Raw genomic sequence first — 144,179 nt, 5'->3', positions numbered from 1 at the left:
CAGCAACTACGGTACAGAACCAGGGTCTTGTTGAATGGAAAGAGAGCATGGCAAATAGTAGCTGGTGAGACAGGTGCCAAGCAGTTCGGATTTTGAAATAATTCTATTGGCGGATTATTAGAATCTTTCAATTCCCTTCCGAAGACTGACCATGTGGCCAAATTATTGCGGCAACTTGAGATGATGACTTGATGCGTACACAGGTTAGTGCACCTAGGTGATGATGGACGAATGTGCCTGATTGAGTTAAAGCAACGGAATTTGTCTTTAATGTGATGTGTACCTTCCAGTGGTTTCATTAATCTCCTACAACTGTTCTGACTTCATTGCATCACATCAGGCCAGGCAAAATTAAGCAGACTAGTTTGGCAGAATTAGAGATTATCCGGTTGAGACCTACAAAGTTCCATCTGAGGGTAAATGCAGAGTTCAGAGTTCCCCTCACTGGGGTGTTATAATCTCAAAACAAGGAGGTGAGAAGATACTTTAATCTTTGGAATTCATTACCCAAATAAGTGGTGGCTCAGTCATAGAATATATTCAAGGCAGAGATCACTAGACCTTTGGAGATAATTTGAATTTAGAGATACGGATTAGTGTAAGAAAGTTGCACTCACATAAAAGATCTGCTATGATCTTACTTGAAGGTGAAGCAGCACAAGGGGCCAAATGGCCTATTTTTCTTCAAGGTCATGAAGCAAATAAGTACTTGCAAATGATGACAAACATGACAAAAATATTTGGTGAGATGGAACAATGTTCAGAAGGTTTAATACTTTACAATCACTTTTATTTGCCTGGTTTTTATCCATCAAATTTAGAAACTTAATGTTCTTCAAAACAAAATGTTCACTATATTAGCTTAACATAGGACATAGAACATACAGCACAGGAACATGCCATTCAGCCTGAAATGTCCATGCTGAACATGATGTCAAATTAATCTAATCTAAGCTTCTTTTACCAATATGGTTAAAAGATGTTCCAAAGATTCTTAAATGCTTCACTTAAAATTGTCAGAGTATAGTGACTAGTGGGAACCAATGTAAAGATAGCTTGCAAGCTTCATATCTACTCTGTGTTGCAATGTAATCAGTACATTGTTAAAATATTTTCAGTATCGGAAGCCATCTGATGTTTTCTAAAATATATTTTACAAAATGTTGATTTTGACTTACATCAAATAATAAGTTGCATGCTTAGTATAACAAGCTCAATGGACTAAATATCAGCAAATCACGGTAATCCCCATTGTACATAGCCATGCAGAAATACCGCGGGAGTTCCTGGTACGAAATGAGATAATTCTGTTTATCATGTCTGCACCACCCATAAATATATCCAGCCAACCCTACTTTCACTGATTTTGATACAAAGTCATAGATAGCACCACCTCAAGTGCATCTCAAAGTACTTTTTAAATGTGCAAAGGGTTTCTGCCACTCAACCAATGAGCTGCAAACCCCGCCATTCTTTCTGCCAAATACTTCCAATATACACCCTAAGGTTATTGACATCACTGCTAAGTAGACTCCTCATAATTTTATACACTCCAATTAAATCTCCCTTCGGCCTTTTTTCTTCCAAAGCAAACAACGTTTTCCTATCCAAATTTTCCTCATAACTAAAATTCTCCAGTTCTGGCAATGTCCTTGTAAATATCCTCTGTACCCTCTTGAGTGCAATCACATCATTCCTGTAATGTGTTGACCAGACTGTGCAGAGTACTCAAGCTGTGGCCTGTCTAGTGCATTTCACAGTTCTCAGATAGGCTCCACTCTCTTTTACACTTTGCCTAAAAAATGCATCCTTGATGTCTTTTGACAAACTTAGCTACCTGGCTTTCCAGCAAAAAATGCCTGTATTCAAACATTCCAAACTCCAACAGTTCCGCTAATTTTCTCAGTATCCTACTCTTTGTATTTCCTTTTCTTGTTTGTTCTCATCGAGTGCTTTATGTCATGTTTCCTCATATGTGGTGAATGTATATATGCAATAAAATAATTAAAAGACTCAGTGCTCAGCATTGTAGAACATTAATGTAGACAGTCCTACCATTGCAAATCACCAGGTAACCATTACCATTTACAATAGACAATAACAATAGACAATTCGTGCAGGAATAGGCCATTCGGCCCTTCGAGCCAGCACCGCCATTCAATGTGATCATTCACAATCAGTACCCCGTTCCTGCCTTCTCCCCATACCCCCTGACTCCGCTATCATTAAGAGCTCTATCTAGCTCTCTCTTCAAAGCATCCAGAGAATTGGCCTCCACTGCCTTCTGAGGCAGAGAATTCCACAGATTTACAACTCTGACCGAAAAGGTTTTTCCTCATCTCCGTTCTAAATGGCCTACTCCTTAGTCTTAAACTGTGGCCCCTGGTTCTGGACTTCCCCAACATTGGGAACATGTTTCCTGCCTCTAGCGTGTCCAATCCCTTAATAACCTTATATGTTTCAATAAGATCCCCTCTTATCCTTCTAAATTCCAGTGTATACAAGCCTAGTCGCTCCAGTCTTTCAACATACGACAGTCCCGCCATTCCGGGAATTAACCTAGTGAACCTACACTGAACTCCCTCAATAGCAAGAATGTCCTTCCTCAAATTTGGAGACCAAAACTGCACACAGTACTCCAGGTGCGGTCTCACTAGGGCCCTGTACAACTGCAGAAGGACCTCTTTAGTTACCCTTTTGTGTCTATCTTCGGTTTAAACCAACTGTTTTAAACTGGAAGTTCCTTCTCACACATTTTGTCCGCTCCACTGTGAAATCTCCTCAAGGTATGCCTACTTTGAAGAAGTTCTCCTCTCTCTGATGAGAGTTCTGCAACATCCTCTCTTGCTGCTCCTGCTTTGTGATTCCACCTGCTCTCCGACTCTACGACCACGTTTTAACCCAGACTCGCTACCACAGCCACGTGTGTTTACTCGGTGCTTACCTGCGCTTCCATCTTCTACCTCGGGTCCGATTCCAGACATCCCAGTTCGGACCCAACCCGGATTACAGGTACCGACAGTCGATCTGCCGCTTTTCTCAACAGTTCTCCTTCCGTGCCCTGCGTTGTACTCTGGTTGCGATGTGCCGCACCCAGCAGGCCCTCGCTCTGACTCTCCCGCAGCTCCGGGCCTCACTAACCCAGACCTAAAATGGACCCCAACCGTACTTCATTCAACGCCAGATCCACGCCCTCAACCAACGCTGCCTCGCCAACCTGGACTCTACCAAGGATCACAAGCTTGCCCGCCTCCAGACCGGTCCCTCCACTGCCACTCCTCGACTCGAACGCTCGCAGGCCCGTGGCTCCACCGCTGGACCGCACGCCTGCCCGAACACCATGAGGCCGAGATTGCCACCACGAGGAGCAGCACCAACATCCACCGCCTCTCAGACCTTCACCGCTTTCCCAGCCGTACCCAGGCCCGGACCACCAAAGCTGCCCCGCTGCCAACTCTCACCGCCTTCCCGAGGCCACCGCCATCATCGACGACTCTCACCACATCCCTGGGGTCACCGTCGCTGCGGCCACCGACCCGTATCTCCACTACAGACCCCCATGGGCCTCCACCAGCGACTCTGCCGACCCTCACCTCGCCACTGCCTACCAGCAGGCCGGAGCCATCGCCTCACCTGAGTTCCAGGCTCAGTACCAGGCCCACATCCTCCACGATGCAGGCTCCCACACCACGAGGTCTGACTCCACTGCGTCCTACCGCCCCCCCTCCACTTCCTGCAGGGAACCTCAGTAGTGATGGGTCTTCCCCTTCCCCCTCTTTTCACCAGGTTCCCCTGACCACACCCCACCCATACAATAATCCTCACGCCCCCCCTCCTCCCTGAACACCCACCATCCCCCCACCATATCTCTCCTTGGCCTTTGTCCAATCTCCTGCCCTCCTCTGACCTCCCCCCATCCCCACCCTTGTCATGTCTTCACCATCCCCCCCTGACCTCCCACTTTCTGATACGGGACGGTTTGCCCTCAACAGAGAGACCTCACCTTCATTCCCCTTCGTCGCCACCTCAACGAGTTCCGGGTCCGATACGAAGTAAAGCTTTTCTTCCGTCACCTCCGCCTCCATGCCATTTCTATGGGAAGGCGTCCTCACCACCCAGTAATGACCCGTTCACCCGTCTCCACCGGTCCCCCTCCTCTTGGACTCCCCAGAATGGCCTATCCTCTCTAGACCTGTTTATTTCTAACTGCTGACATGACATCAACCATCTCAACTTTTCCACTCCCTCTACCTGCTCCAACCTTACCCCCTCTGAACGTACAGCCCTCCACTCACTCTGCAGCAGCCTTGACATTATAATCAAACCCGCCGACAAGGGAGGTGCCGTGATAGTCTCTAACAGGCTGAGGCCAAGCGACAACTCTGACACCTCCTCCTACTTATCCTTGGACCATGACCCCACAGATGAGCACCAGGCCTTAATCTCAAACACCATTACTGATTTCATCACTTCTGGCTGTCTGCCTTCCACAGCCTCCAACCTTATCGCTTCCCAGCCCCACTCAGCCCGTTTTTACCTTCTCCCCAAAATCCACAAGCTGGCAGACCCATTGTTTCTGCCTGCTCCTGTCCCATGGAAATGATTTCCACGTATCTCGACTCCATCCTATCCCTCTGGTTCAATCTCTCCCGACCTCTGTCCAAGATACCTCACTTGCCCTTCGCCTATTTAATGACTTCCGCTTTCCGAGCCCCCACTCCCTCATTTTTACTATAGACGTTCAGTCACTCTACTCCTCCATCCCCCACCAGGAAAGCCTTAAAGCCCTCCATTTCTTCCTCAACCGCAGAACCAGCCAATTTCACTCTACTAACACTCTACTCCGCCTAGCGGAGCTGGTCCTCACCCTCAACAACTTCTCCTTTGACTCCTCCCACATTCTCCAAGTCCAAGGAGTAGCCATGGGCACCCGCATGGGCCCTAGCTATGCCTGCCTCTTTGTAGGGTACGTTGACCAAACCCTGTTCCTAGCATACACTGGCCCTATCCCCAAACTCTATCTCCGTTACATCGGTGACTGCATCGGTGCTACCTCCTGCACCCATGAAGAACTCATGGACTTCATCAACTTCACAACCAATTTTCATCCTGCACTCAAATTTACTTGGACCATCTCTGACACTTCCCTCCCCTTTTTTTGATCTCACAGTCCCCATCACCGGAAATAGACTATTGACTGACGTCTATTACAAACCAACAACTATCTTGACTACACATCTTCCCACCCTGCTTCCTGTAAAGACTCTATCCTCTACTCCCAATTCCTCCGTCTGCGCCCAAGATGAGATGTTCCATACTAGAACATCCGATATGTCCCGATTTCTTAGGGAACGGGGGTTCCTCTCTCCCATCATAGATGAGGCCCTCACTCGTGTCTCCTTGGTACCCCGCAGCACCGCCCTTGCTCCTCCTGTCACTAGTCGCAATAGAGCCAGAGAACCCCTAGTCCTTACTTTCCACCCCGTCAGCTGTCGCATACAATACATAATAGAAACATAGAAACATAAAAAATAGGTGTAGGGAGAGGCCATTTGGCACCGAGCCAGCACCACAATTCACTGTGAATATGGCTGATCATCTACAATCAGTAACCTGTGCCTGCCTTCTCCCTTTATCCCTTGATTCCACTAGCCCCGATAACTCTATCTAACTCTTTTAAATTCATCCAGTGAATTGGCCTCCAATGCCCTCTGTGGCAGAGAATTCCACAAATTCACAACTCTCAGGGTGAAAAAGTTTCTTCTCACCTCAATATTAAATGGCCTCTCCTTTAGTATTAGACTGTGTCCCCTGGTTCTGGACTCCCCCAACATTGGGAACATTTTTCCTGCATCTAGCTTGTCTGGTCCTTTTATAATTTTATATGTTTCTATAAGATCCCCTCTCATCCTTCTAAACTCCAGTGAATACAAGTCCATTCTTTCCAATTTTGCCTCATATGACAGTCCCTCCATCCCAGGGATTAACCTTGTGAACCTACACAGCACTGCCTCAATAGCAAGGACGTCCTTCCTCAAATTAGGAAATCAAAACTGCACACAATACTCCAGATGTGGTCCTACCAGGGTTCTATACAACTGCAGAAGGACCTCTTTGCTCCTATACTCAAATCCTCTCAGTATGAACGCCAACATGCCATTAGCTTTCTTCACTGCCTGCTTTACCTGCACGCTTACTTTCAGTGACTGGTGTACAAGGACACCCAGGTCTCGTTGCACGTCCCCTTTACCTAATCTGACACCATTGAGATAATAATCTGCCTCCTTATTTTGCTGCCAAAGTGGATAACCTCACATTTATTTACATTATACTGCATCTGTCATGCATCTGCCCACTCACTCAACCTGTCCAAGTCACCTGCAACCTCCTAACATCCTCTTCGCAGTTCACATTGCCACCCAGATTTGTGTCATCTGCAAACTTGCTAGTGTTACTTCTAATTCCATCATCCAAATCATTAATATATATTGTAAATAGTTGCGGCCCCAACACCAAGCTTTGCGGCAGGCAGTGGAGAGTGGAGTGCCGCAATCCGGGGCTACCTGAATTGACATAAATCAATATTCATATCACTGGGCTGCAAGCTGCCCAAGCGAAATATGAGGTGCTGTTCCTTCAATTTCCGGTGGGCCTCACTATGGCACTGGAGGAGGCCCATGACAGAAAGGTCAGATTGGGAGTGGGAGGGGGAGTTGAAGTGCTCAGCCACTGGGAGATCAGGTTAGTTAAGGCGGACTGAGCGAAGGTGTTGAGCGAAACGTATGTTAAGAGAAAAAGATTAGTAAAGACAAATGTGAGTCCCTTGGAGAGAGAAACGGGTGAAATTATTATGGGTAACAAGGAAATGGCAGAAGAGTTGAACAGGTACTTCGGATCTGTCTTCACTAAGGAAGATATAAACAATCTCCCAGATGTACTACAGCAGGGATCTCCAAACTATGGCCCTTGGGCCACATCCAGCCCACCACCAGATTTTATCCGGCCCATAGCAAGCTCTTATGCGACAGGGACTGGAGGCAGAAGCTGCCGACGAAGGGTCACCAGAGAGCGGATCGGAGCCGGGACAAGGCGAGAGATTGCAGCGCCCCCTCGCCATCAACACACACAATGAAACTTCCCCCCTCGCTGCCGCCACCACAGCTCACCCCGGGGAGAGAGAGAGTTGGGGGGGGGGGGGGAGAGAGTCAGGGTAGAGGGAGCAGTGGGTGGGAGCGGGAGCACAGGGAGAGGGAGGATGTCAGAGGGTCCGGTGAAGGAGCGCCTTCCCCGTCCACTCTCTTCCCCGTCCCCGTCTCCCTGTATCGCAGCGAAATAAGAACAAACACAAGTGAAACTTCCCTCCTCGCCGCCGCCGGGGATGCGGGGCTTCCCTCCTCACCCCAGGGATGCGGGGCTTCCCTCCTCACCCCCGGAGATGCGGGGCTTCTGACAACAACTGCACTTGTGTTTGTTCTTATTTTGCTGCGTTAGAGGGAGACAGGGCCGGGGAAGAGAGTGGAGCAGCGGCGTAGATTTCGCTGGTGCTGGGAGAGAGGGAGAGAGGGAGGGAGCAGCCCCCGAAAGTGACGGCGTGGCGCGGCGCGGCGCTCCTTCACCAGACCCTCCGACACCTTCCCCCTCTCTCCCGCTGCTCCCTCTACCCTGGCTCTCTTCCCACCCCCCCCCCCCCCCCCCCACCCTCCTCTACCCCTCTCTCTCTCTCCTTTCTCTCTCCCCTGTGATGGTCACTGTACCTTTTCTGTTTTACAAATAATTGTATACCTACGGTATATATATATTTCAAGCGCTTTTTAAAAGTTGAATATTATTTATTTGTTGCCATATAAACCTAATGTAAACTAACCTCATCTAACCTAACCTAGTTTAACCTTTCCTAATATAATCTAACTTAACTTAGTGTAAACTTTGAGTTCATTAAATTTATAAAACTCACACTTCTTTATTTTATCCTATGTCCCGCAAAAATGTGCCAAATATATAATGTGGCCCTCATGCTGAAAAGTTTGGAGGCCCCTGTACTAGGGGACAGAGGATCTAGGGAGACAGAGGAACTGAAAGAAATGTGCATTAGGTGGGAAGTAGTATTGGTAGACTGATGGGACTGAAGGGTACTCAAGGAGGTGGCACAAGAAATCGTGGACGCATTGGTGATCATTTTCCAATGTTCTATTGATTCAGGATCAGTTCCTGTGGATTGGAGGGTAGCTAATGTTATCCCACTTTTTACGAAAGGAGCGAGAGAGAAAACGGGGAATTATAGACCAATGAATCAAACAACGGTAGTGGGGAAGATGCTGGAGTCAATTATTAAAGAGGTAATAATAGTGCATTTGGATAGCAGTAAAAGGATTGGTCCAAGTTAGCGTGGGTTTATGAAGGGGAAATCTTGCTTGACTAATCTTCGGGAATTTTTTGAGGATGTGACAAGTAAAATGGATGAAGGAGAGCCTATGGATGTAGTGTATCTAGACTTTCAGAAAGCATTTAAGGTCCCACACGGGAGATTGATGAGCAAAATTAGAGCACATGTTATTGGGGGTATGGTATTGACATGAATAGAGAATTGGTTGGCAGACAGGAAGCAAAGAGCAGGAATAAATGGGTCCTTTTCAGAATGGCAGGCAGTGGCGAGTGGAGTGCCGCAAGGCTCGGTGTTGGGGCCGCAACTATTTATAATATATATTAATGATTTGGATGATGGAATTAGAAGTAACACTAGCAAGTTTGCGGATGACACAAAGCTGGGTGGCAGTGTGAACTGCGAAGAGGATGTTAGGAAGTTGCAGGGTGACCTAGACAGGTTGAGTGAGTGGGCAGATGCGTGGCAGATGCAGTATAATGTAAATAAATGTGAGGTTATCCACTTTGGCGGCAAAAACAAGGAGGCAGATTATTATCTCAATGGTGTCAGATTAGGCAAAGGGGAAGTGCAACGAGACCTGGGTGTCCTTGTACACCAGTCACTGAAAGTAAACGTGCAGGTACAGTGAAGAAAGCAAATGGCATGTTGGCCTTCATAACGAGAGGATTTGAATATAGGTCTTTCTGCAGTTGTATAGGGCTCTGGTGAGACCATATCTGGTGTATTTTGTGCAGTTTTGGCCTCTTAATTTGAGGAAGGACATCCTTGCTATTGAGGCAGTGCAGCGTAGGTTCACAAGGTTAATCTCCGGGATGGCGGGACTGTCATATGAGGAAAGATTGGAAAGACTGGGCTTGTATTCACTGGAGTTTAGAAGGATGGGAGGGGATCTTATAGAGACGTATAAAATTATTAAAGGGCTGGAAAAGCTAGATGCAGGAAAAATGTTCCCAATGTTGGGGGAGTCCAGAACCAGGGCCCACTGTCTAAGAATAAAGGGGAGGCCATTTAAAAGTGAGGTGAGAATAAACTTTTTCACCCAGAAAGTGGTGAATTTGTGGAATTCTCTGCCACAGAATGCAGTGGAGGCCAATTCACTGGATGGATTTATAAAGAGAGTTAGATAGAGCGCTAGGGGCTAGTGGAATCAAGGGATATGGGGAGAAGGTACAGGTTACTGAATGTGGATGATCAGCCATGATCACAATGAATGGCGGTGCTGGACTAAAGAGCCAAATGGCCTCCTCCTGCACCTATTTTCTATGTTTCTATTTTAAGCCGATTTCATAATTATTTTTAAATGGATTTGGCAAATTCTTGAAAAAGTGGAATATTAAACAGTTTGGGGAGAGGTAAAAAGGTAAAGAGGCAGGATTAGATACAAATAGCTAAAACAGAATACTATAATATTGTTGGGCTGAATGGTCCATGTTTTGCTGAAATACTGTATTCTGGAGTTGAATATTTGCGGCACAGTGGCAAAGTGTTAGAGCTGCTGCCTTACATTTCAGAGACCGGGTTCAATCCTGACTACAGGTGCTGTCTGCATGGAGTTTGTACATTCGCCCATTGACCACCAGGGTTTTCTCCGGGTGCTCTGGTTTCTTCCCACACTCCAAAGTACAAGTTTGTAGATTAATTGACTTCGGTAAAATTGTAAATTGGCCCTAGTGTAGGATAGTGTCAGTGTACGGGGGATCACTTGTCTGTACAGACTGTGCTAAAGGTCCTGTTTCTGTGCTGTATGTCTAAAGTCTAAAAGTCTAAAGTCTAAAGAGATGAAATCCGGGAGGCGTGTACCTCAGGCACTCACAGAAACATGGAAAATAGATGCATGAGTCAGCCATTCGGCCCTTTGAGCCAGCACCACCATTTAATAGGATCATGGATGATCATCCAAAATCTGTACCCCGTTCTGGCTTTTTCCCCATATCCCTTGATTCCGTTAGCCCTGAGAGCTAAATCTAACTCTCTCTTGAAAACATCCAGTCAATTGGCCTCCACTGCCTTCTGTGGCAGAGAATTTCACAGATTCACAACTCTCTCGGTGAAAAAGGTTTTCCTCATCTCAATCCTAAATGGCCTACCCCTTATTCTTAAACTGTGACCCCTGGTTCTGGACTCCCCAACATCGGAACATTATTCCTGCATCTACCCTGTCCAATCGTTTAAGAATTTTATATGTTTTTATAAGATCCCCTCTCATCCTTCTAAATTCCAGCGAATACAAGGCCAGTCGACCCATTCTTTCATCATACGTCAGTCCCGCCATCCCGGGAATTAACCTGGTGAACCTACACTACACTCCCACAGTAGCAATAATGTCCTTCCTCAAATTAGGAGACCAAAGTTGCACACAATACTCCAGGTGCAGTCTACCAGGGCCCTGTACAACCGCAGAGGACCTCCTAAACTCAAATGCTCTCGCAATGAAGGGCAACATGCCATTGGCTTTCTTCACTGCCTGCTGTACCTGCATGCTTACTTTCGGTGACTGATGTACAAGCACACCCAGGTCTTGTTGCACCTCCCCTTCTAATCTGACACCATACATATAATAATCTGCCCTCCTGTTCTTGCCAACAAAGTGAATAACCTCACATTTATCCACATTATACTGCATCTGCCATGCTTCTGTCCACTCACCCAACCGATCCAAGACACCCTACATCCTCCTCGCAGCTCATACTGACACCCAGGTTTGTGTAATCCACAAACGTAGAGATGTTACATTTAATTCCGTTAATATATATTGTAAAGAACTGGGGTCCCAGCACTGAGCCTTGCAGCACCCCACTAGTCACTGCCTGCCATTCTGAAATTCCAACGGCTTGGTATCTGGCTCATTGGGTGCAAATTCCTGCTTTCCCTTTAACACACTAAGGCCATGGTTCCTGCATTTCTTTGAAGGAGAAAGCTCATTGGAGGCCCACGTCATCCCAACACCCTACTCATCTCACCTGGGCCCTGCCTCCATGCTCCCTTGAAACAGCATTCTCATTCGAGAAAAACCTAGCAAGTTCATTATAAAAACTAGGATACTGTTGCATGGCATCTAAAAAAATGCATTTGAGCTGGGATGGAGTATTAATTGGAATAAAGTTTGGGAAATCTGCTTGTCCAATACCACCAGTGAGCCTGATTAACTAAGATTTACTATGTTGAGATCCCACTGGACCCGAGCTTACTGTGAAATTGAATAACAAAGCCTTACCATATCAGAATGAAACCTGGTTAACCTCTTGGAAACAATGATGTCTTTGGTTAGGCAATAGTCCATCCAAAGTACTACTCCATGACAAGTGCCAGATCTCAAGAGCAGCATCGCTCAATGTACTTTCTTTGGTTCTAAGCTAATAACCACAAGCTCTGGTCCAAGCTGATGACCCCTTATGTTTGTATCTTCCCATCCTTTCAATAACTTTCTAAAAACATTACAGTCGAAACAAGAAACTACAGATGCTGGTTTGCAAAAAAAAAAGGACACTATGCTGGAGTAAGTCAGCGTGTCAGGCAGCATCTCTGGAGAACATGGATAGGTGTTATTTTGGGTCATGACCCTTTCTTTGTTATGTTTTCCTGGGATCCTGCCTGACCTCCTGGGCTACAGCACTCTGTCTTTTTTTGAAAAAGATTCCTCTTTATCAAGTGTTTCCATCTTTCATTTAATTTTCTGGTCCTCGGCATTAATCTTTCTCCCCTTTCCCGACTGTCGGAAAACTTTATTTGTCGAACACTGCAGAACAGTAATTTGAGATTATTGATTTTAAGAGAGGTTGATGAACCAACATGCAGGAACAAGTGTAAATGGAAAATATCTTGACCCTTGCAATTAGCAGCAACAGATAATTGTCAGAGGATAACCAAGCAGGAATGTTCATATTTTACACTGAAACTTTGATCTCACTCGCGTCTTTTAACAAATTAGTACTTTTCCTGTGCATGTCTGTGCAGGAAATAGGAGCTGCAACACTTTGCTTTGGCTCATGTTCAGTGAATTGGGGTTGCTTTAGTTTGAAGCCCAACAGCTAGCATCCAGCTGTCTCTGCTGTTTAAAGTACTGTGGGCATGCACAGGAAATGATGCTGAACTGCTTTCTTGTATATGATCTGGTTAACAAAGGCTACTTACTGTCTGCAGGTGGACAATGACACGATTCGCCTTTTACTGTTTGAGTGCTATGTTGCATGTGGTACTCTGGTATGCTTTCCATCTGTTTAAACAGGGGAGGCTTCACACAACAGTTCAGAGCTAAACAGCACAGAGGATCCTTAGATGTTTCAATAGATAAATAGTGACTTTAAAAAAGTCAGACAGAAGACTCATTCCTAATATTCTTTAGTCTGCACACACTGAGTTTGGACCCTTCCATGCTCACCTAAAAGGTCAATGATTTGCTCTGTACTTATTTATCTGGTTTTGTTTGGATTCAAAGTGAAAAACAAGGCTTCAAAGCTTTAGTACTCCTCAGCGAGGCCTAGAAATATCACACAAATGCTCCTACTTTTTCGTAATGAGAAACCACGAAGAAAGGCCATGGCTCAGAACTCAGGAGGTCTATAGTTATAAAGAGGAATGAAGAAAGCAAATCATATCAGGCAACAGCGAGTAAATTAATCTCAGGATACATCTAACAAATATCTCTTATTAAAGTGAAAATAATCTTGGTTATTATCACATCGTGTCACTTGCATTATGTCCTGGTGTAGACTGGGTTCTCCAATGATAACACTTTTGCTAGCTTATTCTGATATGCAATAATCTTTAAACAAACATTACACATGCCAGATATCCAAAAAAGAGAACAAATCATCTAGCTCAACTACATTAAAATTTGAGGATTTGAATATGCCTTTTAACTACCTCAGTGTACTGGTAAATTTTGAGTATATCTCCAAATATCTTGGGAATTATTCTGAGTTAGTTCTGAGGTGTAGCCAAGCTAGAAAGAAGCAATAATTTTCATTTAACTTCACAAAATTAGACCCCTCTATCTGTTCACTTTCATCTTCACCTGCAGAATTTCTTGCTTAAAAACATTTTTTTTAAAAACAAAGGGCCGCACAGTGGTGCAGTGATAGAGATGCTGCTTCACAGTGCTTACAGCACCAGAGACCCGGCTTCGATCCTGGCTACAGGTGTTTGTCTGTACGGAGTTTGTACATTCTCTCCATGACCTGCGTGGGTTTTCTCCGGGATCTTCGGTTTCTTCCCGCACTCCAAATACGTACAGGTTTCTAGGTTAATTGGCTTGGTTTAAATGTAAAAAAATGTCCCTAGTGTATGTAAGAAACTGTTAATGTGCAGGGATCGCTGGTCAGTACAGACTCGGTGGGCCGAAGGGCCTGTTTCCACGCTGTATCCCAAAACTAAACCTTTTCTCATCAAGCATTACTTAGTTAATTTATTCGAGAATCACATTGGAATTACAAATAATTCTGAAGCACATGCCTTCTAAGTTCAAAATTAATTTAGTTTGTGTTAGGGATCGACAGGTGCAACATGTGCTCTGGACAAAGAGGAGGAAAGATTCTAAGGGGAGTAAGAGGCACCCGTGACTGACAGCATAAAAATAAAAGAGAAGAAGTATAACATAGCAAAGAAGAGCGGGAAGCCAGTGGATTGGGACTCTTTTCAAGAGCAACAGAAGATAACTAAAAGGGTAATACGGGGAAACAAGATGAGGTACGAAGGTAAACTAGCCAATAATATAAAGGAAGATAGTAAAAGCTTCTTTAGGTATGTGAAGAGGAAAAAAATAATTAAGGCAAATATGGGTTCCTTGAAGACAGAAGCAGGGGAATTTATTATGGGGAACAAGGAAATGACAGACGAGTTAAACCGGTACTTTGGATCTGTCTTCACTGAGGAAGATACAAACAATCTCCCAGATGTTCGAGTGGCCAGAGATCCTAGGGTGATGGAGGAACTGAAGGAAATCCACATTAGGCAGGAAATGGTGTTGGGTAGACTGATGGGACTGAAGGCTGATAAATCCTCAGGGCCTGATGGTCTGCATCCCAGGGTACTTAAGGAGGTGGCTCTAGGAATTGTGGACACATTGGTGATCATTTTCCAATGTTCTATAGATTCAGAATCAGTTCCTGTGGATTGGAGGGTAGCTAATGTTATCCCACTTTTTAAGAAATGAGGGAGAGAGAAAACAGGAAATTATAGACCAGTTAGTCTGACATCAGTGGTGGGGAACATGCTGGAGTCAATTATAAAAGATGAAATTGCGGAGCATTTGGATAGCAGTAACAGGATCGTTCCGAGTCAGCATGGATTTACGAAGGAGAAATCATGCTTGACTAATCTTCTGGAATTTTTTGAGGATGTAACTAGGAAAATTGACAGGGGAGAGCCAGTGGATGCAGTGTACCTGGACTTTCAGAAAGCCTTCAACAAGGTCCTGCACAGGAGATAATTGGGCAAAATTAGAGCACATGGTATTGGGGGTAGGGTACTGACATGGATAGAAAATTGGTTGGCAGACAGAAAGCAAAGAGTGGGGATAAATGGGTCCCTTTCAGAATGGCAGGCAGTGACTAGTGGGGTACCGCAAAGCTCGATGCTGGGATCGCAGCTATTTACAATATACATTAATGACTTGGATGGAGGGATTAAAAGTAATATTAGCAAATTTGCAGATGACACAAAGCTGGGTGGCAGTGTGAACTGTGAGGAAGATACTATGAGGTTGCAGGGTGACTTGGACAGATTGTGTGAGTGGGCGGATGCATGGCAGATGCAGTTTAATGTGGATAAGTGTGAGGTTGTCCACTTTGGTGGTAAGAATAGGAAGGCAGATTATTATCTAAATGGTGTCAAGTTAGGAAAAGGGGACGTACAACGAGATCTGGGTGTCCTAGTGCATCAGTCACTGAAAGGAAGCATGCAGGTACAGCAGGCAGTGAAGAAAGCCAATGGAATGTTGGCATTCATAACAAGAGGAGTTGAGTATAGGAGCAAAGATGTCCTTCTGCAGTTGTACAGGGCCCTGGTGAGACCGCACCTGGAGTAGTGTGTGCAGTTTTGATCTCCAAATTTGAGGAAGGATATTCTTGCTATTGAGGGCGTGCAGTGTAGGTTTACTAGGTTAATTCCCGGAATGGCGGGACTGTCGTATGTTGAAAGACTGGAACGACTAGGCTTGTATACACTGGAATTTAGAAGGATGAGAGGGGATCTTATTGAAACATATAAGATTATTAAGAGGTTGGACACGTTAGAGGCAGGAAACATGTTCCCAATGTTGGGGGAGTCCAGAACAAGGGGCCACAGTTTAAGAATAAGGGGTAGGCCATTTAGAACGGAGATGAGGAAAAACTTTTTCAGTCCTGCAGCCAAAACGGTAAACCATAGCGCCACAATTTTTGTGCCACCTTAATCACCACTCTCGCGGCAACTGTTTATTTAAAGGTTTTATTTAAATAGGTCATATTCTTTAAGTTAGAGGCATTTTAAAGTTCAAAAATCTCTTTTCTAAAGACCTTTTTCCAAGGGCTGCTGTGCATATGACGTCACCATAGGGCACGCACGGACTCTCTCTTCACTCGCACAAACAAGATGGACGCTGTTAGCGGAGCCGCCCGCCCGCAATCAGAGGTTCCCCTCTCCTCTCTCCCTTCGCTTCTCTCCTCTCTCCCCTCACTTCTCTTTCCCCTCTCCCTGCCCTTCCCCCACAACCACCGCCAGTAATCCCAGCTCGGCTAGGCCACAGCCGCCACCGCGCTGCCCGTCTCCAGTAGTCCGTCGCTCCGGGAGAGTTAGAGTGGGGGAGGGTGGGAGGAGGAGAGAGTGGGGGTGGGAGGGGGAGTGCGGCTGGGGAGAGAGACAGCGCGGGTGGGGGGGAGGGGGGTTGGTGGTGGGGGGAAGAGAGAGTGGGGGAAAGGGGGGTGCTGGCGAAAGGGGGGTGGTGGGGAAAGGGGGGTGGGGGAGAGTAAGAGTGGGGCTGGGGGAGTAGAGAATGGGGGGATGGGGGAATGGGCCCAACTAGACTTTGTCTAGTATATTACTAAAACTCTCTGCTTGATTGTTTGCTCGTTTGACAATAGACAATAGACAATAGACAATAGGTGCAGGAGTAGGCCATTCAGCCCTTCGAGCCAGCACCGCCATTCAATGCGATCATGGCTGATCACTCTCAATCAGTACCCCATTCCTGCCTTCTCCCCATACCCCCTCACTCCGCTATCCTTAAGAGCTCTATCCAGCTCTCTCTTGAAAGCATCCAACGAACTGGCCTCCACTGCCTTCTGAGGCAGAGAATTCCATACCTTCACCACTCTGATTCACCACTTGATTGTTTCATTGCCGATTGTTTGTTTGCTGATACCTGTGATGTGACCTTATTTTTGTGCTGCTGTCACACGACAGCGCCACAATTTTAGGACCACCTTACTCACCATGGGGGGGGGGGGGAAGGGGGAAGGGGGAAGAGGGGAGGGAGGGGAGGGGGAGTGGGGGAGTGGGGGAGTGTGCTAGACCAACGCAGGAGAGGTTTTGGGGAGTTTCAAGGGGGGTTGATGGGGAGATGAGTGGGTGAGGGGGAGTGGGGGTGGGGAGGGTACTAGACCAATGCAGGAGAGGCTTTGGGTCCACAGCTGGCTTTGGTTGCAGCGCTGGCAGCACGGGGCCGAGGTGAGAGGCACCTTCTCCCCTTCCCTGTCCCCCCTCACCCACCCACGGCCCCAGGAGACACTGGCAACGGGCTTCGTCAGTTGGAGGGGGTTGCCGGGCCCACAGGATCGTCAGTTGGGGGAGGGTTGCCCCAGGAGAGGCCCGCATGAGAGATTTGGACAAAATGGGTCCACTTCAATCTAGTTAATTAGATAAATGTATGGCTTTCAGTTTGGATTGGATGCTGCCTGCTTAAAGAAATTGATCGTTTTCTAAGTTGCTAAATGCAATTTGAACAATAATATTATTTGTGTTTTTTTTAATCCAATTAATAATTGAATTGGTTTCAATGGCAAGGGAAATAGATTTCATAGTGGAAAGATCTACATAATAATATAGAATTGCTTTTGCAAAGTTGAAACAGCTTTTAAACATGGGCACACATTACCGTGACTGATCCCCGCTTGGTACAGGTAGAAGGGGCGTTCCCTGAAGTAGATTAATAACATGAACCTTCTGTTTCTCATTAAACAGAAGGCGTTCACGATAATGTCATTGGCGGTCTTTAATCCTCATCCACTTCTCATTTTAAAGCATTTGTGCCACTTGCAAGCCTGCATTTCAATATGGAATCTCAAGGCATATTTATGTAGATAATAATGCCTTGTAGATATGTATATAATATGTAGATAATGATGCCTCATTATAATCATGAACAAGCAGTAATATCATGAATGGAAAAACATCCTTTTTGTACATTTAAAGGAGAAAGAATACCTAAATAATGTTAGTCAATAAAGAATCTTCTCAAACATTTAAATTCGAATCTCAATAGTGTGCCCTTACTATGATGCTAATAAAGTACATACTTCCTAGCTCATATTTTTTGGTATCTGCTAAATAAGATTAAAAAATGTAATAATTGTAATAAATGTCATGACTTTTTGAGTTTGAATTCATTTATTTTCAGAAATGGCTCAGATTAGTCAAAATTATATTGTTGTCAAAAGAGTGGCTGTTAACCTGTTCCTGGATTAATGTCAAACTTTGCTTGCAATGCCATATTGCACTTGTCATGCATCATGAATTAAAGTTTTAGACTCATACAGCATGGAAACAGGCCCTTTGGCCCAACTTGCTCATGGTGACCAAATGGCACATCTACACCAATTTCACCTGCCTGTGTTTGACCCAAATCCCTCTACCTTTCCCAGCCATATACAGTACCTGTCTAAATGTCTTTTAAACATTATTAGAATAACTGTCTCAATTAGTCCCCCTGGCAGCTCTTTCCATATACCCACCACCCATGTGTTGAAAACGTTGCTCCTCAGATTCCGACTAAATCTTGCCCCTCTCAGTTTAAGTCAAAGTCCTCTGGTTCTTGATTCTGGGTAAAAGACTCTATTCCCCTAATGATCTTATACACCTTTAAAAAAAATCACCTCCCATCCTCCTGTGCACCGTAAAATAGCCTATAATACAAAGGTAGATCAATACGTAATTATTATTATTCCTCCTTCTCTTCTTCCTGCTCCTTCTCCTGATTTACCTGCTGGTGATGCTGCAGCCACACACGTTTTATTGCTTGATTATGCAACATACTATAAAGGAAACAAATTTGAAGACCTTCTGGGTTGTGCAATTTAAGTGGCCTAAGAATTCATACAGACAGTGGTAGTTAGGTTTGGAATTCCTACAGTCTGCTCGATTATTTTTTTAGATTTTTTTTAGATTTTTGATTTAGAGATATAGCGCGGAAACAGGCCTTTCGGCCCACCGAGTCCGCGCCGCCCAGCGATCCCCGCACATTAACACTATCCTACACACACTAGGGACAATTTTTACATTTACCCAGTCAATTAACCTACATACCTGTACGTCTTTGGAGTGTGGGAGGAAACCGAAGATCTCGGAGAAAACCCACGCAGGTCACGGGGAGAACGTACAAACTCCGTACAGACGGCGTCCGTAGTCAGGATCGAACCTGAGTCTCCGGCGCTGCATTCGCTGTAAGGCAGCAACTCTACCGCTGCCCCACCGTGGTATTGATTATGATTCAATACTAAGTGTTTGGCACATGTCTCTCAAAGATATATTTTCTCCTTGTACATAGAATTCGGAGTGGAGACGATAGACTCTTGGAGGGAGGGTAGTCCTTGTCTGAAGAAGGGTCTCGACCGAAACATCACCCATTCCTTCTCTCCATAGATGCTGCCTGTCACGCTGATTTACTCCAGCTTTTTGTGTCCATCTTTAGTACGTTCAGAGGGATCTTGGGGTACAATTCCACAGCTCCCTGGAAGTGGTATCACAAGTAGACAACACAAGATGGCAAAGAAGACATGTGGTACGCATGCTTTCATTGGTCGGGGCATTGAGTACAAAGGGCAGGAAGACATTTTGCAGCCTAAAAGGACTTTGGTTAGGCTGCATTTGAAGTATTGTGTAAGTGTTGTAAAAGAATCAAGGTAGCCACTTGAAGTACTAGATGATATCAAAGTGCTTAAACCATCTGATTTTAACATTATGATGTGACCATACTAACACCATTTATAAACTCCGGTCCTGGAAACGACAGAATTTCTTCCACTGTTACATAAAAAGTTAGAATATAAAATTCGGAAGGAGATTCCAGAGATTCATGTTATTTACTGTGGCTCTGATCATTCTTGCAAAATCAAAACATTGAGAAAAGCTACAATCATACTATTCTTCCCAGTAGATTAAAACCAGATGTACACCACAAGGAGCTGTAAATGGGTTACAGTTGTGTTTGGTGATGACAAATGATGTAAATCTCTTAAATTCCAATCCCAGTTGGCTAGATTCAACAAACATGAAACATTAAACCAAGCCATTCACAAAGTAGGTGACAATAAATAATAGGAAAAACTAGATTGCATTAAAAACTGGACAGAATAACAGAATGGAATTTGTAGAATGCCATGAAATTGTGATTAAAATAAACACATCCTTGCCAAAATGTCATTCTTTATATGCTGGAGCTTACAAGATTCACAGTGGGGATATAGTAATCATTGAGGCTTTGAATATTACAGAAGTTGACTCTTAAAATCCATGACATTAAAAATAGCTTACAAAGTTTTGTTTTTGGATATATTCAATCTGTACGGTTATGCATCTTACCCATAAATCAGTTATGATATAGACATTATAAAGATGCAAGTGTAGCGGGAACGCGAAGGAGTCCTATCAAAAAAAGAATCGGACACGAGTTGCGTGCATGAGACGTGTTTATTCTCTCCAATACAGCTCCCTACTCCCCTTGTCATGGGCGTTGCCCGGCCTTTTATACCAACTCAGGTACCGAACCCATGGCTAGCGCCTCCCACACCAAGACGCCGCCCTCTAGAGCCGATGGTTCGTTCTGCCCTTGGGTTGCCACCAGGTGTCACCACATAACCCCCCCAGAACCAGAGGCACCGACCGGACAGGACGCTGAGCCTCCCATGTCCAAATCAAATGTAGTAGTCCCGTGCCGCAGCACGCGAAAGGGACCTTCATACAGGCACTGCAAGGGTGACCTGTGGGAGTCACGGCGAAGAAAAACCTACGGGCAGCTCATCAGCGGCAGTGGCACATGGGAAGGGGCCACTCCATGATGCGACGTTAGGATGGGAGACAAGACGCCGACCCTCTCCCGCAAGTGGATCAGCACCGATGAAGGGGGTTCCTGGGACCCCTCAGCAGCTGGGACAAACTTCCTGGAGACGGTAAGCGGAGCACCATATACCAACTCAATGGAGGACGATGACAGATTCTTCTTGGGGGCCATCCGAATCCCCAACAGGACACATGGCAATGCCCATCCACCCCAGGCCCATGAGACGAGCCTTCAGGGCGACCTTCAGACAGCAGTGGAAACGCACCACCAACCCATTTGACTGGGGATGGTACGCTGTCAAGTGGTAGAGCTACGTCCCCAGCAGGCGGGCCATGGCGGACCACAGTTCAGACGTGAACTGGGCGCCCTGGTCGGACGTGATGTGAAGTGGAACGCCAAAGCGGGCAATCCAAGTTGCCACGAGGGCACGACTGAGTTGAAGTGTCCATGAGCGGGATGGCCTCCGGCCACCGCGTAAAACGGTCAACCACCGTAAGCAGGTATGAAACACCCTGGGATGGCGGCAGTGGCCCCATGATGTCCACATGTACGTGATCGAACCGACGGCGTGGCACTGCGAAGTCCTGACCGGGCGCCCGGACGTGTAGATGCACCTTTGATGTCTGGCACAGGATGCAGGTCCGGGCCCAGCAAATGACCTGCTTCCGAAGTCCGTGCCACATAAACCTTAGGGCCACCATAGCGACCGTGGCCTGGATGAATGGGTGGGCCAGCCCATGGATCACCTCAAAGATCTGACGGCGCCAGGCCGCCGGAACGATAGGCCTCGGCTGACCGGTGGACATGTCACAGAGGATGAAACCCAAGGGACCCAACGACACTTCCTCAAGCACCAAGCCAGGGATCGTGGTGCGGTACGCCGGCATCTCATCGTCCGACAGCTGGGCCGCCGCCAAGGCAGAGTAATTTATTCCTGAAGCCGGGTTAAGCACGGCTGCAATTGTCGGATGAGACAAAGTATCCGCCACGAGATTTTCCGGTGATGTGTCGGATGTCCGTTGTATACTCCGAAATAGCCGCCAGCTGGCGCTGTTGACGGGCGGACCAAGGATCCGAAACCTTTGCGAAAGCAAACGTGAGGGCTAGTGGTCCGTGAAGGCTACGAAGGAAGTACCAGAAGTGCCGCACTGCGAGGTGTAAGGCGAACAACACCTGGTCGAAAGCGCTCAGGTGACGGCTAAAGAAGGCGAGAGGCCACCAACGGCCGTTAACCAACTGTTCCAAAACGCCGCCGACCGCAGAGTCCGAGGCGTCCATGGTAAGAGCTGTGGCGGCGTCGGCCGACAGATGCACGAGCCTAGTCGCCCGAGCCAAGGCCTCCTTCACCCCTTCAAACGCCACCGTGGCGACGGCGTCCCACTGTATCCCCCGTTGCTTGCCTGTCAGCAACTGGAAAAGCGGCCGCAAAAGTTTGGCAGCCGACGGAACGAACCGGTGGTAAAATGTGACCATCCCTACGAACTCCCGGAGGCCACGCACCGTAGCAGGCCACGGGAACTGGCGGATTGCCTCAACCCTGTCCAGCAGAGGCACTGCTCCGTGCCTTGTCACCCGATGCCCCAGGAAGTTGATGGCCCGAAGACCAAATTGGCACTTGTGAGGCCATGGTCACTGAGGCGCTGGAAGAGTAGACGCAGGTGGGCGCAGTGTTCCTCTCGCGAGCGACTTGCCACCAGGATGTCATCCAAGTAGACAAACAGGAAGTTGAGCCCATGCACCACGGTGTCCATCTGAAAGGCCTACGCGGCGTTCTTGAGGCTGAAGGGCATCCGAAGGAACTCGAACAACCCGAACGGCGTGACGATCGCCGTCTCGGGGACATCCTCCGGTCGCACAGGGATCTGGTGATATCCCCGGACTAGGTCGATCTTGGAGAAGAACCTAGCCCCGGCGAGATGGGCTGAGAAGTCCTGTATGTTGAGGATAGGGTAACAATCGGTGGTCATGGCCTCGTTAAGGCGGCAGTAGTCCCCGCACGGCCTCCAGCCGCCCGACACCTGTGGCACCATGTGCAGCGGGGAGGCCCATGGGCTGTTGGAGTGTCGAGCGATGCCCATGGCCTCCATACTCCGAAACTCCGCCTTTGCTATGAGGAGCTTGTCAGGAGCGAGCCTGCGGGCGCGGGCGTGGAGCGGTGGGCCCGATGTCAGAATATGGTGCATGACACCGTGCCTCAGGCTGGCCGTGCCAAACTTGGGGGTGACAATGTCCGGAAACTAAGCCAGTACTTGGGCGCAGACATTGTCCACCGTCGCTACGGGGTTGCTGACCGGCGCGGTGGGCGCAGTAGAGCGCAAGGAGATCTTCTCAAAAGTTGACGCATGGACGAGACGTTGGCCCCTCACGTCCACGAGAAGCGACTGCGCACGCAAGAAATCTGGGTCCAGCAGCGGCTGGGTGATGTCCTGGACGATGAATGGCCAGGTGAAATGGCATGCGCTGAAAATAACAGGAACCGCGCGGAAGCCATATGTGCAGATTGAACTGCCGTTCGCAGCAGTTAACGGGGGGGATGCTCGTTTTACCAGCTCCAGATCGGGGGCAACACGCTGACCTCCGCCCCGGTGTCCACCAAGAACCTGAGCCCTGTGCACCGGTCCCAGACATACAGTCGATGGATCCTGCCGGCCACCACGGTTACTAACGGCGGCCGGCGCTGCCGTTTCCCGGGAACGAACATGGCTGGCGGCATTGGCGGGGCGCTGAACCCCAGCGCTGGTGGTAAAAGCACCACATCCTTTTCCTTGGATCTCCTGGGTCCTGCTCAGCCATCCTCCTCTCCTGTGCCACTTGTCTGGTCTGTGGCTCTCGTGGGCATGGCCCTCTTGTGGGTGTGGTCCTGGGTCGCTGGGCCTGCCAGGGCGTGGAATCAATCCGGTCCAGCGATTCCAGGGATTCCAGCTGTTCCAGGTATTCCAGCGCACCCACCTGCTGCTGGTCGGACAGCCGCAGCTCATCAGCGTGGGCCGCTAGCCGGATGGGATCCTCGAAGCTCTCCCCCGTGAGCTGCCGGCGATGTCTCGCGGAAACTGCTGCAGGGCAGGGCAGGGCATGTGGTCGCCCATGAGCGTGAGCATCTCATTCATGAGGGCCGAGGGCATCCGGTCGCCGAGCCCGCCTATGTTAAGGTCCCGACAGGCGCGCTGCATTCGGCTCGGCCCGTAGATCGGGAGCAGCAGCGTCTTGAGGCCCGTGTATTGATTCGCCGCCGGTGGATTATCCAGGTAAGGAGCGACCCGATCGGCCGTCTGCTGGTCCAGGGCGCTTACCACATAGTGATAGCGGGTCTCCTCGGTTGTAACGCCACGAATGTAAAATTGGGATTCGGCCTGTCGAAACCAAACCGCCAGCTGCGAGTTCCAAAATGTAGGTAGCTTCAGCGATACCGCGTTGAGTCCGGCCTCGTCGGCGATGTAGGCGGCAGCGGCAGAATGCATTTGCTTTTCAAATTTCCCTTCCAGGATTACCCTCCTGGACGTCGAGGTCACCAATGTGACGGGAACGCGAAGGAGTCCCGCCAAACAACTAATCGGACACGAGTTGCGTGCACTAGACGTGTTTATTCTCTCCAATACAGCTCCCTACTCCACACCCAGTCACGGGCGTTGCCCGCCCTTTTATACCAACTCAGGTACCAACCCTGTGGCTAGCGCCTCCCATTAACGCCGATGGTTTGTTGTGCCCTTGGGTTGCCACCAGGTGTCACCACACAAGTACCTTTTCCACTTTGGTGGCATTCAGCAATTCCTCCACCCACTGAGCACATAACTGGCACTTACATTCCTTTTCTTGAGTTTCCATTCAAACTGATGTTCATGTCACCAAAATAATCCCTGCCACGAACCAACACAATCCTGTAGCATTTTAAAAACGTTATTTGAAGGAAGTTAACTTTGCATGGAAAAGTGGTTTGATGTATTTGAGAGTGGTAATTTGGTAAATATTAGTCTGGAAAATTAGATAGATTATTAATAAAACTAAAAGTTAATACACCACAGGTGAATAGTTCTAGATTATCGAAAACAACTTTCAAGGACATACTATCTGGTTGTCTTTAAGAATGAAAATCAGTTCTTTGGTAAGATTGAAGAAACTAATTTAAGATCCTTCAAAATGTCCATCTGGCCAATGTTCAGAAGGCTCACCTTAATCTATTAAGCCTTTCCAATGGCCTCCAAAGGAGCACAATTAGGTTGGCATGGTTGCTTGAGATGTCCTCATTCTTCAGGAAACATAGCCCACACCCCCAGCCCCACAGTTGTAGATGGAGCCCTTACCCGTGTCTCTGTAGTTCTGCTCTTGACCCATTCCTCCAAGCTGCCCCTTCAGCCTTCACATCCAACATTTTTGCCAGTTTCACGTGATCCAAACACCAATCTCATCTTCCCACCAATACCCATTTCTGCTTTCTGCAGAAACCCTTCTCTCCACAACTCCCTCGTTGGTCTCATCCTTCGCCACCCAACATCTCCCCTCCCTAGGCACTTTCCCCTGCAAATGCTGGAAACGCAACACATGTTCCTGCACTTCATGCCTCATCTCCGTTCAAGGACCCTGACAGCCCTTTCAGACTGACCAGAGGTTTTACATGCACCTTCTCTAGCCCTGTCTAATGAATACGGTGCTCTTGATGCGGTGTCTCCTACCTCTGTGAGTCCAACCGTCGACTAGGTAACTGTTTCACCAAACACATGCTCTATTCATCAAGGCCAGCTGGAGTTCTCAGTTGCCAGCCATTTCAATTCCCTTCTCATTCTACTACCGGCCTGTTTAGCTTATTAAAAGCTATTTATGAGCCTGTTAGTCACAGTATTCAAACTCTGATACCTTTGCCCCATGGGATGAGTGAAATAAGAGCATGGCTGGGGTCCTGTGGGTTTTTGATATTATTGGTTGTCAAATGGATGACTTTGTAATTTGAAACCCCAGCCCCTGGTATTGAAGATCACGTGTGCAGCAGGTAGTGCTGCTGCCTCACAGCTTCAATCTCCTTCTCTGTCGTAAGACAATATGAGATCTTGAGTTTTTAGCTTCTGATAGAATAACGTTCTGATGGTCTGCAGTTGATTAAGGGTGCTTGGTTTAGAACTGGTAGACCCTCTGCTGAATCTGTCATATTTGAATTCATAAGTGTCCGATCGTTCTAACTAGCAAGTTGAGTTTCAGACATGTGAGTTGGACGTTCTTTTAGGAAGGAGATGAGGAGAAATTTATTTTAGTCAGAGGGTGGTGAATCTGTGGAATTCTTTGCCACAGAAGGCTGTGGATGCCGTCAGTGGATATTTTTATGGCAGAGATAGATAGATTCTTGATTAGTACGGGTGTCAGCGGTTATTTAGGAGGGAGAGATAGATCAGCATTGAATGGCAAAGTAGAGTTGATGGGCCGAATGGCCGAATGCAACTATTTCCTTATGATCTTATGACTCCTGGCTTCCAAACAAAACTCCTATGTCTTATTTCTTCATGCTTTTACAGCAATCAGTGCGCAGGTAGATGAGTAGCTAATACCTGTGCCCGAAGCCACAGAATGAAGACGGACCTCGACCTAAAACACCACCCATTCCTTCTCCCCAGCGATGCTGCCTGGCCCGCTGAATTACTCACCACAGTAACCCAATATAGCTACATTGTTTTGTAACATATAGGTGGTATTTTAGTCCTGAGTCTCTCTTTTCTAAGTGAGCTCTGTAAGGTTTCAATCGGATTTAACGATGAGCCTTTGGTTTTCAACAAAATTAGCAGTATACTTTTTTTTTAAAAAAGGATTGAAAAATAGAAATATAATTTAATGGATACAATTTATCTAATTCCTGCAAGTTCACTGGGTGCTTTAGGTGCAGCAAAAGCTATGCCACAAAAAGAGATAACTGTAATTAAAGCTGATATTTTATATCTTTGGTAATTGTTGGGAGCACAAAATCCATCGGAAGTAAATGCCCCAGACAACCAAGAGATTTGTCAAAGCTCAATGTGTCGAAGGAACTGCAGATGCTGGTTTACACCGAAGATAGACACAAAAAGCTGGAGTAACTCAGTGGGTCAGACAGCATCTCTGGAGAAAAGGAATAGGTGACATTTCGGGTCGAGACCCTTCTTTCAAACTCAATGCTCTCTTCTGCAATTTAATTTAATTCCAGATGGTTCATTTATTATTTTATGCACCGTGTGAATGGGTGGACTTCCAAAAGAATCTATAATAATAATAATAATAATAATACATTTTATTTGTCATATGTAGGTTGGCACAGGGTCAACAGTACAATGAAATGTATTTGACAAGACAATGGGTCACCTCAGCAGTAATATTCCAAGGATAAATAAGATTTTAAAAATGACATTAGTAAGGTAAAAAGACAATATTAAAAATAGGTAAAAAGACAATATTAAAAATAATCAACATATATGATTTGAAATGTGTTTATGAGTTCAGAAGCCTGATGGCCTGATGGTAGAAACTGTTCTTAAGTCTGGTGGTACGCGCAGCCATATTCCTGTATCGTCTGCCTGACGGTAACAAGGAGAACAGCCTGGGTGCTGGGTGGCTGTGGTCCTTGATGGTGCTGCGTGCCTTCCGCAGGCATCGCCGGTAGAAAATGTCCTGAATGGCTGGGAGTCAGTTGCCAGTGATGTGCTGTGCCGTCTTCACCACTCTCTGTAGTGATTTGTGGCAGTGGGCAGAACAGTTCCCGTACCAGTCTGTAATGCAGCCCGTCAGCAGGCTCTCGATGGTGCATCTGTAGAAGTTTGTGAAGATGCTGGCGTTCATGCCAAACTTCCTCAGTCTTCTCAGGAAAAAGAGCCACTGGTGGGCCTTCTTTGTTATTGTGTCCGTGTGCAGTGTCCAGGAAAGGTTCTCAGTGATGTGCACACCGAGGATCTTAATGCTGCTGACCCTTTCAACCTCAGCATCATCGATGTGGATGGGGAGGTGTCCACTCCCCCACTCTCTCCTGTAGTCCACCATCATCTCTTTAGTTTTGTTGACGTTGAGAGAGAGGTTATTTTCCTGGCACCAGCTGTTTAGTGTTTTTACCTCCTGTTATGTGCAGGAAGAACAAATAAATGAAAACCAATAAAAAACACAGTAGCTGGATATCTGAAATAAATGAAAATATTGGAAATACTCGGCAGATCAGGCAGCTTTCAGCAAGAGGCCCAGAGTTAAACTTTTAGGTTTAAGGCTTTTTATCAGAGCTGGGAAAAAGAGACAAAAATTCAGTTTTTAAGTCACAAACCGGGATCAATAGAACAAAGAAAATATCTATGATAGAGGAAGTGCAGGATTACTGAGATGATTCCAGTGTTTATGGAAAATCCTGACCTCAGCCTACAGAGATATTCCTATCATGTACCTCTCGCCCACCCTTTCTGCAACTAAATTCCTAATATATTCTCTATTTTTTCTAGGCTTACAATCAAACAAAGTTTTACTCTGACGGTGCCAAACAATGTACCCCTGCATTCCCTTTCTTTCTGCCCCTCCCCCACCCTTGGCATCCTGCCAGTTCCATTGTTTGCATCCATATATATCCCTTCGTTATCACCTCTTCCACAGCCAACAATGGACCATTGTGGGCTCCACCTTTCTTTGGTCATCGATGCCGGCTCTGATTTGTTCTGAACCTTTTCATGTCTCTAGTTTCCGTCTCCCTTGATTCTGAAGAAGTGCCTCGACCTGAAGCATCCCGTACATTTGCTCCTGAGATGCTGCCTGGCCCACTGAGTTACTCCAGCATTTTGTGTCTACCTTCAAGGCTTTACTCTGTTAGTGGTACTATTTAAATAGGTAGTGTTGTTCTGGTATCCCAATGTTGCCAGGTATCTCACCTCACTGACCATTTTCATGCAAGTAATCTCACCCCCATGATATGGGGTGAAGATAGAATTAGGGCAAGCAGGCAAGTAGGAGTTCCCCTGGTGTCAGAACAAAGTATTGAAGAGTGCGGGGATCATAGATTTACCATCAAAAGAAGAAAAACGTTTTATACAGAAGGAATGAATTACTAGAAACACCAATCTGACAATAAAATGAGAGTCTGTGACAATAACATGGAAAAATAAAGCTTGTGAAAAGAGTACTTAAAATCCATGAAGAATGACATTTGGACCAGTCCATGGATAGAAAGGGAAAGGTTGCGCGGGATATGGAACATATGCTGGCAGGTGCGACTACTGTACAGGTGCGGCATCTTGGTCAGCAGGGCAAGTTGGGCCGAAGGGTTTCTGAGCTGTATGACTCTATGACTATGTGAGAATGTTTATTTCAGTTTAGAGATACAACATGGAAACAGACCCTTTGGCCTACCAAGTCCACACTGACCAGTGATCACCCATTCGCACTAGTTCTATGGCATCTCAATTTTGCATCCAATACCTACAAGCTAACTTACAAATCCGCAAGTCTTTGGGATGTGGGAGGAAACCAAAGCACCCGAACGAAACCCACCAGGTCACAGGGAGAATGTGCAAACTCCACACAGACAGTTCCCAAGGTCAGGATCGAACCCAGGTCCATGGCACTGTGAGGCACCAGCTCTACCAGTGCCTCAACTGTGTCATTCTAATGTTGCATAACTCCTCTTTCAGAGGGTTGGCAAAGGCATCACTGGCCTTCTTCTATGCTGTACACTTTAATATTTATGTACTAGTTCATTAATTTTACACTTTACTAAATTCAGGATCCTCAACACAAAGCCTTCCAATTCCATTGCAACCAGATTTAGGAGCTGCTAATGTGGGTTAGGAAAAATGCAAGTGTGAAGGAGCTGACTTTGACATTCTTCAACAGGTATCCTGAAGCTCTCTTTAGGAAAGAAGAGTTATCATCTTATATGCACCAGTCATTTAATTTGAACGATATTGACAGAAGACATGTACTTTGGTCGAGTAGTTTCCTGGGCTTCTTAGAAGACCCGTATGAAACCAAAGTGAGAATAAAGTGCCAAGTGAGGTGCGTGAAGCCCAGTGGGCAGCACAGTGGCGCACTGGTGGAGCTGCTGCCGTACAGCACCAGAGACCCAGCGTTGACCCTGACTATGGGTGTAGTATGTATGGAGTTTGTACATTATCCCACTGACCAGGTGGGTTTTCTCCGGATGCACCAGTTTCATCCCACATTCCAAAGGCTTGCATCTTAGTAGGTTAATTGGATTTTATAAATTGTCCCTGGGGTGCTGGATGCGAAACTGGGATAATATAGAACTAGCCAAACAATACATCCAGGAAGCCACATGCAACTTGTGCCTTGACTCTATAACAAGTGGTTGGTTCATGGAATTTCCTGACAAATCCAACTGCTTAAACTCAGATTTTGTTTTTTGTGTATTATTGAAATTGTTTTATTCTCATTGCCATTATGCACATTGATACTGTTGGAGCCAATAACGAGGTGGTTGAGTTAAGAAGCTGCTAAATAGTGCACTGCACTTAATTCTGCAATCCAGATGAACAATTTAAATCTTGAGAGAAAAGCTAATATATTCAAGAGAGCCAATGGCATAAAAACCAGTTGGAAGTTGTAGAGGTTGTAGAGAGGCTCTGGAGTTACAAACAGATTAAGTTAATGTAATGTAATGCAAGTACATGATAGATGAAATATAATGTGGAAAGATGTGAGGTCATTCACATCAGAAGAAAATGTGAAAAGCTGAGTATTTTTTAAATGGTGAGAGTTTAAACAGCCACCTCTGTCCACATCACAGCACAATAAATAGATATCATGGTGTTACTCAAGAATAAGTGATGAAACAACAAAAAACAGGGGCCACAGCCACAAAATAAGGGATTAGACATTCAGTTTTTAGTTTAGTTTAGTTTATTATCGTTGCTTGTACCAAGGACCAGTAAAAAGCTTTTTGGCGCCTGTTATCCAGACAAAGAAAAGACTATACACGATTACAATGAATCCGTCCATAGGGTACAGATAAAGGATAAAGGGTTCAATATATAGTGCGAGATGAAGTCCAATTAAAGATAGCCTCCAATGAGGTAAATGGGAGGTCAGGACTGCATTCTAGCTGGTGGGAGGAGAGTTCAGTTGCCTGATGCAGGACAGAGTTATAACATTTCTTCTCACAATGAATCTCTGGAATTCCTTTTTCAGTCGTTCAATGCATTCAAGACAGGGAGAAGTAGATTTTGGGCTACGTTGTTTTTTTGTTGTTGGTTTTTTTGTATCAAAAATAATTTATTCAATTACGATACAAAATAATGCTTACAAAACAAAACCGTGGTAACACACCCGTCATCACAGTACAAAATCACCAATTATCTAAGACACTAAATGTTCAAATAACTATAACACAATCCTTATTGAGGATATGAGATAAGTCGTTTGTGCAGGATCAGGGCACTGAAGTAAAATGTCTGTCGTAATCTCATTTAATGGGGGAGAAGCAAAGAGATGTTCAATAACCTACTCCTGCTTCGAGTTCTTACGTTCTTATAACACTTTAAATGTGCTAAGGAGCTTAACATCTTTTTTTCTGATGAAAAATGGAAAATAGTTTGCATCAGGAGTTTCCAGCCCAAAGGAAAAGCCTCTTATTGAGTGGAGCATCATGTAGATCATTACCCAGAGGGTTCAACACTTCAAGCAGCTGCATGTTAGGAATTTGCACACAGAATTTTCATCAAATGAGACAGGACTTTTCCCCCAGAACCTCTGTGAAAAATTCTCCATTAAGTCATTTCAAAATTATTTTCCAGTGACTCTCTCTTCCTTTGAAGACCTAAACTCCTCGCAGGGTTATTGTTCCAAAGGCAACGATCACCATTTGTTTCCTCAATAGCTACTTTTCAGTACTATTTGGTTATTTGTGCATTAACAAAATATATGTCGCTTCATGATAGTCTAGGGGTAGTAGTAATGAGAGAATCCTGGTTTTGATCGATTGAAAGATACAGCATGGAAACTGGCTCCTCAGCCCACTGAATCCACGCTGAACATCAATCACCCGTTCACATTAGTTCTATGTTATCCCACTTTCATGATCCCTTCCTACACACTAGGGACAATTTACAGAGGCTAATTAACCTACAAATCAGCAGGTCTTCAAAATGTGGGAGGAAACCAGAGCACCCAGAGGAAACCCACAAGGTCACAAGAGGAACATACGGACTCGACACAGACAGCATCTGAAGTTCGGGTCGAACCTGGCCGTCTGATGCCGTGAGGCAGCAGCTCTACTAGCTGTCCTATTGTGCCACTCAATTAAAGATCCTTCTTCAATTCAGACATGTAAAATAATTGTGGCAGTTACAATATGCAACATATTCAATGGCGGTGCTGGCTCGAAGGGCTGAATGGCTGACTATTTTTCTATGTTTCTATGTTTTTTTCTATGTTTATAATCTAGATAGGTGGCAGGAGTTGATAAGCAAATGTAAAGAAATAGATAAAAGGAAAGAGATATTTCCTTTAGGAGAACAATATGATCGCTACCGGGAAAGCTTAATATGTTTATATTTCCAGACTTCAAATGATCTATGCTACTTTAGGCAATAACCTGCAAAATGTTCGATAAAAAAATGTCTATTCTCTAGACATAAAGAGTTCAACCCCTTCAAAGTGACTTTTTTTAAAAAGTGACGGCTAACATGCCCAGTGCTGATACAAAGAGTAAATGATGGAACTCAGGAAGTCAAAGGCTGAAATGTCAATCCACAATATGGAGAGTTAAACAGGGATCCATTGTGTGCTGAAAATTATTTATCCACCACAAAATATCTAGAATGCCACAACACTAGATTGAAGTGCCAGAATCATTGAATGGTTTTCCTGATGTGGCCTCCTGTACATCAGCAAGACCAAGCATAGACTCGCCGACTGTTTCGGTGAACACATATACTCGCTCCGCCAAGGCATGCTCGATCTCTTGGTTGCTAACTATTTTAATTGCTCTTCCTATTCTCATATTGATCTTTCTGTCCTGCACCTCCTCCATTGCCAGAGTGAAGCCGCACACAAACTGGGGGAACAAAACCTCATATTGCACTTGGGTAGATTACAACATTGATTTCTCCAGTTTTAGGTAACTGCATAACCTTCTTTCCCCATATACCCCCTTTCTTCCCCCACCCCACCTTCCCCTGTGTCCCACCTGGACTCGCACCTCACCTATTTCTCCCCTCCCCTTTCCCTTCCACCTACATTCCTTCCTCGAGCTTCACAATTCACAACTCTTGAATCCTTTTGTTTCACATCAGCTGTCTTTTCATCTCTTGGCCTTTGTCCAACCATCTGCCTATCAGAAAACCCTCCTTACCTGGATCAACCTAGGGTGACCAAGGTCATTGCACATGCACCCTGATGATGATGTGGTCCTGGGCTTTCTTGTCATTGTAAGTAAATCATGTCACATGAGTTCACCCTACTATGAGTGTCGGTGTGGTCAATGAGTCCAACATCAACCCAGATGCCATAGAGCATATACAGTGTGAATGCCTCACTGACTTTTTCCCAGGGTTGATAAATCAAGAACTAGAGGTCATAGGTTTAAGACGAGAGCACATAGATTTATTAGGAACCTCAGGGACACCTTACTTACACAGTGGTGCTGAGTATGTAGAACAAGCTACCAGAGGAGGTGGTGGAGGCAGGTACAATAACAACATTTTAATTTAATTTGGACAGGTGCATGGATCGAAAACCTTCAGAGGTACATGGGTCAAATGAACAAAGACTAGTGTTAATGGCATCTTGGTCAGTATGGATTGAAGGGCCTCTTTCAGTGCTGTATGAATCTATGGCTCTGACTCTAGGAAAGTTGATGCTTCTCGACTTTAAAGCGAATCCTTATGATAAAGGGGGATCTTCACACCCATAGCATGAGAAAGATGTAGAAAAAGGAAAGGATTCAAGACATGAGAACTACGAGCTGAAAATGTTCAGCAGAATGACAAAGTTATAGCTGTCAAACATCAAAGCCAACCTCACCAAATAGTTACTTCACATGGCTTTGTTTCCCTTCACGCCCACTCAAGGTTTCTCAATGTCAAACACTTCTCACAAGTCATTTCAAAAGGCAAACCCCTACATTTCTTCTTCCAGATCCCACCGAATTGAAAACATAGAAAAAACGAAGAACTCAGTGCTCGAGTGTGTTTATTTTGCAAGATAACATATTTTACAGCCACTGGGTTGGACAGGCGGCTTTAATGTCAAATTCCGAAGGCTGTATTTGTTTTTGTCACTACATCAGTGCTCTTCCAGATTAGATACAGCAATACAGCTCACCCCCTCCATGACACACTGGTCAACCTGAGGAGCACCTTCAGCAACAGATTCGTTCCACCAAGATGCAGGGCAGAACACCACAGGAGATCCTTTTTCCTTGTGGCTATCAGACTGTGCAACTCCTCCCTCTTCTGTTATGGGGTAGACTGACCCCTATTCTCCTCCTCCACACCCTCCCACCCCCCTCCCCACTTCCCAAATCTTTGCACATCCCAAATCCTGGACTTTAATATCACGCTTCATGTATCTTGTTGTGTTTGAGAGTGGTGAAGGTGTGGAATTCTCTGCCTCAGAAGGCAGTGGAGGCCAGTTCGTTGGATGCTTTCAAGAGAGAGCTGGATAGAGCTCTTAAGGATAGCGGAGTGAGGGGGTATGGGGAGAAGGCAGGAACGGGGTACTGATTGAGAGTGATCAGCCATGATCGCATTGAATGGCGGTGCTGGCTCGAAGGGCTGAATGGCCTACTCCTGCACCTATTGTCTATTGTCTATTGTTTATAGTGGCAGACCAATCTCCCTCCTGGGATAAATAAAGCAGTATTGTATCGCATCATATAATATGTTCTATTCTGTATTATTTTTTTAATCAACACCTGGTCTTCAAGATGCAAGCAAACAGCCAAAGCTATCACTAAGCACTAAATGCCCTTAAACCCATATGTCATGGTCAAGGATGCTTAACCTGGCAAATAAAGCTACAGGGTGTATCTAAATCCCCAGCTATACTCAACTGCTAACAATGGAATTGGTTTCCTTAAACTTCAGTCTAAACTATATAGTCCAAACATCTATTCCCAATGTTCTTCCTAATCTCCTCATTCAATCTTCACTCATCCACCTATTCTTGAGTTTATTAACCCATCTGAGCCTATGATGTGTTGATTATATTTTTTCCCTCCATTGCTCCTCCACAATCATCAGTTAAATAATGTTACAATTAAGTATTTTGTCCATTAGACTCACCTCTTTATCCCACTAACCAGACAAAAGGCACCATTTTTAGTCTTCATGTTATTTGGTTCTTTCTCTTCAGGTGTACACCCTTCTTCTTCATCTTGTCATTGTCAAAAAGATCTGTGCAATCACCCAACCTATTCCCCTCATCATTTTATACCCTCAGCTTCCTGTGCTCCAAGGAATACAATCCTACCCTACCCAGCCTCTCTCTATAGCTCAAGGCCTCAAGCACTGGAAACATTTTCATAAATCTTATCTACACTCTTTCAGGTTTAGGATTAGGATTAGGTTGATTCTTGTCACATGTACCAAGATACAGTGAAAAGCTGTACCAAGATACAGTGTTTTGCATGCTATCCAAACAGATCAGATACTATACGGTCCTAAGGGACCGTATTAGGAACCTGGAGCGGCAGATTGATGACCTCCGTCTGATCAGGGAGAGTGAGGAGGTTATAGATAGGAGTTACAGGGAGGTGGTCACTCCTAGACCACGGGAGGTAGACAAGTGGGTCACTGTTAGGGGGGGCAAGGAACAGAGGCAGGGACTCGGGAGTACCCCGGTGGCTGTACCCCTTGGAAATAAGTACTCCTGTTTAAGTACTGTTGGGGGGGACAGCCTACCTGGGGGCAACGACGGTGCCCGGGCCTCTGGCAAGGAGTCCGGCCCTGTTGCTCAGAAGGGTAGGGAAAGGAAGAGGAGAGCAGTAGTAATAGGGGACTCTATAGTGAGGGGGTCAGATAGGCGTTTCTGTGGACGCAGTCGGGAGACCCGGATGGTGGTTTGCCTCCCTGGTGCCGGTGTCCGGGATGTGTCTGAGCGTGTCCAGGATATCCTGAAAGGGGAGGGAGAGGAGCCAGAGGTCGTGGTACATATAGGTACCAACAATATAGGTAGGATGAGGGAAGAGGTCCTGAAAGGAGAATTCAGGGGGCTAGGAAGAGAGTTAAAAAAAAGGACTTCCAAAGTAATAATCTCAGGCTTACTGCCTGTGCCACGCGATAGTGAGAATAGGAATGGAGTGAGGTGGAGGATAAATACGTGGCTGAGGAACTGGTGCAGGGAGCAGGGTTTCAAGTTTCTGGATCATTGGGACCTCTTCTGGGGGAAGTATGACCTGTACAAAAAGGACGGGTTGCATCTGAACCCGAGGGGAACCAATATCCTGGCGGGGAGATTTGCTAAAATAACTGCGGAGACTTTAAACTAGTACGGTTGGGGGGAGGGACTCAAACACAGATAGCTAATAGGCAGTGTGTGAGGCAGGAGGCAGAAAAGGGAAACACTCAGACCCAATATGTAGGAGAGAAAGAAGGGAAAAGAAATAAACAATAGACAATAGACAATAGACAATAGACAATAGGTGCAGGAGTAGGCCATTCAGCCCTTCGAGCCAGCACCGCCATTCAATGCGATCATGGCTGATCACTCTCAATCAGTACCCCGTTCCTGCCTTCTCCCCATACCCCCTCACTCCGCTATCCTTAAGAGCTCTATCCAGCTCTCTCTTGAAAGCATCCAACGAACTGGCCTCCACTGCCTTCTGAGGCAGAGAATTCCACACCTTCACCACCCTCTGACTGAAAAAGTTCTTCCTCATCTCCGTTCTAAATGGCCTACCCCTTATTCTCAAACTGTGGCCCCTTGTTCTGAACTCCCCCAACATTGGGAACATGTTATCTGCCTCTAATGTGTCCAATCCCCTAATTATCTTATATGTTTCAATAAGATCCCCCCTCATCCTTCTAAATTCCAGTGTATACAAGCCCAATCGCTCCAGCCTTTCAACATACGACAGTCCCGCCATTCCGGGAATTAACCTAGTGAACCTACGCTGCACGCCCTCCATAGCAATAAGAAATGATAGGTCCCTTAAATGTGTATATTTTAATGCTAGGAGCATTGTAAGAAAGGTGGATGAGCTTAGAGCCTGGATTGACATCTGGAAGTATGATGTTGTGGCGATCAGTGAAACATGGTTGCAGGAGGGTTGCGATTGGCAATTAAATATTCCAGGATTTCATTGTTTCAGATGTGATAGAATCGGAGGGGCAAGAGGTGGGGGTGTTGCATTGCTTGTCAGGGAGGATATCACAGCAGTGCTTTGGCAGGACAGACTAGAAGGCTCGATTAAGGAGGCTGTTTGGGTGGAACTCAGAAATGAGAAAGGTTTAGCAACACTTATAGGGGTGTATTATAGACCGCCAAATAGGGAACGAGAATTGGAAGAGCAAATATGTAAGGAGATAGCAGATATTAGTAGTAAGCACAGAGTGGTGATTGTGGGTGATTTCAATTTTCCGTATATAGACTTGGAATCACATTCTGTTAAAGGGCTGGATGGTTTGGAGTTTGTAAAATGTGTGCAGGATAGTTTTTTGCAGCAATACATAGAGGTGCCTACCAGAGAAGGGGCAGTGTTGGACCTCCTGTTAGGAAATGAGATGGGTCAGGTGACGGAGGTATGTGTTGAGGAGCACTTTGGGTCTAGTGATCATAATGCCATTAGTTTCAATATCATTATGGAGAAGGTCAAATCTGGACCAAGGGTTGAGATTTTGGATTGGAGAAAGGCTAATTTTGAGGAGATGAGAAAGGATTTAAAAGGAGTGAAATGGAAATTGTTGTTTTATGAAAAGGATATAATAGAGAAATGGAGGATATTTAAAGGTGAAATTTTGAGAGTACAGAGTCTTTATGTCCCTGTTCGGTGGAAAGGAAAGAATAATAATTTGAAAGAGCCGTGGTTTACCAGGGAAATTGGACACTTGGTTCGGAAAAAGAGGGAGATATACAACAAATATAAGCGGCAGGGAGTAAATGAGGTTCTTGAGGAATATAAAGAATGTAAAAGGAATCTTAAAAAGGAAATTAGAAAAGCGAAAAAAAGATATGAGGCTGCTTTGGCAAGTAATGTAAAAGTAAACCCCAAGGGGTTCTACAGATATGTCAATAGCAAAAGGATAGTGAGGGATAAAATTGGTCCATTAGAGAGTCAGAGTGGACAGCTATGTGCTGAGCCGGAAGAAATGGGGGAGATATTAAACAATTTCTTTTCTTCGGTATTTACCGAGGAGAAGGATATTGAATTATGTGAGGTAAGCGAAACAAGTAGAGTAGTGATGGAAATTAGGAGGATTAAAGAAGAGGAGGTACGGACACTTTTGAAGAATATAAAAGTGGATAAGTCTCCAGGTCCTGATAGGATATTCCCTAGGACATTGAGGGAAGTTAGTGCAGAAATAGCAGGGGCTATGACGGAAATATTTCAAACGTCATTAGAAACTGGGATGGTGCCGGAAGATTGGCGCATTGCGCATGTTGTGCCTTTGTTTAAAAAAGGTTCTAAAAGTAAACCTAGCAATTATAGACCTATTAGTTTGACGTCTGTGGTGGGAAAATTAATGGAAAAGATACTTAGGGACAATATATATAATTATTTGGATAATCAAGGCCTGATTAGAAACAGTCAACATGGATTTGTGCCTGGAAGGTCATGTTTGACTAATCTTCTTGAATTTTTTGAAGAGGTTACCAGGGAAATTGATAAGGGCAAGGCTGTGGATGTTGTCTATATGGACTTCAGTAAGGCATTTGACAAGGTTCCACATGGAAGGTTGATTAAGAAGGTTAAATCGTTGGGTATTAATAGTGAGGTTGCAAGATGGATTCAACAATGGCTGAATGGTTGACAATTGTATGTCAGGTTGGAGGCCAGTGTCTAGTGGAGTGCCCCAAGGATCTGTGTTGGGTCCACTGTTGTTTGTCATTTACATTAATGATCTGGATGATGGTGTGGCAAATTGGATTAGTAAATATGCAGATGATACTAAGATAGGTGGAGTAGTTGATAGTGAGGTAGATTTTCAAAGTCTACAGAGAGACTTGGGCCTTTTGGAAGGGTGGGCTGAAAGATGGCAGATGGAGTTTAATGCTGATAAGTGTGAGGTGCTGCATTTTGGTAGGATAAATCAAAATAGGACGTACAGGGTAAATGGTAGGGAATTGAGGAATGCAGTGGAACAGAGGGATCTGGGAATAACTGTGCATTGTTCCCTGAAGGTGGAATCTCATGTGGATAGGGTGGTGAAGAAGGCGTTTGGTATGCTTGCCTTTATAAATCAGAGCATCGAGTATAGAAGTTGGGATGTAATGTTGAAATTGTACAGGGCATTGATGAGGCCGAATCTGGAGTATGGTGTGCAGTTCTGGTCGCCAAATTATAGGAAGGATGTCGACAAAATGGAGAGGGTACAGAGGAGATTTACTAGAATGTTGCCTGGGTTTCAGCACTTAGGCTACAGAGAGAGGTTGAACAGGTTGGGTCTTTATTCTTTGGAGCGTAGAAGGTTGAGGGGGGACTTGATAGAGGTTTTTTTAATTTTGAGAGGGACGGACAGAGTTGACGTGGGTAGGCTTTTCCCTTTGAGAGTGGGGAAGATTCCAACAAGGGGACATAGCTTCAGAATTGAGGGACAAAGGTTTAGGGGTAACATGAGGGGGAACTTCTTTACTCAGAGGGTTGTGGCTGTATGGAATGGGCTTCCGGTGGAAGTGGTGGAGGCTGGCTCGATTTTATTATTGAAGAGTAAATTGGATAGGTATATGGATAGGAGGGGATTGGAGGGTTATGGTCTGAGTGCAGGTAGATGAGACTAGGTCAGGGAGAATGGTCGGCATGGACTGGTAGGGCCGGACAGGCCTGTTTCCATGCTGTAGTTGTTATATGTTACATATATGTTATATATAGATACGATCAGTTCAAACTCAAGTACAATAAATCGAGCAAAGGGGAAGGTACAGAGTGCAGAATAAAGTTCTCAGCATCGTAATGCACTGTAGTGCATCATTTCGTTACACGGAGTCCAATAACTTCAATGGGTAGAGGTGAATCGAACAGTACCATAACTGATGGAAGGCCTGTTCAAAAGCCTAATAATGGAGGGAAAGAAGCTGTTCATAAGTATGGTGGTGTGTGCTTTCAAGCTTCTACACCTTCTGCTGGACAAGAGCAGGGAGTAGGAGCGACTGGGGTGCGACAAGTCTTTGATTACGATGGCTGCTTTTCCAAAGCTGCATGAAGTGTAGATGGAGTCACACATTTGTGTGAGGAACTGGGCTACATCCACAACTCAATTTCTTGCAGTCTTGAGTAGAGCAATTCCCAAACATGTGATACAACCAACAGTATGGTGCATTTGTAACAGAAATTTGTAAGGCTCACTGGAAATGTGCTGAATTTCCTCAGTCTCCTCAGGAAGTAGGAGCATTGATGTGCCTTCTTGGCTGCACTTTAATGTGGTTGATCCACAACAGTTCATTGGTAAGGAACTTGAGGCTCTCAACCATTTCCACTTCCACCATTACCACCATTGATACTAACTGGGGCATGTACTCCACCATGCTTCCTGAAGTCAATAACCAGCTCCTTTGTCTTGCTGACATTGAGGGAGAGTTTATTAGAGGCATAGATTCATACAGCATAGAAACAGGCCCTTCGGCCCAACTTGCCCATGCTGATGAAGATGTCCCATCTGCACTAGTCCCACCTGCCTTGGTTTGGCCCACATCATTCTAAACCTTTCCTAAACATGTACCAGTCCAAATGTCTTTTAAATATTATGATAGTACCCGCCTCACCAACTTCGGTGGCAGCTTGTTCTATATACCCACCACCCTCTCTGTGAAAATATTCCCTCTCAGGTTCCTGATAGATTCCCTCTCACCTTAAACCTGTAACCTCTGGTTCTTGATTTCCTTACTCTGGGTTACCAGGGCTAGGAGGGAATACAGTGACAAGACTACAATCAAGTCAGCCTTGAACATATTAAACGGTGCAGCTGGCTCAATAGCTATGGGGCCTCCTCCTGTTTCCAATGTGTAGCATTTGTAAATACAAATTGTTATTACATGGTAAAGTTTTCACATGATGCTTGTAAAAACTTTCAAGCAGTTTTTCAACTCCAGTTTTTTCTAAGCTCTCAGTTAACACAATCAATGGTCCTTGAAATGTATATTTGTGCCAAAGTTATTAAAACGAAGTATTGAAGAAGGGTCTCAACCTGAAACATCACCCATTCCTTCTCTCCAGAGATGCTGCCTGTCCTGCTGAGTTACTCCAGGATTTTGTGTCTATCTTCGGTTTAAACTAGCATCTGCAGTTCCTTCCTACACAAAACAAAGTATTTTATTGGTCTAGTTATGCTACTGATGCAATTTCAATGAATTAAATCATTATTATGACTATATGACTATATATCACGCCATACGCCATAAGCCATACGCCATACGCCATACGCCATACGCCATACGCCATACGCCATACGCCATACGCCATACGCCATAAGTTAAAGTAAACAGTGTGTCTTCAGGTACTCATTCAAACTCAATGAATTCTCTCTGCCTTTCCATAATAAAATGGGAGCGAGGACGCAGCCTTGTTTGACGCCACTGCGGATGTCGAAGGGCTCTGAGAAACTGCTATTGAACTGCACTGTCCCCTTGGTGTTGGTGTGGAAGGATTCTATCATGCTCTGCAGTTTTGTTGGGCAGCCGATCTTTGGGAGAGCCTTGAATAGGCCATCTCTGCTGATGAAGTCGAACGCCTTGGTGAGGTCAATGAAAGCAATATACAGGGGCATCTGCTGTTCTCTGCACTTCTCCTGGAGCTGGCGAAGGGAGAAGACCATGTCTACTGTTGGCCTTCCAGCTCGGAAACTGCACTGTGACTCTGGGTAGACACGTTCTGCCAGCTTCTGCAGGCGGATCAAGATGACCCGAGCAAGACCTTGCCGACGATGTTGAGGAGGGAAATGCCTCTGTAGTTGTTGCAGTCACTTCTCTCGCCCTTGTTCTTGTAGAGGGCAATGATCGTGGCATCCCTCATGTCCTGTGGTACAGCTCCTTCTTGCCAGCATTGGTGGAGGACTTCATGCAGAGGAAGCAGTAAGGTAGTCTTGCAGTGCTTGATCAGGTCAGGGGGAATCCCTTCACTGCCTGAGGCCTTGCCTGAGGCCAGGCTGTCAATGGCCTTGCTGAGCTCTTCTACCGTCAGGTCTCCATCTAACTCATCCATGGTCGGCAGGCACTCGATGGCGTCAAGGGCTGAGGGGGACACAGTGTTCTCTCTCGAGTAGAGGTTGGAGTAGTGTTCCACCCATCTCTCCATCTGCTGGCATTTGTCTGTGATTACTTCCCCAGTGGAGGATTTGAGGGGAGCTGTTTTGCTCTGGACTGGTCCCAGTGCCTTCTTAATGCCATCGTACATTCCCCTGATGTTCCCTGTTATGGCGGCCGTCTGGATGTCCTCACTAAGCTGTGTCCAGTACTCATTGGCGCAACGCCTGGCAGTCTGCTGAGCCTTGCTCTTGGCAGCCCTGAGGATCTGCAGGTTCTTCTCGTTGGCTGACCGCTTGTACTCGGCTAGGGCTGCGTGCTTGGCTTTGATGACGGGAGTCATCTCGGTCGACTTGGCCTCAAACCAGTTGTGTGTCTTTGAGATCTCTTCCCAAAGCTAGCCAAGGCTGTGTGGTGCATGGTGTCCCGCAGAGTTTCCCACTTCTCTGTTGCAGAGTCTCCAGGACACGAGGTGCCAAGTTATCTCTCAAAAGCCTCTGTAAACTGTTGCACGAGGACTGGATGGGGCATCTTGCTGACATCGATGCGGGGTTTCCCCTGCTTCTTGGTATGGTAGAACCTCTTTGGTTGCAGCCTGATCTTGCAACACACCAAGGAGTGGTCTGTGTTGCAGTCCGCACTGTGGTAGGAGCGTGTGTGGAGAACATTCTTGAGGGCGGCACGTCTGTCTAAGATCAGATCCAGTTGATGCCAGTGCTTTGAGCGTGGGTGCCTCCAGGAAACCTTGTGCTGGGGCTTTGTCTGGAATACGAGTTGGCAATGCACAGGTCATGGTAAGTGCACAGCTCGAGCAGTCGCTGTCTGTTCTCATTCATTTTGCCCACACCAAACTGCCCAATGCAGGAAGAACACGATTCGTGGTCTGCGCGCTCTTTAGCGTTGAAGTCGCCCAAGAGAACGTTCTTCCTTGCTGGGGATGCCGCTGATGATAGTTGCGAGGTTCTCGTAGAACTCGTCCTTTGTGTCTGATGTGGAGGACAGTGTCGGGGCATACACGCTGACAAGGGTGACCAGGCCTGCGGTGGTGTTGAGGCGGAGAGTCAGGAGTCGCTCTGAGCCATTTCTGCCTGGTTCCACCCTGTTCAGCAGGCTGTTCCTTACTGCAAAGCCTACTCCGTGCTCTCTGGGCTCGTCAGAGTCCTTCCCCTGCCAGTAGACCATGTAGTCCTTCTCCTTCAATGTGCCCGAGTCTGCCAGCCTTGTTTCCTGAAGGGTGGCTATGTCTATGTTGAGTCTCTTGAGCTCGTTGTTTATGACAGCTGTTTTCCTGGAATCGCTGATGTCCTGCGGGTTTCCAGAGAGGCCGGTCATCATTGTCCGGACATTCCAAGTTCCCAGTTTAAGAGCTGGTCTCTTTTGATGTGTTCATTTGTTTGCAGGCGCGATGGTTGCGATCTGCTGTTCGGATGGTTCCTAATCCCCGTGCACCCAGTGAGGATAGCAGGCCGTGGCGGGACAACACCTTATTGGCTGGGGGCTGCCCAGCTTGAGGCGGGCGGTAGCTGTCCAGTGAGATCCGAAAATGCCTCCCACCGTCGGGAGCAATCCCTGGCACCTCGCTTTCGCCAATCTAGCGGTGACTTATAACCGGTAACTGTTGCTCCCCGTGTTGTGTCGACGCCACAGGTGAAGCTGGAGTGTCCTCTCCAGTTGTAGGTGTAGGTTTGCAGTGATGTGTGGTCGGATGCAAGCCTGGGCGATGTCATATGAAGGACAGGCTGTTGCCCATGCAGCACGTCCCCCCTCTCCACATCACTGATTGATCCAAAGGAACATCAGAGCCGTTACAGTTTGGCACCAGCGCCGTCACGGGAGCTGCCAGAACGAGGTTGTAGACAACGACCAACTGCCTTCGGGACTCCGACTCTGGATTTTCTTGAGGTTTACTCCCGGAGCCTTTTCCGTGACTGGATATGGCCACAAGGCAGTGGAGGTTTTAGATCAGAGTTTTTCCTCTCCTAGATGGACTGCCTTCCCAGGCTGACGAGCCTCATCTGCCCGAGACCCGTGGGGGCGGGAGCGTCTATCTTCCCGTGCAGGTCTATGAAACCTGCCCACTGCCCACTTCATTTAGTTAACATGGTTATTTTGCATGTATATCCAGTAACGGGGTGGCTTGGAACAAGAAGTAACGATATTGTTAGTAGACACTTCAGACATAATCAACCTCAAAAATTACATTGTTTTTCATAAAGCTTGCCTTCCTGATATGTCCAAACTTGTTGTCCAACATTTCAAATTCGGTGTTGCACCTTTCATTTGAAACTGTTAAATTGTTTTGGATTGTAATGGATGATTATTCTAAATTTATTGAGCAATTAGGTTAAGTTTGAATTTAGCGTACTGTATCATTCAGCCTGACAGAAAACAAAAAAACTTTAAGTGCTTTAAATCCAAAATAAAAATTGGGAGGCATAAAAATCAGCAGACATAATTCCACTAAATGCACAGTGAAAGTTAATCCCAATTAATTTAAACCACTCTCGAGCAGTTAAACTGGTTCAAGATTATATGTTTGAATGAATTTCCTGAACAATCTTAAATGTGCCATCCCAATTATCTCAGCAAACACTGAATGGTAAATACATGGTTCAAGATTGAGTAATATTTCCTCTGCAACAGTTAACATCACACATGAGTGTCAGAAAACAAGGCGGCTGTATGGTGGAAACGTTTATTTTTTGGGGATGAGAACTTTCGTTGTTGTACAGGTTCTGACAAATTGTCATTCTTAGGTCTGGGATGCCAATCGGATCTGTTTTAAAGCTTTTCAATTATTGCCAGAGCAACTTGTAAGTTCATGAGGAATTCTGAAGCAAAGTCTTATATTCCGTCTGATGTGTAGTTGTTTCCACACCTGGTTTGCTCAGTTTTTAAAACACATTTCCAGATTCTTACTGAAGCTTTTTTGCAGATTGTTAGGAATTACTCTCAAGCATGTGAAACCTGCACACGTTTTTCAGTGCTGCATAACTTCAGTTGTCCATATAAACCGCGACTATATATTTATAATATAGACACAAGGAACTGCAGATGCTGGTTTACAAAAAAAGACACAAACTACTGGAGAAATTATAAAAATATTAATAAAGCCACAAATGCTGGAGTAACTCAGCAGGTCAGGCAGCATCTCTGGAGATCATGGATAGGTGACTTTTTGGGTCAGGGTCCTCCTATTGTCTGTTTGTAGTATGGGAGAGAATGCTGGAAGAGAGGTGGGGGCAGGATACACATCACAAGAGACACACAATCGACTGATGCCAACTGCAACTCCTTTGACTCCCACTCTGGACGACACCTCCTCCCACACTGCCTCTTGCAAAGAAGCCATATCCTACTCCAAATTTCTCTGTCTCCGACGCATCTGCTCCCAAAATGACGCTTTCCATTCTAGGACATCTGAGATGTCCTCTTCACTTAGTAAAAGTGGTTTCCTCCCTGCTGTCATTGATGGATCCCTCACCAGCATCTCATCTGTGTCCCGTCGTCCTGGTCTTGCTCCCAGGGATAGAGTTTTCCCGATCCTTACCTTTCACCCCATCAGCCTCCGCATACAACACATAATTCTCTGACATTTCCAACACCTTCAACGTGATCCCACCACGAGTCACATCTTCCCATCCCCACCCCTTTCTGCTTTCTGCAGAGGACAACCCCTCCACAATTCCTTGGATCACTCATCTCTTACCAAACAAACCATCCGAGTTCTTTCACCTGCAACTGCAGGAGATGTAGTCCCTGTCCCCAAACATCTTCCCTCACATCCACCCAGGCACCCCAGCATTCCATCCAGGTGCGACAGAGGTTCACGTGCATCTCCTCATCCACTGCATTGGTGCTCCCGATGTGACCTCCTATACATCAGCCAGGACAAGCGTAGGCTAGGCGAAGAGAGACACAAAAAGCTGGAGTAACTCAGCGGGACAGGTAGCATCTTTGGAGAGAAGGAATATGGGTGACGTTTCGGGTCGAGACCCTCTTCAGACTAGGCAACCGTTTTGCCAAAAACCTGAGCTCAGTCGTCCAAGCCCTGCTGGATCTCCCAGTTGCTAACCATTTTAGCCCCCCTTCCCAATTCCATAATGACTTTTCTGTCGTGGGCTCCTCCATTGCCAGTGAGGCAACATGCAAACTGGAGGAACAGCATTTCTTATTCCACTTGGGTAGCTTACAATCTAACGGTGTCAACTTTGAAATATCCAATTTTAGTTAACTTACATACAAACACCTGCCCATTCCCTCCTCACCTTTTTTCCCTTCGGGGCCCCACCTTCATATGCATCTTTTTATCTAATTTCCCTTACCCCTTCCCTTTCCACCTATGTTCCTTCCTCTGGCTTCATATTTTGTGCCTCTTCTATTCTCATCTCGTTATCTCCCACTTTTTATCTTTTCATCTCTGACCTTTGTGAGACCATCTGCTAATCAAAAATCATCCCTCACGTGTATCCACCTATTACTTGCCAGACTTCGTAATGCCCCCACATCTCTTCCAGCTTTTGACAATCAGTCTGAAGAAGGGTCCTGACCCAGAACGTCACCTATCCATGTTCTCCATAGATGCTGCCTGACCCGCTGAGTTACTCCAGCATTTGTGGCTTTATTAATATTTTTATAATTATTTACTTTGTGTCTTTATACTTATTTTCCTTTGCACAATCTTACAACATTGCCATCTATTTTCTTGCTGAAAATATGTGTTATATCAGGGAATATGCAAAAAGTTCAGTTATTTTGATTTTATTCCATGATTCAGCATTGAATGTTTATATCACAATAAAAATTTTAAAAGGAAAATTCTGTCATTTTCAGCAAATATTTGAAACAGATTAATTGAAACATCATGTTATACATATTTGTTCATTATGTTTGGGCACATATATTGTATTTTCTCGTGTTCTTCCCTCTTCTTCATTCACTGAATACATCTTAAAGAGCCATTCCATGAGCTCACCATTCCCTTCAGCCTCTGTCTTGCTCTGTGACTCTATTGTGTAGACAAAACTTGCTCTGTGACTCTATGACTGTATATACGCAGATACAATTGCAAATTTTAAGACATTTGGACAAATACATGGATTGGAAGTTTAGTGGAATATGCACTAAATGCTGGCAAATGGGACTCGCCCAGAATGCCAACTAGAGGAGTATGGATAAGTTGGATCGACAGATCTGTTTCCATGCTGTACAGCATTGTGACTCCATGATTCTGTTATTTATCTGTCAGTATGGGACATAGTGGTTAATGCACCACTCTAGTGTGGGATCATTGCTCTGAATCCCAATCATAAGCTCATGTTGTTGCCACAGGAGTATTTCTTTTTCTCTCAGCATGGAGTGTGAAATGCAAGTCTCTGGACAGCAAGTGCCTGGGACAAAACTTTATCCTGCAACAAATTAAGTTCCTCTCTCTGGATTTTAGCACACTTTGTGTCCAATTCAGGCAAATGTAGTAATTTTATTTTCTAAACAACTCCTGCAATTTTCTGAAAAAATAATTTCAAAACGTCTGCAATGTTATATACACTGGCCCTTGGCATCAGTTGGCATCGTGACAAGGTAATTAAAAAGTGATGTGATTTTTATCGTGCTGTTGCTGACATTTATTGTCATCCAAACGCCATTTCCTTTTCATAGTAGTGCAAGAATCACAGTCTGACAGCAGCTGGACTGGCGTCAGTCTGGGAATGGAAGTGCTACAGCTGAGACAAGCCAATTTTTAAAAAATGAATCTTTTTTTTATTCCTTTGTTGACTGAGTGCAATATTCCCATTTATTGCCCATCCCTCATTGTCCTCTTAAAGGTGGTGGCGATGAGCCTTTTCCTTGCTTCGCTGCATTTCCTCAGGAGAAGATGCTTCCCTAGTCTGTGAGTAAAGTGTTCAGGGATCGGGCCTTGTCTAGTCAGAACACCATGTGACTGAGAGGGGAGTCAAGGTAATGGTGTTCCACGACCCTGCTGCTCATGTCTTTCTTCGTGATAGAATCAGAGGTTTAGACATGCTGTTCAACCTGCTTTGGGTGAATAGGCCAATACATTTTGGATATTTAGCACACTCAGACTTTACTGGCTTTATCTTGCACTAAATGTGTATCTGTACACGATGAATGGCTCAATTGTAATCATGTATTGTCTTTTCCGCTGACAGGTTAGCAGGCAACAAAGGCTCCGTCCACGTGACAATAAACTAAACTTTTGGGTTTGGGACACTGTTCTATTAGCTTTAAAATAGTAGGTAAACACAAAGTGCTGGAATAACTCAGTGGGACAGACAGCATCTCTGGAGAGAAGGAATGGGTGACCTTCCGGGTCGAGACCCTTCTTCAGTCTGAAACATCACCCATTCCTTCTCTCCAGAGATGCTGCCTGTCCCACTGAGTTATTCCAGCATTTTGTGTCTACCTTCAATTTAATCCAGCATCTGCAGTTCTTTCCTAAATAGATTTTTTTAGATTTAGATTTAGATTTAGAGATACAGCGCAGAAACAGGCCCTTCGGCCCACCGGGTCCGCACCGCCCAGCGATCCCTGCACATTAACACTATCCTACACCCACTAGGGACGATTTTTTTAAAACATTTGCCCAGCCAATTAACCTACAAACCTGTAAGTCTTTGGAGTGTGGGAGGAAACCGAAGATCTCGGAGAAAACCCACGCAGGTCACGGGGAGAACGTACAAACTCCGCACAGACAGCACCCGTAGTCAGGATCGAACCTGAGTCTCCGGCGCTGCATTCGCTGTAAGGCAGCAACTCTACCGCTGCGAAGAGAGGGCGGGCCTTTGATACGTATTAGAGTAGAACTTTAGTTTAGCTTAGTTTATTGTCATGTACAGTGAGAAGCTTTTTGTTGCATACTTACCAGTCAGCAGAAAGTCTGTATGTGATTACAATCGAGCAAACTGAGAAAAGACTGCTGACTTGGCGGTGGCTACAGCAGGTCTGTGCTGGGGGCGGTGCGTGCCGGGGTGGCGTGGCCATCTGGCATTGTAAACGGCAGAGGAGGTGGCGTGAGCCGGCGTGGTATGGGTGGCCAGCGGTAGATCCGTCCGCTAAGCTCTGTATTCTGTATTCTGTATAACCGATATCCGTCATAAAGAGGTCCGTTCAAATGAGAATTTACTGTATATGCATTTTGATAGACAAGTGCTGATTAGGAATAGTCAGCATGGTTTTGTACTTGGGAAATCGTGTCTTACAAATCTGATTGATATTATAGCAAGGCAATTGAAAAGGTTCTGCATGGTAGGCTGCCCTGGAAGGTCAGATCACATGGGATCCAGGGAAAGCTAGCTTACTGGGTTGAAAATTAGTTTCATGGAAGGAAGCAGAGGTTTACAGTGGATGATTGTTTTTCAGAGTGGAGGCCTGTGACTGGTGGTGTGCTCAAGGATTAGTGCTAGTACCATTGGTGTTTGTGGTTTATATCAACTCTTGGTAGGTTTGCAGATGAGACTAAAGTGGGTGATATCATAGATAGTGAAGATGGTTATCAAAAATTACAAGATCAATCCAGATAAGTATGAATTGTTGTATTTTTGGAAGTCAAACTAGGACAGGACCTACAAACAGATTAGCATTGCCCCAGGGAGTATTGTAGAGCAGAAGGATCTAAGAGTGCAGGTACAAAGTTCTCTAAAATTGGCATCACAAATAGATAGGGTGATCAAGAAGGCTTTCATTGCATTGGCCTTCAGTGGTCAGGGTACTGAGTATAGTAGTTATGTTGTGCAAGACATTGTTGAGGTCGCATTTAGAGTATTGTGTTCAGTTTTCGTCGCCCTGCTATTGGAGGAATGTTGTTAAGCTGGAACCAACGCAGAGAAGATTTATGAGGATGTTGCCAGGACTTAAGTGGCCTGACCTACAGGGAGAGTTTGGGCAGGCTAGGACTTTATTACTTGGAGCGCAGGAGGCTGAGGGATGACCTTAAAGAAGTGTATAGCATCATGAGGAGAATAGGTAGGGTGAATACACAGAGTCTTTTACCCTGAGTAAGGGAATCAAGAACCAGAGGACATTGGTTTAAGGTGAGAGGGGGAATGATTCAATAGGAACTTGAGTGGCAACCTTTTCACACAGAGGAAGTTAAATATATGGAATGAGCTGCCAGAGGAGGCAGTTGAGATGGGTACTATACCAACATTTAAAATACTTTTGGACAGAGACGTGGAAAGGAAAAGTTTAAATGGCGGGTGGGATTAGATTAGACAGGGCATCTTGGTTGGGTGGAAGAGGAGTGTTTCCATGCTGTGTGGCTCTATGTATCTATTACTCTATGAGTTTAGGTTTACATTTAAGTTTGTTATTGCACTGAAAAACTTTGTGCAGTGAAAAACTTTGTTTTGCATGCTATCCAATCAGATCAGATATTATACATAAATACAATTGTTAAACTCAAGTCCAATAGAGTGAAGGGAATAATACAGTGTGCAGAATATATTGTCAGACTTGTAGTGCTTCAGTTCCAGAGACGGAGTCCAATGTCCGCAATAGGGTAGAGTGAATTAGACAGCATCCTAGCTTATGGAAGTATCCTAGCCATTCAGAAGCCGAATAATGCAGGTGAAGAAGCTTTTCCTGAGTCTGGCGTTGTGCACTTTCCAGCTTCTGTAACATCTGCTGGACAGGAGCAGGGAGAAGGAATTACCGAGGTGGGACAAGTCATTGATTATGTTGGCTGCTTTTCCGAGGAACCTTGAAGTGTAAATAGAATTAATGGAGGAAAGTCTGGTCTGTGTGATGGATTGGGCTACATCCATAACTCTCTCCAATTTCTTGCTGTCTTGGGTGGAGCTATTCCGAAACTAAGCTGTGATACAACTTGACATATCATTTCTATGGTGCATCTGTAGACTTGTAAGTCATTGGAGACATGCCGAATATCAGTCTCCAAAGGGTGTAGAGGTGTTGGTGTATCTTCCTGGCTGTTGCATCAATGTGGTTGGTGCACGACAGATTGTTGGTAATATTACTGCCAAGGAACTTGAAGCACTCAACCATTTCCTCTTCTGCACTACTGATGCTGTTTCGGGTATGTACCCCTCCACTCTTCCTGAAGTCGATAACTAGCTCCTCCATCTTTATGACATTGAGAGGTTATTGTCCTGACCCCATGTTACTAAATTCTCTATCTCCTTCCTGTTGTTCATGATCTGCCCCATCAAAGTGATGTAATCTGCAAACTTGTAGATGGAATTCGAGCCAAATTTGTTGAGTCCTGAGCGTATTGGGATTATAGTAGGGAACTGAGAACACATCCTTGCAGAGTGCAGTGTTGAGAATTATTGTGGAGGAGTTGTTGTCACCTATCCTCACTAGTTGTGGTCTGTGGGTCAGAAAGTTGAAGATCCAGTAACAGTACCTCAATGGTAGAGACTATTAATGTGGATAGCTTCTTGAATGTTGTTAGACTTGCACTCTTATGGTTAAGTTAATAAATCTAAAGTGGCGTGCAACATGTTTAAGGGCATTCTTTATTATTTAATGTGTTGGCTACATTAATGATGAAATACAGTTCTGAAATCCCAAAATATTTTGCTGCAATAAATTTGTGTTTGATCATTTACAGCATTTACAAGAAGATTGTTCTGTTAGGTTGCTGCTATAATTAAAATATTAATTACTGTCTAAGATATAACTGGAACAAATAATTTCAGAGCCGGCCTTCTGGATCGTAACAGAATTAGGAAGGTTTTCCTGATATTTGTCATTTTTACAAAAAAACATAGAAAATAGGTGCAGGAGGAGGCCGTTTGGCCTTCAAGCCAGCACCGTCATTCTTTGTGATCATGGCTGATCATCTACAATCAGTAACCTGTGCCTGCCTTCTCCCCATATCCCTTGATTCCACTAGCCCCTAGAGCTCTATCTAACTCTCTTTTAAATTCATCCAGTGAATTGGCCTCCACTGCCTTCTGTGGCAGAGAATTCCACAAATTCACAACTCTCTGGGTGAAAAAGTTTCTTCTCACCTCAGTTTTAAATGGCCTCCCCTTTATTCTTAGACTGTGGCCCCTGGTTCTGGATTCCCCCAACATTGGGATTATTTTATTCTTTTGTGGGATATGAGCACAGCTAGTAATGGCAATATTTATTGGTAATACTCAAATGCCCTTGAGAAAGTACTGCTGAACCACTTCCCGAAGGCTACTTTAATATCCTGGCAGGACGATAAGGGCATTTTTGAAGTGTTACAAATCACACATTGAATCAACTGTTATTCACGTGATCGCCCCAAAGTATAAGCTTAGTAATTGCTAATGTGAGGAAAAATATATATTGCATGGATGTCTTTTATTTTTGATAATCAAAAATCAAACCCGCACAGGTACACATTGCTATTTATATCTTCAGATATTTCATTTGCAGATTTTTGCTAAAGTGATTTTATAAAAAATATCCATCCAAGCTTTCATCAGTACACACAGGACCAATTCAAAGTATTAACATTCCCTTAATATATTTGTAAAATGACAAAGATCAAAAATATTATGAGCTTTATTTACTCAAGTCTTGACGTTGTTCATGTTTTTGAGGCAAGGCATCAGCTTGTTGGACTGCATGGCTTTGATCGAAAAATCCTTACATTTATGAATATATATGTAAAAAGTTCCACAGTACCACTCTGATGGTGGAATTGTGCCAAACCTCCACCAACTAGAAGATCAGCTGGAAATCCTATCCCAAGTCTTAGTCATGGTCCCATTCAACTAATCTGTCAGTAGACCATAATAGAAGTACTTCAGTCAAAGAGGATAAACATCCTGAGATGGAGTTTGATTAGAGGAAGCCAAACTTCTTGATGAAACCAAAGGATGGCTTCCTCAAATGTGTTACCTGCCATCATGTTCACTTGCACCAAAACGCAGCATGCATATTTTCTGGATGAGCTAGATTTTCTAAGGGGCATTCACAGCAGAACAATTTAGAACCACCATCTCCCTTGATAGACTATCAAAGTGCTAGTTCAATAAGAGTACGGTCAGTTGCCATCAGCTTTCTCAATCCTTGTTTTAAACTCTGTAACTAAGTTAGTGTTTGGTGCTCTGAGTTGTACTCTAAGTTTCAGGTACCTAATCATTTGAAAAGCAACTTGCATTTATATAGCATCTCTAGCATGACTGAGCCATGGGGATATGCGTGCAATACCAAATTAAAAAATGACATCACTTTCCTATGTGTGACAAAGAGAAGGGGTTATTATGACTAATGATCTCAGGCTCAGTCGAAGAGGCAGACATTGAGGAGACTTTTAAAGGTGGAAAATTCCAGAGTTTGTACCAAGACTGATGACAGGTAATCGTGCCAAATTGGGAACAATTAAAGTAAAAAACTGAAGGCAGATTTTTGTAGGCAATGGGGACATTACTTGAGAAGAACTATTAAAAATATGTGTAAGAAGGAACTGCAGATACTGCTTTTAACTGAAGATAGAGGCAAAAAGCTGGAGTAACGCAGCGGGTCAGACAGCATCTCTGGATAAAAGGAATAGGTGACGTTTCAGGTCGAGACCCTTCTCGATCCGAAACATCACCTATTCCTTTTCTCCAGAGATACTGTTTGACCCGCTGTGTTAAAAATATTAGTTGACATGAGACTCAAAGTGGAAGTTGGGGGAGGACCAGTTTAATGGAAATAGTGCTGAGGGGAAGGAGGTGGGTCTTATTCACAAAATGGGTTTGGAGCAGGCATGAGGGAGGGAGAGAAGAGGAACTAAAGGGCATTTATTCATTCTGGCCAAAACATATATGAATCGCAGCTCTTCATTCACACATAGAGGGACTTTCTTTTTGATAACCTGCATGGTTATTAGGACACAGTTTGAAAGAGGAAAGATAAATTAGATGGAGCCAGTGAGTCACACCATCTCCAGAGTTAATTAAGGAGAAGCAATCACACCTAGGAGAATGCCAAAACTAATGTAAAACATTAAAGAAACAGGAAGTAGTTAGAACAGAAGATTTACCCCGAGACTATTACATCCCATCTCCCAGCAATTTCATTGAAATTACATTGACAGCTCCATGTATACCCTGACCATTCCCAGTCCTACTTGACCACCTGTCTTGAACTTTGATCTGCGTCCAATTAGTCATGCTGGTGGCATAACATATCCAGTGTTCATCAATCAGAAATGTTCTCCAAGACTTGGAGGGGGGGGGGAGGGGGGGGACCCTGTCCTCAATGTACATCACAAACCTGACATAGAGCTACCAACTCTATCCAATGGAAGATTTTTGACTGGAGGGAAATCAAGGATACGGGTATCAGGCAAGAAAGTGAAGTTAAAGTCCAGGTCAATCACTATTTTGTTGAGTGATCGAGCAGGCAGGAATATGACTTACTCCTTCTCCTTCCAGTACATTCTGTATTTTTATCCTTTTTCCTGACTAAGTGAAACTAACAGCATTGTTCTCAATTTTGGTGCCTGTGGCTCAGCTGACTATCATCACGATCACCTGCATGCTATTCGTTAGCGTACCTGTATAGGAAGGAACTGCAGATGCTGATTTACACCGAAGATATACACAAAATGCTGGAGTAACTCAGCGGGACAGGTGGCATCTGGAGAAAAGGACCTATTATTTTTCTCCAGAGATGCTGTCTGACCCATTGAGTTACTCCAGCTTTCTGTGTCTTATCTTCGTCAGAGTACCTGTTGCTGATTCCTTCATTCAAGCATTTGCTATCTCTGGATTCAATGGTTAAAATGCTTTCCTCTCAGGCCTCCCTCCAAATGTCCAATGTAAATGTAAACATTTACTGAGCACTCCCTAGAAACCATATCTTAACCATTATGGTCGTTTGATCATCACACTTGTAAACATCTTTCTGTTATGATATATTAATGATGTGCTATGAATGAAAATTATTATTGTTGTTGGTACTGCTCCAAGAAACGTTATATGGAGCCTTCAGCAGATATTTGTCAATTAATTCATTTTAATAATTTAATTCTGTAATCATGGTGTCAGTGATCGTTGATATATAAGCTGTCTGGTTTTATTGATAGATTGTGCATTCTTCACCACTGACCAAAGGTTGCTTTTCAAATAAGTCTTTAGTTAACTAATTTATTGAAGAAATTGCAATTAAGTTGTAGAAATGTCAGTACTTTAACTTTTACCAAAACTCCTGTCTACAATTAGTGGACACCCATTCCTGTTGGAAGACTAGAGCTAGGCTATCAATAAAATATTTTTTTGGAAAGAAAATGAACCAAAGATACATGTTCATTAAAGCTTCTGACGTTGCTCGTATACTTTTGTTCATTCTGATATTGTGTGTAATATTTATGTTGCCACTAATGGAGGCCACCTTTTACATTGAAGGTAAGATGTTCTGTAATGTAGGAAGCCACAGCAAATATGTTGATGCAGGGGAGAAGTTAAACTTCTCTTCTAAAAAATATTCACATTCTACATGAAAATAAAACAATGAAAGTTATACATCCGTGGGCGTTTGAGTAGGCCAAGGCCTGGAATCAATAGTACATTCCATCTCTGCTCGAGGAGGAACTGGCAGGACCAGTCCTGTCCTGCAGGCGTGCACTTCCTGTTGACCATTTAGAGTGTGGCATTAATGGTGACAATGGAGCAGATTGTGACCCAGATCATCCCGTGCTCTCAGCTGAAGGAAGAAGCATAGCAGTGGGTGGCAGCAGTGGGGACCTAAGGGATAAAATGGGAAGCATGTGTTAACTCCCTTCCTACAAGTGACAAGTTATTACAGTTCAAAAAGTGAATTCTTTATGGAGGATCAGCAAAAAAGAGGATAAACAAATGATAATATTGGTTAATTGCAGTTACATGAACATGTTTTACGTAAATATAAAATAGCATTCTTGTTCATGCAGTAAAAAATGATATACGTAGAGTTATCCCTGAGTGCACCATCAAACCTGATAAACATGCTTCGTGGTTTAAATTTCACTTGATCACAAGCATTCATCGTCTGGTTAAAGAGCTTATCTAGACATAGTTACAGCCGTACCATGCTAAACATTTTGCAAACATTCAGTGTGTGCATCAGGTTCTTTATAGAATTACACAGAAAAAGGAGCAAAAGATTTTATTGTTCATTATTTTATTGCCAATTTCTGCCTTGATTTACTATTCTCTGAAGGATATGACATACCAGTTTACAGAAAGTAGTTTACAATGACAAGGACATTTACACATCTTCATAGACATACAAATTGCAACAATGCAGTGTATAGATAATATAAAACTGACCAACGCATCTTGAATAAAATGTACTTTAAAAACTCTATCTACAGTTATGAATATTAATTCTACACAACCATTAAATAAATATCACATTATATGCAGATATTTCTAATTTATGCCGGTATTTTACTTTTATACTGTGTGGCACCTTTTATTTGCAGTCAAAAAATCATATTCATTAAATCTCCATTTTTTTTCTCCAGTATTCTCAAATCACTCAACCTTAAGCACACATTCTTTACATTTTTAATTACATATTAAAACAGCAGCTTACAGTCTGAACATTCGCAGCAGTAGCAAATGCATAATTGACCATTCATAGCATCAGTTGCTAACATTGTCCTTAGTGGTACATGCCAGAAGTGACAGAAATATAAAAGCAAAAAAAAATCTTGATTTTATTATATAAACTTTTTTTTTCATTTCAAAACAATGATCTTGTTTGAAGATAATCTAATGTAAAGGTTCATACCCCAAATTCGCAATTCAATTTCAATACCACTCATTCAAATATTAAGAGGACATCTGAATGTTTCTTTTTGATACCGAGCTTCCACTTTTAAAAGCCAGTTTTGATTCTTTTGCAGTTGGGTTGGAAGTTATGCAATAAACTCCAAGCCATAATCTGATGGCATAAACCACATTACATAGTCCATCAGACATTTGGTAAAAACACTCGCATAGGATGTACAGTTTTTACACTTGTACATGGTATTCCTGTGGCGACTACATTAACATTTGCTTGTAGAAAATCGCAAAGAAAAGTACTTGACCAAGTCCTTCATTAAATAAATGATATTTACTGGGGCGGGAGGTGTTTATAAATGGCAAACAATCACCAATTTTACTGCTGCAATTATAATCTAATGAAGAGATTAGAAGGCACAATTAACTTAAAATATTCAATATTTTTTCCTGTGCTATGAACATCTATAAATTTATCACATGTGCAATCAATTTCCCTGCTCTTCACAACACCTCAACTGGGATCATTCTTATATGATTTAAGTTCTCTGGTGCCCACGAAAATGCAAATAGCAGCATCTAAATAATCAACTTGTATAATACCATAATATAATTTTCAAGAACCTTTCTATAGAGGCCTGAAATTTTCAACTGTACACGTGTATTAATTTTATTTAATATATACATGATATTGTTTGGCATATTGTTTCAAATACTGATAATTTCTTAACAATTTTATTCTGAAATAAATATACTGACTTGTTTGCATTCCATTCCTTTAAAACAATACTCCCAAATGTTTTATAGGTACATAATTGTTACTGTCAAAACAGAGGTCAATATTCATTGTACAGTCCATGTAGTTCAGGATGAAAACTGTAACTGAATCCTAAAACTTCACCACTATTTGCAAAGCTGGTGTTTACAATCCTTGGTAAATAAATCCAACAATTAGTGTGCAAGAAAAATGATCTGAAGTTGCCAGTGAGTAAGTCGCTGGTTACAATTTTATAAGTATTAAATACAGTAAGATTGCTAGATTAATAATGCTGAAGAGCTCTGCTGATTAAAATCAATCATCATTTTTCCATTGTTGAAGATTTGACAATTATGTTGGACATAAAAAGTTACAGCACATGTCCAGTTGGCATTCTCTGTTGCAAGCAGTAATTGCAAACTCTAATTACAATGTTTCGCACGTGAAATGGATACGCACACATGTTTATGCTGCCAGAGGGCAGAAATTTATTTCACAATATTGGATCAATTTTAATGTTTATATCAAATTCTCCTTTCACTATTTCAATAAAACCATGCATCCAATTAAAATAAACAGATCAATAAACCCTTCAGAATTGCTGAGTTAGAAATTTGATTTAAGTGCAATAAGCATTCACATAGTAGCATTAGTAAGAGCAATTTTTACATAATAATAGCACTGAATATACCACAGAAAACATCATCATCTCTTCCAAACATTGTCAAACTCAGGAAACTGGGTCTCTGCTCCCTGATTTGCTCATTTATCATCAACTTCAATCAGTATGGATTGGCAAATACCACCTCCTCCTTGACTAAAAGCACAGGGGCAATACAAAGCCACCTGCTTGGTCCCCTGCTCTTATCTCTCTCTGCCGATGACTATGGCCACACACAGCTCCATGCTATCTTTAAATATGTTTGGCAATACTCCTTCTTTGGATGAATAGAGGGTAATGACAAACTAGAGAACAGGAGGGAGATTGATAATTTGGTTGAGTGGTGTCAGAACAACAATCTTGCCCTCACCGTTTGCAAGACCAAGGAGCTGATTGTTGACTTCAGGAAGAAAAAATACGAGGAACCATGCACCTGTCTTCATTTACAGGGCGGCCGGGGTGAGAGTCCGCAGATTCAAATTACTGGCTGCAAACATCACAGATGATCTGTCCTGGGCCCAGCACATTGATACAATCACAAAGAAACTCACTAGTGCATCTACTTCCTCACAAGTTTGAGGAGATTCAGTATGTTGCCAAATACTTTATCAAGCTTCTACAAGTGTAGAGCGGAGAGCATTCGGACTAGTGCATCATGGCCTGGTTCAGAAATTCAAATGCAAAAAGTGGTGGATATTGCCTGGTCCATCACAGGTACTGTCCTCCCCACCATTAAAGGCATCCACAGGAAGCATTTCTCAAAAAGGCATTTAGTATCATCAAAGACCCATACATCCCTGGCCATGCTCTCTTCTCACTGCTCCCATTGGTACACCAACAAAGAATCACTAGCTCCAGGTTCAAGAACAGCTTCTTCCTAACCATCTTGAACCATCCTGCACAATGCTAACCACAATCTTACCTCAGCACCGAACCACTATGGATTTTGTACTACCACCGTTGCTCTGTAAACTTTGGTTTTTACACTATCGTGGTCTACTTTATTTAGAATAACCGATAATTTATTGTATATTTATTATCGTTGTTGCGTCTAATGTTTCTATAAAGCTCCAATAAGAATTTCATTGCTCTGGTTGATATTTGGTGCGTATGACAAATAAACAATCTTTGACTCTTGACTTTTTTTCAATTTACAACTGTTGGTATGAACTAGTAATATATAATACCATACTTCAAATATTAACCACCAACTCTAGTTTTCAAATGTTTTCTTTTTTTGGCAAATGGGATAGCTCCCATGAAATCTATATTGGAATACATGACCATCTATAAAATATCTTCTTTTGAAAGTTCTCTGCAGTTGCCAGTGTGAGTCACTGCTGCCCTTAATGAAACAGGCTAAATCACATTTTATAAGCTTCACAGAGAATGGAGCCTCCAGTGGCATGGTGCAATATAATAGTGAATTTTTCCTGAGTTTTCAAAAGCAAAACAAACTAAGACAAATTAATAGCTTACGCTTACGCTTACGCTTCAAATAATTAATTTCATATCAGTTTTTCTTTGTTTGCAGTGACACCATTCATAACTTTCCCCAACAATTGACAGTTTATAAAGGGTCTACTGTTTAAGCTGTTGACAGATTGGATCGGACAGAGTCTTCTTGCAAGTGGTGGTGCTTACCATTATCAGCTTCGTGCACTGGAGCGCGTCTCTCAACAGTTATCCTGTATTTCTTCCTGCAAAGACAGGTTACCAATGTTACAAAAGTTTACTTTGTGCACAAGAGGTTCATTTCACATTTTGCATTTTAACAAGGATCTCAGATTGATGATACAGGATCCCTGTAGGAGTGCTGAGCTAGCTTTTCTCTTTCAGCTTTCACTTACAGCACTGATGCAGAGTCAATTAACCTTTTTAAAATAACTTTTAAAAATGATCGCAATTTTGCACTTATTACAGATCTAAACATGGTCACATCTTTGCGTGTCACATCCTGCACTGGAAGTGCACCTGGCAACATATAAAATAAAGGACAGAAAATGCTGTTACTCAGCGGATCAGGCAGCATCTCTGGAGAGAATGTTTCCGGTTGGGATTCTTCTGCAGACTATTATTTTATAAAAAGATCCAGAGAGAGTGGAAGGCAAGCATAGTGGGGTGTCCAAGAGGAGGGGACGGGAGAGGGGAGGGTTCCTTCCCTTAGAAAAAGTAGCAACCAGGTGCTGACACCTAGTTAAGAGTTCAGCTTGAAGTTCATAGTTCACTGAAAATGGCCACTAGTGAAGAAGGCATTTGGCACCAGTCGAAGCATTCAGTCTAAAAGTTGGGTCATTGATTTGGTAGGATGCTACGCAGAATGGAGGGCTGTAGCAATAAGGAGATATTGGATGGGCTGGGTTTATTCTCACTGGAACGTATGAGGCTGAGGGTGGGTGAGAGACCTTTATAAAATTTATAAAATTATCAGGGTAGAAAGTCAGTCTTTTTTGCAGCATAGAGGAGTCTAAAACTTGAGGCTAGAGGTTTAAGGTGACAGGTGTATCTTCAGCAAACGATCCCTTCATCCAAGTGAATATGGATTGTGAACAGTTGTCATGACCCATAATTTACAACCTCCAAACTCTTGCATAACAGAGCATAGCATCAATCATGCATTATTTATCAGCATTATATGAATGTTGTGTACTTATACATGAGCTGCAAACTAATGTCACCAGTTATCAGAGAATACACCTTTTAGTCCAGCTTCTGTTCTTTGATTTGCTGCAATGGCCTAACTGTGGCGAGTGCCAGTGTATCACTGCAGAATGAAACCTCAATGATATCCACCTGGATAGTTGTCCTTAACCTGTATACAGCACAGCAGCTGGGCAGTAAGTGAGGGGACTTCCTTACGGCTGCAGTACATTGAAGAGTGATTCACGTGGTGCTTAGAAAATGGTGTTCATATTGCTGAAGTCACTCTGCATTCCTTGTAGACTTTAGCAACTTTAGAGAAGCTTAGAAAGGGGTAACAATCGCAGAATCATGGCTACAACATGAAAGAAAACAACTAACCTGGCAGCTACTGACCTGAAATTTAGTGATGTCATTAAAAATAGAGAGTGAGAATACTTCCTGCTATTGAACAATTGTTCTGCTATGGTGAGATTAAGAGAGAGTGGTAGCTAGATCACTGAAGTGCCACCATTTCAGAGAATGGAATCATAAATGTTTAGTGGGGAGAGAATAATTTCTTCAACGGCTGTAAATTTGAACTGAAGGATCTACCAAATGGTGCCAGAACAACAATTTTGCCCTCAGTGTCAGTAAAACCAAGGAGCTGATTGTTGACTTCAGAAGAGTAAGGCTGAGGATCCACAAACCTGTCTTCATAAAGTTCCTGGGCATGCATATATCTGAAGATTTGTCCTGGATATTGATGTAATTATAAAGAAAGCCCATTATCGCCTCTACTTCCTTAGAGGTTTGAGGAGATTTCGTAAAGAACACCATTTTACAATTTTGAACTTTAGCTGTATGGTAAAGAACATATTGACTGTTTGCATCATGGCCTGGTACGGAAACTCAAACATCCAGGAATGAAGGATTACAAAAGGCGGTGAAGATTGCCCGATCCATCACGGATACTGACCTCTACGCTACTGAAAAGGCAATCAGCATCAACGACCCACACCACCCTCGCCACGCTCTCATATCATTCCTGCCATTGGGAAGAAGGTATAGGACTCTGAAAACTGGGACGTACACTTTCAGGAACAGCTTCTTCCCAACAACCATCAGACTACGAACTCCAACAAAACTTCAAACTGTCTCGATTGCACTGGGAACTTTGACTTCTTTTTTTGTATGTTTATTATGTCATCTATTGAGTACTGTGTTTACAAATCTGTTGTGCTACTGCAAGTAAGAATTTCATTGTTCCATTTCGGTACACATGACAATTAAACACTCATGACTCTTGGCTTGATAGAGTCCTGATTTTAAAGCTACTGAAGCTTTCCTGAGTTCAATTCTGACTTCAGATTTTGATCATCATTCTGGAGCCAGCTTCAGATTATTTGAGTTTAACATCTGTGCAATAAAAATCTGAAGCTGCATCTAGCTAAACCAGACAGTGAACTGTGTCTAAAATTGTAAGCAGTCCAAACTGGACAAATTGGGATAATTCTAAACAGATCCATGTTGGCATCTTTTCAGATCAATCTGAATTTGAAATGGCTTCAGTGCACATTCCTGGACAAATATTTGACAGAGGTTGCTTCCGATGTGCTTGGTTCCTTCATTAGAACACTTCCAAAATCAGCAAAGATTGCTACAGAACATGCCTAATTTATGGAGATGTTTCAAATTGTGTGGTTTCTTTTTTTTTGCATAATAGGGTAATTTTCCACCATGAACTTGCCACCAACGCATATTAAAATATCGAGACACAAGGAACTGCAGATGCTGGAATCTTGCATAGACCATAAAGTGCTGGAGTAACTCTTTGGGTCAGGCAGCATCTCTGGAGGACAGGGATAGATGACATTTTGGGTCGAGACCCTTCTTCAGATATATTAAAATATGTTGCCCAGTTCTTTGCACGATGGTATGGACAAGGTTATCCGTCACACATGTGTGGTTGCAGAACTACTTCTTGTTGCTCAATAATGAAATATTTTGATGTAATTAAGTAATTATTGCCATTTCAAATATAGATTAATGAAAATAAGAAGAATGTTCTCCTTTTTCCACAAGAACATTTTCTCTAGACATTATGTATAGCAACATTTTTAACTGGTTTCACAAAGATGTACTCTGTATATTATTCCTAACAGACTACAAAACATAGTCTGCAGGTACAGCAGGCAGTGATGAAAGCCAATGGAATGTTGGCCTTCATAACAAGAGGAGTTGAGTATAGGAGCAAAGAGGTCCTTCTGCAGTTGTACAGGGCCCTAGTGAGACCGCACCTGGAGTACTGTGTGCAGTTTTGGTCTCCAAATTTGAGGAAGGATATTCTTGCTATTGAGGTCGTGCAGCGTAGGTTTACTAGGTTAATTCCCGGAATGGCGGGACTGTCATATGTTGAAAGACTGGAGCGACTAGGCTTGTATACACTGGAATTTAGAAGGATGAGAGGAGATCTTATCGAAACGTATAAGATTATTAAGGGGTTGGACACATTAGAGGCAGGTAACATGTTCCCAATGTTGGGGGAGTCCAGAACAAGGTGCCACAGTTTAAGAATAAGGGGTAGGCCATTTAGAACTGAGATGAGGAAAAACATTTTCAATCAGAGAGTTGTAAATCTGTGAAATTCTCTGCCTCAGAAGGCAGTGGAGGCCAATTCTCTGAATGCATTCAAGAGAGAGCTAGATAGAACTCTTAAGGATAGCGGAGTCAGGGGGTATGGGGAGAAGGCAGGAACGGGGTACTGATTGAGAATGATCAGCCATGATCACATTGAATGGCGGTGCTGGCTCGAAAGGCCGAAGGGCCTCCTTCTGCACCTATTGTCTATTGTCTATATCCCTTTGGAATGTACTTAATTTTTTGCAGAACTGAATAGAATAAGTCTTGAATGATCATTTCTCATTATCCTCCCTTCCATAACTATCCCACGACAAGACAAAACAGACCACTTTATTAACTGAAATAAAACTCATGTTCTAGTGTGATGGTAATAATATGATAACTAGTAGTCATGCACAAGCAAGTGTGAGCTGTTACACTTTGGGAGGTCAATGGCAGGTGAAAATGTACAATTAATGGCATGACCTTTAACACCATTGATGTGCAGAAGGATCTTGAGTTGCCCAAGATCCAGGTAAAACTCCTTGGAAATGGTAGCACAAAAAGATAGAATGGTAAAGAAGACATATGGTATGCTTTCCTTCATTGGCCCAGGCATTGAGTATAACAGTCAGGAAGTCATATTGCAGCTTTATAGGAGTTTGGTTAGGCTGCAGTTGTACTATTGCATGCAGTTCTGGTCGCCCCATTACAGGATGTGGGGACATTGAAAAAGGTGCAGAGAAGGTTTACCAGAATGATGTCTGGATTGGGGGTAATAGCTACAAGGAGAAAGTGGACAGACTTATATTGTGTTCTCTGGAACACAAGTGTTTGCGGGGAGATCTGATAGAAGTATATAAAATTATGAGAGGCATAGATAGGATAGTCTATTTTCCAGGATGAAAATATCAAATACTAGAGGGTGTATCTTTAAGGTGGGAGGAGCAAATTTGAAAGGAGATATGTGAGGCAATTTTTTTTTACACAGTTGATAGTAAGTGCCTGGAATACACATCTGGGGTGGTGGTGGTGGTAGATACGATAGGAGCATTGAATAGGCACATGGATAGTATTAACTCTGCAACCTGCTTCAGCCACAACTCTTGCCTCAGAGCATAGTGCTTACCTCAGACACTGCAGTTATAGAGTTATATAGTCGTAGAGCATGATAACAGGCCCTTCGGCCCAGCTTGCCAATACTGACCAAGATGCCCATCTACTCTTGTCCCACCTGCTTGCATTTGGCCCATTTACACTGAACCTTTCCTATCCATACAGTATATTGGTTCAAATGTCTTTTAAATGTTGTGGTAGTATCTGCCTCAACTACCTCCTCTGACAGCTCATGCCATATACCCAACGTCCTCTGTGTGAAAAGGTTGCCCCTCTGGTTTCTATTAAACTTTTCCTATCACACCTTAAACCCATGTCCTCTGGTACTTGATTCCCTTATTCTATGTAAAAGACTATGTGTAAAAGACGCCGTGTAAAAGACTTACTCTATGTAAAAGACTGTGCAATCACACTTTCTATTCCTTTCAAACCTTATGCATAGGAAATGTGTCAGAAGGAACAGCAGATGCTGCTTTAAATCGTTGATAGACACAAAAAGCTGGAGTAACTCAGCGGGACCGGCAGCATCTCGAGAGGGAAGGAATAGGTGACGTTTTGGGTCGAGACCCTTCTTCAGACTGGGAGTTGGGGGAAAGGGAAAAAAGAGATATAGACGGTGATGTAGAGAGATATAGAGCAAATGAATGAAAGATATGCAAAGAAGTAACAATGATAAAGGAAACAGGCCATTGTTAACAGTTTGTTAGGTGAGAACAGTACAGACAGTGAGACTCAACAAGATGACTTTGAAGCTGGTGTGACATGGGTGCGGGAGGGATGGAGGAAGAGGGAATGCAGGGGTTACTTGAAGTTAGAGAAATCAATGTTCATACCACTGGGTTGTAAACTGCCCAAACAAAACATCACCAATTACTTTTCTCCAGAGATGCTGTCTGACCTGCTGAGTTACTCCAGCTTTTTGTATCTATCTTATGCATAGGAATCCTGCCTAGAATTATTTGTAATCATTCCACAATGTGTAATCGAATACCACATAACGGAGGCCACTGATCAGCTCTATTCAAAGGAGATAACTATACTTTATTTGCAATTGCGACAGAGCAGTGAGTGAAGCAAGTACATAGCTTTCCAAAGATTTCCTTTTTTCCGTGATAGGGAGAGGCAGTGCAGGACTATCCACTTGTTAAATAGCAATAGCATAGATAGTTGGATACAAAGAGGCAAATCAGGTTCCTGTGTAGGAAGGAACTAAAGATGGACACAAAATGCTGGAGTAACTCAGTGGGACAGGCCGCGTCTCTGGAGAGAAGGAATGGGTGACGTTTTGGGACGAGACCCTTTGAACTATAGATTCAGGTTTATACCGGAGATAGATACAAAATGCTGGACTAACTCAGCGGGTCAGGCAGTATCTCTGAAGAAAAGGAATAGGTGACTGTTCTGGTTGAGAAGGGTCTTGATCTGAAACGTCACCTATTCCCTTTTCTCCAGAGATGCTGCCTGATCTGCTGAGTGACTCCAGCATTTTGAGTAAATTAGGTCCCTGTGCAGCCTCCATTTCCTAATGTGGTGAGCCACCCTGCTGAGTCACAAAGCCCTGATGGAATCATTTAAGATCCTTTCAAGTCTTGGCTGGGTAAATGTCGATGGATGTTTCCACCTGTGGGGGAATCTACACCTCGTGGTCACTGAAAATGAGGGGTTACAAAATGAGGGGTTACCCATTTATGACACAGGTCAGGTGAAATTTATTCTCAGAGAATTGTGAATATTTGGAATTCTCTTCCTGGAAGGTAGTGGAATTAGGTTATTGGAATATTTTACAGGTAGAGCTAAACAAATTCTTGAGGGGCAAGGTCATCAAGGGTAGGTAGGAATGTGGAGTTAGTGTTACAATCAGATCAGCCATCATCAAATTGGATAGTGGAATATATCTTAGGGCCAATGGGCTATTCCGGGTCCTAAGGCCATATGTATGCTTCTTCATGTGTGTTGGGAATGCCGTTTTCGCACAAAAGTACAGTAGCATCCTTCGGATGAATGTAAATAATCCAAGACATTACGTGAAGAATACCCGGGAGTTGTCTGTGATGCTGTGGTCTTGGGGTAGGTTGTCACTGAACGTCAGTTTGCAGACATCGCCTGTCAGCATAGAAATAAAAGGATTCCACTCCTTCAAAGTTTAATCGAGAAACCAGTCAGTGGGAAGGTTCACTGACCTGAAAGATCGACTAGTTTCTTGTTCCACTGATGCTGCCTGACTGGCTGAGTTCTTCATATGTTCACGTTACAGGAGCAGAATTAGGCCATTCGGCCCATCAAGTCTACTCTGCCATTCAATCACAGCAGATCTATCTTTCCCTCTCAACCCCATTCACCTGCCTTCTCCCCATAACCCCTGACACCCTTACTAATCAAGAATCTGTGAATCTCCGTCTTAAAAATACCCAATGACTTGGCCTCCACCGCCATCTGTGAAAATAAATTCTACAGATTCACCTCTGACTAAAGAAACGCCTCCTCATCTCCTTTCCAATGATGCGTCCTTTTATTCTGGGGCTATGGCCTCTGGTCCTAGACTCTCCCATTGGTGGAAACATCCTCTCCACGTCCACTCCTTCCCGTATTTCTGTTTTCAAGTTAATCATGCCCCATGAGCCTCAGGCCCTTTTGTAAATAATCTTCAACAACTGGTGGAAATGGGCTGAGCGGGAAAATAATTACAGGGCTGTGAAGAACTGACATCCAAGCGCGGATAATTCAATGGATCTACCAAAAATCAATGATGGTTATGATGGGCTGAATGACCTTTTGCTTTACAACAACATTCAATAATTTAGTGGCAGTACGGAACCAAAACTAACCAATGCAGCCCATCCAGCCCGTCAGAAACGTGTTAAAATGTTGTAGTGCTTTCCACCTCTCAATGGTTTCATTCACCCAAAGCTTTGGTTTCAATGAGCTCCTTTTAACCCTCCATTTCCTTTAAATTCTTTGAAAAAACTAAATGGGCCTTCCTCGATGAATAAAGGAATTGGTACGTCTGAGAAATACGTTTCTGACTGCACACTCAGAGGTCAAAACAGCCTCCCACCTGCACTGGCAAAATTTAGTACACGGTCAATCCCTGACTTTTAAGCACAACTGGAAAACAAAGCAGATGCTTTCAACATTAATAGAGCCATCAAACTGTACAGTTTCCATTCTATCGACCCTCATCTTCTGTGATAGTCACACATAGTAGAGATAATCTTGTCCTGGATCATGGTGTCATACTTGCAGAGTCACAGAGTTTTACAGCAAGAAAGCACATCCTTTAGCCCAAATTCTCCATGTTAACAAAAGTGGCTTCTTGCACTTATCGTATTTGTCTACATTTAGATCATAACCCTTAAAACCTCTTCCCCATCCATTAAACCTGTCCAAATGTCTTTGAACTGTTGTAATTTTACCCATCCCTCGCACTTCTTCTGACTAAGGGGTAGGCCATTTAGAATGGAGATGAGGAAAGACCTTTTCAGTCAGAGAGTTGTGAATCTGTGGAATTCTCTGCCTCAGAAGGCAGTGGAGGCCAATTCTCTGAATGCATTCGAGAGAGCTAGATAGAGCTCTTAAGGATAGCGGAGTCAGGGGGTATGGGGAGAAGGCAGGAACGGGGTACTGATTGAGAATGATCAGCCATGATCACATTGAATGGCGGTGCTGGCTCAAAGGGCCGAATGGCCTACTCCTGCACCTATTGTCTATTGTCTATTGTCTAACACACTCCACATACTCACCACCCATCGGGTCGCCTTTAATTGTTTTCCCTCTCACCTTAACCCATGCCCGACTTCCTTACCTAAGGAAAAGTCTGTGACCATTTTCCTTGTCTATGCCCCTCAAGTTTATAAATCAGGCCATTCCTCAGCCACCTTCACTCCAAAGGAAATAGCCCCAACCTAACCAGAGTCTCTTTACAACTCAAGTCTTCTCGTCCCTGCAATATTTTTGTGAATCTTTTCCATACACTCTCTGGCTTAACCATATCTTCCTGTAATATAGCGATCTGAGCTGCATACAATATTCCTGGTGTAGTTTCACCAACATATGTACATCTGCGATGATCAAAACGATGATCGAAGAGATACAATGTGGAAACAGCCCTTTGGTCCTCTGGGCCCACTCCGACCATCAATCAACCATGTACCATTCTATTTTATCCCACTTTTGCATCCTACACACTACGGACAATTTGCAGAATCCAATTAACCTACAAGCCTGCACATCTTAGAAATATGGGAGGAAACCCGAGCACCCAAATGGAACTGTTGCAGTCACAGGGAGAACGTACAAACTCCACACACACAGCACCCAGAGTCAGGATAGAACCTGGATCTCTGGCAGCGTGAGGCAGCAGTTTTACCATAAGTTCACAAGTTAAAGGAGTAGAATTAGGCCATTCGGCCCATCGAGTCCACTCCACCATTCAATTAAGGCTGATCTCTGCCTCCTAATCCCATTTTCCTGCCTTCTCCCCATAACCCTTGACACCCGTTCTAATCAAGAATTTGTCTATCTCTACCTTAAAAATATCCATGTACTTGGCCTCCACAGCCCTCTGTGCCAAAAAGTCCCACAGATTAACTAAACTCTGACCAAAGAAGTTCCTCCTCACCTCCTTTCTAAAAGAGCACCCTCTGAGTGCCTCAGAATTACAGGGTGCTCTTTTAGAAAGGAGGTGAGGAGGAACTTCTTTGGTCAGAGTTTAGTTAATCTGTGGGACTTTTTGGCACAGAGGGCTGTGGAGGCCTAGACTCTCCCACCAGAGGAAACAGGTGAATTTATTATGGGGAACAAGGAAATGGCAGACAAGTTGAACAGGTACTTTAGATCTGTCTTCACTAAGGAAGATACAAACAATCTCCCAGATGTACTAGTGGCCAGAGGTCCTAGGGTGACGGAGGAACTGAAGGAAATTCATATTAGGCAGGAAATGGTGTTGGGAAGACTGATGGGATTGAAGGCTGATAAATCCCCAGGGCATGATGGTCTGCATCCCAGGGCACTAAAGGAACTCCAGGGCTCTAGAAATCATAGACGCATTGGTGATCATTTTCCAATGTTCTATAGATTCAGGATCAGTTCCGGTGGATTGGAGGGTAGCTAATGTTATCCCACTTTTTAAGAAAAGAGGGAGAGAGAAAGCAGGGAGACCACACCTGGAGTATTGTGTGCAGTTTTGATCTCCAAAAGTGAGGAAGGACATTCTTGCTATTGAGGGAGTGCAGCGTAGGTTCACGAGGTTAATTCCCGGGATGGCGGGACTGTCATATGTTAAAAGAATGGAGCGACTGGGCTTGTATACACTGGAATTTAGAAGGATGAGAGGGGATCTTATTGAAACATATAAGATTATTAAGGGATTAAGGGATTGGACACGCAAGAGGCAGGAAACATGTTCCCGATGTTGGGGGAGTCCAGAACCAGGGGCCACAGTTTAAGAATAAGGGATAGGCCATTTAGAACGAAGATGAGGAAAGCTTTTTCACCCAGACAGTTGTGAATCTGTGGAATTCTCTGCCTCAGAAGGCAGTGGAGGCCAATTCTCTGGATGCTTTCAAGAGAGAGTTAGATAGAGCTCTTAAAGATAGCGGAGTCAGGGGATATGGGGAGAAAGCAAGAATGGGGTATTGATTGTGGATGATCAGCCATTATCACAGTGAATGGCGGTGCTGGCATGAAGGGCCGAATGGCCTCCTCCTGCACCTATTGTCTATTGTCTATCCTTTCCACATCCACTCTATCTATGCCTTTCATTATTCTGTGAGTTTCAATGAGGTTCCCCCTCAACCTTCTAAACTCCAAGGATTAGAGTCCCAATGCTGTCAAACGCTCATCATATGCTAACCCACTCATTCCTGGGATCATTCTTGTAAACCTCCTCTGCACCCTCTCTAGAGCCAGCACATCCTTCCTCAGATATGGGGCCCAAATTTGCTCACAGTACTCCAAATGCAGCCTGACCAGTACATTATAGAGGTGAAGGAAAATAACTGCAGATGCTGCTTCAAATTGAAGGTAGACACAAAATGCTGGAGTAACTCAGCGGGTCAGACAGCATCTCAGGAGAGAAGGAATGGGTGACGTTTCGGGTCGAGGGTTATAGAGCCTCAGCATTGCATCATCTGCATTACACCACTGTAACACTGCGCCACCCTAGTATCTCTGTTCTATAGCATTCCTCAGAACTCTGTCATTCATTGCGTAGGTCCTAGCCTGGGTTCCCAAAATGCTTCACCAAGATCTGTCTATATTAAATTCCATCTGCCATTTCTTTGCTCATTTTCTCTGTTGATTTAGATCCTGCCGTAACTTGAGACCACCATCTTCATGGTCCACTACACATTGAATTTTAGTGTCATTCACAAACTTACAAATCTTGCCACCAACATCTCCATCCAAATGTTTAATATACATGAGAAACAACAGGGGACGCAGCACTGACCCCCGCGGCAAACAACCTTCCAATGTGAAAAGTAACCTCCACTACCACCCTCTGACTCCAATCACCAAGCCAACTTAGTATCCAAAGATTGACGCAGAAAGTTGGAGGAACTGAGTGGGTCAGGCAGCATTTCTGAAGAAAGGAAATAGGTGACATTTTGGGTCGAGACCCAGACTGATCTGAAATGTCACCTGTTTCTTTTCTCCAGAGATGCTGCCCAACCTGCTGAGTTACTCCAGCTTTATGTGCCTATCTTCAGTTGACGCCAGCATCTGCAGTTCCTTCCAACACTACTTAGTATCATAGAAACATAGAAAATAGGTGCAGGAGTAGGCCATTCGGCCCTTCGAGCCTGCACCGCCATTCAATATGATCATGGCTGATCATCCAGCTCAGTAACCGTACCTGTCTTCTCTCCATACCCCCTGATCCCTTTAGCCACAAGGGCCACATCTAACTCCCTCTTAAATATAGCCAATGAACTGGCCTCAACTACCTTCTGTGGCAGAGAATTCCACAGACTCACCACTCTCTGTGTGAAGAAATGTTTTCTCATCTCGGTCCTAAAAGACTTCCCCCTTATCCTTAAGCTGTGACCCCTGGTTCTGGACTTCCCCAACATCGGGAACAATCTTCCCGCATCTAGCTTCTCCAACCCCTTAAGAATTTTATATGTTTCAATAAGATCCCCCCTCAGTCTTCTAAATTCCAGCGAGTATAAGCCTAGTCTATCCAGTCTTTCTTCATATGAAAGTCCTGCCATCCCAGGGATCAATCTGGTGAACCTTCTCTGTACTCCCTCTAAGGCTAGAATGTATTTCCTCAGATTAGGAGACCAAAACTGTACACAATACTCCAGGTGCGGTCTCACCAAGGCCCTGTACAACTGCAGCAGAACCTCCCTGCTCCTATACTCAAATCCTCTTGCTATGAATGCTAACATACCATTCGCTTTCTTCACTGCCTGCTGCACCTGCACGCTTGCTTTCAATGACTGGTGCACCATGACACCCAGGTCACGTTGCATCTCCCCTTTTCCTAATTAACCACCATTCAGGTAATACTCTGCTTTCCTGTTCTTGCCGCCAAAGTGGATAACCTCACATTTATCCACATTATATTGCATCTGCCATGCATTTGCCCACTCTCCTAATCTATCCAAGTCACTCTGCAGCCTCCTAGCATCCTCCTCGCAGCTAACACTGCCACCCAGCTTCGTGTCATCCGCAAACTTAGAGATATTGCTCACCCTGGATCCCATGTAATCTCACTTTCTGGATCAGTCTTGGTGACTTGGTCAGACCCCTGGGATTTATCCACTTTCACATGAACTACTTTCATAACAATGATATGTTTCAGGATCTCTCCTCCCTGACTTCCATAGCTTTCATGACCCCTGTACCCCTCATGAATTCAACCTGGTTTATTTGAGAATTCTTTACTGAGATGTATTTATGCATGGTATTTACTGAATCTCTTCCCTTGCATCCCCCCCTCCTTGCCGTTTCTGTATTCTTTAGATTTGTGGGAAGATTGTTAACAACAAAATATTTTAGTGTCTAGAAAATCCTTAAGCTTTTAGATATGTACTTTAACTGTGTCTGTGCATTAAGTTAGCTATTGCCAACCCTCCCCCCCCCCCCCCCCTGAATAGATTAGACAGATAAATATGGAGACAGCATTTAATTAAGGCTTGCCATGAGGAGTAACACCGGCCTACAGTAGTTCATTTACTGATCAAGTCTAGAGACATGGGCCCCTATTTCTTGAGGATATGGGCGATTATATGACGCCTACATTATTAAAGGAAGAATAAAGGCATAGAAAGCTTATGAAGTAGTTCTGATAAATGAGAACAGGCAATCCTCGTCTTTTGTGCTGCCCTTTGCCCTTGAATTATAGAACCCTGCCTCCGGCTACAGTGACCTCGGTCAGTCTTGCCGCATTCCAGTACAGTTTACCTTCCGCCATTAACACTGGAGTGTGGTATCCATGGGGGAAATGAAATTACAAAGCCAAACCCAAGCGCCAAGCAGATCCTTTGGAAGGTCACAAAAAAGGATTCTGCTGAAATATTCTTTCTGCTATTAAAACTTTAAAATAAAAGTTAGGAATAAAATGTTACTAAGTAAACAAACTTGAGGGAGATCAGTATGTTTCAAGCTGTCAATGTTGCCAATGTGACAACTTTATATTGTGATATATGAATTAGTTCTTAAAACATGCCGTGACATTTATGTCAGTAGCTGATTATTTACCTCAGCAGAGCCTGGCAGGCCAACTGTTTGAGGTCATTGGTGTCAGGGAGGACCTCTGCATTTTAGAGCCATTTCATTCATTCATTTGAATCTAATTAGTGGTCTATATAGAGCCCCTTGAGCTCTGAGAATGCCCGACAAGTAGAGAACCCTGTATACATAGACTTAACAGACGTCTGGCAAAATGCCAACATGCATTTTTTCACCAACATTTTTTTTTCATTGTGTGAAATAAAGGCTTGCTTTTATAATGCCCATGCTGTTGAAGTATTGGATAAGTCCATGCAGATATTCTGTTGAAGAAATGAAATGATTTGTTTTATTTTCCTCACCAGGTTTAATCCCCCAAATGATCATTCCTACCTGAATAAGTAAAATGCGAGCAGCAGTGAACATCCCAACAGTGAGCCGACCACAATACCCGTGACTGCAGACTCTCCAAGCCCACCTACACATGACAAAACAAGTTGTTACTGTTCATAGTGATCACTTATTTAGATTCAACTAAGCTGATATTCAGAAAATGCACTTTTCTACCTATGTTTTATAAGGTTACTTTTTCTTGGCTGCTTTTTATAAGTCCATTTCAAGTTTATCTTTGCTCCAGTTTAAATCAAAACATTGCTCTGCAATAAACACATCATATATATTCAACCAATTCAAGGCTGTTCTGCCATTTAATTCCATGTATTTGCTTTTTAACCATATCCTTAACATTTCTGTTTAACAAAAGCTTACTAGTCCCAGATTTATAATTAACAACAGCCAATTATGGAATTGAGTTCATTTCTGTCACCCTTTGCATAGAATGTTTGACAGCTTTACTTATCAAAAGCCAGGCTATAATTTGTAGATTTAGCCTTTCATTCTATTATACTCTCTCCCTCACTCACCGCAATACTCCACCAATTATCATTTACACTGGATAATTTATCAATCTACTTTTCAGTTTTCTTAGAGATGAGGAGCTCAAGGTGCCGGGAGAGGGACAAAATTTAAAGGAGATGTGGGAGGCATGTTTTTAAGGCAGACACGATAGTGGCATTTAAGAGGCTTTTAGATAGGTACTTAGATATGCAAGGAATGGAGGGATAGGGGTCACATGTAGGCAGAGGAGTTTAGTTTAATTGGCATCATATTTAGTTATTAGATCATATTTTAGTGACCTAATCTATTTTAACATAGTTTCATTGTTTTCACCATTTATAACATTTTATGGGCTCTCATTTGTCTAGGTGGAGATCTATGCACTACAATGTTGCCTATTTATTTAATATATTAATATTTACAATGCCACCAGGCTCAGCTATATGACTTTTTAATTATGTTATGTCAAATTGTAAACATAGTGAATAGTTGAATCATTAACACAGATATATTCTACACTTTCTGAATCTCTATCTGTTATTTACACTCTTTTTACCTGCCACTCAGTTAATTTACCAACCCAGTGAATAATTCAACTGCAGTTCCATGTGTTTTGACTTTAGTGAAGAATTTTACATATATCTTTTTGAAGTGCGTATGAACAACGTCAGGAGACAATCCCTCAACCAATAAATCAACTCCTTAAAGAAATTGAATCAGGCTCATGAGACATTTACTAATCTAAACTAGTTATTTTTACAGGTGAAAAATCTCACTGTTAAGTACAGATCAGTTTCCTAAAAATAAATGTGAGGCAAATATCTACAATTTCCTTGTCTCCATCTTGCTATTCTTAAATAGCTGTGACATTTACAGGTTTTCAAATCCAAAACTACAGTTTGCAAACTATGAGAATTTAGGAATATTATAATTATGACGATATATTTCCTCATATGAGGAAAGATTGGAATGACTGGGCTTGTATTCACTGGAAGGATGAGAGGGGATCTTATAGAAAGGTATAAAATTATAGAAGGACTGGCAAGCTAGATGCAGGAAAAATGCACCTATTTTCCATGTTTCTATGACTACTTATTTTAAAACTCTGAGGTAGAAACCATCTGCTGCTAGCTACTGGTCAGTTATTAATGCACATTTTCCCCTCATTTTTGTTACTTTGCTTATTGGCAGTGAATCAGTATGTTAGATTATGAGATAATTAGTATTATTGAAATATCATTATATCAGGTGGCACAATGGTATAACCGATAGAGCTCTTCCATGGAGCTCCAGCGATCCAGGTTTAATCCTGCCCTCCACAGTAGTCTCCATGGAGATTGTACATTTTCCCTGCGACTGCTTGTGTGTACCCCCACATTCCAAAGGCATGCAAGTTTGTAGGCTGACTGGCAACTGTAAATTTCCTTCAAGCATGTAGCTGAGCAGAAAAATCTGGGAGAAGTTTAGTTTCTTTTAGTTTATTATCATTGTCACGTGTACTGAGATAGTTGAAGGGATTATGGGTGGAATAAATATGGATTAGACCAGCTCGGTGTAGATAATGTGGGCTCATTACTCATTACTTTATATTCATTACTCATTACTTTATACTCTCCCACATCCTTTTCAAATGAGAAAAGAGTTCAATGTTGGAAGAAAAATTACATGATTTACAGGTGGCAGTATTGTCCTTGGAAAAACCACAGCTTGGTTCATCTGGAGGGGGCATTCCATTTGCCCAAGGAAGTCTGACATTTGGCCTCAGTTCAAAGGTTCCATTCAACCCATGGTAGTCAGCAATGACCTGCAATCAAAGAGACACAAAAAATAAGGATCCTTGAAATTAAAATTATTTTCTCCCCTATATTCTATGTATTTCACCATAGCCAAAATAATGTCTTCCTCTCAAAGATTTTATTATTTGGAGCCAAATTTGAATACCAATAAGCTCAATTTCAGTGCCACAAACTACCACAGATATTACTGGTTTAAAATTCTGTTTTCAGAAACAGTGTTGTGTCCACTGAAATGGGAAGAGTGACTGTGATGGTAAAGGGGAATGGATCACCAACAATAACCATATAACAATTACAGCACGGAAACAGGCCCGTTCGGCCCTACCAGTCCACGCCGACCACTTTCTCTGACCTAGTCTCATCTACCTGCTCTCAGACCACAACCCTCCAATCCCCTCCCATCCATATACCTATCCAATTTACTCTTAAATAATAAAATCGAGCCTGCCTCCACCACTTCCACCGGAAGCTCATTCCACACAGCCACCATCCTCTGAGTAAAGAAGGGCTCAGAAAGTTGGGAAAGCTATCTATTTCATAAGCTTACGATAGATAAATAATTTTGTTGGACTCTATTTGTAGATCCATTATAGACTTCTATAACGAAGGATGCCAATTGGCACATTACACCAATGTTGGTGCCCCAGCATCTCTGAAATGCATAGCATTTGAAATATTCGCAGTGCAATTGCTTTGGTACCTTGGTAATTCCTGGGTAATTTGAAAGGCAGCAAATGGTTCAACAACATGTGCGATGCTTCAGTGTTAGTTGCCCAAAAGGCAAATAGTTGACAACTTTAATTATGTAAGATGGACTAAGTTATGTAATGTACCAGGAAACAGAAAAGCAAATCCATCCAATGGCACACAATGAATATTATTGCAAAATACTCAGTGCTTTTGGAACCAAAGGAGTTTGATACCCAAGAGGTGAAAAGAATGTGTTTTGTAACAGCTGTGTGAGGCAATAACTTACATAAGATAATACACAATCTGCTAAGTCTCTGGCCACCTTGAAATACCTCTATTTTCTGATGGCAATATTAAAGACAAATATTTTAAAAATGCATATCCTGAGAGATAAATGAACATTAGCTCCCTATGACCAGATTAATTCTATGCCTAAATATTGTTGGTAACGTTCAAAGGGGTAATGTAAATTAGCATTTCCAACAATCTTTAATTTTCAATAATATTTACTTTCAAGTATTTAAATGAAATCATGTACTGATTCAGACGATCAATTTAATAAAATAAAGAATTTTGATTATAGCACCAATGAAGGGCATTTTCTGCAATTCATTACAACCAGTTAATTCATTCCGAAACAAATCCTTAATATTAAAACTTTATAAAATGGCTTCGAGAAGTAACAATTTTAATTACCTCCTGTGTGCCACTCGCAGGGTCAGTCATTGCTATCACAGAGAAATCTCCGTATCTGTCTCCATTGGCGTCAATTGACACCTGGCCTGCTATGCCTGATAAATGGAATGCACCAAATAATGAAATCAATTAAATTTAAAAAAGTTCTTCAATTCCAAATGAAACAAGAGATGATTCAACAGATTGATGAAGAAATATACAACAGGAAATCCCATTCTTCTTCCAACATTTTTGTTGGCATTCCCAAATAAATTGCCATTGTTTTCTAATGCCTGCGTTCATTCCAGATACCACATTGTTTTCTAATTTAGCTAATAGAATGCTGGATAATTCCAGCTTTGAGAACACATGACTTGTCTTACCAATAATTAATATCAGAGTCATTAAAATAATTTTGCCTTTGTTTTTTTTAGGCAAAGGGATTCTGAATACAGTCCAATTCAAACATAGATTTGTCTGAAATGTGTTTGGACAGACAGAGAAAATTCCACACCACTCCCTCTGGTACGCCATGATGTGTTTCTCAAACAGGCCATGAACTGTGTCCCTTCCAAAGTTCAATTATTGAAGAGTTCACCAACAGCTAGACAGAACAATTTAACAACTTGGTTATTTCCAGTTTGCCAGATCAGCCAGATGATATTACTTTTCCAGTTGCCCAACTCACAATACTGATACGTGCCCTTCCTGGCATATGTGTAGCACATTAGCCCCATAGAACTTCACTGCAAGCATTGGAAAGAGTTCTGTATTATTCACTCTTCAGAATGTCTTCTACATTTCAATTAGATCATCATTGATCTTAGGCACAAAGGTCAATTCATCTGTTACCTATATGCCAACAAAGATTAATCTCAGTCTAGAGAGTTCCAACTGGTTCAAATTCCACAGCCTGAGGATGTTTCTGAATTTTTTTTTCTTTTACATAAAAAACAAAATTGCTAATTTCACTTTAGAATTCCCAGGCTGTTATTTTTAAATTGTCACTTGTTATTGATGCCTTATCTAAGTTTCTCTGTTGTTCTGTGGAACACTAAAGGGCAGAACACATTGTAAGTTGTCCAAAGGTCCCTAATAAATATTGTTAATGCAGATTGGAGATGCATGTAATGCAATAATGATGGAAGATTTTAAATATAAATTGGGTAGATCAAATTGGTAGTAATAATATGGAGGCAAATGCATGCAACATCAGTGAGAATATTTTCATGGAAGCCTGAACCAAATAGAGAACAAGCCACTTTATTGTGTAATAAGCAGGGGTTAATTGATAATTTGGTAGTTACCAGGGGAACCTGGAGAATAATAATTATAATGTTGGAATTTTATATAAAAATTGGAAGTGATTTCATATAATCTGGAACAAAGGGGTCTAAATAAAGCACAACAAAAATGTGAGAGGCATAAGGTGGAAATGGTACATTAGGAAACAACATTAAATAGTCAGATGATAAATAGTATTTATATATAAACAGTTGGAAGAATGGTCCACTCTTGATAGTATTAAAGGTAGTATTAGTTCATAGAAAAAGACCTAGCTGCAACCGAACCCAGGTTTCTGGCGCAGTGAGGTTGCAACTCTACCACTGCGCTGTATATTAATTTTTATACTCAAGTTTTCTGAGGAATTGTTTCTTAAAATGATGTTGGCTATGTAAAGTAAATTGCAAGATCTGCTTCTAAGGAAAAGGGTTGTGACTTTATTACAAGATCCTTTATAAATAATTCTCACCTGGTTGCCAAGGAGCCTTACATCAAGAGGAGGGAAATTATTTGAAAAATTCTGAGACAAAATTTATGTTCACATGGAAAAGCAGGGGCAGAATAGGGATAGTCAGTATGGTTTTGTGTAGGGGAAATTACGTTTCACAAATCTGATTGAGTTGTTTGAGAAGGTAACTAAGACGATTGATAAAGCAGCTTGGTAGGCACCGTATGTATACATTTACTTCAGCAAGACTTTCGAAAAGAAAGAAGAATTAAGAAACGCCAATGATGGGCCTGTAAGATTGTGCATGCAATGCCCCTTGGAGGATTTTGTGGTGGATTTTCTATGTGGGGACCTGAAATAAAATCACAACCCTCATCCTTCGCAGCTGTTCTTGAAATTCACTGAGTGTAACTTACATCATTCTACTACCACTCTAAGAAACGGTTCTCCAGAAAACTTGAGGTAGGACAACATGTTGTGCCTGTACACAACATTGGTCAGGCCACATTTAGACCATTATATACAGTTCTGGTTGCTACATCGAAGGTAGTTTGTGGTAGCTTTCGAAACGGTCCATTAGACATATGCCAGGATGTTACCTGGAGTAGAAGGTACCAGAAAAAAATTAGGGTTTGTTCTCACTGAAACATAGGAGGCTGAATGGTGAACTATATGGTGAAATGGTTTATAATAGTCACCGACAGGGTCGATCGTCAGAATCTTTTTCTCAGGTTAGGAGAGTCTAAAATGAGAAGACATAGGTTGTAGGTGAGAGAGGAAAAATTTTAAACGCATCTGAGGGGTAATTTTTCACATAGAGGGAATGAATTGCTGGAGGAGCTGGCAGGGGCAGATATGATTATAACACTTAAAAGGCATTTCGATAGGTATTTGCTGAGAAAAGGAGTAGAACAATATGGGCCTAATGCAGGCAATTATATTAGTATACTGTAGATAGGCATCACAGTCAGTATGGACAAGTTGGGCTGAGGGCCCTGTTCTGTGCTGTACAACAGCATGATACAATAATTTTAAAAACACCATTTTAGGAAATTGAAAGGATTATTCAATCCTTTACACTTATCTTGCATTCTAATGAACTAAGCATTTTCTTAAATCTTTAATTGCTAGCTTTTTTGTACTTACGCCATTGGACTGAATCACATTGTGAAATTAGATTTTTGTTTTATATGCTTTTTAAATATTTTAAATGATTCCTTCAACATTTACTACACAATCCGGACAAGAAATGTAAACTGAGAAATGACAACTGAACAGATTTGAATTAACCTGTTTTAATCTAGAATCAGAAATAATCTGTTCCCCTGTTATTAATGAATTTATTTGCATTTTAATTCTCTGATTTCTATCAGAGCTAACTCTTATGATATTTGGCTTAAGTTATCTGTTTTGGTCAGGTTATTAAATGTTGTGTTTCTAACATTTGTTCTGAGACGTGTTTAGCTTTAAAGAACAATTGAAGTCCTTGAAATTATGTCATTGGTATATCGAGATGGGTATAGTTTTACATGACTACTTTACCTTCAAAGGTTGTATTCCACATCTTCTGTACAATCTGTGATCCATTGGTTTTACTGTAACCCCGCTTCAGACAGTCTTGAAGTGCTTTGGCATAAAGAACAATGGCATCATGGAACCCCTCAACAAACATGTTTACCTGCAGAAGACATAGCCAGTTTGAGCAAATGGAACAATGTGAACTAGACGCAAGTTTAACACAAATGAATGAAGATAATTATGCATAAATAATTATTTGAGGATCCATCCTCACATCAAAATTAGTTAGCAGTGTTACTGTGAATATGCTTCATAAAAATATCAGAAGTTAAAACTTCAATTTGTTGATTTGAATTTTACTTTCACTGTTGAGTCATTGTATAGCACACAAATGGGCTTCTCAGTCCACAATATTAATTGGTGCAAGATTTTCACTGTACAATAAATTAAACTGAAACTGAATGATTGTTTTGCTCTCTACACCAATCCCATTTGCCTGCATCCTTCTATGCCTTGCCTAGTACAGAGCCTGTCTAAATATCTTCTAAAGATCCCTGTGACATTGCTTCTGACCACCATCTCCTTTGATAGCAAGTTCCAAATAGAGTCATTGGGTCATACAGTGTAGAAGCAGGCCCTTCGGCCCAATTTGCCCATACCAACCAGGATACCTCGTCTCCACTTGTCCTACCTACCTACATTTGACCCTTATCCTTCTAAACCTTTCCTAGCCATGTACCTGCCCAAATATCTTTTAACTGCTGTGATAGTCCCTGCCTCAACTACCTCCTCTGGGACCTCATTCCATATATCCACCACCCTTTGTGTGAAAAAGTTGGCCCTCAGGCTCCTATTAAAATTTTCCCCTCTCACCTTAAAACTATGTATTCTGGTTCTTGATTCCCCTAGTCTGTGTATTCATGGTATTTGATATCTGATACCCACTCAGTTATGGGAGAAAAGATGATGAAAGTTGACAGCAAAGACGATTGCTATTAAATCAATGTCTTCCTTTAAGATCACAAAGTCAACTACCTGCAGAAAGTGCCCTAAATATATAAACATCCTGACAGATAGCGAAATTAATGTAGATTATTAAAGAAATGCTGCACATTACTACAGAAATTGGAAGAATGCAAGAATATAAACATGAATAAGGTAGAGATATATAATTCGGTACATCAATCCTAATCCTGAACCTGGATGTTTATCAGTATCTAGTGCAAGAAAATAACTGCAGATGCTGGTACAAATCGAAGGTATTTATTCACAAAATGTTGGAGTAACTCAGCAGGCCAGGCAGCATCTCAGGAGAGAAGGAATGGGCGACGTTTTGGGTCGAGACCCTTCTTCAGACTGAAGAAGGGTCTCGACCCCAAACATCGCCCATTCCTTCTCTCCTGAGATGCTGCCTGACCTGCTGAGTTACTCCAGCATTTTGTGAGTATCTATTGCAAGATTGATATACTAAATACTATTGTGGTGTATTAACCAGTCACTGTGCACATGCCAACTGCTGTATTGGTCCTTGGTCAACGGTTACAAAAACAATAGTGCCCATCGCAAAGGCATTAGGCAGCATGTTATTTTTAAAAAGGAAACCATTGAACGCAAATGAACTTGGGTCCAGCTCCAAAGATTGTTGGGGATAGAGGTAAGAGGTAAGAGCACAAGGAGGCCACTTTAGGTTACACAGCTGCACGGTATGATGTGCTACCAAAGTATGGTTTCACAGACACTACCCAATGACAATTTACTCTATAAACAGGAGATGAACAAATAAGTTTGTAATTATATGTGTATTCAATCATAAAATAATCTATTCAGGAGTTTTCTCTAGCTACAAGTAATACTGAAAGTGGAATTGCTGCATGACTGAATTTCTAGGCATGAATGAGTGATGAATAATTTTAAATATGTTAGCCGTTTCTTAAATATTTAGCCACATGATCACTAATCCACATGATCATGGACAAGCTCTCAGAGGAAGTGGTAGAGGCAGGTAAAATTACAATGTTTGAAAGATATTTGGACAGGTATATAGATAGAAAAATTCAGAGGAATATAGGCCAAACATAGGCAAATGGGACAAGCGTGGGTAGGCTACTTGAGCAGAATGGAGAAGTTGAGCTGAAGGGCACTGTGTCCATGTTTCATGACTCTAAACTCTATTCATCCATTAGGTTAACTTCCATGTAAATGTTCAGCCTCATCTATCAGTGTGAAACTAGTATGATCATATTGACTGCACATGTGTTTCAATTACTTACTTTGGCGAATGTTGGTAGTATATGCCAACTAATTTAACAAGTAGTAAATCTGAAGTGACCCTCACTATTTTGTATAAGAAGGAACAGATTCACACAAAAGCAATCTAGATCGCTGCCCTCCCTGTCACTCTGATTTGCAAGCATGCAGACCCCTAGATTTCTAAATATCATACAAGCAAGGTCCTTGCAGGTTACACTGAGTGGTCTGCAGCTCATAGACAATAGACAATAGACAATAGGTGCAGGAGTAGGCCATTCAGCCCTTCGAGCCAGCACCGCCATTCAATGCGATCATGGCTGATCACTATCAATCAGTACCCCGTTCCTGCCTTCTCCCCATACCCCATACCCCATAGAGTTAGACAAATGAAGAACTTTCACACAAAGGGTGGTGGGTGTATGGAACAAGCTGGCAGATGAGGTAGTTGACACTGGGACTATCTCAACATTTAAGAAACAGTTAGACAGGTACATGGAAAGGACAGGTTTGGAGGGATATGGACCAAGCGCAGGCAGGTGGGACGAGTGTAGCTGGGACATGTTGGCCGGTGTGGGCAAGTTGGGCCGAAGGGACCGTTTCCACAATGTATCACTCTATGACTCTATAAGAACTTCCTCAAAGTGATGGTGAGAAATTCTGATCTTTTCCTTTACCTGGCACAATAACAGTATAAAAGTAACACAGAGAGACATTTAGTATAAGAAAATAACTGCAGATGCTGGTACAAATCGAAGGTATTTATTCACAAAATGTTGGAGTAACTCAGCAGGTCAGGCAGCATCTCGGGAGAGAAGGAATGCGTGACGTTTCGGGTCAGAAGAAGGGTCTCGACCCGAAAGTCACCCATTCCTTCTCTTCCGAGAGGCTGCCTGACCTGCTGAGTTACTCCAGCATTTTGTGAATAAATACAGAGAGACATTTGATGAGAGAACGCTACGAATTCAGTCAGAATTTTCCGTCATAGGAAATACATTAGAATAGAGCAAAAGCAGATATAATCTATAACTAAGATTAGTTTCTGAAGTTCATTACATGTTATGTTAATAATGTACAATATCCCATCATCTATTCCTAATAATGTAAATGTGCTGGGTTGTATGAATGAGATCAATAACAATGCCTTTTTCTAGTTTGAGAAAATTATTTTAACATCATTTTCTAAAATGTGACCATCAGAGGATTCTGCTCTTTGAAGATTTCCTTTCAAGTATCAAAGCTCTTTTAATGACTCCATTTGCACGGGCCTCAAAGGGACTATTCTAATTCACTCAACATAATCAGATGGGGCAGGCAATTACAGAAATGGTAAGACAAAGTATGGAAGCAGGAAAATGAAATGTATTCAACGTAGGAAGGAAGTGTAATCCATGTGTAATCCATGTATGATACTGAATTAATTGGCGATTATGTTGAAAGAGACTAGTGGCTTCATTGATAAAATTTTACGAAACATGCTGAATTATTCAGTCAAAGCAGCAAAATGCAAGTTGGCGCTAGCCTTGCAGCTGTTTCACAGCTCCAGCGACCAGGGGTCAATCCTGACCTCCGGTGCTGTCTGTGTATAGCTTGCGTATGAAGAGAGTTAAGAATCAAAGGTGTTGAATGGTCATGTGTACCAGCAACGGAACAATGCAATTCTTACTTGCAGCTGCTCTACAGATCCATTAACGCAATAACATACAAATAAGTTACTGTACAATAATTAGTAATACAATAAATTGATAATCATTAGTATCATTAGTGTAATCGGAGCATTATAGTGCAAAACTGAAGTACGTGTAAAGTCCATAGTAGATCATAGTGGTCACGGAGGTCGGGTTGTGGTTAGTGTTGCGCAGTGTTCAAGACCCTGATAGTTGCTGAGAAGAAGCTGTTCTTAAATCTGGAGGTCAAGGTTCTCAGGCTAATTCTCAGACAAGATAAGAGCATGGCTAGGGTAGTGTGGGTCTTAGATGATATCCCTTCTATGTTGGGAGATCAATATCAGTACTGGACCGGGTTTCTGTAGCCTCCTTCATTCCTGGGTGTTCAGGTTACTGAACCAGGCCATGATACACCCAGTCAGTGTGCTCTCTACTGTACGGTCTACCTGGCAACGTGCTGAATCTCCTCAAATCTCTGAGGAAGTACGTGCTTTGAATAGCTTTCTTTGTGCTTGCATTAATGTGCTGGGCCCAGCACTGATCTTCAATAATATGTGCACCCAGGAACTTGAAGCTGTTGACTCTCCACTGCTGTTCCAGTGATGAAGCCAGGTTTGTGTTTCCTCAGATTTCCCCTCCTGACGTCAACAATTAGCTCCTTGGTCTTACTAACATTGCAAGCAAGGTCATTGTACAGGATCAGATTATCAATCTGTGCCCTATACTCTGTGCCCAATACTCTGACCTGTTATTCATCCAATATTGGTGGTATCATCAGTGAATTTAAAGATGATATTGTCAGATGATTTAAAGATGTCTGGCTATACAGTCATGGGTATAGATAGAGTAGAGCAGGGCTGGACACAAAATGATGGAGTAACTCAGCGGGTCAGGCAGCGTCTCTGGAGAGAAGGAATGGGTGACGTTTCGGGTCGAGACCCTTCTTCAGACTGATCAAACAGTAGAGCAGGGGACTGAGCAAACAGCCTCAAGGTGATCTTGAGGTCTCGATATACTACCTGTATTCTCTGAGTGTCCTGGTTTCCTCTCACATCTCTTAACTGGCCACTGCTTACATACTGCTGTAAGAGTAAGGGTGGGGGAAACGGGTGGAAGTGGTGCCAATGGATATGTATTATAGACAGTGTAGATAGGGAAATAATTAAGGAAATAGAGCTGATAGCATTGCTCTGAGAGCTGGTACAGACCAGAGTCCAAATGGCCTCCTTCTGTGCATAAGGAAAATGGAAATCTCTGAGGATAATAGAAATGAATTTTAGGAGTGTGGAACAGCTCTATAATACTGCATGTTTAATGAGAGCACAAAGGAATTTCCATTCCATCTTAAAATTCAAACAAGGCCACACAAGAGTGAAATCATAAAGTGCTTATCCTTTTTAAAAGCTGGATAGAGGGTGGTGAATCTGAGGAATTCTTTGCCCCCCCCCCCCCACCTCCAACAAAAATCTGTGGATGGGGTATAAAATTACATTTGTAAAAATAAGACAAATCTCCTTTTGTTCAGCAGGACTTTTAGGGGAATGTGGAATGAAGGATAAGAAGCACAGATCAGCAATTACCTAAATGAAAGGGAAGCCAGGTCCCAAGCGACCGAATGCCCTTCTTTCCTTTTGATTCTTATTCTAGCACTGGGAGCTTTGCAGAGAAAAGTCACAAGGCTGACCCCTAGTGTCAGGGGTTTGAGTAAGGAAGGAAGTAAAGCAGAGCTTTTCAGTTTAGAAGTCTGTCAAATTGCCTTATAGAAGAATGTAAAACAGCTCAGGGTAAAGATAAGTTGAGCTCCACATTAAAAAAAATTAAAAATTAAACTGTGGAGCAAGGGTGAAACGTGCTAAGAATTTAGTAGAAAAAGGAACTGCAAATGCTGGTTTATACCAAAGGTGTACACAATATGCTCGAGTAACTCAGCGTTAGGCAACATCTCTGAGGAAAATGGATAGGTGGTGTTTTGGCTCGGGACCCTTATTAAAAATGACCATTCTTTAGACTAAGAATTTAGATTGTTTCTTTTCTCACCTTTACATAAAAAGCAATGGTTATGGAAATTGGATCGAGTGATAATTGCAAATTTGAGGAAAACAAGCAAGTTGGCTAACAATAAAAGGTATAATAAATTAGTATCTCCTGGATTGATAAATTAAATTTTTGTGTCTGTTTTTCTCAATCCTTTATTATTCGTTTGTCCTATGATATTCACTTCAGGTGAATGAACCTGCCACAAGTTTTTGGGTCTTTTTTCATTCCAATATGGAATTCCATTGCTAGTTTATTTACAGAGAAACCTTGTTTAAAGAACTGAACAGAATTCTCTCTCATCAAATAGAGCAGATTCAGAGGCAAATTATCTTATAAGGGCCTAAGGAATAGGAGTAGAATTAGGCCATTCTACTCCGCCATTCCATCTTGGCTGATCTATCTCTCCCCCAAACCCCATTCTCCTGCCTTCACCCCAGAACTTCTGACACCTGTACTAATCAAGAATCTATCTATCTCAGCCTTAAAAATATTCATTGACTGGGCCTCCACAGCCTTCTGTGGCAAAGAATTCCTCAGATTCACCACCCTCTAACTAAAGAAATTTCGCCTCATCTCCTTCCTAAAAGGCCGTCCTTTAATTCTGAGGCTATGACCTCTAGTCCCAGACTCTCCCACTAGTGGAAACATCCTCTCCACATCCACTCTATCCAAGCCTTTCACTATTCTGTATCAAGAATAGTGAAGACAAAGTACAGTTCTTGTTTGTTCTGTGACAGGCAAATCCATTAGTTAAATAAATCAACAACAAGGCACATTTCAGGAAGAGGTTACTCAGGACTGTAGCTTTTGCAAGTAGAACTTGAATAATGTCCATCCTTAAACTACCAGTTGAACATTCGAGGGTATTTGTAATGTGTTAAAAAGCTACCACTGAGTTTATTCTTAAAATCATGTCTACAAAGAATCAAAAAATTGTTTTAATGAATTTGAGGTGGATTATTTTTATTGCTAAAATCAGGCTTTCCTCCAATATTTTTATAATAATACAGCCTTGGGAAATCCATTTAGTTTTATGAAATAAAAGTCTCTCACTTGGAAATTGATGGAATACCTTTAATTCCCCGGCTGCTTGTAATGCCAATTCTAATCACAAATCATATAGAAGAATGGCCAACATGGAAGCACTTACAATAAATCTGGGTCTTACCAATTATGTCTAATACCTACAATGACATTGTGCACATTCCTTTCACATGGTCTCCACACTTGTGCAATTTTCATGCCAAATTCAAACCTGAGATCTCTATAGAATTATTTCACAGAGAAAAATGCATAATTTTTATTTACATGTGGAAATGTGTAATGAAGTAATGGAAGCTTGCACAAATATTCCCCTTCACCTAGTTCTTCAACAAAGCCTGTTCTCTGTGGCTGAGGGTGGGTGGGCTGAGCAGTAATGTCAGAGATTATTTTAAATCAGTGCCTTTCATACCAGTCAAAGGAAAAGATAAATTTATCTGAAATGGGACAAGTAGAAATTTAGTCCCTTTCTATTCACTCAATCTCAATATCATTACCTGAATTGTAATTGAAAGGATAACAAAGCAGACTCCAACTTTAGCCCAAAAGTGACAATCAGCTCTTGCTTTAAATTACTCGGCGGACTGTGAGCACAGATTGTGTGCTCACATACTGCCCTATAGTTCCTGATGATACAGAAATTGTCAGATGCCGACAGTCAGAGAAAATGTGCTCGGGGGAGGGGGAGTGATGGGGGAGATTAATGGCTGTGAGTATTAGCCATCAATGGACTAAAGGTACTTATTTTTCCCAGCATAGAAACATCAACGACTAGAAGGCATAGCTTTACGGTGAGGGGGGGCACAGTTTAAAGGAGGTGTGCAGGAACTTTTATACAGAGTGCAGAAGGAACTGCCAGGAGTGGTGTTTTGGAAGCAGAAATGGTGGTGGTGTCGAAGAGGATTTTAGATAGCATATGGATAAGTGGCGAATTAAGGATAAGGATCACGTGCGGGCAGTGGGACATTAGTTTAACTTAGCATCATGTTCTGCATGGACATTGTGGGCCGAAGAGCCTGTTCTTGTGCTGCACTGATCTATGATCTGGTCCACAGACGCATTTTAATAAAATGAAACAATTTTTTAAATCCGAGACGCTCCCTCAAGAAGGGTCCCAATCCGAAACATCATTCATCCTTTTTCTCCAGAGATGCTGCCTGACCCACTGAGTTACCCCAGCACCTTATGTCTATTTCTGAATCCACAGTTGGATGTAATAGAACTAACTTGCAAGACCTTTATTTTCCCCATTTCCATTTAAAATTACAATCTTTTACTTTACAACTGGACAAGTAAGACCATCAGTATATACTGTGATTGCTAAAATGTTAAAATCTTAACCTTAACTTTACATGATAATTATTTAAAGTTGTTCAGATGATGGGTAAACATGCACCCTTCTAATGTGTTGCTGGCCATATATAAATCATAATTATGACGCATTGACTTTGTTGTTTAGTACGTATTTTGACCTAATCCTAACATTTTTTATTTCATCAAGAGATTAAGGACTAACAAACACCAAAGTCAAAGCTGAATCTATAATGTTAGTCTCAGGTGCAGAAGATGAAGTTTGCTTTTAAAACCCAATTAGAAACTGTCCAAACATGACCTTTGATCAGAAGTAACTAGAGAAGGATTTAAAAAATCCTGCAGGTACAGCAGGCAGTGAAGAAAGCTAATGGCATGTTGGCCTTCGTAACGAGAGGATTTGAGTATAGGAGCAAAGAGGTCCTTCTGCAGTTATATAGGGCCCTGGTGAGACCACATCTGGAGTATTGTGTGCAGTTTTGGTCTCCAAATTGGAGGAAGGACATCCTTGCTATTGAGGCAGTGCAGCGTAGGTTCACGAGATTAATCCCTGGGATGGTGGGACTGTCATATGAGGAAAGATTGGAAAGACTGGGCTTGTATTCACTGGAGTTTAGAAGGATGAGAGGGGATCATATTGAAATGTATAAAATTATAAAAGGATGCAAACTAGATGCAGGCAAAATATTCTCAATGTTGGGGGAATCCAGATCCAGGGGCCACAGTCTAAGAATAAAGGGGAGGCCATTTAAAACGGAGGTGAGAAGAAACTTTTTCACCCAGAGAGTTGTAAATTTGTGGAATTCTCTGCCACAGAAGGCAGTGGAGGCCAATTCATTGGATTAATTTAAAAGAGAGTTAGATAGAGCTCTAGGGGCTAGTGGAATCATGGGATATGGGGAGAAGGCAGGTGACAGGTTACTGATTGTGGATAATCAGCCATGATCACAATGAATGGCGGTGCTGGCTTGAAGGGCCAAATGGCCTCCCACTGCACCTATTTTCTATATATAATCAGGTGCACAGTAAGCAGGTTGCAGGAGGATAGATAACAAAATGGGTTAATTAGAACTACATTTCATTCACTTTGTCTTGTGATGGGGTTCCTATGCACTGTTATCACACAGATCCTATCCAACACAAACCCTGGCTTCAGATATTTCAGCATCTGTGATGGTCAGTGCTGTCAGTTCCCCCATACATCAGACAGCAGAAATGACAATAACATAATTCATAGAGTAAATTAAATCTGGAAGACAATGCTGCTTCTCTTCTTGTCGTTTTTCAAAATACATACCAAAAAATACTTTGCTAAAGGATTGAAACATGCATGAAAATAATAATAAAAAACAAGATGCGTCTTGATCTGCTGAGTATTTCCAGCATTTTCTGTTTTAATTTCACATAATATTACTTTGGCAAGATTGCCTTGACAACCCCTGGCAACAGGTTCCTGCCCAGCTCTAGGCTTGAGATGTGGATGCAGTAGATGCCATTTTTAGGTATGATGGACCTTATTAAGGTTCAGGTATCTCCCATATTGCTCTTCTGAGGTTCAGGTGGAAGAAATGATTCCTGAAGACTGTGCAGATATGGTTTATTGCTGAGAGCTTTCCCACTGTTCTCCTTCAGGAAGCATGTCCCACTCTGCATGTCCTCTGCTCACTCCCCCTATTTAGGCTTCACGGAGAACGCATACAGCCACTGTCGCAAATGAGAACAGCTGGTGTACACAGAAGCCAGAAATCATGGACGTTCTTCAGCACCTACCATGCAACTCCAGGTGGACACCTGCAATATGAACCAACCCTAGAAAGTATCTCTCACAGCCAGAAGAGGTCAAGCAGTAACTTAAACAAAAACAGAGCATGCTGGAAATATTCAGCTGGTCAGGCTGCATCGGTGGAGAGAGCAACTCAATTAGTAGATTGATGACATTGCTCTAATTTAATTTTGTTTTCCACCATCTGCAGTGTTTTGCTTCTCATGCAGTACGTAACCAATGAGGTTAGAATTTGTAAGTTATAGGACCAGAATTAAGCCATTCGGCCCATTAAGTCTACTCCTCCATTCCATCATGGCTGATCTATCTTTCCCTGTCAATCCCATTCTCCTGCCTTCTCCCCATAACCCCTGACACCCGCACTAATCAAGAATCTATCAATCTCCACCTTAAAAATATCCAATGACTTGGCCTCCACAGCCTTCTATGACAATTAATTCCACAGATTCACCACCACAGAATTTCCAAGACAACCATGCCAGCATTTGCTGTGCCATGTTAAAATTCATGCTGCCAATAACAAAATGTACATCCTCATATGTAATTATCAGTCCTGCCAATATTCCAATGTCATTTTAGTATCAGCATGCCAAAACAATCTGGACTTAGTTTGGTGCCAACGATAGGAAGTCAATGTAAACCTACAGTAGCACTCATTGCTTTCGTGAACCCTGTCCTTGCTGATGTTGGACCTGATTAAACAAACAAGCAGTGGACAATAGAAAATATATCACAGCTGCTGGATCTTTTAAGTTTTAGTTTTAGTTTGTTCTGATTTGTGAAAAATTGAAGAGCGCAGGCTGATAGCTGAAACTTTGTTGTCTTTAAAAAATACCACTTTACTTCCCATGATTTTAAAAATTATTTTCTGCAACTTTTCCACTATATGTCAGATATACATAGAATAAGCCTGTGCTTCATTTTTACTCATGATGGTATAAGAATAAGTTGCAGCACCTTCTCCTCGTTTAAATGAAGACAATTGACATCAGCACGTTGTCTGACAACAGAGAAGCACCACCTAATGTGCTCTAACAAGATACTCGCTTCATCTAATGTTATTGCACATTTTCCATTATTGTTACTGTACAAGATTTATGAATGAGAACACTGACATTTTTCCTTTCCTTGTCTATACTGCTGAGGGAAGTAGTGACTCTCCAAAAGTCACCAATCATCAAAGACAACAGTGGGTTCAAATCTCGTATGTTTTGAGCTTTATGATCCAGCAACATACATACAGAATTCTGCACTTGTCAAGTAATTAATGCGAGATCTCTTTAAAATAAACCCCATTCTCAGTAAATTAACCTGTTTTTTAAGTCTTTATTCATATGTGTACTGTAATACGTAATGTAATCAGTGTCTATGAACTATTGAAGAAAATATTAAGAAAATCAACTGAAAGCCAAAATGAAGTTATGGCTTTTGCAAAACCTTTTTATGGAGAAAAAAGAAATGCATAAATGGAGAGAGCTATAAAGCCAGTTTAAGTATATAGGACTACCATTGCTGAAATAAATTTTGTTGATGGAGAGGCACTATCATACACACACTTTTTGTCCCCTTATTTAAGATCGATTGGCAATGGAGGCAGTTCAGAAGAGCTTCACGAGGGTTGAGTGACAGAAGTAGCTAAAGAAAATGGATCTATATTTTTTGAAGATGAGAAGAATGAGTGGTAATCTCATTAAAACATACTGAAACATGATGGGTGTTTTCACGTGATAAAATCTTGAATGATGGCACATAATTACAGGATAAAGGGACTGTCATTTAAAACTGAGACGATTGATTTAATCTACACTTCACACTGCCTCAGAAAAGCAGCCAACAGAATCAAAGACTTGTCATCTGTTCTTCTCCCTGCTCCCATCTGGCAGAAGATACAGAAGCCTGAATGTGTGCATTACCAGACCCAGGATCAGCCTCTTCCCCTCTGTTATCAGGCTTTTGAATAGTCCTTCCACAAGCCAGGGTAGTGTCCAAAGCACCTCTATCCCATTGTAGACATTGGATTTTGTCAATGGAAGTGATGCGCTACAATGCTGAGAACTACATTCTGCACTCTGTATCTTCCTTTTGCCCTATCAATTACACTTGGGTTTGATTTGATAGTGTTTATATGTAGCATTTTCTGATTTGAATGAATAGCACGCAAAACAAAGCTTTTCACTATAACTCAGTACACGTGACAAAAATAAACCTAATCCTAATGGGAACTTCGTCTGGCAGTCAAATTACAAGTAAGAAAGTAGAAGGGTTGAAAGGTGGTAGAGAAAAGATGTAGACACAAAAACCTGCATATGATTTTCAATGATTGTACGGAGGGTAGCATGTAGATGAGATCCAAAATATATTAGAAAAACTCATTATATATGAAAAATATATATTAGAAGAACTGTTTCATTGAAAATGAATTGATCTGAAATAAAAAGGCTGTTTCTCTCTACGCCAATGCTCCCTATCCTGCTGAGTGTTTCCAGTATTCTCTGCTGTCATTTTATTCTTCTTCTTGCAAGTGTTTGTTTTGGTGAAACCCAAGTTTTCTTTCTGGTATTGCATAATGTGTGTGTAAGAAAATAAATAAATTCCACAACTTGCAACAATATTGCAGTATAAGGGGGTGGCTCCAATCCTTTGCACCCTTTCCTGTGTTTAAGATGCATTGCCCTTCAGTCAAAGTGTGTGCTTCAAAGAGGAAATAATGAGGATGGATGGGAATGCTTAACTCAAGCATTCTGGTTAAGTGATGGATGAAAGGATGAGAATAATCATTCTGGATTATGCCCTTGAAAATTCACAGTTCGGGCAGGACCCATACTTTGTTCATTTTATTTGGTGTAATCCTGCTTCAATGGTACTTTGACCGCTGAATAGAGCCATTCATTGTGACAAATTATCCAGTGTCATTCTAAAGAATTCCTTCCCATTCTTATAATTGCAGGAGATACAAAAGCCTATCTATCAGTAGTCAGCACTTGCCTTAAACACATGAAAGAACAAGTCATCCATTTATGATTTGATATGTTTCTACATTCTTTGCAGCAAATTAGTTACAAACAGGGATTGTAATTTATTAGCATACCTCTTAGGTCCAAATTTATCACAGAGGGCAAAAAAAGATCAGCATGGTGCAATCTTTTCCACAGATGCCAGGGAGTTCCACTGCTGAGTGATGGAATGACTTATGTCCCATGACCAATTTAGATCCATTCACTGTTCGCTTTTTCTTTAAGAAAAATATGTGCAATATGTCCACTTTCAACGCCAACATGAGCTCGGTATATCTGATCTGTTCAGATAGTATGCAAAACAAAGCTTCTCACTGTACCTCCGTACATGTGACAATAATACATCTAAACCTGATTTATGTTTTGTTTCTTCTTTGAAGCTGAATAGATCATTTTGATTAGCATAATTTGTTGAAATATATTTACATGTTGCTGAACAGTGAAAGGAGAAAGTAGAACGACCAGGGCTCAAAATGTGAAATGTTTGCTTTTATACAAGTCATTAAAAAAAAAATTGGTATATTCCTGTGTTACTATGCATAGGTACAGTAATAGAGGTGTGGTAAAACAGAATTATGGAGCTGGTACCAAAAATTGTTGTATTCCTATTTCACCAGTAGAAGTTAAGAACTTGAAATGAATACATCTGCTGCCACTGAAAGCAGCTGCACTACTATTAAACCCAACTAGTTCAAGAATGAAACTTACTACCTCCATCTCAACTAGTTTTTATGGGATTCAGGCTTCGTACCATGGTGCTGAATAATTTTCTTACAGATTCATTTGTGATTGACTACACTAAAAGTAGTTGCATCTGCATTAACTGCTTCTTCTGAAATTCTTACGTTTGACTTCAAAGTTGTCCTTCAACTTATGTTGTACTCTCACTTAAACCAATGGCAGCTATTTTACATGGTGTGATCCCACAGATAGCAATGAATCGACAAAACAGTTTGTCTATTTTCAATGGTATGGATTGAAGAAGTGTTATTGGTCATAACAGCCATACAATTTAATGTTCTTACTTAAACTGATGAATCATTCATTATGTAGACCAACCGGATATCATAGGTAAATCTGCCACTCTCTCATTTTAAAGTTCTTTAAAATAAAATGGACCGACAGAAGGTTTCTAGGAGTTTGTATTGCAGTTTCCGATATACATTCCCAGGTGGACAAGCATCTGGAAAACCATGGAATTTTATAAAATTACCCCTTGAACTTAGAGCAAAAGGAATTTTTGTTACTTTTCCTTCCTAGTTAACTTGTTTATTCTTTATGATTTATGTCCCCCACTCTCTTCCTAAATGTACCTTGACCATTAAAATGGCTGACATCCATATTCATGATTTTATCACAGCCAGTGGGAGTCAAGCCAGACAGCTTATGATTGATTGACCATCTGACATTTCCTCTTTTCCTGTTTGAAAGTAATTGGCCTTCTCTTGAGCCTCAACAACTTCAGCATGACTAAGATAAACGACTCACCTAGCTAAAGACTTAAACAAATGGAGCCTCTTCCTCACATTCTGGATCTCGCGTCTTCTGCATGCTTTAGTTCAGTGTGCATTTAAAGACACTTACATGATAATATTTGTAATGACAAATACGATTGACAATATAATATAATTCTATTACGTTCTCTTTACTGCATGTGAACAGTATGAACTCTTACCATGACAACAGCACTTGTAAAAATCCAGGCATTGGTTTAATTTGCTTGAGAGAAGGCATACTCAAAGCACTGTTTCAATTTGAAACTGTAAATTATTAATAGGTTATTGATACTTGCTACATTTTGGCAGAAGTTTTATTTTAACAGTTTACAGTTGTTATTGACCCCAAATTGTCTCTGAGGTTGGTCATGCTGAACCTGTCCATTCTAAAGCATTGTTGACCACTTTTAACTGGAATATTGCTACCGCAGTAATTTAGTGAAATATGCTTTGGTTGCATTTGTTGCAGGTAGCTCCTGCCCAATGGCAGCTTCTGATTACAAATTCTAAAAGGCATTTCTTCTTTCTTTTTATGCAACTTGACCATTTTGATGATGACCTCGAACAGTCATTTAAAGTTTGCTGCTTGGATAGTATGCAGGCTCAGTTTCACTTTCCTGTTGCTAGCTTTAGAGATACAGTGCAATAACAGGCCTTTCAGCCCATCGAGTCCGCGCTGACCAGTGATCCCCGTACACTAGCACTATCCTACACACTAAGGACAATTTACAATTTTACCGAAGCCAATTAACCTACAAAACTGCACGTCATCGAAGTATGGGAGGAAACTGGAGCACTGGGAAAACCCGCGCGGTCACAGGGAGAATGGATGAACTCCATAGAGACAGCACCCGTAGTTAGGATTGAACCCTGGTCTCTGGTGCTGTAAGGCAGCAATATCGCTTTAGCATGCTCTCTCTGCTCATAAATGGACACATCCAGCCACTCACATTGGATCGTTAAATGCTAACATAATCACTAAACATACTCTATTTGCTTAGGTTCTCACAGTATTTCTGAGATCCATCTGAAAATTCATCCATTTGTCATTTGAAGCCAGCCGTTGTCAGCCTCTGAAGCACTATTTCCTATGTGCAAGGTTAAAAGGGAAGCGTTTTGCTAGTTCACAATGTTTCAGCTCTTCCATGCGTGTCAGCCAGAATATGGTTTTGTGACATCTGTGGGATGTCAGATAAGTAAAGGTTATATTTAATAATTCTAATATAATTGCCATTGCCATGCGTCAACTACAAAGCTGCAGGCAGTCACAAACTCCCTCCATCTGTTTGTTACTGCACTTAAATCTAATTGAAATGAAATGGCTAGATGCATCGGTTAAACTGTACTTTTTTTAAGAATTTGCGGTGTAATTGAAATGTACATTATAAATGGTCTTAATTAATCCTTGGCATATTGTTTTCTTCTATGTATTTAGTTCTGTTACTGAGCTTGTTGAATTAAAACAGTTACTTATTTGATGGCTCTGCCTGGCCTTCAGCTAAAGGAAAGGAAGGAGGCTAAATAGCATTGTTATGTTGGGACAAACCACAGAATGAATAATATAGAAAAGAGGAAATGCAGATGCTGGTTTATAGACAATAGACAATAGGTGCAGGAGTAGGCCATTCGGCCCTTCGAGCCAGCACCACCATTCAATGTGATCATGGCTGATCATTCTCAAACAGTACCCCGTTCCTGCCTTCTCCCCATACCCCCTGACTCCGCTATCCTTAAGAGCTCTATCTAGCTCTCTCTTGAAAGCATTCAGAGAACTGGCCTCCACTGCCTTCTGAGGCAGAGAATTCCACAGATTTACAACTCTCTGACTGAAAATGTTTTTCCTCACCTCTGTTCTAAATGGCCTACCCCTTATTCTTAAACTGTGGCCCCAGGTTCTGGACTAACCCAACATTGGGAACATGTTTCCTGCCTCTAACGTGTCCCACCCCTTAATAATCTGATATGTTTCGAGAAGATCCCCTCTCATCCTTCTAAATTCCAGTGTATACAAACCTAGTCGCTCCAGTCTTTCAACATATGACAGTCCCGCCATTCCGGGAATTAACCTAGTAAACCTACGCTGCACGCCCTCAATAGCAAGAATATCCTTCCTCAAATTTGGAGACCAAAACTGCACACAGTACTCCAGGTGCGGTCTCACTAGGGCCCTTATACTAGGGCCCTTATACCAAAGATAGACACAAAGTTCTGGAGTATCTCAGCGGAATTACTCCAGCATGTTGTGTCTATCACAGAATGAATAAATCAGCATCTGCAGTTCCTTCCTACACAGAATGAATACATTTGCTACTCTATATAATAGTCTTTTATACGTTACGGTCTAGTCACATAGGTTCCATTACTGTGAATATTCATAAGTAGCGTGCAAAATGGTAACATGGTTGCCCAAGTCAGAAGAACATGGTTTCAAGCCTCATTGCATAGCTTGAAAATTGTAATCCAGGCTAGCACATGGGTTCTGCATTGCTGAAGGGCTGTCTATTGGATGTGACATGAACTTAAGTGTCTGTGTGCTCAGGTAGGTAGGTGTAAATCATGTTTTCATAATCTTTTAGAGAAAAAGAGGTAGCTTATCATTGTCATCTTAGCCAATTTTTATCCCTTATTATTCCAATATTTGAATGAACAAAATAACAATAGAATGCAACATGAAAGCCATTGCAGCACTGACAAAAGAAAACAAGAACAACTGCAATACTGAAGCAAGGTTTAAAGGCTTGACGAATCTTTCAGGTAATTTTCTACCTATTTTCTCTGCAGGATACCAGTCTAACGGCTTAGCCGAACAGATTTTCTATGAGCTATGTGAGTCAGAATATGTGTGCAAATTATTTTTATTTATAGAAATAAAAGTGACATTCCCATCCTGACCTGCCGATTAAAACATGCAATGTTCATAGAATATGACAGGCTACTGTTCTACTGCCAAACCTGTAGAATTGTATTGTGAAGCTCTTGTGAAAGGGCAAAAGCTCCTTTAACAAGTAAGCTCCCTTCTCCCTCTCACTGTAGCTGCTCCATCTCCATCTATCTATCTATCTATCTATCTATCTATCTATCTATCTATCTATCTATCTATCTATCTATCTATCTATCTATCTATCTATCTATCTATCTATCTATCTATCTATCTGTATATATCTATATCTATTATTAATTTACTAAAACTCTCGGTTTGTTTGTGTTTATGTGTGTACCATGCCCTCTACACAGACAAAACGGTACACGATAGCGCCCCAATTTCAGGGGAGTGGGGGATGGGAGTGGGGGTGGGGGGGAGGAGAGAGGGTGTATGGGGGTGGGGGAGGGGAGTAGGGGTTGGAGGGGAGGGGGGAGTGGGTGAGGAGGATGGAGGGGTGAGGAGGGAAGGAGTGGGTGAGGGGGGGAAGGGGAGGGGGAGTAGTGGAGGGGGAGGTGGGGAATGGAGCGGGATGGGAGTGGGGGGTAGGTGTGGTGGGTGGAGGAGAGAGGGGGAGTGGCAGTGGGGGAGTGGGTGAGGGGGGATTGAGGGGGAAGGAGTGGGTGAGTGGGGGAGGGAGGGGGTCATATACGAATATAAAATATATTGTATCTCAATATATATTAATCTCTTGCAGGGAAGGGCGGTGTGGGGGGTTTGACTAATGCCCGGGTTGAGGGACGGGAGGGGGGTGGAGGACATGGGGATGGGAGAGTGGAGTGGGTGGGGGTTGGGGGGGGAGTAGAGTGTGGAGGGGAGGGGGGTGGTGGGGTGAGTGGAGTCGGGGAGGGGGTGTGGGGGGGAGGAGGGGCGTGGGGAGTCAGGGGGAGTAGGGGTGGGGTAGGGGTGATGGTGTGGTTGAGTCGGGGGGAGGAGGGGGGAATAAGGGGGATTGAGTGGGGGGCGGGGTCAGAGAGCTAGAGCAATACAGGAGAGGCTTTGGGTCCACGGCTCGCTCTGACTGCAGCGCTGATGCCACGGGCTGAGGTGAGTGGAAACGTCTCCCCTTCCCTGTCCCCCCTCTACGAGGAATCACCCCGTACACGAGCATTGTCCTTCACACTGGGGACAATTTACAATTAACAGAAGCCAATTAACCAACAAACCAGTATGTATTTGGAGTGTGCGAGAAAATTGGAGCAGCCATAGAAAAACCCACGCTGTCACAGAGAGAACGTACAAACTGTGTACAGACAGCCCACCTAGTCAGAATGGAACTTGGGATTCTGGTGCTGTAAGGCAGCAACTCTACTGCTGTGCCACTGTGCTGCCCTAAGCATTTCCAGCAGTTCCTAATTTTACTTCAGATTTCCAGTATCTGGTATATTTTTTTTTTAAAGACACAAGGTGTTGGAGTAACTCAGCAGGTCAGGCAGCATCACTGGCGAACATGGACCAGTGACATTTCGGGTCGGGTCACCTCTTCAGACTGAACTGAAGATGGGTCTGGCCCCAAAACATTACTATCCATATTCTCCAGCGATGCTGCCTGACCCACTCCAGCGTTCTGTCTCTTTTTTCGTAAACTAGAATCTGCAGTTCCTAGTTTCTCTATTTGATATATTTCCTTTTTTGATGATACTAATAATAGGGATAGATGAAGTAGGTTTGGAAGGAGAGTATTGGCCAGTTGGGCTGAATGGTTTGTTTCCTGGGGGCAAATTTTGTGTCATTCTATGCAATACAAATCTATCAATCTTTTCTGGTAAACTATATAATATGATATCGAAGCAAAGCAGATCGGCAGCACTTCAGCGCACTGTTAATGATTAGCCAGCCGGGATGACTCACTGTTCAGAGTTAGAGGGATATACCTGTGAGCAGCTGCACAGATTACCTCATAAACCAATACAGTAATGGGTAGCATGATCATAGCTAGACAAACATTGTGAGATGTACCAACGTTCTTTGCTGATAAAGTGAAAAGTTATAGCTGGTTAAACTCCCAACCACGCAAATACACATACGCATGGGTTACTAAGCCATTGACTCTGGATTTCTCAGTTATTTACAATATATATTAACAATTTAGATGAGGGAATTACATGTGACGTCTCCAAGGGTGACTTGGATTGGTTGGGTGAGTGGGCAGATGCATGGCAGGTGCAGTACAATGTGGACAATCGTAAGGTTATCTACTCTGGTGGCAAGAACAGGAAGGCAGATTATTATCTGAATGGTGTCAGATTAGGAAATGGGGAGGTGCAACAAGACATGGGTGTGCTTCTACACCAGTCATTGAAAGTAAGCATGCAGGTACAGCAGGCAGTGAAGGAAGCTAATGGCATGTTGGCCTTCATTGCGAGAGGATTTGAGCTTAGGAGCAAGGAGGTCCTACTGCAAGGCCCTGGTGAAGATCACACCTAGATTATTGTATGCAATTTTGGTCTCCTAATTTGAGGAAGGACATTTTTGCTATTGAGGGAATACAGCATAGGTTCACCAAGTTAATTCCCGGGATGGTGGGACTGACATATGATGAAAAAATGGGTCGACTGTGCTTGTATTCACTGGAATTTAGGAGGATGAGAGGGGATCTAAAAGAAACATATAAAAAAAATTAAAGATTGGACAGGCTAGATGCAGGAAAATGGTCCCGATGTTGGGGGAGTCCAAAACCAGAGGTCACAGTTTAAGAATAAGGGGTAGGCCATTTAGGACTGAGATGAGGAAACATTTTTTCACCCAGAGTTATGAATCTGTGGAATTCTTTGCCACAGAAGGCAGTGGAGGCCAATTCACTGGATATTATCAAGAGAGAATTAGATTTAGCTTTCAGAGCTAAAGGAATCAAGGGATATGCGGAAAAGGCAGGAACGGGGTACTGATTTTAGATAATAAGAATATAATAATATATTCCTTTATTCGTCCCACACCGGGGAAATTTGCAGTGTTACAGCAGCAAAGTGGATAGCACGAGAGCAAGAGATCATTCATTATGAATAAAAGATACATAAATTGTCATCGGTTTTCTGTGTGTTCTTAGCTGTTATTGTTGACTCGTCTGCTGGGAGCAGTGCTGGTTGTGCAGTCTCACAGCAGCGGGAAGGAAGGACCTCCTATATCTCTCCATCACACACTTGGGGTGAAGGAGTCTGTCACTGAAGGAGCTACTCAGTGCAGTGACAGTGTCCTGCATGGGGTGGGAGTGGTTATCCAGCAGCGATGTTAGCTTTGCCATCCTCCTCCTCTCTCCCACCGCCTGCACTGAGGCGAGGGGGCAACCCAGGACAGAGCTGGCCTTCCTGACCAGCTTGTCGAGTCTCTTCCCTTCCGCCGCTGAGATGCTGCTGCTCCAGCAGACCACTCCATGGAAAATGGCCGATGCATCCACTGAGTTGTAGACGGTCCTTAGGAGTGCCCCCTGCACTCCAAAGGACTTGAGTCTCCTTAGCAGATAAAGTCTGCTCTGGCCCTTTCTGTATAGCGCATCGGTGTTTTCAGTCCGGTCCAGTTTATTGTTGAGGTAGACACCCAGGTACTTATAGGAATCCACCTTCTCGATGTCCATTCCCTGGATGTTTACCGGTGTCGGGGGGACCTGCCTGCGCCTGCGGAAATCTACCACCATCTCCCTGGTTTTCCCCGCGTTGATCCGGAGGCAGTTCCGCTGGCACCAGTCCACAAACTCCTTGATCAGTTCTCTGTACGCCCTGTCCTCGTCGCCCGTGATGAGGCCGACGATGGCAGAGTCGTCAGAGAACCTCTGTAGATAGGAGTCTGCAGAGCTGTGCCTGAAGTCCGCAGTGTACAGGGTGAACAAGAATGGAGCTAGCACTGTTCCCTGCGGAACCCTAGTGCTGCAGACCACCCTGTCCGAGACCAGGTCCTTTGTCCTCACATACTGTGGTCGGTTGGTGAGGTAGTCCAGAATCCAGGATGTGAGGTGGTGATCCACTCCTGTGCGATCAGCCATGATCATATTGAATGGCAGTACTGGCTCAAATGGCCGAATGGCCTACTCCTGCACCTATTTTTCTATGTTTCTATGGTGCATCACAATATAGGGAGAGTGGCATGTACTTTCAAACTGGCACATTACGTATTTTAAATAGCTTGATTTAAATATCTGTAAATGTAATTATAAAGTTTCATACACACAACTCTGGAGTGCAGAAGGATATTACTTAATCATTGTGTCTGCAGCTCTTTGAAAGCAATATCCAAAGGGCTCCTTGTTCTTGCCCAGTGGAGCTACAAATGTCTCCATTTGAAATATATATCCAACTCCCTTTGAAAGTTAACATATGATCCACTTCCATGAACTTTTCAGGCACCATGATGCTGCTTTGAAGTTATGATGCAGCTCTATAGGGCTGATTTGGCAGCATTTGGAGGATTGTGTTCAGTTCTGTTCACCCTGTTACTCGCTTTGGAAAGGGAATATGCCAAACTCCAAAGAACAATGTTTACACTACATTTGTAATCGTCTTTAATGGATGTCATACCCAGATATGTAATCTCGATTAATACGCACAGTGGACTCCACATGGCAAAAACAGGCCCAGATATAATTTTTTTAATTCTAACTTCAATGGTGAAAAGGAGAATGAAATAAATTCCTCAGTGCTGAATGTCAGACATTCATTTTTTTTAAAAACTTTAAATGAGCAATGATTCATGACTCCATTATTTCCCATGACAAAATATTCCATTCACCACTACCTTCTATATGAAGAAATCATTTCTAATCTCTCCCATGTAAACATATGGATCAGAAAATCATGAAACTGCATCCTTGCAGTGCCCATTTTGACTGTCTATCAATTTACATGGATGAACAAAGCACTCTGCTGATCACAATCAAGTAGCACATGGCAGTATTTTTGATCAGTCTGAAGAAGGGTCCCGACTGAAAATGTCACCTATCCATATTCTCCAGAGATGTGGCTGACCCGCCGAGTACTCCAGCACTTTGTGCCTTTTTTTTTGTTGTAAATCAGCTTCTGCAGTTCCTTGCGTCTCCTCTAATTTTTGTAAGATTGGTTTGTGCAATACCATGCCTCTAAACCACTTCATCTCTTGTGGAGCTCTTGAGCTGAAACCCTGCAGTGCCTTTTCAGATATATATATTCAACTAACAAACTTTGAGATTATCTTTGAGATTATCTTTGAGATTATCTTTCATTAAAGAGGATAGCCACACCAAATCCACCCAAAACTTCATCCTCAACATTGATGGTCTCCCAGTATCCACCTCACCTCACATCCGGAATCTTGGAATCATCCTTGATCAAACCCTCTCCTTCGACAAACACATCAAACACATCACAAAGACAGCCTTCTTCCACCTCAAAAACATTTCCCGTCTCCGTCCATCCCTCTCCTCCACAGCTGCAGAAACCCTCATCCACGCCTTCATCACCTCCCGTCTGGACTACTGCAACAGCCTCCTCTATGGCGCACCCTCAAAAATCATCAATAAACTTCAATACATTCAAAACTCCGCTGCCCGTCTACTCACACACACCTCGATCCGTGACCATATCACCCCCGTCCTTTATAAACTCCACTGGCTCCCCATCCCCCAGAGAATCCAGTACAAAATCCTCCTCATAACCTACAAAGCCCTCCATAACCTGGCCCCATCCTACCTGACCGACCTCCTCCACAGGCACACTCCCACCTGCACCCTCCGCTCTGCCGCTGCCAATCTCCTATCCCCCCACATCCGGACCAAACTCAGATCCTGGGGGGACAGGGCTTTCTCCATCGCTGCTCCCACCCTATGGAACTCACTACCCCAAACCGTTAGAGACTCCTCCACACTCACCACATTCAAAACATCGCTGAAGTCTCACCTGTTCAGTACTGCCTTCAACCACTGAAGGTCACCTCACCTTCTGTCTCCTTTCTCTGTTCATTTATTTATTTACTTATTTATCTATTTATTCATTTCCCTATGTTCTCAAAATCTCTGTAAAGCGTCTTTGAGTATATGAAAAGCGCTATATACATAAAATGCATTATTATTATTATTATTATAATTTAATTTTATGGGAAAACAGGAAAGCTGCTGTAGAAACTCAGTGGGACAGGCAGCATCTGTGGAGGGAACGGACACATAACATTTTGGGTTGAGACCCTTCATCCAGACCGAAAGAATACATAAAGCACTATGCCCCATAATATCCATGCCGAACATCTTGCCAAATTGCCAAATGAAGAAGGGTCTCGACCCAAAACGTCACCCATTCCTTCTCTCCTGAGATGCTGCCTGACCTGCTGAGTTACTCCATCATTTTGTGAATAAATACCTTCGATTTGTACCAGCATCTGCAGTTATTTTCTTACACTGTGTTGCCAAATTAAACTAATCTCCTCTCCCAGTACATGATCCATATCCCTTTACTCCTTGCACTTACAGGTGCCTATCTACAGTAAAAGCCTCTTAACTGTCACTATCATATCTGCCTCCATCACCAAACCTGAGAGTACATTCCAGGCACCCACCACTCTCTGTGTAAAAAACTGAGCCTGCACATTTCTTTCAAACTTTGCCCATCTCACCTTAAAGCTATGCCTTCTATTCTTTGACGTTTTCACCCAGGTAAAAATGTTCTGATTGTCTACCCTATCTATGCCGCTCATAATTTTATATACATCTACCAGGTCTCCCCTCAAAAATTGTCTTTCCAGAGAAATAATCCAAATTTGTCCTCATAGCTAATACCTTCTAATCCAGGCAGTATTCTGGTAAACCACTCCTGCATCCTCTCCAAAGCCTTGACATCCTTCTTCTAATTGGGCAACCGGGAAGGCATACAATATCGAAACCAAAGCCTTATGACTTCCAAATGACTTCCTGACTCTTATGCTCAATGTCCTGACCAATGAAGGCAATACATCTTCCTTACCACTCTACCATCTACTTTTGTGTTGCCACATTCAGGGAACTTTGGACTTGTACCCCAAGATCCCTCTGTACATCTGTGGTGTTCAGGGCCTTGTCATTCATTGTATACTTTCCCCTTTCATTCACCTCCATAAGTGCATTACCGCACACTTGCCCGGATAAAACTCCATCTACCATTTCAACACCCATTTCAGCAGCTGATTTATATCCTGCCATATACTCTGACATACTTCTTCACTGTTCGCAACTTAAACAATTTTGGTGTCATCTGCAGACTTATTTACCAACCCGCCAACATTTATGTCCAAGTCATTTAGATGTATCACAAACAACAGAGGTCTGAAGAAGGGTCTCGACCCGAAATGTCACCCATTCCTTCTCTCCAGAGATGCTGCCTGTCCTGCTGAGTTACTCCAGCATTTTATCTATCGAAGTTCCTGGACAGATCCTTGCAGAGACTCTCTGGTCACCGACTGAATTCCACCCTTCTACCACAACCCTCTGTCTTTTATGAGTATGACAGTTCTGTTAGTTATGCCAGTAAGCTAAATGTCAAAATCACTATGCAACCCATTCATCTTAATCTTCTTTTGTCAGCCCACCATGAGGGACTTCATCAAATGCCTCACTAAAATCCATGTAGACAACATCCACTGCCCCAATCACCTGTCACCTTCTCAAAAAACTGAACCAAGATTGTAAGACATGACCTGCCATGGACAAAGCCATGCAGACTGCCCCTACATAGCCTATTTACTTCCAAATGCAAGTAAATCATCCCAAAGAATTCTCTCTAATAGTTACTCAGCCTGAGGCTCACTGGCCTATTATCTCTATTTTCTTAAAAATTGGAACAATGTTGACTACTGAGCTATTCTCTGGGGTCTGTGGATAGAACCCATGTGGACAAAGATCTTTGTCAAGCCCCCTGCAATCTCCGCTGTTGCCTTTCTTAATAACCTCAATAATCTCATCAGGTCCTGCGGATTTATCCACTTTAAATCTCTTCAAGATCCCCAACATCTTCTTGATCTCAAACTGCCCTATCATATTACTATTCCTCATACTGTTTTCACCGTACCGCATTTCCTCCCCCTTGGTGAATATAGATTCAAAGTACTCGTTTAGTACCTCACCTCCTTCCTCTGAAATAAATTCCCTCCCCTCTCCTTGAGCAGTCTTATCTTCTCCCTGATTACACTTTTGTTGCTAATGTAGGTATAAAAATCCTTGGATTTTCTTTAATCTGACTCACCAATGACATGTCATGGCCCCTTTCAGCCCCTCCATTTGCTCCCTTGAGTTCCTTCCTGCCTGCTTTATATTCCTCAAAGGCCCTATTTGATTTCATCTTTCGAAACTTTACATATACTTCCATTTTCTTTTTGACCAAATTTACAACCTCTTTGGTCATTCAAGGCCCTTTTACCTTGCATCCTTATCCCATCTTCTGACTGGAACATGTCAGTCTGGAACTGATCAACTGGCTTTTAAATGACTCCTACATGTCAGATGTAGACTTACCCAATAACAACTGCTCTCAATTTACTCTCCCCATCCCCCATAGTGCTGTGACTTGCTTTGTGACAATTTAGTACATTCCACCAAGGTCCTCACTCTTTACTACCTTAAAACCTATGTTGTGATTACTGTCCCCAAAATGCTCTTCCACTGAAACACCAGTCACCTGGCCAGGCTTGTTTCCAAGTATAAGGTCTAGTATGGTCCCTCCTCCAGTTAGACTGATCACATACTGTTTTGGGAAACTCTCTTGGATAGTAGAGGAAAGTAGCAAGTGTAAAGAGGTGTCAGGTGCTGGGGGGCAGTTGAAGCATTGGAGCAGGAGCTTGCTATTAATAAGTAGGCACAGTTAAGGAGAGATTAATTGTGGATAACAGTCAGGAAGATAGAGATGGTGACAGAAGCTGGAAGGTGATGTGGAGAACAAAAGGCAGCAGGTTTTGCCATCTGATAGAGAAGGAAGGTGAAGAGTGGAACTGAATAAGGAGGACTGGTGGCAGAAGGGAGCAACAAAGGGAAAGGGCAGGTGAGCAGTTGGGAGGGAATGGGATAAAGTGGCAGCAGTGATGGGCAGAAGGAGGGGAGAATTGTTAATTTCCCTCCACTGATGCTGCCTGTTCTGCTGAGTTCTTCCAGCAGTTCTCCCTTTTTTTGCTACAGATACCAGCATGGCACTTGTTGGGTCCCAATCTTATGAGTGACAGGTACTCCCTTTTAAAAATCAGACTACATGTGCAGCAAGCATATTCGGATAAAGTAGTTATAAGGCTTGTAGAGCTTGATCTGGTCGAGAGTATGAGTAAAGCCCAAGGTACCAGAGTAATATTGCTTACATTTGTTGCTAAGACACTGATCAGACAAAAACTGGCCTATAATTTCTGAAAAATTAAGAGACTAAACAACTGATGAAAACTAAATTGATAATGGCTACCCAATCTGTAACTTGAATGACTGCTGACAAGTTGCAATAGAGAACATGAGGCTGATTGGTGCCCATAGATGTATCAATGACTATCACAGCTATCACTATCAATGATTTTTGCTGGGATCCAGAAAGGTGTTGAGCGCATCCAAATGATGTGAAAAAAAGTGTCATTCTGATTTGAAGGGAAATTAAAATGGAATGGATTGGCTTGGGGCCACAATAGCTGCTCCGTCTGGGACACTTCAAGACATGTGAGCGAAGCACAGATGCAACAAGTGTTATGGAGCAGCAAAAATTATCAAACTTAATGCTGGCACCTTGAAGGAGTACTCCAAACATTGTGAGCAATCTTACTGGTTCATCTTCCCACATTTCCCAATATGTTTTCCAAGAATGTCATCAGCTACATTCTCCATAATTGTAATTAATCCTCCCATTTGTGGAGGGAATGGACAAGCAACACTGCGGGTCGGGATCTTTCTTCAGACGTCAGCCTGAAGAAGAATCCTGACACAAAACGTTATTTGTCTATTTCCTCCATAGATGCAGTCTTCCCCTGTTTCTTTTCAAAGCATAAAGCTATAATATCAATCTGTGTTGCTTCTGCATTCATCATGTACTCTGCCTTACATTTAATTTTATTAAGTAGGTGATTCAGCCCTGTTACATAGTGACATAGTACCTCTCTTTCAAATATTGTTCAAATGTTGATTGTCCAAATGTTGAATGTCCATCTATTTTGCTGCTGTATCCTCTTACACATTCATGAGTCACACTTCACTGATTCTAACCTTCATCTGATCTCTATCTTCCAGAGTCAAGCGCCTGTTAGAATAATTGATCTATGTTTACATTTCTTTAAATTATATGTCAGACGTACGTACATTATCATCTTCGGATATCAACTCATACTGGTGGCGTGATCTGTTTTTCATATCAGCAGCAAACTTGTAAAACTCGGGCTTTGCCGTCCTCAATAGAGTGACAGTCTGCAGTGACTGGTAGGCTTGTTTGGCTTCAAGGTCGAATTTATCTCCTTGCTTCCATGAGCCATTACCTAAGAATAAAATGAAGGATTTTATTTGGCTAGTATCGTACAATAATACCATCTTATTCTATTGTTTGAGCATAGTTTGCCAAATGATTTATTAAAACTAATGAATGAATATACATATTAATGGTTTAAATTAGTTATAATATTGAAGTCAATACTACACTGACTGCTGGAGAAATGTAAGAAATTGATTAGCCTGCCAAAATGTGATTATTAACCTACTTACTGTGACCAATAAAATTACTATAATTAGACTTTTTACTTTTAGTGCTAATATGCTCACCAACTAATGGGATAGATAGAATTGACACAAAAGATTGATTTTGCAAATATCATTATATTAATAAGGAGCTTCAAACTACCACCCTGTTTCTCCAATTGTCAATGTGACCCCCGAAGATAAATCGATTGAAGTATATATTTTATGTGTATATTGCTCAAAAATGAAATGAACCCAGAATAGATAATGTTAGCAGAACATCACTTCCAAGTGAAATGGAACTCACTGGGAAGCTGCATATCAGCTACTTCCTGGCACTGATTACATTAGTGCACCAAATGGTTTCATATCATGTATGCACTTCATGAGCTCATACCATAATGCCTTAATTGAGCACTGAGTATAACTCAGAGCATCATTTATCATCATATCATATCATATATATACAGCCGGAAACAGGCCTTTTCGGCCCTCCAAGTCCGTGCCGCCCAGTGATCCCCGTATATTAACACTATCCTACACCCACTAGGGACAATTTTTTTAAACATTTTACCCAGCCAATTAACCTACATACCTGTACGTCTTTGGAGTGTGGGAGGAAACCGAAGATCTCGGAGTAAACCCACGCAGGTCACGGGGAGAACGTACAAACTCCTTACAGTGCAGCACCCGTAGTCAGGATCGAACCTGAGTCTCCGGCGCTGCATTCGCTGTAAAGCAGCAACTCTACCGCTGCGCTACCGTGCCGCCCCAAAGAACATAGAACATAGATCAGTACAGCACAGGAACAGGCCCTTTGACCCACAATGTCTGTGCTGAACATGATACCAAGTTAATTTATCTCCTCTGCCTGCATTTGATCCATATCTTTTGGTTCCATGCAATTCCATGACCCTTTCTAAAAGCCTCTTAAATGCCACTGATATTTGCTTCCACCACCTCTCCTGGCAAAGCATTCCAGATATCCACCACTCTATGTGTAAAAAAGAACTTGCCCCGCACATCTCCTTTACATTTCCTCCCTCTGACTTTAAAGCTATGCCCTCTAGTTTTTGATATTTCCACTCGGAGGAAGGTTCTGACGGTCTACCCTGTCTATGCCCCTCATAATTTTATATTCTTCTCTCATTTTGTTGATATTTTTGTCATTTGCTGACATCAGGAGACTTGACTGGGGCAACTTTGCCACTGACTGCTCAAACACTGTCCAGTGTGTGCACTAAGATTAACGGACGATGTGTTTTACAGCACTTAGCTGCTGAGATACTCATTGCATGGTAACACTCCATTGCTGGAGGCATCATTATCATCATACACCGATCAGCCAAAACATTATGACCACTGACAGGTGAAGTGAATAACATTGATTATCTTGTTACAATGGCACCTGTCAAGGGGTGGGATATATTAGGCAGCAAGTGAACAGTCAGTTCTTTAAGTTGATGTGCTGGAATGTGGAGAAATGGGCAGCAGTAAAGACCCGAGCGATTTTGACAAGGGCCAAATTGTTATGGCCAGATGACTGGGTCAGAGCATCTCTGAAACGGCAAAGCTTGTGGGGTGCTCCCGGTCAGCAATGGTATCAACCGAGAGTGGTCCGAGGAGGGACAAACCACAAATCATCAACAGGGTGTTGGGCGCCCAAGGCTCATCAATGCGCGAGGGCAACAAAGGCTATCCCGTCTGGTCCGAACCGACAGGTCTACTGTGGCACAAGTCACAGAAAGTTTTAATGGTTGTCACGGGATGAATGTGTCACAATACACAATGCATCACACCCTGCTGTGTATGGGGCTGCACACGGAGGACCAACAGCATATTAGGCAGGTGGTCATAATGTTTTGGCTCAGCCAAAACATTATGACCTGATGAGCCAAAACATTATGACCACCTGCCTAATATGCTTTTGGTGAAATTAATATGCAACTGCACTAATATGAGCAGGTACAGAAGAGATACTTTCTGTGAAGACTGATTCACAGCTTAATACCTGGCCTTGTTAGATCCTCACAGATACCATTAAAATTCTGACTCTTCCATTAAAATATTCATGCTTCCAATTTAAATCATAACTTTTAACTGAGATTCCTTACTGAAACTAAATATAATTTCTACTTCAGCCACATCTTTACTGGAACATCATCCACAATGTGCACGTGTTTGTAATTATGAGAGGAATTGATAGGGTCAATGCACACTTTTACCCTGGATACATCGAACCTAAGATATAGGTTTAAGAGAGAGGAGAAAGATTTAATAGGAAGTCGATGGGGAACTTCATCACTCAGAGGGTGGTGGGTATATGAAACGAGCTGCCAGAGATAGTTGAGGCAAGTACAGTAACATTTAAAGGACACTTGGGCAAGTACATGGATAGGAAATGTTTAGGATATGGGCTAAACACAGGCAAATGAGATTAGCGTAGATGATGCATCATGGTCAGCATGGACAAGTTGGCCTGAAGAGCTTGTTTCCGTGCTGTATGATTCTATGAATCTCTGCACCCATGAGCTGAAGCTAAATTAGTGAAACTGAACTGAAAGGTTAGTTATTCTTTGCTGGATATCTGCTGCATAACCAGAGGACATAGGTTTAAGGTTAGAGGGGAAAGATTTAACGGGAACCAGAAGGGCAACATTTTCACTCAGAGGGCGGTGGTATATGGAACGAGGAACTGGGCTTCCAGTGAACATTAAAAGAGACAATGCTGTTTGTTGAAGAGATCAGATGAAGGATTTTTACAATGCTTTTGAAGGGTTATTCTCAAATAGTTTGTTTCTCCCCCATAAATGGATGGTACTTCCCATGAACATCCAGGTGAAATCTAAATTCATACTTAATGGATGCTCCCATATGTAAACATGTTCTATAGGTTTTAGAAATTTAGGACTAACTGAGTAAAAGGAGACAAGTAACAAAATAGTACCAAAGCAAAGAATGCAAAAGTAAAGAAAGGTTATAAACAGTAGTCTTGGGCGGAAGGTGGAATCCCAGAAAACATTGCTGGGACAATTTATATTAACCATTTAATTTAATTAACCATTTAATATATTTTAAATTAATCATTTAATAATGCAATCAATAAAGCATTTGCATCTATGGACAAACCAAAACGTAAGTTTAAAGGAGAAATGCAGGGTAAACAGAGGGTAGCGTGTGCCTGGTTTGCACCTCCAGGTGTAACAGTGGGGACAGATGCGATAGTGGCGTTTATGAGTCTTTCAGATGGGAACATGGTTAGGCAATGACGGAGGGGCATGGATCAAGAGCTGCCAGATGAGTTCCGTTTATCTTCACATCATGTTCAGCACAGGCATCGTGGGCCGAATCACTTGTTCCTGTGCTGTAGTTGGATATATTCTACTTTGTCTTCCTAAATTCTGATCATAAATTAGAATATGCCAGAAGAACAAGGGAGGATGATAGCTTTCTCCACAAGATGGACCGGGGGGCGCACGATGGCAGCCTCGCCAACAGTCTGTCTTTGTCTTTTTCAATCTATGTGTTTTTCGTTTTTTGTAAAATGTATGTTTTAGCTTATCTTTAGTTTTTGTATTTGTGGGTGATGGGGGAAACTTTTTTTAAATCTCTTTCCTCGATGGAGATGCGACGTTTTCCGTGTCGTATCTCTGTCTACACTGCGGCCTAACATCGTGGAGTTGGCGACCTCTTGTATGGAACTTCTAGAGCTCCAAAATCGCAGACCCTGCGGACTTTAACATCTTGGAGCGAGCGATCCCTTTGCCAGGGGTCGGCCTTTGATGCTCCAACCTGCGGGAGCTGCGGACTAACATCGTGAAGCTCGCGGTCCCTGGTCAGGGACTGATTGGGGAATTCCAAGTCGCAAGAGTTTCGACCGCCCCGATGCAGGAGCTCAGACCGCCCCAACGTGGGAGCTCGATCGCCAGCTGTCGATGGTTCGACTCCCCCACCCGCGGGAGGAAAAGAGGAAGGAAGATAAGACTTTATTGTCTTCCATCACAGTGGGGAATGTGGAGGGGCCGCTGTGGTGGGTGTTTATGTCAATTTTTTATGTAGTTGTGTGTCTTGTTGCTTTTTTGGTATGACTGTATGGCAAACCCAATTCCTTGTATGTTGCAAAACATACTTGGCTAATAATTTACGATTATGATTATGAAGATGGGGATGAAAAGGAATTACTGTTACTATCTGGATATGGTGACAGGGAAAGAAGACAGAACATCGCCTTATGCCATTTACAAGAAGTGCAGAAGCGACAGGAAACTGTGTCAATTAAAAATCCATTGCTGAGTGCTTCACTCTAGAAATGCTTATTATATTTTATTTCTACTTTAGATATTCCAACAAATATTCCAAAACCATATTTCGTGACAACTATTTTTTTATTTCTCCATCAGCTAATAAAAGAGTTTAAATTATTATCAATGCCTTACCATAACTGAAAAAATGCTACGTACAGTCAGCCATTTGTGACTCATAGACTCATACAGCATGGAAACAGACCCTTCAGACCAACGTGCCCACACCGACCAACATATCCCATCTAAACCAGTCCCACTTGCCTGCATTTGGCCATATCCTCTGAAACTCTCCAATCCATGTACCCGTCTAATTGTTTCTTAAACGTTGTGATAATCCCTGCCTCAACTACCTCCTGTGGCAACTCGTTCCATACACCCTCCATCCTTTGTGTGAAAAAGTTACCCCTCGGATTCCTATTAAATCTTTCCCTCTTCTCATTAAACCTATATCCTCTGGTTCTTGATTCCCCTACTCTGGGCAAGAGACTCTGTGCTTCGACCCAATCTATTCCTCTCATGATTTTATATACCTCTATAACATCACCTCTCACCCCACTGAGCTCTAAGAAATAAGAGTCCCAGCCTGTTCGTCTCATGGAAGAGTGTAATAAATTAATTGCCACGTAGTTAGCATGCAAACCTATGCATAGATCTGTAATGAGGTGTTATATTTTGATAAGGAAAATGACAATTTAGAAAAACTAAGGAATCTTAAGTGTAAATTATCAAAACTAGCCGATATAATAATAAAACTCTGGAAAAAGGCAAGCCAATCAATTTATTTTTATACGTAGTGGGAATTGCAAAGCAAATAAATTATGCTGAATCCATATAGAACACTGGTTATACTTGGACTCCTGTGTGTAATCCCAAACAAAATAGGAGCACAGGAGAGGGAACAGAATAGATTGAAATGGGAAAATTTTAAATGGTTTTTACAAAATCATGGTAAACCAATACTAAGAATGGAAAACAGAAATTGAAGGATGTGACATCCTGAACTCTTTTGTCTGGAAAGAAAAAAAAATTAAGGAGTGATCCAAAATCAAGCTGCTCAGAATTATTAATGCTTGGAAGAAGGTGGTTTATCTGATTGCGCTCACCACGACACTCAGCGAGAAGATCAGTCTGTCCCCTACCTTGCCTCTTCCTATCACTTTGTTCCCTGAAATATTGATGCAATTTTCTTCAAATGCCATTATTGAACTTGATTCCACCACTTGGACCCAGATCATGACCATCTGTTCAGAGCGAATGTTTACTTTTATGGAGAAGACCATAACTAGAAGCTGTTTAGAAAGAAAGTCATGAAGAAATCATCCAGGGGATTCAGAAGGAATGCCTTTGCCCTGTGAGTGATAAAAATCGTGAACTCGCTACCACAAAAAGTAATTGACGCAAATTGTATAAATGCACTTCAGGGGAGTATAAATACACAGATCCGGGAAAATTATAATTTAAAGGAAAAGGGTGGAAGAAGATGGGATGAAGCAGAAACACAGGCATGTAGATGGGCCACATGGCTTGTTTTTTGCACTGTACATCCATGTAAGAAGTGAAGGGAGAATGGAAATTGAATTACCACTGTACATTATTCACTATGGATAAACAAAATAATTTTGAGGAAAATACCGTAGAGGCTGCTGTTGAAGAGTTCAATGTTGAAGAATACGTAGTCTCCATTGGTCATTCCATGGCGGTGTGCTGCCAGCATGATTTTCCGGATGGTGTGGCTACTCGCACACATGATCACAACTGTGGAAAGAAAGACAAGAAAAAACACGAAATTAGCATTACTGCACTGTATCTCTAAAGTTTAAAGTAAGAAGTCTAATGCTCATAATTGAGGCCAGCTCTGGTTAGAGTGGAGGTCACAAACTCACAATCTCAGGTGAATGGTCCAGAAAATGAAAAATCATTTTAAGTCTATCCCATCATATTTGTGTTATAAAACAAAGTGCAGTAGTAACTCAGCAGTCAGGCAGCATCTCTGGAGGACATGGATAGGTGGCATGGAGATGGGGACAGGAAAAGAAGACAGGACATCACCTGCTGCCATTTGCAGGAAGTGTGTAAATGGTGGGGAACAGCTGTGTCCATTAAAAACCCATCATTGAGTGCTTTACTCTAGAAATATTCATTATAATTTATTTTTTCCTTGGACATTAAGGACATGGAAATGCGACGGTTTGGGTCCGGACCCTACTACAGACTCTACACACCTCCACTCCCCTAGCCCTGTCTGAAGAAAGATCTGAAACATCACTTATCCATGTTCTCCAGAGATGGCCTCCTCCTGCACCTATTTTCTATGTTTTTCTATGACCCACTGAGTTACTCCAGCACTTTGTGTTCTATGCAAAATTCGGCATCTGCCTCCATATTTTGCTTTGGAGCTATCTCATTTTTTACTCTAGTTGTTTATATTATTCGTCATAAAATATTTGCAACACAGTTTTTTTCCAAGACTGTATTTTTCAATACAGTTACTTTAAAGTACTGGAACCTAACACGCAGACTGGACTTTGAAAATGGCACCAAAACTTGGCGCCTTGTGCATGCGGTCTCAGTAGACTATTTCTGGACACTTTGTTAATCGGGAATTGTGCTGAGGTATGACAATACTTTATTGAACTGTATGCAAAACCAGAATTTCACTGTGTGTTTCCACATGTGACAATAAAGCAGCATTGGCCATTGAAATGACCGTTGACATTCCAAAATGCCTTACTTTATCATTATCAATTTGAACTTGACACTAAGCCACATTGAGATTTTTGGACAATGATCAAAAGCTGTGTCACAAAGATAAGTTTTAAGGAGATTCGTAAAGGAGGAAGATTTAGTACTGTGGTCTCAGTGAATGAAAAGCAAAAACAACAGACACTGAAAACTTGAAATAAAAAAAGAAAATGTTGGAAAAACTTAGCAGGACAGCCAGCATTTATGGAAGATAGAGTTAACTGTATCAGGCATTTTTGCCTTTTTTTGACACACAAACTGCAAACACAACTAGTAACGGTGAAATAATAGAAAGAGCACAGAAAGCTGCAGTGCAGGGAAAGGTTATAGAGGTAAAGAAGAGATGATAAACTGTGAAAGGAATTCAAATCAAATTTAAAAATCTAAGTATTTCTCAATTGTAAGCCAATCTACAAATAGAACATAAAACGGTGCAGTATAGGAACAGGCTCGTCAGCCCAAATTGTTAAGTGACACCCATGATGTCAAGTTAAACTAATCTCCTTGGCCTACGCATAATCCATTTCCCTCCATTCCCTATCTAAAAGCCTCTTAAATGCCACTAACATATCTGCCCTCATCACCACCCCTGGTAGCGTGTACCTGACACCTGCCATTCTCTATGTAAAAAAACTTGCCCTGCACATCTCCATTAAATTTTGACCTTCTCAACTTAAATGTCCTCAAATCTTTGAAATCTGCTCCTTGGTCTGATGTCTTCCCTATCTCAGCTCCTCATGATTTTATATACTTCTATCGGGTCCCCTTCTCAGCCTCTGACAATCTGGAGAAAACAAGCCTAGTTTGTCCAACCTCTCCTTATTGGTAACACCCTCCAATCCAGGCAGCATTCTGGTATACCTCTTCTGCACCCTCTCCAAATCCTCCACATCTTTCCCACACTATCTACTTGTGTTGCCAGTTTCAGGCAACTATGGACTTGGGCCCAAAGATCCCTCTGTACATCAAAGCTATTAAGTGTCTTGTCATGAACTCTACACTTTCCCTTTACATTCGATCTCCCAAAGTGCAACAGCTCACACTTGCTTGGAGTACTTTACTGCTGCACCATTGTGCCACACAGCCAGCAAAGCTTTGTTTGGACAGAAGTGGGGAACGACAGCTTCACCCCACTGCTATACAACTACTGAAACTCTTGCACACACCTTCCCAGAGGTGCTGCCACATACACCCAGTATTAACTCAATCTTATTCAGTTATTCCATTTGTGTATTTTAATATTGTTTTGCACTATTCAGAATTTGCACTGCAGACATCCACAATTCTGCTGCTTTGCACTCATCATTGTGGTTATTGTCATATTGACCATCATGTATACTATTTATTCTCTGAGCATGTGAAAGAAAAACGTATTACACCCTGATATACAAGACAACAAACTAATCTAATCAAATCTAATCTACACAGAATTTTAAATAGCATGCTTATCCGGATGAATTTACATATAACTTCCAATCAATTGTGATAATCACTTGTGATAATCACTTGAAAATCAAATTCTTTCACAGATTGTGTATTTTTCCAAAAGCACTGCCTGAGTAACAAATACATGTTTCCTATTATCCAAATATTATCAAACAAAACTTCTGATCACACATCCATCCTGATATAATTTGCTACATTTGCTTTCTTCCGGATAACGCTTAAATTAAATTCCAAAAACGGCACAGTGGCGCAGCGGTAAAGTTGCTACCGTACAGCGCTTGCAACGTCGGAGACCTGGGTTCGATCCCGACTACGTGTGCTGTCTGTATGGAGTTTGTACGTTCTCCCTGTGACTGCGTGGGTATGTAGGTAAATTGGCTTGGTAAATGTAAAAATTGTCCCTAGTGTATGTAGGATAATGTTAATGTGCGGGGATCGCTGGTTGGCGCAGACCTGGTGGGCCTAAGAGCCAGTTTCCTCGCTGTACCTCAAAACTAAACTAGTTATCACATGCATTAATCATTTGTCACACATATGCATTTTCAAAGAAGGGTCTCGACCTGAAACGTCACCCATTCCTTCTCTCCAGATGCTGCCTGTCCCGCTGAGTTACTCCAGCTTTTTGTGTCTATCTTTGGTTTAAACCAGCATCTGCAGTTCCTTCCTATGCATTTTCAAAACATGGACTTGATACAATGATTATGATGTGTCATGTGTGTGCAGCATGTATAAAATACAATTTATAATCTACATTTGTATGTACCTAACGGTGCAATATATTCCCTTAACCTGATAATGTAATCTGTTTCAGATTAGATTATAGGATTAAGAAAGTATATTGCAATTCACAAGAGCTTATTTGTCTTAATGTGGAGGAAAATAACTGCAGATGCTGGTTTAAATCGAAGGTAGACACAAAATGCTGAAGAAACTCAGTGGGTCAGGCAGCATCTCAGGAGAGAAGGAATGGGTGACGTTTTGGGTCGAGACCCTTCTTCAGACTGAATGTTTTGGGTCGAGACCCTGCTTCAGACTGACCTTCAGTCTGAAGAAGGGTCTCGACCCGAAACGTCACCCATTCCTTCTCTCCTGAAATGCTGCCTGACCCGCTGAGTTACTCCAGCATTTTGTGTCTACCTTATTTGTCTTAAAACAGTTTGGAACATTCTTTAAAATTATAGAAGGTGTTAGATGAATACAAATTATTTTCTCTAAACAGTAAATATGGAGGAGTGCAAAAAAGCAGAGTGCTGGAGGAAAACAGCGAGTCAGGCAGCATCTATGTAGGAAATGGACAGACATTTTGATTTGGAAGTCTTTGTCAGACTGATATGAAGTTATATTGTTCTGGCTCACATCACTTTCTTAGGTATCAATTATATCACTATATATGTTTCAACACCAGGGCATCATATGCACTTATATCCTTGCATTTATGCCCTTGACATTGAAAAAACAACTCCACCCAGGGAAATATACTTCTCTGTCCACTCAGTCAACACTCTTCATCATTTGAAACATCTCATTCTGATCCTCTTTTTTGGAGGAGGTTTTAGAAAGAAGGGACAGGTTCCTGGAAGACCAATCGCCAAAGGTGGAGTAGTAGTTGAGGAATAAAACAGCAATATGTATGAGAAGTCTAAAGCCAATTACCGAGATAGGAATGGGACCAGCTGTGGATGTCTTTGGGCTTGACAATCATCCATTCACACTGGTTTTGTGCGATCCCACTTTCTCATCCATGTCTTATACACTAGGGACAATTTCGAGAGGCCAATTAAGCTATATACCCACACATCTTTGGGATATTGGAGGAAACCAGAGCATCCGGATGAAACCCGTATAGTCACAGAGAAATTGTGCAAATTACTCATAGACAGCACCACAAGTCAGGATCAAACCCAAGTCTCTGGCATTGTGAGGCAGCAGCTCTACCAGCTGTGCCATTGTACCATTAGATCATAGAAATGTGAGACTCAATGAAATTTGGTAAGAACCAAGATAATGAAATGTCTCTATTATTGAAATACACCAGCTTTATTGTAATGAATGATAACATTAAATATCAGCCATTGATTTGTTCTGTTATATGATAAATACATGAGAGCAATCTAAATCGATCCTATTCAATTTTAGATATCATCAAACATGAACAGATTAAATGGTCTTGCATTCTAACATTACACAACATTTGTTCCAATTATCTTACAGGGAAATCCCTTTGAATATCTCCCCACTCTGTCAAAACCATGATTTTAGAGACAACTAATAGATTACAGGGAACACGTGGTGCAGTTTGTAACACTGTCTCACGGCAACCAACACCTGGGTTTGATCCTGACCTCAGATGCTGTCTGTATGGAGCTTGCATGTTCTCCCTGTGACCATGTGGGTTTCCTTGAGTAGGTTGGTAGGTAAATTTTCCAAGTCCCAACCCAACCCAAAATATCACCTATCCATATTTTCCACAGATGCAGCCTGACCTCCTAAGTTATAGAGTCATAGAGTGATACAGCGTGGAAACAGGCCCATCGACCCAACTTGCCCACACCGGCCAACATGTCCCAGCTACACTAGTCCCACCTGCCCAAGTTTAGTCCATATCCATCTAAACCTGTCCTATCCATGTACCTGTCTAACTGTTTCTTAAACGTTGGTCTCGTCCCAGCCTCAACTACTTCCTCCAGCAGCTTGTTCCATCCACCCACCACCCTATCCAGCTCCCAGCTGGTTACTCCAGCATTTTGTTGTTTTCTATAAATTGCCCATTGTGTGTAGGTAGTAGTAGAATCTGGGGTGAATTGATCGCATATGTTGAGAATAAAGTTAAGGGCCTGTCCCACTTAGGCGATTTTTTTTAGGCAACTGCCGGTGACTGTTAATATTATTCTAAATGCATCAAAGAGAACCTAGCAAACCTGGGGACAGCATGCGACAGCACCCGCAATAAGCTACGATACCTGGCAACAAGCCAGCTGTCACAGAGAAATTTCACTCCGGTTCATTTCTCAGCGACGCGCTGAGATCCACTACGATTCTTGGAAGACTCCTCACGATCATGCCCGCGACACCCCGGCGAACTGTCGGAGACAGCCGAGTCGCCGGCAGTCGCCTTAAAATCACCTAAGTGGGACAGGCCCTTTAGATTAGATTAGTACAGGACAGCATGGATTCAGTGGGCCAAAAGGCCTGTCTTTATGATGTATCTCTCTATCTATTACTCTTCAGCATTTTTTTTCCGTGAGAGAAAAGAATCCCAATCTGTGCGTCTTCTCTAAATATGTCTGGCATCATCATTGTAAATCTTCTACTCTTCCTCACTGATGCCGTTAAATCCTTATTTTGTAATCTGGCAACCAGAAATGTAAGTAGTGAAATACAATGTTATGTTGCAGATTAAAAGGCATGACAATCATCGCCAGATGTTTTAAACAATAAATTACCTTTACCTGTGGCAGCCCTTTCAAAGTATCCAAAAGTGCTTTCCGGTCGACAATTATTTAAGCACAGTACTTATGTAAGGCACACAGCAGCCAGTTTTTGCACAGCTATCTCTCACACACACAGTAATGTGGTTGTTTCCAGAAAGTTTGAGTTAGACATGTTGCTTGGCAAATAAATATTGCCTGGGACATCAAGGCTAAATAGCAAACCACAAAAACAAATTTTGTGACTTTTTTTAATCCACCAAAGTGAGCAGCTGATGCTCAATCAAAGTGAGCAGCTGATGCTCAATTTTTAAATTTTCTTCAGGGGAGTAAATCTGCCCTCCTTACCTGGTCTGGCCTCTATGTGACCCCAATGTGATTCACTCTTAAATACCCAACCATTGTGGCTGTATCTAGAAAGTTTTGACTTAGACATGACTCACCACCACTATCTCACATGCAATTAGGGGTGGACAATAATCATAATCGTGAGCCTTGCCAGCAATGTCCAAATCCTACAAAATGGATTTCCTTAAAATCCAACAGTGAACTTTTCCCTCAGTGCTGAACTGGAATGTCAGCTTACTTTTTGTGCTAAAATATCTGGAAATCAACCCAAAACATCCTGTCTCAGAACTATAGAATTTAAGAGAGAATTAAATATATAGCTCTAATGGCTAACAGAATCAAGGGATATGGAGAGAAAGCAGGAATGGGGTACTGATTTTGGATGATCAGCCATGATCATATTGAATGGCGGTGCTGGCTCGAAGGGCCGAATGGACTACTCCTGCACCTGTTTTCTATGTTTCTATATAGTGATATCAACTGGACAACAACTGACATTTGAGGGCAAGGTTGCCAGTTCTCCTGGATCCTTTGGCACAATGATCAGCCAATATACTTCCGAATCAACATGTATTGGCTCCTCAAATGCTAATTCAGGCACATTTTAAAAGTGGTGAAAGTTTCTAGCTCAACCACCTTTCCCTGCAGTAAACTCCAGACTTCCATCACTCATCCACTGAAATCATTTTCTTCTCAGCTTCACCGTCCATTCTCCCATCAATTGCCTTAAATCTCTGTCTCCCAGTTAGTAGATGTTATCTGTAAATGTAATCACAGCCTAATGTGGACCAAATGAAAGCCAGACTCGAAAGAACAAGAGCAGCTGGACGATATATTTGACAGCTGTAAGTATTTAATCTTCAAGAGGCAATGCTGGATTTTGACTTGAGTATAATAATGGTAATTGGAAGCTGTGGCAGCAGTCAAAGTTTATGTCAGTGATTCGGCAGCTTGTCTGCCTAATTTTCTTTTCCATTAAAATCCAGTCATGCGTGACAAAGACAGCTTACCTCGACTGCTCATTTTGCTCTACTGCCTAATCGATCCAGGTTAAAGATTTTTTAAAAACGAACCAATGTCTTCACAAATCCCATGCAAGACAGTTGCAATTGTTAATACTGAATTATTACTGGCAGATTATTATTACTGGGAGAGGTTTCCCTCTCCCCTGACCCATAGTCTAGTTTCCCTCTCCCTTGACTCCTTCCTCTAGCTTCCCTCTCCCCTGACTCTGTTTCATACCTCTAGCTTCCCTCCCCTGACTCTCAGTCTGAAGAAGGGTCTCGACCCAAAACATCACCTATTCCTTTTCTCCTGAGATGCTGCTTGGCGCGCTGAGTTACTCCATTATCTTGTATCTATTACTGGCAACAGTTTCTGATGAGGGATTAGGCTAAAGTAAACATAGAAGATGTTGTTGCTCTTTTCACCAAAGTGGATCCCCTGATGTTCATACCAATGCACACCAGCAAGGGTAATTTCTGCCATTACATATCGTCCAAGCTGACACAAGACCTGCATCCCCATATGTGATTGCCATAAACATCTGTGATGATAAGTGACCTCTATATTTTGAAATAACTAAGAATGGTATAGTTTATTGAAGTCATAGAAGATTAACTCATAATCAATAGCAATTGGAAATGAACTATGCTTTCCGCTCGTTGACTTCAAATGGGTGTGATAATTTCAAATACATAGATATTATAGACAATAGACAATAGACAATAGGTGCAGGAGTAGGCCATTCGGCCTTTTGAGCCAGCCGCCATCACCGTGATCATGGCTGATCATCCACTATCAGTACCCTGTTCCTGCCTTCTCCCCATATCCCTTGACTCCGCTATCATTAAGAGATCTGTTTAACTCTCTCTTGAAAGCATCCAGGGAATTGGCCTCCACTGCCTTCTGAGGCAGAGAGTTCCACAGCTTCACAACTCTCTGAGTGAAAAAGTTTATCCTCAATTCCGTTCTAAATGGCCTACCCCTTGTTCTTAAACTGTGGCCCCTGGTTCGGGACTCCCCCAACATCGGGAACATGTTTCCTGCTCTAGCGTGTCCAATCCCTTAATAATCTTACATGTTTCAATAAGATCCCCCCTCATCCTTCTAAATTCCAGAGTATACAAGCCCAGTCGCTCCAGTCTTTCAACATACGACAGTCCCGCCATTCCGGGAATTAACCACGTGAACCTATGCTGCGCTCTCTCAATAGTAAGAATGTCCTTCTCAAATTTGGAGACCAAAACTGCACACAATACTCCAGGTGTGGTCTCACTAGGGCCCTGTGCCTGCTTATGCATTGAACATGCAGCACAGCTTCTGTTCTTTGGGCTTCGTTAATTCATCTTCACAATCAGCAACATCACAAATTGTCAAGTGGGGCAAAAGAAAGCCAAGGATTTTGTCGAGTCAATTTAAAGAGTGCCTCATGCATTGTGAGCAGAATCTTCACCTCTCCCTTCATCAGTTAAACTTCGCAGCTTGGATTATGTAACAACCTTCTCAACTTTCAGTGTATTAATACACTTGGATCTCTTTCAACAGGTACAGGCAGAACCTAATTATTATTTGTGGCTCAAGATGGAAAGCAGATAGGTTAAGGTATCACAAGAATCATTGTTAAAACATGCAAAATGGCAATAATGTCATAGTATTGATGCCTTGCATTAAAATTTGATCTTCACTGGAATTTTTTTAAGACGTTATTTATTACTAAAATACAGTTGATAATCAAAAATCTTCTGGCACCATTCAAATCACGTAATGTACGGCCCATGGTCAAGTCACAAAATCCTTCAAATTATAATGCAAGCCTTATATGAATGACTTAAATAAACAACAAAGTTATATCTTAAATGATGACTTGTGTAAGACTGACTGTCAGTCACCGCAACAAATAGAACCAATTTGTTGCCATTGGAAGAGAAAGGAACCACAATCTGCTGATAATAGACAACTGACCATGTAAATCAATAATGAAGATACATTTTTAAGGCAGATTGAAATGTAAGAAGAAATGGAAGGTTATTTTAATGCAAGAAAGTAAGTAGGATCAAAAGGACTTAAGGGCGGCACGGTAGCGCAGCGGTAGAGTTGCTGCTTTACAGCGAATGCAGCGCCGGAGACTCAGGTTCGATCCTGACTACGGGTGCTGCACTGTAAGGAGTTTGTACGTTCTCCCCGTGACCTGCGTGGGTTTTCTCCGAGATCTTCGGTTTCCTCCCACACTCCAAAGACGTACAGGTATGTAGGTTAATTGGCTGGGTAAATGTAAATGTAAAAATTGTCCCTAGTGGGTGTAGGATAGTGTTAATGTACGGGGATCACTGGGCGGCACGGACTTGGAGGGCCGAAAAGGCCTGTTTCCGGCTGTATATATATGATATGATATGATACAGAGAACCTATCCGGTTTCAAAATCTTTTAAACGTGATTAATAACATGAACTGCAGTCACAGTTATTATGTAAGTGGCTGCAGTAGCCCTAAAATATCCATTTGATAGACAGATGAAATCCTTTTATAATATTTGACTTAAAGGTATGCCCTTCAGATTTTGCAGCACTCCCATTATTGCTGAAATATGTATGTGAATGCTGGAGTGAGAATTGAAGTCAACATTTAACTTCAAACCATTTAGCTCAGAAATGAAGATGCTACTAATTCAGCCAAGCACAGCTGGAAATAGCATTGCGATAAGGCCAATGAATAAAACAATTTGTAATACTTGGAGCAGGATCTGATATACAGCTTTGAATATTACAATGAAACTTTGTAGTTTTCTTAATATTCATTCCCATTAGCAAAACTGGAGTTCATTGCCTGGAATTAGCCATCTTCTGACAACTGAATTGTTAACTAATATTTTGGGGAGTGGAGTCACAAAATACCCAGTTGATGCAATGGCAGCAGGATTCCCTCCTTAAAAAAATCAAAGAATTTGTTGAATTTTAGAAGAATCCAACAGCTTGTGTTCACTTCGCAAAGTTGGCAGAGTCAGTAATACTGCAAGAACAACTTACATTCATTCAGCATGTCATGGAAACATTATCAAAGAAAATTTGATAATAAGCCACAGCAGGTGATATCAGGTTAAAATGTCAAAAGATGGATTAGGGCAACATTTGTCATGATTACTGTGGTGCAGCAATGAAAATAAAAAAGTCTACGGATCCAGAATTGGAGGAATGGAGAAATTTCAGAACATCAAAGGAATGGGCAGATTACCATGATAGCAGGATGAATATTTTAAAATTGGCCTGGAACTGGGTTAACAAGGCTTGCTCTAAGTTAGCATGAAGGCAGCAGAGTTATGGATGAGCACAAGTCTATAAAGGATGGAAAACAGGAACGATTAACAACATATGGTTACAATAGTTTAAAACGTTTAACAAGTTAAAAATCATCATTTTGTTGTTTGTCTTAGTTTAACTCAATTTGGGAGAAAGCAAATATTCAAGACAAAATGACTGGGTGTTATATAACACATGTTCCCAATGTTGATGTGTGTTATATAACTGGGCAAAACCAGTTAGTACAGGAGGGGATCTCACTGTGAAGCATTGAGAAAGAGTTAAAGTCATGCATTATTTACAAAGAAATTTTTCAAGAAGAATTTAATTTGGTCATGGTGCTGAGTGACAGTCCCTTAAATATTCAATACAGAAGTTATTCTGATCTTTATCTCTTCTGTAAAAATGAAGAAACAATTAAAATTGACAAGACACTTTGTGGAAAATACCTATATTTTGCTTGTGCCATTGAAATTAAAAGAGGATTTTTTTGCCAAACGAGAAAACACTTATCAAACGGACACGTTAGAGGCAGGAAACGTTCCCAATGTTGGGGGAGTCCAGAACAAGGGGCCACAGTTTAAGAATAAAGGGTAGGCCATTTAGAACTGAGATGAGGAAAAACTTTTTCAGTCAGAGTTGTGAATCTGTGGAATTCTCTGCCTCAGAAGGCAGTGGAGGCCAATTCTCTGAATGCATTCAAGAGAGAGCTAGATAGAGCTCTTAAGGATAGCGGAGTCAGGGGGTATGGGGAGAAGGCAGGAACGGGGTACTGATTGAGAATGATCAGCCATGATCACATTGAATGGCGGTGCTGGTTCGAAGGGCCGAATGGCCTCCTCCTGCACCTATTGTCTATTGCACACCCATTTCTCCTCTCCCCTCCCCCTTTCCTTCCATCTATGTTCCTCTGGCTTCACAATTTGCACTTCTCCTATCCTTATCTCACACCTTTTGTATTTTCATCTCTGGCCTTTATCCACCTGTATCCACCTATCACTCGTCAGCCTTTGGCCTGGCCCTCCTTTCTTCTAGTTTCTCCCTCCCCCACCACAATCAATCTGAAGAATGGACCTGATCCGAAATGTCACCTATCCATGTTCTCCAGAGATGTTACCAGACCAGCTGTGTACTCCAGCACTTTGTGTGCGTGTTTTTTTTTCATAAACCAGCATCTTCAATTTTTTAATAGACACAAAAAGCTGGATAACGCAGCAGGTCTGGAGAAAATGAATAGGTGAGACGTTTCAAGACTTCCTGTTTCTTCATTATGCTCCAATTTGTTTTGGCAAACATTTTTGGCCAGATCGAGGGTTTAATGTTCAGCAACTGAATTACTTCATTGTTACTGAATTTCTATGATGATACATTGTTGCTGTATATTGGGCAGTTTAATAGATGGCAGTTTTGATATATTATGTGACAGTGGCGTCCAGTGCTACCTTAAACGTTTTGCAGTATCGGTGCTGCAGATACCACAGCCTGGTGTGGAATCCTTAAAAAGACTCCAAACACATTTTGGTGAGGAATGTTGTTTTAATCCTTACCCACTCTAATTATTCATTTCAAATTAAAAAATGAGAGATTGTTTGATTAATATTAACATTAGATGCTGTGGAATAAATTGGACCCCAAGATATGAAAATGACCCACCATTGACAAAGGTTAATGTTTTGTTTTAAAAAAAAGGTGTAGTGGGACAATGCCTGGCAAGGGACAGGTAGATACAGGTGAAGGGGAGTAATTGGTCAGCAGATGGATAGAGTGACAAGGTTAAAGGTGGAAATGAGACAAAAGGATGTTAGATACCGAGAGAAGATGAGTGAAATGTAAAGGTTGGAAATGATGGGAGGGGAGATGCTATAAAAAGTCAAAATAACCCAGGGGATGGGAGGAGTAGTGGGACTGGGATGGACAGGAGAGATAGGTTCACACCAGGGTGGGGGGAATCCAGTGTGAAAACGCACACCACCAGATTCAGGGACAGTTTCTTCCCAGCCGTTATCAGGCAACTGAATGATCCTACCACACCCAGAGAGCAGTGCTGAACTACTATCTACCTCATTGGTGACCCTCGAACTATCCTTGATCAGACTTTGCTGGCTTTACCTTGCACTAAACGTTATTCCCTTATCATGTATCTATACACTGTAAATTGATCGATTGTCATCATGTATTGTCTTTCTGCTGACTCAACAAAATATAGAATGCTTTTCACTATACCTCGGTACACGTCACAAAAAACTAAACTGACTGACTGCAGGGGGAAAAAGGGGAGGTTAGGGTCATATTACTTCGCAGATTTTGCCCCACTCCCTTCTCTTTCCAAGCTTTCTCCCCACTACTCCATCAGTCTGAAGAGTCCCGATCCCAAACCTCGATTGCCCGTTTCCTCCATAGTCGCTGCCTGACCCGCTGAGTTCCTCCAGCACTGTTCAAGATTCCAACATCTGCCCTTTCTCTTGTGTGTGTGTGTGTGTGTGTGTGTGTGTGTGTGCGTGTATCTGTCTCTCTCTTTCACTCTCTGTTATCTAATATACACCCTTACCCCCCTATCCCCACGGTAACACTACACCACAAAATCCGAATAGAGAGCTAAAAGCCAGCCGTTTAATAAATACACGGCTGATCACGCCCGTTTGTTCACCTACTTAAGAAATCCACACTTGTGTTCCCTTCGTGTTCCCTTTATCTTGTATCTGTACCTGCGGATGTCTCGATTGTAATCGTCTGTTGTCTTTCTATTGACTGGTTGGTTAGCACACAACAAAAGCTTTTCACTGTACCTCGGTATACTTATGTACTTAACTAAAGTATATATTTAATATACTTAACTGAACCCATCTATTCTGTCAGTAAGTAGACTTCTAGTTTATTTGACCGTGCGACAAACCGATCGCCTTTCCTCTCTCCAAACTCACCTGTATGCACACAATGCACTATTTACATGAGAATCTAACGCTGGGATCTAACTTATTGAACGCATACCCGAGGTCATCTTTCTCCCATTAGGGGGGTCAGACGCTCTCAGCATGGCAACACAGGCACGGGTGGATTTCGTAAAGTTGTTACTTAAAAGTGCACTCACTCCTGGCATGGTCCCGGATATCCTGCAAGATGTGGTCAAACTGATCGTCCTCGTCAAAGACACTGATGGAGTGCATGTGGTAATCTGCGCCGACGAAGGCGATGTGCACCCCCTCCACAGTGAAGAAGCAGGTTCTCTCCTCGAAATCTTCCGCGTAGACCAGGGACACCCGCTTCCACCTGTAGCGCTGGAACATGGCCAGGAACATCTCGCCCATCTTGGAGTAGGACGGGGAGACCCGCGTGAGGTACGAGTACTCGGGGACTTTGTGGACGAAGCCAGATGCCAGGGGTCCGGCTGAGACCATCGGGATGTTCCAGTGGGAAGCCAGCCTTGCCACCGGCGCCGCCGCGTAGTCGCACACGGGTCCCATGATGACATCGGGCTTCTGCAGCAAGCTCATGTCCACCAGCTGGAAGAGAGCCTTGTTGCCACACTCAGAGTCCAAGTAGCGCACGTTGAAGTTGAGCTTGGGCTGAGCCAGGTTCTGGATAGCGTAGTCGATGGCAGGTTTGATTCTGTTCATGGAGAAGAGGTAGGAGTTCTCCACCGGCAGGAGCACCAGGACGCTCACATCCACCGTGCTGCCAAGGACGAGGCAAACCCACGCCGAGTAGAAGACAGCTCGGCCGGTTGAAACAGATCGCATCTTTGGGAGCAGCTCGGTGCTTTTTTGCTCAGTGTGTGGGATGGGGAGAGATAGATAGAGATAGAGATAGAGAGCGAGAGACAGAGAGAGAGAGAGGGGGGTGTGAAGAGCAACCCAGAAAGTCGAAAGGGAGGAAAAAAAACTTTGCAACAGTAACTTTGCAACAGGAGATGGATTGGGCTCTGCTCTCTTGAACGCGATCGTACACCGTGGAAAAACTGGTTGCTTTTTGTGTTGAGTGTTGCAAAGCCGCCGTTTAAATAGCGGGTTAGCCAAGACTGTACCACAGGGAGCCACGGGGAGGAGGGCTTTATCATCCAATTGGTTCCCTGCCTTCAGTCCGGAATCATCTTTCTGTTCAAACGCTTTTTTTTGTTGTTTACACTGCGACACCTATTCTCACAGCTGAAAGAACTAAAAGTCTTTTTGCCTTGAACTTCCGAGGACTGTCGACAGCGAAAGGTTTAAGTCCTTCGTTTGTTGCGATTTTTTTAATTTTAAACACCCTCATTTATTCTTCCAGAGACAGACAGGGAGAAATAAAGGATTCATTAGTGCAAGACTTCTTCAGCAGAGAGAGAAGAATGCAGAAAATCTTGCCACGCTAATCGGTGACTAGAGTTCCCGTTTGTGCAAAAACCCGGTTCTTGGAGTCAGGCAGAGCGAGCGAGGATGGATCCACAACACTGCCATCTGTCGATGCGTGTGGGGGCACTGGCTTACAGTCACCGCAGCTCCGCACGGCTTCCCTCGGGCGACCTCTGCTTCCCTGTGGCAAATCCCAACGCCTGCACACACACATGGGAACTGTTCCTCCAAACAGCCTGGGTCTTGCATTTGCTGCTCTCCAGGTTCCGAGTCTGCGCGTGTTTTTTTTTCCTTTAAAAAGCCGCCGACCTTTAAAGCACGCAAAGATGAAACGCATTCTTAAGCAATTTTACAGAAGTTATAAACGACTGATGCTCGAAGCGTGCGTTGCCCAAATGTCTATGTCTTCTGCCTGACCTGCTGAGTTACTCCAGCATTTTGTGAATAAATCGATTTGTACCAGCATCTGCAGTTATTTTCTTATGCCTCAATGTCTATGTCTGATGCAGGAAAGCGCTCATATATCGCCACGGAACCGTGAATGGGACTAACATTTTATTGGCGAAGCAAAGTACCAGCTTTAAAAATAATTCCCTCCATCAGACAAATTAGTCCTCATTAGTTCCGAATTAGTTTAGCTTATTATTGCCACATGTACCGAGGTACAGGGAAAAGCTTTTTTGAAGCGTGCTATCCAGTCAGTAAAAAGACAATACGTGATTACAGTCAGGCCGTCCACAATTCCAGTTACAGGATAAAGGAAATAACATTTAGTGCAGAGTAAAGTCCGATGAAATCCTCTGGGGCCTCCAATGAGGTAGATGGTCGGTCAGGACCACTCTCTAGTTGGTGAGAGGATGGTTCAGTTGTCTGATAACAGCTGCGAAGAAATTGCTAAACTTCCTAAGCCTTCTAAGGAAGTAGAGGCATTGGTGTGCTTTCCTGGCCTTTGCTTTGATATTGCTGGACCAGGACAAGTTGCTGGTAAAATGTACTCCTCAGAACTCCTCAGTTTGAAGAAGTTTTCAACCATCTCCACCGGCGCCGACAATGTATACCTGGTTATATGTATCACTTCGCTCATCGAAGCTGATCACAATCTCATTTGTCTTGGCACGAGGTTACAAGATTCTCAATCTCCTTCCTGTACTCTGTCTCGTCATTATTTAATATCTGGCCCAAGACAGTGGTGTTGGCTGCAAATTTGTAAACTGAGTTGGATTTGTATTTGGCTGCACAGTCATGAGTGTATAAGGAGTGTAGAAGGAGGGTGAGAATGGATCCTTGTGAGGCACCAGTGTTTAAGGATTACCGTAGAGGGTGATTTATCACCAATCCTCACTGATAGTGGTCTGTTTGTCAGGAAGTTGAAGATACACTTCCAAAGGTAAATGCTGACTCCAGGTTCCATGAGTTTGGAGATGAGCTTGGATGGGATAATAGTGTTGAAAGCAAACCTGTCGTCTGAATAGAAGTCCGACACAGGTGTTTATTACCTCGAAACGCATTCTATACTCTAAATTAAAATGCATATTGCTCTAGAAGAGCAAACGTAGGTTTATCGACTAAGAATAGATAGATGATCTTATGCACACACATTGGGAGACTTTTTAATTCCCCTCCATGGCTGATTGTTGAGATAGATACTTTCTGTGGCTTTTTCTCAACAGCAGAAGACACATAGAAATGCAGAAGGTGTTTTTGCCTGTGTTCTGTCATACTTTCTTCAAGGTTGTTGATGGCGGGAAGGAGCAGAGAGAGGGAAATCCACACTCTCTATGTGAACCCCCAATATAGTATTGGCTAACCGAAGGGTCAATCAGTGGGGTGTTTGATGAAAGAAGCCAGCATTCAGGGAGATTAAAGGTTAAGATATGCAAAAGCAAACTCTTTTATCATCATATGTCCCGAAAAGGACACAGTGAAGAGTTTTTAGCAGCAGTAGTACAGATATGTAAACATATATAAACAAAAAAAAAGCAAATATATATATATATATATATATATATATATATATATATATATATATATATATCTAAGGCACCTCTCGGTCATGGCTGACCATGGGTGATGCATCCTGGTTGTTGGCTGCCTGCTCCAATCCTCGGCTAGAGCAGCATCGATGTGTGGTCGGATGCAAGCCAGGGCGATGTCATATGAAGGACAGGCTGTTGCCCATGCAGCACGTCCCCCCTCTCCACGTCGGTGATCAACCCAAAGGAACAGCAGAGCCATTACAATTTTGCACCAGCGCCATCGCAGGAGCTGCCAGAACGAGGTTGTAGACAACGACTAACTGCCTTAGGGACTCCGACTCCGGATTTTTCTTGAGGTTTACTCCTGCAGCCTATTCCTTGACTGGATATGGCCACAAGGCAGTGGAGGTTTTAGATCAGAGTTTTCCCTCTCCTAGATGGACTGCCTTCCCAGGCTGACGAGCCTCATCTGCCCGAGACTCGTGGGGGCGGGAGCGTCTATCTTCCCATTCTATAGCACCTGCCCACTGTAGCCTTCACCTGCCTTCCCAGCCGTTGTGACGCTCCATTAAAAACAAATATATATATATATATATATACAAACAAACATTAATAGTGCAAGACAAGAATATTGCCACAGGTCAATGCAGTTCTGAGCTTATTTGGAGGTTATAGTGTTTAATAGCCTGGTGGCTGTCGAGAAGAAGCAGCTCCTGTTACAGTTTTCAGACTCATCTGTGTGAATTATTAAAAAAATGAATGCTATTCACCAGGTCAGAAATGGACAGGAATTTTCAAATCAATGACCTATGATCAAAACCAATGAAAAACTAAAAACCCTCAGGTATGTTTGACTAGTTGCATGAAATTTAAAATAAATTTATTGGATTCGGGCATCATCGCCGAGTCATATTTGATGTTCATTTTAGAAATGACTAGTGAGCTATCTTCTCTAGGCCCTGCAGTCCAAATGGTGAAGGTACTCTCACAATGCATTGTCAATTTGATACAACATAGGGGATGGCTGGACCATTTAAGTTTCCACTTAATAGTCTTGCAGTGGATCTGGAGTGGTATGGTGGAATAATGGAAGACTTCCTTCTTTAAGGATTATTAAAAGAAAAAAAATAGTTTTACCCAATTTTTACTCTTAAATTGTTTAATTGACAGCCAAGATTGGTTTTGGATTTATGTCCCCAGATCGTGATGTCACAATCATGATCGTGATGTCAAATCTCTTGGATTATTAGACCAGGGACGCAACCTTGTCACCACTGTGCACCGATAATTCAGAACATATTGTTATTTCCATGCTGCAGTTTTATAGAACAAGTAATCACTGCACTATACTAAATATGCTTAAATAGTGACACCATTGGACCTGATGCCCTGCGCTCCTGACAAAATTATAAAAACTGTAAATACAAAATTACTTTGAAGTAATTTTTACAAAAATAATGAATGCGTTTTTCTCAATTTATTTTTCACTTGTAACTAAAGGTGCAAGCTTTGATCAATACGAATGGCAAATTGGGGCTGGGTGTGGACTGGCAGATCAATGAAAAGGTTTAGTTGTCCTTCTTCCAAATGCAGTTGAGAATTATGTAAGGATTGTAATTGCCCAATGAAATTTCAGAGATGAAAATAAAATAACAGAAATGTTCAGTAGATCGTGAAAGAAACTTATTGAATATGCCGATTAACCTTTCATTAGAATTGTGGATTCTGGACATCAAATACTTTCTTTCTTCATAGAAGCAGCTTCATCTATATTTCCTGTGTTCTCTATTTTCAGTTCAGGTTTCCAATATTTCAGTACTTTGAGTATTTACAGTCTTGTTTTGCCAGCAGTGGTGTTCTTGTATGTTAAATCTAGTGCTCCCCAACCAAACTTGTATTGCAACTTGACTCAACTTTGGCACAAATTGAGCTGCCAGCACAAGTTCACCTCCATAATCAAAGCATTATTGTCAGTGCAGAACTATCTCAGCACAACATTAGTACATCAGCAGTGTAGGAAGGAACAGCAGATGCTGGTTTAAACGGAAGATAGACACAAAAAGCTGGAGTAACTCAGCGGGACAGGCAGCATCTCTGGAGAGAAGGAATGAGTGACGTTTTGGGTCGAGACCCTTCTTCAGACTGCCTTGTTCTTTCTTGGTATAACACGTTCCACTCCAGATACTCGAGCAGAAATATCTGAGCTATTATTTGGAGCAGTAAATACATGAGTCTCAAGAGTGAAGCTTGAACTGAGGTGGCGCAGTGGTGGAGTTACTGTCTTTGCAGCGCTGGAGACCCCGGTTTGATCCCGACTACGGGTGCTGTCTGTATGGAGTTTGTACATTCTCCTCATGACCGTGTGGGTTTTTTTCGAGATCTTCGGTATCCTCCCATAGGCCAAAGACCTACAGGTTTGTAGGTTAATTGGCTTGGTACAAGTATAAATTATCCCTAGTGTGTGTAGGATAGTGTTAATCTGCGATGATCGCTGGTCAGTGCGGACTCGGTGGGTCAAAGGGGCTGTTTCTATGCTGTATCTCTAAACTAAAAGGCAACTGAAAATGACACCATCAGAACTATAGTTAAAGACGATGGTTTTGAGGGGTTTTGAAGCATTTTCATTCAATTTCCTACAACTGTTTTTGCATGGCCTTCTCTTAACCTTGAGATTCACTCTCATAATTATTATTTTTTAGAATGAGTTAATTTCCCTAGATCCTCGGGACAAAGCTGCATAATTTCCATTTGATTGATAACCTTTATAAGCTAGTCATAGTCTTTAATATGCACTTCCAGGAATTTCTGATTAATGTTTTTTTTAGTTTGTTTACAGTGTGAGTAACGGGCAAAGTAGCTATAATTTGGCACCGTAGCCTAGCAACCCAAAGGTTGCGAGTTCAGATCCTACCGTAGCAAGTTGTGAGGTTGAATTCCATAAATCTGGTCATTAGTGAGCTAACATCATTTTCTTTGCCTGATGTGATTGATTCTTAATCCCCTTGCAAAGAGGCCGTAAATACTGCAATGCCGGTTCATATCCTAAAAGTCAATAAAAATAAATCATGAGTCTTTCTAGTTTTTTCTACTCTTTTTCTTTTTCCCAAGCATTAAGATTTCCCATCTAGTTGAGAATCGGAGAAGGGCAATGAGGAATGGGCTTCATGCAGATCCAGAAGTCAATAAAATAATAGCACTGGGAGCTCATGACTTAATTTAAAAGATGGCAAATGGATTTCTTGGTCTCACAAAATAAGATTTACAAAAGTGAAGAACGACTATTTAAAACTTTGGGAGTTTGGTGTAAGGCGAGGCATGGAGTGCAAGGGCTGATGCTGAACTTGTTCATGACTTTTGTCAGAGTTACTGGAATGTTGCAGGTTCAAAGAAAATCTTTTTAAAAAACTGGCTTTTTAATTGGAACCAAAAGTTTTAGGCAGTTAGATACGATATGATCAAAAGTCATTGAGATTTTAAATCAATAAATAAACAGATGGTTATCAGATGATCGCAAAGCGATTTAAAAAGAAATATAGTAAAAATGCAAAGATGTTCTTCATGACTCGCTCCTGAAACAGAGTCCATCAGTTGCTCCTGAAACACAGTCCATCTGCTCTCTTTAAAATGGAATAAGATAATTGTTTGTACCAGAGGAATATTAAAGAATAGAGCAGAAACCAGGACACACTTTGATTGGGTAAGGAAGTTCACTTGATGGATCGAATAAGCTTTCCATGTCCTGTGACTTGGAAGAATCAGGTATTAAGAAGAATCTAGAGAAATCGTCATGGTTATATTTTTCCCGAATCTATATAATATTTACACAACGAGGAATATTAATGTAATTGAAGATTCTAAATAACCGAGCTCCAGTACAGGTTACAATGCATCCCAACAGGGGTAAGTATTAATTGATAGTGTGTTTTAATAATAGTAACGGTGTCTACATTCTCTGAGGACCTTGCATTAATTTAAATTAAGGTGAAAAGTAATCTATGGGCCGCGAAATATTCCATTATCAGTTTAACAACACAATTTATATTTCTTGGCGGGACAGATATTCCATCATGTAGGTAACTGGATTAAAAGTTACTGAAAAGTTATCATGGTATTCAGGCCTACTGTTAATTGCCTGAAGGAATCAGTACGTCATTTTGCAGAATTATATGCACATGCGGATTTTCAACAGCTGATCATTTTCATTCCCCATTCTGTGTGAGATCCCTATCTCTGAATTTGCACTACTTAATGTAAGTGCAAGGCAGAATTAATTTCTAACTGATACCACATTTATATCCTCTAGAGTGCATTCAGACCGAAGAAGTTTGGTGTCATCATATCAATGCCACATGGAGTGTAAACCAGTTGCCAAGACACAGATTGACTCTGAGGGGAAGCTATGTGAAAGGTTTCCCTTAGGGAATGTCATTCAATATACTTCTAGTGTGTGGTCAGGCCCTGATGTTGGATTCAGGCTGTTTTTAAACTGTAGTATTTGTACATAGCCATTGACAGGGCACTGGCATGAAATGACCGTCAAACCCCAATGTTTTAAACAGTCTTTAGTACTTATTCACTTTTGTATATTTTATTTTGTGAGACCATAAAGACTACCTTGTGTAATCCTTAATGTTTTTGATTTATATTATTGCAATTCTTGAAACACTTTAACGTCAAGTAGTAAAGAAGCGAAAAAAAAACAAAGGGGAGGAATCAAAATTCCTGACTCCTCTGAGGATATTATCACAACAAACTAAATGGGAGTTTGAGTGCCTCTTTGTGTGCCATTGGATTTACATAAGTGTAAGAAATATTCCAGTTTTATGAGTCACTTTATCAACAATAAAGTCCTGTATACTCTTCACCCTGAGGAAGGTGCTACAGTGGTGCATGAAGTGGAAAGTACTTTTTTGCAAACATCCTGACTGCCCTCTAGGGGAGAGAGGAACACACTAACTATAAGCAAATTCTCGTATTTTTAGATGATTATGCATGGTTTTATGTTTGGGTTCATAGCCCCGGTGTCATTTGTGTAAGTATGGGATATCACTGTGCCAATTCTGATACTACGTAGGTATGTTTCTAAGATTTATCTAACCATTTAATCCAATAGGATGTTTTTTAATGGAATAACAAGAGAATAACATCCCAAAAAGATGTTAGGGTTAGATTTATTATTATCACATGAGAGTGAAAATCTTTGTTTTGAATGCTATCCAAACAGATAAAATAATACTACACAAATACAATTACGTCAAAAGAGAACTAAGGGGAAGATACAGAGTTCAGAATATAGTTCTCGGCAATATAGCGCATCTGTTTCATGGAGAAAGTCCAATGTCCAGAATCGGTAGAGGTAAATGAGACAGTATCCTAGCTTATGAAAGGACCATTCAGAAGCCTAATAACAGGGAGGAAGAAGGTATCCTGAGTTTGATGGTGTGTGCTTTCAAGCTTCTGCATCTTCAACTGGACGGGAGCAGGGAGAAGAAGGAATAACCGGGATGGGATAAATCTTTCATGATGTTGGTTACTTTCCCAGGCAGCATGATATGTAAATAGAGTCAATAGAGGGAAGTCTGGTCTGTGTGATGAACGGGGCTACATCTACAATTCTAGACATTTTGATGCAACCTGACAGTATGTTTAAAATGATGCTTCTGTAGAAGATTGCAAGAGTCATTGGAGACATACCAAATTTCCACAGTCTCCTCAGGAAGTAGAGGTGTTGGTTGGCCTTCTTTCCTGGAGCATCCATGTAGTCCACAACAGATCATTAGTAATATTAATGCCAAGGAACCTGAAGCTCGCAACCATTAATCCTTTGGCACTATTGACGCTGATTGGGGCATGTATTCCACCACTTCTCCTTAAGTCATTAACCAGCTCCTTTGTCCTGCTGATATTGAGCAAGAGGCTATTGTCCTGACGCCATGTCACGCAGTTTTTTAATCTCCTTCCTGTACTCCATCTTGTCATTGTTCATAGTTATTGTGGAGGTGGCGTTATCACCTATCCTCACTGACTGGTCTCTGGGTCAGAAAGTCGAGGATCCAATGACAGAGGACCATGCTGATTCCTAGGTCCAGGCATTTGGAGATGATTTTGAATGGGATTATGGTGTTGAAGGTGGAGCTATAATGGATAAATAAGAGTCTAATGTAGGAGTCCTTGTTGTCTAGATGTTCCAGATATGAGAATAGGGTGTTTCCACACTCTATGACTATAAAGACTAACCATTGGTACCGGTGCACCCAAGACTGGCAGCATGGGTGGCATTCCTCCACCGACCATCTGCCCAAAGCAAGCGTAGAATTCATTGAGTCTTTCGAGAGGGACCATACCAGAGCTAGGTTTATTAATTTAAACTTGTTGGTTCTTGGAACATCCTGCAAGTGCACCCTTACCATTGTGGGAAAATGAATGTGCACTTATGCTTAATCATATATTCAGAGTATTGAGCCATATAGCATGGAAACAGAGCCTTCAGCCCAATACGTCCACGCTGACTAAGTTGCCCCATGTAAGCTGGTCACATTTGCTCACACCTTGGCCATAACACCTCTAAATTTTTCCTATCCATGTAAAGTTTCTTTACAGATGATTATTTGGAGGTCTGTTCTCCATTTGTCCTCCCCTCAACTCCTCAAGGATGAGAGGGGATCTTATTGAAACGTATAAGATTATTAAGGGATTGGACATGCTAGAGACAGGAAACATGTTCCCTATGTTGGGGGAGTCTCGAACCAGGGGCCACAGTTTAAGAATAAGGGGTAGGCTGTTTAGAACGGAGATGAGGAAAAACTTTTTTATTCAGAGAGTTGTGAAACTGTGGAACTCTCTGCCTCAGAAGGCGGTGGAGGCCAATTCCCTGGATGCTTTCAAGAGAGAGTTAGATAGAGCTCTTAAAGATAGCGGAGTCAAGGGATATGGGGAGAAGACCGGAACGGGGTACTGATTGTGGATGATCAGTCATGATCAGGGTGAATGGCGGTGCTGGCTCGAAGGGCCGAATGGCCTACTCCTGCACCTATTGTCTCTTGTCTATTGTGTATTATCATCCTCATAAAACTCACAACCTTTCTCATTCCTCTGCCTCACACCCATGGCACAGATAGTAAATACATTGAGCCCATTTCAGCTAGCAAATTATTGACAAATAACCTTTAACTGATAGATTTCTGGCTAAACAGCCATTCATAAATTTATTTTTACTGATTTTGTAATTAGATAAATAAAAGTGTATTAAAAAGTCATGAGTACAATAGATCGGGTGAATGCACAGAGTTTTTTCCCCCCAGAATAGGGGAATCATAACTGGAGGGCAAAGATTTAATAGGCACCTTAGGGACAACATTTTCACACAGAGGGCAGTGGGTATATGGAAAGAGCTGCCAGAGGAAATAGTTGGGGCATGTACAATATCTATATATTACCAAAAATCTCATCTTGTATATATATGTTCCCGAAATACAGCCAAAACGGTACTCGATAGCATAACAATTTTCGGGGCACCTTACTCACCATTCGCCTGCGGTGCGCAGTATCAAGTTTTGTTCAAATTGTTGTGCTATCGTGTACCGTTTTGGCTATATTTCGGGAACATACCTATATATATATATAGAAGATGAGATCGCCATTTTGAGATCGTCATTTTGATCTAATACTTCCGTGTTCATCTATCTATCCATATATTACTAAAAATCTCATCTTGTATGCTCATTTGCACTACCTGCTGTGGCTTGATGTAGCGAGTAAGCCAAGACCACAAGATTTTGACAGATTAGTGCAAGCTGAAATACCAGACCCACAAGTAGTTCCTGAGCTGCATGAATTGGTACTGAAGCACATGATTCATGCAACAACACATTCTCTCCATGTTGGAAGAATGGAAGTTGCAGTAAGAGATTCCCAAAGCCATTTATCGAGAGGACAAGGTGTGCAGATGATTCATATCCTCTGTACAGGAGAAGGTCTCCAGATATGGGAGGATTTCAGAGACATCAAGAAGGACACCAGAATTGACCTATTACTTCTGATTGGGTGGTGCCCTATAATGCTCCACCGTTGAAGTTGTTCAAATGTCACATCAACGTGGAAATATGCTCCTCTGTAAAGTCGATCAAATACGTGATCAACTACACCTTGAAGGGGAGTGATCAAACAGTTTTTGGAGTTAACAGCCAAACTTACACAGTACGACTGGCGTCACAACGGGTACCCAACGGGTCCACGTGTCGTCTCGTCAACATCAAAAAGGCATTTGAACACATACATGTATAGGGAAGGTTTTGAGGGATATGGACCAAAAGCAGGGAAACGTGTCTAAATTAGAAAGGGTATCTTGGTCAGCATGGATGATTCAAGCTGAAGGGCCTGGTACTGTGCTCTATGACTCTAAAAGAAAAAATCAAAATTGCATGTAAGGGAGATTATTATCAAAGTGAATGCAGATGTAAAACAAAGAAATATTTAATCCTATCAACGGCTAACTGTATTAATATCTGGGACAGACTTGATTTTAAGGAAACATTTTTTCATCCAGAGAATTGTGAACGTGTGGAATTCTCTGCCTCAGAAGGCAGTGGAGGCCAATTCATTGGATGTTTTCAAGAGAGAGTTAGATTTAGCTCGTAGGGCTAATTGAATCAAGGGATATTGGGAGAAACCAGGAATGGGGTACTGATTTTGGATGATTAGCCATGATCATATTGAATGGCGGTGCTGGCTCGAAAGGCCTAATGGCCTACTCCTGCATCTATTTTCTATGTTTCTATGTTAACATAATTCGAGAACTATTTAAAAGCTACTTTGGAAATAGGCAAGCAGAATAAAAGCTGTCTTGAAAAAATGGTTCCATGTAGCCTCCACACAATAATCAGAGAGCACTGTCACTTACGAACCTGATACTTATGCAACATTACGCGACTAAACCATGTAACATTGAACTTGCAGTAACAAAAATAAGCTTATAGTTATTTAAAGGACCTTCATTTTTTGAAAATCCTGCAGGAGTTCTTTCCCAATGAAGGCAAGCTTGCCAAATGCCTTCTTCACCACAATAGACAATAGACAATAGGTACAGGAATAGGCCATTCGGCCCTTCGAGCCAGCACCGCCATTCAATGTGATCATGGCCGATCATCCACAATCAGTACCCCATTCCTGCCCTCTCCCCATACCCCCTGACTCCGCTATCATTAAGAGTTCTATCTAACTCTCTCTTGAAAGCATCCAGAGAATTCTGAGGCAGAGAATTCCAAAGATTTACAACTCTCTGAGTGAAAAAGTTTTTTTTTCATCTCCGTTCTAAATGGCCTACCCCTTATCCACACGGTTCACCTGACTCGTAACATTCATGGAACAATGGCCCGCACTCCCACATCGCTCTGTTCTGCAACACTCTCCAGGACTACAATTTACTGTGTAAATCCTGCCGTGGTTTCCACACACCTTAATATATATTGATAGCACCAAACTAGAGATGGCTGAAAGCTTCAAGTTCATAGGAATAAATATCAACAGCAATTCGTCTTGGACCAACCGCGTCAAAGCTATGACCAAGAAAGCACACCAACACCTCTACTTCCTTAGAAGGCGTCGGAAGTTCGGCATATCCTTAAAAACATCTACAGTTTAGTATAGTTTATTGTCACGTGTACTGAGGTTCAGTGAAAAGCTTTTTGTAGCATGCAAACCAATCAGAGGAAAGTCTGTACGTGAATACCATTGAGCTATCCACTGTGTACAGATACATGATAAAGGGAATAATGTTTAGTGCAAGATAAAGTCCAGTAAAGTGCAATTAAAGATAGTCTGAGGGACTTCAATGAAGTAGATAGACCTAGTTGGTGGTAGGTTGGTTCAGTTGCCTCATAACAGCTTGGAAGAAACTGTCCCTAAATCTGGAGGTATATATTTTCACACTTCTATACCTCCTGCCCGATGGGAGAAGGGAGAAGAGGGAGTGACTCATCCTTGATTATGCTGGTGGCCTTGCTGAGGCAGCGTGAAGTGTAGGAGGAGTCACTGGAAGAGAGGTTGGTTTGTGTGATGGTCTGGGCTGCATTCACAATGCTTTGCAATTTATTGCGGTCTTGGGTGGAACTGTTCCTAAACCATGCTGTGATGCATCCTGTTAAAATGCTTTGTATGGTAATCTGTAGAAGTAGGTGAGAGTTGTTGCGGACATGCCGAACTTCCTAAGCCTTCTAAGGAAGTAGAGGCATTAGTGTGCTTTCAATATGGCTAGTTCAGCACGTTATTGGTGATATTTACTCCTAGGAACATGATGCACCAGAGAAAGTGTTTTATTGGATTGAATCACAGCATGGTTTGGGTATATCTTCATCCAAGACAACAAGAAATTACAGTGAGCTGTGGACGTTGCCTAGACTATCATGCTGATCAACCATCCTTCCATTGACTCCATATACACTTCACTCTGCCTTGGTAAGGCCAGCAGCATAACCAAGGACCAGTCTCACCCTGATCACTTCCTCTTCTCCCCTCTCCCATCAGGCAAAAGGTATAGAAGTGTGAAAACGCAGACCACCAGATTTGGGGACAGTTTCTTCCCAGCTGTTATCAGGCAACTGAATCATCCTACCACAACCAGGGAGCAGTGCTGAACTACTATCTACCTCTTTGATGACCCTCGGACTATCCTTCCTAGTAGTTCTACCCTTTCTAGTTTTCCCACTGTCTTCCTGTCTCCACCTATACCCTTTCTTTGTCCCACCCCCCGACATCAGTCTGAATAATAATAATAATATGCCTTTATTGTCATTCAAAATGAATTGAACGAAAATCATTTGCCACGCAACCACAACAGTACAGAGTAAAAGACACAAGACACACAATTTTAACACAAACATCCATCACAGTGACTCCTCCAGGCACCCCCTCACTGTGATGGAAGGCAAGAAAATTCTTCTCTCTTCTTGTAGAAGAAGGGTCTCGACCTGAAACATCATCCATTCCCTTTCTCCTCGATGCTGCCTGACCTGCTGAGTTACTCCAGCATTTTGTGATACCTTTGATTTGTACCAGCATCTGCAGTTATTTTCCTACTCGGACTATCCTTGATTGGACTTTGCTGGCTTTACCTTGCACTAAACTAAGTAGAGGCTCAAGGCACCTCCACATGGCACAGTGGTAGAGATGCTGCCTTGCAGTATCAGAGCCTTTGACTTCTTCCCCCGAGATAATTTTGAAATTAATTCCAATTGACTAGCTCACCTTAGATTTTGTGCAATCTAACTTTCCATACGGATCTACTATGTGGGATTATGTCAAAAAGCCTTGCTAAAGTCCTTGTAGATAATGTACTTAAAAAGTTAAAATGGATCTCCAAAGCAAAGGAGGTTTCTAATGCACAGGGGAAATTGCAGGATAGGGTTATGATATTTGTAATTTTTAGCCCCTGGAATTTATTTAGTTGTTTAGGGACTTATAAAGAAATTTCTCTGAATACTTTCAAAAGCGTCTTAATTTATTTCTCTTTGCATATTTGTCTCTTCCAGAATATTAATTTGTGGCTTGGAGATCATTTGGTGGTACACCTCACTATGCTGCAGTAGAATGGGGAATTCCAGAGGAATTGAATGGCCTTTGCTGGCCTGATTTTGAATGTTGGAAATAGAAATGGAGATGTGATGTTTCGTAAACTTTCTGAAGCTGCATTATACTGTATAAATATATGTGTGTAGGAAAGAACTGCAGATGCTGGTTTAAATCGAAGGTAGATACAAAATGCTGGAGTAACTCAGCGGGAAAGATAGCATCTCTGGAGAGAAGGAATGGGTGACGTTTCGTGTCGAGACCCTTCTTCAGACACATATTCTTGGATTACAATTTACAATCTTTCTCTCATTTTTTAAGTTGTCATCAAGGGTTGAGAAAATGTGTGAATCGGCATCTACGAAGCTCTGTTACACTAATGACGTTGCAGCCAGACAGGGTATAACTAGACAGTAAAAGCATAATACCACAGATGCTGGAAATGAAAAATAAAAATTTTAAAAATGCTGAAAAGCTTCAGCCAGTCAGAGAGCATCTGTGAGGACGGAGATGGTAATGCTAATGTTTCAAGATTGACCCCTTGTGAAGTAAAAGATTTGTTGGCTAGGATACAGCAGCTGTAAAATAAATGGGGTGTGAATTGTATATTTATTATAAAATATAATGCACTAGTATTGACAAATTAATTAGTAGTTTTGCACTGCAGTCAATGGCAATCTGGAAGGAAAGGCATTGTTACCCAGAGGGTAGATGAAGTCATATAACTTTTTTTATAGTTTAGGGATAGTGTGGAAACAGGTCATCAGCCAACCGAGCCCATGCCGATCAACGATCACCCATAAACTAGTTCTATCGTACAAACTAGGAAAAATTTACAGAAGCCCATTAACCTACAAATTTGCATTTGTTTGGAATGTGGGCGGTAACCGAAGCATCTGGAGAAAATCCACGTAGTCACAGGGAGAATGTACAAACTCCGTACAGACAGCATCTGTGGTCAGGATCAAACCCGAATCTCTGGTTCTATAAGGCAGCGGCTCTGCCAATGTGCCACTGGTTCGCCCCAAATAATGTGCAATGAGTTTCAGAAATATCATAGTCACAGACGACCATTCAATAGACAATAGACAATAGGTGCAGGAGTAGGCCATTCGGCCATTCGAGCCAGTACCGCCATTCACTGTGATCAAGGCTGGTCATCCACAATCGTATCCTGTTCC

At 42.4% G+C, this 144,179-nt stretch overlaps 1 protein-coding gene across 3 annotated transcripts; it reads right to left on the bottom strand.

Moving 5' to 3' along the window:
- Positions 1–53,506: 53,506 nt before the first annotated feature.
- On the bottom strand, positions 53,507–129,626 carry npr3 (natriuretic peptide receptor 3). Of its 3 annotated transcripts, none has more exons than XM_078396036.1 (9): positions 128,224–129,626; positions 114,510–114,632; positions 108,205–108,377; positions 80,467–80,602; positions 77,214–77,308; positions 75,706–75,835; positions 73,528–73,612; positions 59,746–59,801; positions 53,507–55,660 (listed from the first exon to the last, which is right to left on the bottom strand). In XM_078396036.1, exons 1-9 carry the CDS (start codon positions 128,870–128,872, stop codon positions 55,569–55,571), a joined length of 1,539 nt encoding a protein of 512 aa, XP_078252162.1. In that variant the 5' UTR covers positions 128,873–129,626; the 3' UTR covers positions 53,507–55,568. The 3 variants fall into 3 exon arrangements, with proteins under 3 accessions (XP_078252162.1, XP_078252152.1, XP_078252171.1); XM_078396026.1 differs by having other exon boundaries at positions 75,697–75,835; positions 128,224–129,625; XM_078396045.1 differs by lacking the exon at positions 53,507–55,660 and adding an exon at positions 56,074–57,613 and having other exon boundaries at positions 75,697–75,835; positions 128,224–129,625.
- Between the last annotated feature and the right edge of the window lie 14,553 nt (positions 129,627–144,179).

Source organism: Rhinoraja longicauda, chromosome 1, assembly GCF_053455715.1.
Source record: "Rhinoraja longicauda isolate Sanriku21f chromosome 1, sRhiLon1.1, whole genome shotgun sequence".
Lineage (NCBI taxonomy): Eukaryota > Metazoa > Chordata > Chondrichthyes > Rajiformes > Arhynchobatidae > Rhinoraja > Rhinoraja longicauda.
This window is presented reverse-complemented; position numbering and strand designations above follow the sequence as displayed.

Coding starts and splice junctions, on each gene's coding strand:
- npr3 (XM_078396026.1), bottom strand. CDS start 128,872: ATGCGATCTGTTTCAACCGGCCGAGCTGTCTTCTACTCGGCGTGGGTT. Junction 80,603..108,204: donor TGATATCCGAAGATGATAAT/GTACGTACGTCT, acceptor TGTCTTCTGCAG/GTAAACATGTTTGTTGAGGG. Junction 55,661..59,745: donor AGTGCACGAAGCTGATAATG/GTAAGCACCACC, acceptor TTTATCCCTTAG/GTCCCCACTGCTGCCACCCA.